This window comes from Dendronephthya gigantea, unplaced genomic scaffold, assembly GCF_004324835.1.
Source record: "Dendronephthya gigantea isolate DGI-Jeju-01 unplaced genomic scaffold, DenGig_1.0 000074F, whole genome shotgun sequence".
In the NCBI taxonomy this organism is placed as follows: domain Eukaryota; kingdom Metazoa; phylum Cnidaria; class Anthozoa; order Malacalcyonacea; family Nephtheidae; genus Dendronephthya; species Dendronephthya gigantea.
This window is the reverse complement of record NW_021163084.1, coordinates 29,649-173,827: the sequence shown is the minus strand read 5'-3', so window position 1 is coordinate 173,827 and position 144,179 is coordinate 29,649. Positions and strand designations below refer to the sequence as shown.

The following is a 144,179-nucleotide window of genomic DNA, read 5'->3' as shown; positions in this document are numbered from 1 at the left end:
ATTGCTCAAATCAATGATTCTCAGACGACCAATCTAAATAGGCAATAATTATTATAGAGTGATGTATAATTGTTTGTGAACCACAATTTTTCATTTTTGTAGCCGAGAATGGTTCCAAGATTTTTAACATTTCTTGGATAACCAAGCAATGGGCTCTCGTAAGAATCCAGCACCAGGGGAAAAAGGAATGGGCCGAGATCTCGGTCCGACCAGTTGTTTACAAGACAAAATTTCCACGGAAAATGGAGACGAGTGTTCTTACACTCCGTAGTGAAGATCAACACAGCTCAAGATGGTGCCCCAAGCACAATGGCATTCATAAACTTACCATCTGACGCATCATATGAAGTTCGAATGATGCCAATGAGCTCCGATGGTGAAACCAGACCAGCTGTATATATGTTCTTAGATTCACAAGAACCACCGATGAAGGTTTGAACACGATAAAAAACGTAAATCATATCTTAAATACAGGCGACCTGTCATGATAGAAACACATTTATAGGAAAATTCTTTATTAAGGACACCTGGATTTGTTAGATGGACGCCTCTATAGGTGTGCTTCTGAAAGGGGTCATTAATTCGGAGTTATGATATCGAGAGGTGGCCCATATTATATGTAATGATGTATATTTTTCTATGTGGAGAGCTGTTTGCTTAACGAGGTATCGGTATTCTGGAAGCGGATGAAGCATCAGTCGTACCTCTATAGTAGAATGATGCATCTTGAAACTCAGAGGCGTTGGATTTAATACATGCACGTATAAATACCGGAGTCTTTCTTAGTAAAGAGTTATCTGTGTTCATACTAAGCAGTCATGCAACCTGTGCAACACACAACGTCTTTATAGACTCCGTGCAGAAATTAGACCTCTTTATATGACGAGCAGCTGATGCATCTCCCTAATATAGAACATGACAGTTTCCAAAACCTTTTTATAACAGAAACCTTATTTATTGATGGTTCTGAGTATGATTTTTATGGAATTCCTTTCTCTTTATAGCAATATGAGTATTTTTATGTCGTTCCAGGAGAGACAATGAAGTTGAAAAACGTGTTGGCACAAATGAAGAATTTCAAGGATGACAGCGTGTTACGTGGTGTCAGTATTGGCATGGTTGGTGGATGCATTGCGGTGCTTCTAATCCAGACTATCTGCTATTGTATCATGGGGTAAGGAATTTTCAGATTTCTTGTATACATGTTGTTCTTCAGCAAAGTGCTGTATTCAAAAAGTCGTTATAGGGTTATACAATTTGATTCGATGAATATACTTTAACAATGTGGTGAACAAAAACATAGATCGATGACTTTAATCATCAATTTGTAGAAACACCATGTACGTGCATGTATTCATTATATGCGCCGCTTTCGGGCCATTAACCCTGGAATTCATCAGTGCAATAAACTTTTCGACATTTTGTAACAGCCCTATACACGTCTTGTGAATGGTTTAACTTTGAAGTTTCAAGATTTAATCATCCTATGTACTATAGCTTATATGATTTAAAGATGAGCTTGGTATTTTAATGTTTCCTTCAAGAGATGTGTTCAATGTAACAAAATTTCACAATGTTTCATTGCTTTTCATTTCTTGCTTTTTAGAAGCTGCGCTAAGTGCGCGAAAAAGCTGCGCATCCGCAGAAGACAAAATGCTGAGGTGCCAACTGACGTCGTTATTGACATTGAGAAAGATAACGAGGTAAGTTTTGCTCGAATTGAACAAAAATATTACCATATGAGTAGGGGAAGAAATGGAAAGATATAGCGTTGTTGTTCCCTTTGAAGTGCCGAATTCTAAAATAATTTGAAAATCGCGAGCTGGAGATCTTTAGAGATGAAATGAATGGACAATTTCCATGTCGGACTAATTTCAAGAGCAATCTCAAAGTACTAAAATTGCTCAGTTTGACGACGAGATGTTGTAAAATACGGGAAATATGGGTCGGTAAAATGCGGTAATTCATACTGCAGAGAAAACGTTATTATTTTCCGCTCAAAAGTGCGTACTCTTGCGAATAATCATGCATGAATGGGTTTAATTGTTTTTTTTTTGATCGAACAAGCTTCAGACGAAACAGAGACGACTGTCCCTGAAGCGAAAGAAACTGGCACAGAAGAGGCCAAGGAATAAAGCAGCTTTTGAAGATACATTTTTCTATTTTTTATATGTTTGCATGTTAAATTTCTACAAGACTTCTACAAGACGTTCATGGCTCGTGTTGGGCCACATCGATAGCAGAAATGGCATTATGTGCGAGGACACAAGAGTACAAATGCGTACATTTGAGTACATATGAGTTTTGTACAAGTATACTAAAGCGAAAGAATTCAGAATCCCGGCACGCGATCTTCATCACTTGAGGTCAAATTCTACTTTCCTACCGAAATTTTGATCGACTTCCGTGTGGATTGGAAGCATCTGTAGAGTGCGTGGTTGAAACGAGTCAAGCAACTGGATCAACCGACTTCCTCTAAGGTACGTCACAACGGATCTTTGGACGACCAATGACGGTTCCTCTAGCGTCGCCCAAACTGAAGCTCTACCAGTAACGAGAACATCGCAAGAACGAAATCTGAATTTCAAGACGAAAGTAAAACGTGCATTTGATTGCAGCGATTTTTCAAGCGTGTTTGGGGTCGGGAAGCAGTTCGTGTATACGCGTCTTCTGTTGTATGATACAAGTTTACTACGCAATTTGTTACAATCGCGTGTTACCCGCAAGTGACTTGTGTTTGCCATAGTTTATTGCTCTCGATTATAATTTAAGAAAATAATAGTATTAAAGGTGAAAATGTAGTGTATTTAAAGTGTAAAACTGTATGGTGTAATTGCATGCTATTTGTAATAAACTGGATTTAATTAACAAAGTTGGGTATTTTGTATTTTTTGCGGGCGCCTTTCTCCCCAGCCGAACAGTGCTTGCAAAAAGCCCGTTTTCGATTTTGATAAAATATTATTTTATTTTCTCGGAAAGATACATGTGGTATTCTATTGTTATTCTTTTTCTATAAAGCAATGGCGAAAAGACCTTCCATGGAGATACCGTTCAAAACAACGGTGGTACTGGAGCCCTTTTCCTTACAGCTCTCGCGGTTTGGTTAAAAAGTCCCTAAAATTTGCCCTGCATGGGACTTTCTGCCCAGCTGAATAGTGCTTACAAAAAGCCCGTTTTCGATGTTAATAAACTATTATTTTATTTTCTCGGAAAGATGCGTGTGGAATACTATTGTTACTTTTTTTATAAAACAATGGTCAAGAGATCTTCCATGGAGATACCGTACAAAACGTGTGGTGGGACCGGAGCCCATTGCTTACAGCTCGCGCGGTTTGGTGAAAAAAGTCCCTAAAATTGCTCAAAAATACAAAACGAAGCATCAAATATTCACGAGGAACATGCTCTTTAGCTTAGCACACAGCCATACTTTTTAGAACGCGCCAAATTCGCAACAATTATAAGGCGAAAACCGGTTATCATGCAGCATTAATAAGCGAACAATTTTGAACAACTTGCGCCATTTGAAACTTTAAACACACTATAGTCCAACAGGAAACAGGAGCAAAGCGGAAAAAAAGAAAATAGATTTTCTTAAACTCTAACTGTTTGTTTGTGGAAAGGTCCAGTTCTGTGCCTTATTTGTGTCTGAGTACAAGACGAAATGGGAAACTGGGAAGAATTTTCTTTGATTGTTTTCGGTCCCACGCCACGCTCGGACGCAAGCAATTATAAACGTCACAATCTTTCAATTATAGCGTAAATTTATTTTGCTTCTTTCGAGTGTTTCATTGACATAGCGCAATGAAGCAAGGCGATATTATGACATTTTTGGTAGCAATTTTTGGATTATTGATGATCGTGTTTTCGCAAGAAGGTTTTGCATTACGTTTCTGTCCTCCACGAACCATGGCTGTTTCCCTGCGCGAGGCAGGAGACGCTGCTGAATGCGTTTGCCTGGAGGAATTCACTGGCCCACAATGCCAGTACAGAGGTAGGTCATTACTGCGTACTATATATCAACTTATGGAACCTTAAATGCGAGTTAATGCAACCTTACCCATTTAAGAACAGTTTAGAAATGATAGAGCTATATATTTAAGTATAAAAACAAATATTTAGTTTAGTTTAGGTTTCTTCCTGTATAGTAACACTGGATCAATAAGAGATGATGCTTACGGGCCTTAATTTGGGTTTAGAGCTGATAGAGCTATCCTGCATGTATATAGATAAGTCAAGTTAGGTTAGATTTCCTTTTGTAGTAACAATGGAGCAATAAGCGATGATCCTTTTTTTGTAACTTTTATATATAGACATCGAATATCTTTGCAAAGGTAAAACTGTTTTTAAACTAAATAGTCTTGAGAGCGAGTGGATTAATTTGGGATTCGTTTTGTAGTAACACTCATAAATTACACAACTGTATTAAACAGAAAGTGAAAAATATAAGAGTGGCTAATTCTTAAAAATAAAGTTTTTATAAGTAAACTTTTGATCAGGACGTTCTTCAGCGCGGCGTGCACATCAATTAATTCCCTATTCCAAGCGCGCGCCATTATAGGCTACGGCGATTCTTAATTGCGTCTTTTCCGCAGCACATCGCTGGATGAATATTACAAAAATCCAAAAAGCTCGCATTTCTCTCATAGAGTAGAATAATTTAGAGGTTATAATGTAGCCAGCAATCCTTTAGAGATAAATTTTGCTTCCGTGCATGAATTGAATATACTGTTCTAAAAGTTTAACTCACTAAATTGTCAAAATTCTTGACTGACACAAACACGGGCGCGATCGATTTGCATTTTCTTACAAAGTGTATAAAAGTGAGTTTAAACGCCGGAGACTGGATGCAGGTCAAATTTTCAGATAACCCGAAATGAAAGGAATCGAATTGAAATCCGTTCTAAACCAAGGGCTCAAAACATATAAGAAAACTTATTGTTATTTTGAAGGATTGAACTGAGGAGTTCAGAATAATCAGGTTCAAATTCTTGGTTTATTTTCTCGTTCATTTGTTAACATAATAGGCCCGGAGTTAACACAACTAGAATGATGGTTATAAAACAACTAATTTAAGCATTTTAGTAAATAAATAAATATTGCTCAAATCAATGATTCTCAGACGACCAATCTAAGGTAGGCAATAATTATTATAGAGTGATGTATAATTGTTTGTGAACCACAATTTTTCATTTTTGTAGCCGAGAATGATTCCAAGATTTTTAACATTTCTTGGATAACCAAGCAATGGGCTCTCGTAAGAATCCAGCACCAGGGGAAAAAGGAATGGGCCGAGATCTCGGTCCGACCAGTTGTTTACAAAGACAAAATTTCCAACGGAAAATGGAGACGAGTGTTCTTACACTCCGTAGTGAAGATCAACACAGCTCAAGATGGTGCCCCAAGCACAATGGCATTCATAAACTTACCATCTGACGCATCATATGAAGTTCGAATGATGCCAATGAGCTCCGATGGTGAAACCAGACCAGCTGTATATATGTTCTTAGATTCACAAGAAACCACCGATGAAGGTTTGAACACGATAAAAAACGTAAATCATATCTTAAATACAGGCGACCTGTCATGATAGAAACACATTTATAGGAAAATTCTTTATTAAGGACACCTGGATTTGTTAGATGGACGCCTCTATAGGTGTGCTTCTGAAAGGGGTCATTAATTCGGAGTTATGATATCGAGAGGTGGCCCATATTATATGTAATGATGTATATTTTTCTATTGTGGAGAGCTGTTTGCTTAACGAGGTATCGGTATTCTGGAAGCGGATGAAGCATCAGTCGTACCTCTATAGTAGAATGATGCATCTTGAAACTCAGAGGCGTTGGATTTAATACATGCACGTATAAATACCGGAGTCTTTCTTAGTAAAGAGTTATCTGTGTTCATACTAAGCAGTCATGCAACCTGTGCAACACACAACGTCTTTATAGACTCCGTGCAGAAATTAGACCTCTTTATATGACGAGCAGCTGATGCATCTCCCTAATATAGAACATGACAGTTTCCAAAACCTTTTTATAACAGAAACCTTATTTATTGATGGTTCTGAGTATGATTTTTATGGAATTCCTTTCTCTTTATAGCAATATGAGTATTTTTTATGTCGTTCCAGGAGAGACAATGAAGTTGAAAAACGTGTTGGCACAAATGAAGAATTTCAAGGATGACAGCGTGTTACGTGGTGTCAGTATTGGCATGGTTGGTGGATGCATTGCGGTGCTTCTAATCCAGACTATCTGCTATTGTATCATGGGGTAAGGAATTTTCAGATTCTTGTATACATGTTGTTCTTCAGCAAAGTTGCTGTATTCAAAAAGTCGTTATAGGGTTATACAATTTGATTCGATGAATATACTTTAACAATGTGGTGAACAAAAACATAGATCGATGACTTTAATCATCAATTTGTAGAAACACCATGTACGTGCATGTATTCATTATATGCGCCGCTTTCGGGCCATTAACCCTGGAATTCATCAGTGCAATAAACTTTTCGACATTTTGTAACAGCCTATATACACGTCTTGTGAATGGTTTAACTTTGAAGTTTCAAGATTTAATCATCCTATGTACTATAGCTTATATGATTTAAAGATGAGCTTGGTATTTTAATGTTTCCTTCAAGAGATGTGTTCAATGTAACAAAATTTCACAATGTTTCATTGCTTTTCATTTCTTGCTTTTTAGAAGCTGCGCTAAGTGCGCGAAAAAGCTGCGCATCCGCAGAAGACAAAATGCTGAGGTGCCAACTGACGTCGTTATTGACATTGAGAAAGATAACGAGGTAAGTTTTGCTCGAATTGAACAAAAATATTACCATATGAGTAGGGGAAGAAATGGAAAGATATAGCGTTGTTGTTCCCTTTGAAGTGCCGAATTCTAAAATAATTTGAAAATCGCGAGCTGGAGATCTTTAGAGATGAAATGAATGGACAATTTCCATGTCGGACTAATTTCAAGAGCAATCTCAAAGTACTAAAATTGCTCAGTTTGACGACGAGATGTTGTAAAATACGGGAAATATGGGTCGGTAAAATGCGGTAATTCATACTGCAGAGAAAACGTTATTATTTTCCGCTCAAAAGTGCGTACTCTTGCGAATAATCATGCATGAATGGGTTTAATTGTTTTTTCTTTGTAGATCGAACAAGCTTCAGACGAAACAGAGACGACTGTCCCTGAAGCGAAAGAAACTGGCACAGAAGAGGCCAAGGAATAAAGCAGCTTTTGAAGATACATTTTTCTATTTTTATATGTTTGCATGTTAAATTTCTACAAGACTTCTACAAGACGTTCATGGCTCGTGTTGGGCCACATCGATAGCAGAAATGGCATTATGTGCGAGGACACAAGAGTACAAATGCGTACATTTGAGTACATATGAGTTTTGTACAAGTATACTAAAGCGAAAGAATTCAGAATCCCGGCACGCGATCTTCATCACTTGAGGTCAAATTCTACTTTCCTACCGAAATTTTGATCGACTTCCGTGTGGATTGGAAGCATCTGTAGAGTGCGTGGTTGAAACGAGTCAAGCAACTGGATCAACCGACTTCCTCTAAGGTACGTCACAACGGATCTTTGGACGACCAATGACGGTTCCTCTAGCGTCGCCCAAACTGAAGCTCTACCAGTAACGAGAACATCGCAAGAACGAAATCTGAATTTCAAGACGAAAGTAAAACGTGCATTTGATTGCAGCGATTTTTCAAGCGTGTTTGGGGTCGGGAAGCAGTTCGTGTATACGCGTCTTCTGTTGTATGATACAAGTTTACTACGCAATTTGTTACAATCGCGTGTTACCCGCAAGTGACTTGTGTTTGCCATAGTTTATTGCTCTCGATTATAATTTAAGAAAATAATAGTATTAAAGGTGAAAATGTAGTGTATTTAAAGTGTAAAACTGTATGGTGTAATTGCATGCTATTTGTAATAAACTGGATTTAATTAACAAAGTTGGGTATTTTGTATTTTTTGCGGGCGGCCTTTCTCCCCAGCCGAACAGTGCTTGCAAAAAGCCCGTTTTCGATTTTGATAAAATATTATTTTATTTTCTCGGAAAGATACATGTGGTATTCTATTGTTATTCTTTTTCTATAAAGCAATGGCGAAAAGACCTTCCATGGAGATACCGTTCAAAACAAACGGTGGTACTGGAGCCCTTTCCTTACAGCTCTCGCGGTTTGGTTAAAAAAGTCCCTAAAATTTGCCCTGCATGGGACTTTCTGCCCAGCTGAATAGTGCTTACAAAAAGCCCCGTTTTCGATGTTAATAAATATTATTTTATTTTCTCGGAAAGATGCGTGTGGAATACTATTGTTACTTTTTTTTATAAAACAATGGTCAAGAGATCTTCCATGGAGATACCGTACAAAACGTGTGGTGGGACCGGAGCCCATTGCTTACAGCTCGCGCGGTTTGGTGAAAAAAGTCCCTAAAATTGCTCAAAAATACAAAACGAAGCATCAAATATTCACGAGGAACATGCTCTTTAGCTTAGCACACAGCCATACTTTTTAGAACGCGCCAAATTCGCAACTAAAATTATAAGGCGAAAACCGGTTATCATGCAGCATTAATAAGCGAACAATTTTGAACAACTTGCGCCATTTGAAACTTTAAACTTCACGTTACTATAGTCCAACAGGAAACAGGAGCAAAGCAAAAAAAAAAGAAAATAGATTTTCTTAAACTCTAACTGTTTGTTTGTGGAAAGGTCCAGTTCTGTGCCTTATTTGTGTCTGAGTACAAGACGAAAGGTGCTGGGAAACTGGGAAGAATTTTCTTTGATTGTTTTCGGTCCCACGCCACGCTCGGACGCAAGCAATTATAAACGTCACAATCTTTCAATTATAGCGTAAATTTATTTTGCTTCTTTCGAGTGTTTCATTGACATAGCGCAATGAAGCAAGGCGATATTATGACATTTTTGGTAGCAATTTTTGGATTATTGATGATCGTGTTTTCGCAAGAAGGTTTTGCATTACGTTTCTGTCCTCCACGAACCATGGCTGTTTCCCTGCGCGAGGCAGGAGACGCTGCTGAATGCGTTTGCCTGGAGGAATTCACTGGCCCACAATGCCAGTACAGAGGTAGGTCATTACTGCGTACTATATATCAACTTATGGAACCTTAAATGCGAGTTAATGCGAACCTTACCCATTTAAGAACAGTTTAGAAATGATAGAGCTATATATTAAGTATAAAAACAAATTTAGTTTAGTTTAGGTTTCTTCCTGTATAGTAACACTGGATCAATAAGAGATGATGCTTACGGGCCTTAATTTGGGTTTAGAGCTGATAGAGCTATCCTGCATGTATATAGATAAGTCAAGTTAGGTTAGATTTCCTTTTGTAGTAACAATGGAGCAATAAGCGATGATCCTTTTTTTGTAACTTTTATATATAGACATCGAATATCTTTGCAAAGGTAAAACTGTTTTTAAACTAAATAGTCTTGAGAGCGAGTGGATTAATTTGGGATTCGTTTTGTAGTAACACTCATAAATTACACAACTGTATTAAACAGAAAGTGAAAAATATAAGAGTGGCTAATTCTTAAAAAATAAAGTTTTTATAAGTAAAACTTTTGATCAGGACGTTCTTCAGCGCGGCGTGCACATCAATTAATTCCCTATTCCAAGCGCGCGCCATTATAGGCTACGGCGATTCTTAATTGCGTCTTTTCCGCAGCACATCGCTGGATGAATATTACAAAAATCCAAAAAGCTCGCATTTCTCTCATAGAGTAGAATAATTTAGAGGTTATAATGTAGCCAGCAATCCTTTAGAGATAAATTTTGCTTCCGTGCATGAATTGAAATATACTGTTCTAAAAGTTTAACTCACTAAATTGTCAAAATTCTTGACTGACACAACACGGGCGCGATCGATTTGCATTTTCTTACAAAGTGTATAAAAGTGAGTTTAAACGCCGGAGACTGGATGCAGGTCAAATTTTCAGATAACCCGAAATGAAAGGAATCGAATTGAAATCCGTTCTAAACCAAGGGCTCAAAACATATAAGAAAACTTATTGTTATTTTGAAGGATTGAACTGAGGAGTTCAGAATAATCAGGTTCAAATTCTTGGTTTATTTTCTCGTTCATTTGTTAACATAATAGGCCCGGAGTTAACACAACTAGAATGATGGTTATAAAACAACTAATTTAAGCATTTTAGTAAATAAATAAATATTGCTCAAATCAATGATTCTCAGACGACCAATCTAAGGTAGGCAATAATTATTATAGAGTGATGTATAATTGTTTGTGAACCACAATTTTTCATTTTTGTAGCCGAGAATGATTCCAAGATTTTTAACATTTCTTGGATAACCAAGCAATGGGCTCTCGTAAGAATCCAGCACCAGGGGAAAAAGGAATGGGCCGAGATCTCGGTCCGACCAGTTGTTTACAAAGACAAAATTTCCAACGGAAAATGGAGACGAGTGTTCTTACACTCCGTAGTGAAGATCAACACAGCTCAAGATGGTGCCCCAAGCACAATGGCATTCATAAACTTACCATCTGACGCATCATATGAAGTTCGAATGATGCCAATGAGCTCCGATGGTGAAACCAGACCAGCTGTATATATGTTCTTAGATTCACAAGAAACCACCGATGAAGGTTTGAACACGATAAAAAACGTAAATCATATCTTAAATACAGGCGACCTGTCATGATAGAAACACATTTATAGGAAAATTCTTTATTAAGGACACCTGGATTTGTTAGATGGACGCCTCTATAGGTGTGCTTCTGAAAGGGGTCATTAATTCGGAGTTATGATATCGAGAGGTGGCCCATATTATATGTAATGATGTATATTTTTCTATTGTGGAGAGCTGTTTGCTTAACGAGGTATCGGTATTCTGGAAGCGGATGAAGCATCAGTCGTACCTCTATAGTAGAATGATGCATCTTGAAACTCAGAGGCGTTGGATTTAATACATGCACGTATAAATACCGGAGTCTTTCTTAGTAAAGAGTTATCTGTGTTCATACTAAGCAGTCATGCAACCTGTGCAACACACAACGTCTTTATAGACTCCGTGCAGAAATTAGACCTCTTTATATGACGAGCAGCTGATGCATCTCCCTAATATAGAACATGACAGTTTCCAAAACCTTTTTATAACAGAAACCTTATTTATTGATGGTTCTGAGTATGATTTTTATGGAATTCCTTTCTCTTTATAGCAATATGAGTATTTTTTATGTCGTTCCAGGAGAGACAATGAAGTTGAAAAACGTGTTGGCACAAATGAAGAATTTCAAGGATGACAGCGTGTTACGTGGTGTCAGTATTGGCATGGTTGGTGGATGCATTGCGGTGCTTCTAATCCAGACTATCTGCTATTGTATCATGGGGTAAGGAATTTTCAGATTTCTTGTATACATGTTGTTCTTCAGCAAAGTTGCTGTATTCAAAAAGTCGTTATAGGGTTATACAATTTGATTCGATGAATATACTTTAACAATGTGGTGAACAAAAACATAGATCGATGACTTTAATCATCAATTTGTAGAAACACCATGTACGTGCATGTATTCATTATATGCGCCGCTTTCGGGCCATTAACCCTGGAATTCATCAGTGCAATAAACTTTTCGACATTTTGTAACAGCCTATATACACGTCTTGTGAATGGTTTAACTTTGAAGTTTCAAGATTTAATCATCCTATGTACTATAGCTTATATGATTTAAAGATGAGCTTGGTATTTTAATGTTTCCTTCAAGAGATGTGTTCAATGTAACAAAATTTCACAATGTTTCATTGCTTTTCATTTCTTGCTTTTTAGAAGCTGCGCTAAGTGCGCGAAAAAGCTGCGCATCCGCAGAAGACAAAATGCTGAGGTGCCAACTGACGTCGTTATTGACATTGAGAAAGATAACGAGGTAAGTTTTGCTCGAATTGAACAAAAATATTACCATATGAGTAGGGGAAGAAATGGAAAGATATAGCGTTGTTGTTCCCTTTGAAGTGCCGAATTCTAAAATAATTTGAAAATCGCGAGCTGGAGATCTTTAGAGATGAAATGAATGGACAATTTCCATGTCGGACTAATTTCAAGAGCAATCTCAAAGTACTAAAATTGCTCAGTTTGACGACGAGATGTTGTAAAATACGGGAAATATGGGTCGGTAAAATGCGGTAATTCATACTGCAGAGAAAACGTTATTATTTTCCGCTCAAAAGTGCGTACTCTTGCGAATAATCATGCATGAATGGGTTTAATTGTTTTTTCTTTGTAGATCGAACAAGCTTCAGACGAAACAGAGACGACTGTCCCTGAAGCGAAAGAAACTGGCACAGAAGAGGCCAAGGAATAAAGCAGCTTTTGAAGATACATTTTTCTATTTTTTATATGTTTGCATGTTAAATTTCTACAAGACTTCTACAAGACGTTCATGGCTCGTGTTGGGCCACATCGATAGCAGAAATGGCATTATGTGCGAGGACACAAGAGTACAAATGCGTACATTTGAGTACATATGAGTTTTGTACAAGTATACTAAAGCGAAAGAATTCAGAATCCCGGCACGCGATCTTCATCACTTGAGGTCAAATTCTACTTTCCTACCGAAATTTTGATCGACTTCCGTGTGGATTGGAAGCATCTGTAGAGTGCGTGGTTGAAACGAGTCAAGCAACTGGATCAACCGACTTCCTCTAAGGTACGTCACAACGGATCTTTGGACGACCAATGACGGTTCCTCTAGCGTCGCCCAAACTGAAGCTCTACCAGTAACGAGAACATCGCAAGAACGAAATCTGAATTTCAAGACGAAAGTAAAACGTGCATTTGATTGCAGCGATTTTTCAAGCGTGTTTGGGGTCGGGAAGCAGTTCGTGTATACGCGTCTTCTGTTGTATGATACAAGTTTACTACGCAATTTGTTACAATCGCGTGTTACCCGCAAGTGACTTGTGTTTGCCATAGTTTATTGCTCTCGATTATAATTTAAGAAAATAATAGTATTAAAGGTGAAAATGTAGTGTATTTAAAGTGTAAAACTGTATGGTGTAATTGCATGCTATTTGTAATAAACTGGATTTAATTAACAAAGTTGGGTATTTTGTATTTTTTGCGGGCGGCCTTTCTCCCCAGCCGAACAGTGCTTGCAAAAAGCCCGTTTTCGATTTTGATAAAATATTATTTTATTTTCTCGGAAAGATACATGTGGTATTCTATTGTTATTCTTTTTCTATAAAGCAATGGCGAAAAGACCTTCCATGGAGATACCGTTCAAAACGCACGGTGGTACTGGAGCCCTTTCCTTACAGCTCTCGCGGTTTGGTTAAAAAAGTCCCTAAAATTTGCCCTGCATGGGACTTTCTGCCCAGCTGAATAGTGCTTACAAAAAGCCCGTTTTCGATGTTAATAAAATATTATTTTATTTTCTCGGAAAGATGCGTGTGGAATACTATTGTTACTTTTTTTTATAAAACAATGGTCAAGAGATCTTCCATGGAGATACCGTACAAAACGTGTGGTGGGACCGGAGCCCATTGCTTACAGCTCGCGCGGTTTGGTGAAAAAAGTCCCTAAAATTGCTCAAAAATACAAAACGAAGCATCAAATATTCACGAGGAACATGCTCTTTAGCTTAGCACACAGCCATACTTTTTAGAACGCGCCAAATTCGCAACTAAAATTATAAGGCGAAAACCGGTTATCATGCAGCATTAATAAGCGAACAATTTTGAACAACTTGCGCCATTTGAAACTTTAAACTTCACGTTACTATAGTCCAACAGGAAACAGGAGCAAAGCGGAAAAAAAAGAAAATAGATTTTCTTAAACTCTAACTGTTTGTTTGTGGAAAGGTCCAGTTCTGTGCCTTATTTGTGTCTGAGTACAAGACGAAAGGTGCTGGGAAACTGGGAAGAATTTTCTTTGATTGTTTTCGGTCCCACGCCACGCTCGGACGCAAGCAATTATAAACGTCACAATCTTTCAATTATAGCGTAAATTTATTTTGCTTCTTTCGAGTGTTTCATTGACATAGCGCAATGAAGCAAGGCGATATTATGACATTTTTGGTAGCAATTTTTGGATTATTGATGATCGTGTTTTCGCAAGAAGGTTTTGCATTACGTTTCTGTCCTCCACGAACCATGGCTGTTTCCCTGCGCGAGGCAGGAGACGCTGCTGAATGCGTTTGCCTGGAGGAATTCACTGGCCCACAATGCCAGTACAGAGGTAGGTCATTACTGCGTACTATATATCAACTTATGGAACCTTAAATGCGAGTTAATGCGAACCTTACCCATTTAAGAACAGTTTAGAAATGATAGAGCTATATATTAAGTATAAAAACAAATTTAGTTTAGTTTAGGTTTCTTCCTGTATAGTAACACTGGATCAATAAGAGATGATGCTTACGGGCCTTAATTTGGGTTTAGAGCTGATAGAGCTATCCTGCATGTATATAGATAAGTCAAGTTAGTTTAGATTTTTTGTAGTAACAATGGGCAATAAAGCTATGATCCTTTTTTTGTAACTTTTATATATAGACATCGAATATCTTTGCAAAGGTAAAACTGTTTTTAAACTAAATAGTCTTGAGAGCGAGTGGATTAATTTGGGACTCGTTTTGTAGTAACACTCATAAATTACACAACTGTATTAAACAGAAAGTGAAAAATATAAGAGTGGCTAATTCTTAAAAAATAAAGTTTTTATCAGTAAAACTTTTGATCAGGACGTTCTTCAGCGCGGCGTGCACATCAATTAACTCCCTATTCCAAGCACGCGCCATTATAGGCTACGGCGATTCTTAATTGCGTCTTTTCCGCAGCACATCGCTGGATGAATATTACAAAAATCCTAAAAGCTCGCATTTCTCTCGTAGAGTAGAATAATATAGAGGTTATAATGTAGCCAGCAATCCTTTAGAGATAAATTTTGCTTCCGTGCATGAATTGAAATATACAGTTCTAAAAGTTTAACTCACTAAATTTTCAAAATTCTTGACTGACACAACACGGGCGCGATCGATTTGCATTTTCTTACGAAGTGTATAAAAGTGAGTTTAAACGCCGGAGACTGGATGCAGGTCAAATTTTCAGATAACCCGAAATGAAAGGAATCGAATTGAAATCCGTTCTAAACCAAGGGCTCAAAACATATAAGAAAACTTATTGTTATTTTGAAGGATTTAACTGAGGAGTTCAAAATAATCAGGTTCAAATTCTTGGTTTATTTTCTCGTTCATTTGGTAACATAATACGCCCAGAGTTAACACAACTAGAATGATGGTTATAAAACAACTAATTTAAGCATTTTAGTATATAAATAAATATTGCTCAAATCAATGATTCTCAGACGACCAATCTAAATAGGCAATAATTATTATAGAGTGATGTATAATTGTTTGTGAACCACAATTTTTCATTTTTGTAGCCGAGAATGATTCCAAGATTTTTAACATTTCTTGGATAACCAAGCAATGGGCTCTCGTAAGAATCCAGCACCAGGGGAAAAAGGAATGGGCCGAGATCTCGGTCCGACCAGTTGTTTACAAAGACAAAATTTCCTACGGAAAATGGAGACGAGTGTTCTTACACTCCGTAGTGAAGATCAACACAGCTCAAGATGGTGCCCCAAGCACAATGGCATTCATAAACTTACCATCTGACGCATCATATGAAGTTCGAATGATGCCAATGAGCTCCGATGGTGAAACCAGACCAGCTGTATATATGTTCTTAGATTCACAAGAAACCACCGATGAAGGTTTGAACACGATAAAAAACGTAAATCATATCTTAAATACAGGCGACCTGTCATGATAGAAACACATTTAAAGGAAAATTCTTTATTAAGGACACCTGGATTTGTTAGATGGTCGCCTCTATAGGTGTGCTTCTGAGAGGGGTCATTAATTCGGAGTTATGATATCGAGAGGTGGCCCATATTATATGTAATGATGTATATTTTTCTATTGTGGAGAGCTGTTTGCTTAACGAGGTATCGGTATTCTGGAAGCGGATGAAGCATCAGTCGTACCTCTATAGTAGAATGATGCATCTTGAAACTCAGAGGCGTTGGATTTAATACATGCACGTATAAATACCGGAGTCTTTCTTAGTAAAGAGTTATCTGTGTTCATACTAAGCAGTCATGCAACCTGTGCAACACACAACGTCTTTATAGACTCCGTGCAGAAATTAGACCTCTTTATATGACGAGCAGCTGATGCATCTCCCTAATATAGAACATGACAGTTTCCAAAACCTTTTTATAACAGAAACCTTATTTATTGATGGTTCTGAGTATGATTTTTATGGAATTCCTTTCTCTTTATAGCAATATGAGTATTCTTTATGTCGTTTCAGGAGAGACAATGAAGTTGAAAAACGTGTTGGCACAAAATTAATGAAGAATTTCAAGGATGACAGCGTGTTACGTGGTGTCAGTATTGGCATGGTTGGTGGATGCATTGCGGTGCTTCTAATCCAGACTATCTGCTATTGTATCATGGGGTAAGGAATTTTCAGATTACTTGTATACATGTTGTTCTTCAGCAAAGTTGCTGTATTCAAAAAGTCGTTATAGGGTTATACAATTTGATTCGATGAATATACTTTAACAATGTGGTGAACAAAAACATAGATCGATGACTTTAATCATCAATTTGTAGAAACACCATGTACGTGCATGTATTCATTATATGCGCCGCTTTCGGGCCATTAACCCTGGAATTCATCAGTGCAATAAACTTTTCGACATTTTGTAACAGCCCTATACACGTCCTGTGAATGGTTTAACTTTGAAGTTTCCAGATTTAATCATCCTATGCATTATAACTTATATGATTTAAAGATGAGCTTGGTATTTTGATGTTTCTTTCAAGAGATGTGTTCAGTGTAAGAGAATTTTACAACGTTTCATTACTTTTCATTTCTTTCTTTTTAGAAGCTGCGCTAAGTGCGCAAAGAAGCTGCGCATCCGAAAAAAACAAAATGCTGACGTGCCAACTGACGTCGTTATTGACATTGAGAAAGATAACGAGGTAAGTTTTGCTCGTATGCAACAAAAATATGACCATACGAGTAGGGGAAGAAATGGGAAGATATAGCGTTATTGTTCCGTTTGAAGTGCCGAATTCTAAAATAATTAATTTGAAAATTGCGAGCTTGAGATCTTTCAGAGACAAAACAATGGACAATTTACATGTCGGAATACTTTCAAGAGCAAACTGAAAGTACTGAAATTGCTCAGTTTGACGACGAGATGTTGTAAAATACTGAAAATGTGGGCGGATAAAAAACGTTGTTATTTTTAGCTCAAAAGTGCGTACTCTTGCGATTGATCAGGAATGTGTTTAATTGTTTTTTCTTTGTAGATCGAACAAGTTTCAGACGGAACAGAGACGACTGTCCCTGAAGCGAAAGAAACTGGCACGGAAGAGGCCAAGGAATAAAGAAGCTTTTGAACATACATTTTTATATTTTTTATATGTTTGCATGCCAAATTTCTACAATACTTCTACAAGACGTTCATGGCTCGGGTTGGGCCACATCGATAGCAGAGATGGCATTATGTGCGGGGACACAAGAGTACAAAATGCGTACATTCGAGTACATATGACTTTCGTACAAGAAGTATACAAAGAGAAAAAATTCAGAATCATGCATGCATGCGATTTTTATCATTTGTAGTCAGATTCTACTTTTCTACCAAAATTATGATGGACTTCCGTGTGGATTGGAAGCAACTGTGAAGTGCGTGGTTGAAACTTCTCAACCGACTGGATCAACCGACTTCCGCTAAGGCACGTCACAACGGATCTTTGGACGACCAATGTCGCGGTTCCTCTACCGTCGCCTAATCTGAAGCTCTACAAGTAACGAGAACATCGCATGAACGAAATCTGAATTTCAAGACGAAAGTAAATCCTGCATTTTATTGCAGCGATCTTTCAAGCGTGTTTGGGGTCGAGAAGCAGTTCGTGTATACGCGTCTTCTGTTGTATGATACAAGTTTACTACGCAATTTGTTACAATCGCCTGTTACCCGCAAGTGACTTGCGTTTGCCATAGTTTATTGCTCTCGATTATAATTTAAGAAAATAATAGTATTAAAGGTGAAAGTGTAGTGTATTTAAAGTGTAAAACTGTATGGTGTTATTGCATGCTATTTGTAATAAACTGGATTTAATTTTACAAAGTTGGTTATTTTGCATTTTTTGCGGGCGGCCTTCCTCCCTAGCCGAATAGTGCTTGCAAAGAGCCCGTTTTCGATGTTAATAAAATATTATTTTATTTTCTCGGAAAGATACATGTGGTATTCTATTGTTATTCTTTCTCTATAAAGCAATGGGGAAAAGTCCTTCCATGGAGATACCGTACTAAACGCACGGTGGTACTGGAGCCCTTTCCTTACAGCTCTCGCGGTTTGGTGAAAAAAGTCCCTAAAATTTGCCCTGGGGCTTTATGCCCCGCCGAATAGTGCTTACAAAAAGCCTGTTTTCGATGTTAATGAAGTATTTTTTTATTTTCTCGGAAAGATGCGTGTGGAATACTACTGTTACTGTTTTTCTATAAAACAATCGTAAAGAGATCTTCCATGGAGATACCGTACAAAACGTATGGTGGGACCGGAGCCCATTGCTTACAGCTCGCGCGGTTTGGTGAAAAAAGTCCCTAAAATTGCTCAAAAATACAAAACGAAGAATCAAATATTCACGAGGAAGATGCTCTTTAGCTTAGCACACAGCCATACTTTTTAGAACTCGCCAAATTTGCAGCTAAACGAATAAGGTGAAAACCGGTTATCATGCAGCATTAATAAGCGAACAATTTTGAACAACTTGCCCCATTTGAAAGTATAAACTTCACGTTACTATAGTCCAACAGGAAAAGGCAGCAAAGCAGAAAAAAAGAGATTCAAAATAGCTTTTGTAAAACTATAACTGGTCCTTTGTGGGCAGATTCAGTTCTGTGCCTTTTTTGTGTCTGAGTAAAAAACGAGAGGCACTGGGAAACTGGGAACAATTTTCTTTGATTGTTCTCGTTCCCACGCCACGTTCCGACGCAAGCAATTATAAACGTCACAATCTTTCAATTATAGCGTAAATTTATTTTGCTTCTTTCGAGTATTTCATTGACATAGCGCAATAAAGCAAGGCGATATTATGACATTTTTGGCAGCAATTTTTGGATTATTGATGATCCTGTTTTCGCAAGAAGGTTTTGCATTACGTTTCTGTCCTCCACGAACCATGGCTGTTTCCCTGCGCGAGGCAGGAGACGCTGCTGAATGCGTTTGCCTGGAGGAATTCACTGGCCCACAATGCCGGTACAGAGGTAGGACATTACTGCGTACTATATATCAATTTAAAGAACCTTAAATGCCAGTTAATAGTATATGAACTTTTCCCGTTTATATTAAGAACAGTTTAAAACCGATAGAGCTATATCCAGTATAAACAAACTTAGTTTAGTTTAGGTTTCTTCATGTAATATCACTGGATTAATAAGAGATGATCCTTTCGGGTCTTAAGTTGGGAAGAAATGTTTAGAGCTGATAGAGTTATCCTGAATGTATAGATAAGCTAAGTTAGTTTAGATTTCCTTTTGTAGTAACAATGGAGTAATAAGCGATGATCCTTTTTTGTAACTTTTATGTGTAGAAATCGAATAGCTTTGCAAAGGTAAAACTGTTTTTAAACTAAATAGTCTTGAAAACGAGTGGATTAATTTGAGACTCGTCTTGTAGTAACACTCAAAAATTACACAACAGAATTAAAGAGAAAAATATAAGAGTAGCTAATTATTTAAAAATAAAAGTTTTTATCAGTAAAACTTTTGATCATGCACGTTCTGCAGCGCGTGCACATCAATTAATTCCCCATTCCAAGCGCGCGCCATTATAGGCTACGCCGAACCTTAATTGCGTCTTTTCCGCATCACATCCGCTGGATAAATATTACAAAAATCCTAAAGGCTCGCATTTCTCTCAAAGAGTAGAATAATTTAGAGGTTCTAATGTAGTCAGCAATGCTTCAGAGATAAATTTTGCTTCTTTCAATTGAAATATACAGTTGTAAAAGTTTGTTTAACTCACTAAATTGTCAAAATTCTTGACTGACACAACACGGGCGCGATCGATTTGTATTTTCTTACAAAGTGTATAAAAGTGGGTTTAAACGCCGGAGATGGATGCAGGTCAAATTTTCAGATAACCCGGAATGAAAGGAATCGAATTGAAAACCGTTTGAAACCAAGTGCCCAAAACATATAAGAAAACTTATTGCTATTTTGAAGGATTTAACTGAGGAGTTCAGAATTTCAGGTTCAAATTGTTAGTGTAATTTATCGTTCATTTGTTAACATAATAGGCCCGGAGTTAACACAACTGGAATGATGGTTATAAAACAACTAATTTACATATTTTGGTAAATAAATAAATATTGCTCAATCAATGATTCTCAGACGACCAATTTAAATAGGCAGTATTTATTATAGAGTGATGTATAATTGTTTGTGAACCACAATTCTTTATTTTTGTAGCCGAGAATGGTTCCAAGATTTTTAACATTTCTTGGATAACCAAGCAATGGGCTCTCGTAAGAATCCGGCACCAGGGGAAAAAGGAATGGGCTGAAATCTCGGTCCGACCAGTTGTTTACAAAGACAAAATTTCCTACGGAAAATGGAGACGAGTGTTTTTGCACTCCGTAGTGAAGATTAAGACAGCTCAAGATGGTGCCCCAAGCACAATGGCATTCATAAACTTACCATCTGAGGCATCATATGAAGTTCGAATGATGCCAATGAACCCCGATGGTGAAACCAGACCAACTGTATATATGTTCTTAGATGCACAAGAAACCACCGATGAAGGTTTGAACACAATAAAAAACATAAAACATATCTTAAATACAGGAAACCTGTCATGATTCTTTGCTAAGAAAACCTTGATATGTTAGATGACTCTATACGTGTGCTTCTGAGAGAGGTCATTATAATTCGGAGTTATGATAACTGGAAGCGGATGAAGCATTAGACGTATCAGTCGTATCTTTATATTAGAATGATGCATCTTGAAACTCAGAGGCGTTTGCATTTAATACCATGCACGTGTCAATACCAGAGTCTTTTTTAGTAAAGAGTTATCTGTGTTCATACTAGAGGACAACCAAATTTTCCAGCACACAACTTCTTTATAGAGCCCGTGCAGTATTTCTATGTATTTCTGAAAATCATTTGCGGTATTCTGTATGTCGTTTCAGGAGAGACAATGAAGTTCAAAAACGTGTTGGCACAAATGAAGAATTTCAAAGATGACAGCGTGTTACGTGGTGTCAGTATTGGCATGGTTGGTGGATGCATCGCGGTGGTTCTAATCCAGACTATCTGCTATTGTATCATGGGGTAAGGATTATTCAGATTACGTGTATACATGTTGTTCTTCAGGAAAGCAGCTGCATTCAAAAAGTCGTTAGGGTTAAACAATTTGATTCGATGAATATACTTTAACAATCTGGTGAACAAAACCATAGATCGATGACTTTAATCATCAATTTGTAGAAACACCATGTACGTGCATGTATTTATTATATGCGCCGCTTTCGGGCTATGAACCCTGGAATTCATCAGTGCAATAAACTTTTCGACATTTTGTAACAGCCCTATGCACGTCCTGTGAATGGTTTAACTTTGAAGTTTCAAGATTTAACCATTCCATGCACTATAACTTATATGATTTAAAGATGAGCTTGGTATTTTGATGTTTCTTTCAAGAGATGTGTTCAATGTAACAGAATTTCACAACGTTTCATTTCTTTTCATTTCTTGCTTTTTAGAAGCTGTGTTAAGTGCGCAAAGAAGCTGCGCATCCGCAGAAAACAAAATGCTGACGTGCCAACTGACGTCGTTATTGACATTGAGAAAGATAACGAGGTAAATGTTGCTCGTATTTAACAAAAATATTACCATACGAGTAGGGGAAGAAATGGGAAGATATAGCGTTATTGTTCCCTTTGAAGTGTCGAATGCCAAATAATTAATTTGAAAATGGCGAGCTGGAGATCTTTTAGAGACAAAACAATGGACAATTTCTATGTCGGAATACTTTCAAGAGCAAACTGATAGTACTAAAATTGCTCAGTTTGACGACGAGATGTTGTAAAATACTGAAAATATGGGCGAGTAAAAAACGTTGTTATTTTTAGCTCAAAAGTGCGTACTCTTGCGATTGATCAGGAATGTGTTTAATTGTTTTTTCTTTGTAGATCGAACAAGTTTCAGACGAAACAGAGACGACTGTCCCTGAAGCGAAAGAAACTGGCACAGAAGAGGCCAAGGAATAAAGCAGCTTTTAAAGATACATTTTTATATTTTTTATATGTTTGCATGTTAAATTTCTACAAGACTTCTACAAGACGTTCATGGCTCGTGTTGGGCCACATCGATAGCAGAGATGGCATTATGTGCGGGGACACAAGAGTACAAATGCGTACATTCGAGTACATATGACTTTCGTACAAGAAGTATACAAAGAGAAAGAATTCAGAATCCATGCATGCGATCTTCATTATTTGCGTTCAAATTCTACTTTCCTACCGAAATTAAGATGGACTTCCGTTTGGATTGGAAGCACCTGTGGAGTGCGTGGTTCAAACGTCTCAACCGACGTCCGCTAAGGTACGTCACAAGTCACATTAGATCTTTGGACGACCAATGACGATTCCTCTATACCGTCGCCTCAAACTGAAGCTCTACCAGTAACGAGATCATCGCAAGAACGAGATCTGAATTTCAAGACGAAAGTAAAACGTGGATTTGATTGCATGCGATCTTTCAAGCGTGTTTGGGGTCGGGAAGCAGTTCGTGTATACGCGTCTTCTGTTGTATGATACAAGTTTACTACGCAATTTGTTACAATCGCGTGTCACCCGCAAGTGACTTTTGTTTGCCATAGTTTATTGCTCTCGATTATAATCTAAAAAAAAAGTATTGAAGGTCAAAAATGTAATGTGTAAAAATTGTATGGTGTTATTTGGATACCCTTGGTAATAAATGCCTTTTTTAGAGATTTCACAATTTGAACTTCATTATAAACTGATGAATAGAAAGAACGGCGTCAGCAATTATTTTCATACGTCCGGATAAAAATCGTATACTACTAATCGCATCGTTTAGATCGGCTCTCAGGAGGCAAAAAGCCATTAAAACTTTGCCAAGTACTAAATTCAAATTAATCACATGAAATCAAATGCGCAATTACGTAATGGCTCAGAGAATAGTGCATGGCAAAGAATATATTAATGCCAAACACTCTTCCAATCATCACAGCCTAATTAAATGCCATTCAGGCTGCTAATTAAATCCATCAAGGCTGCAGAAAAACTCGAACTATTTTACGTCATGTAAGAAATGCCTTTCCTTCAGGGGAATTGTGTGAAAAGCTTAAAAAGGGCCTTCACATTGACAACGAATTTAACAGAAGATATTATTGGGTAAATGAATGTTTTTTCATGAGGACCACGAGGTTTCCTATTGCATACCAAAGATCATTGCCAGAAATTTCCAAGCAGGAGTAGCTAATAGGCTACTGACGTAATGATTCCACAATTTTTTTTAAAATTTTTGTACGACAGTTTTCTCTGGGATACGAACCCAGGAGTCACACACGCGTTTTTATATCACTATATATTAACGAACATGTTTTAGTTTGGCCCCAGACGTGGACACAGTTTTTTAAAGTCCTCGAAAGGAAAACCCTTCAAAGGTAACCTTAATTTCAGGTTACCTGACCTGGGGTTCGAATTTGGTATTTCAGAAATAGTTCGTAATGACAGTTCAGTTTATATCTATATAGTTCAACATTCCAGTTCCGCTCATCCGAATCGAGTCCCAGAAATTGCCATGCAATGCTTGGGACTCAGTTCGAGGAATTGCCATGCGATCCTGCTGGTGGTCTAACGTGTGCAGCGCGCATATCGTTCGTTGCAAAACACCAGGCTCTTAGAAATTAATTATTTCAATTATTCAAATGTTCATTTTATGCTAAAGAAATTCTCGTTTTCCCCCTATTTTTCGTCCATATTTTTCTTTGTATACAATATTTTTCAATTCATCTCAAACCGATGCAGACAGCACTCTTCTGGTACCCGTTTTAAAGACATCTATACCTCATGCAATTCCTCATGTACCGTTTTTATCTTTTTTTTTATACGTTCTGGATGACGGTTGACCGAAAATGAAGAAAATAAACGTAATCGGGCTCAACATGCAACTTACTCAATATGGCTAGTCAATTAATGTCCTTTAGCTTTCGCACCGTATAATTATACCTTTGCTAAACAGTCTACCGGCCGAATTTCACTTGCTTCTCTGCCCAAACAGTTGTATTCTTCTTAATTCAACAACATCTCGACAGTGGACGTGCAAGGAGTTAAACAACATAGTAAGTGTGTCAAAACGCAAAGGGTTTTCTTTAAAGGTTAGGTTTTTAAGTAAGAGGGTATTATACAATATTACAGTTTAAACACTATACCCCAGATAACCCCATTATATATAAGTCCAGTTATTATGCAATGTTATTATGCAATGTAAATCTGAAAATGAAAGAAAAGTGTAATATTTTGCTTCCTTTAACAATATGCCCGAGCTTTAAAACAGTGAATAATCAACTCAGAGGCGTCTCGATTTGATTCTCGAGTTGATACTTCGTCCCATGTCGTCACATAAACCAAGTTTCGTTTAGTGAACTAAAATTATGTTGATCATGAAAATTTAAAATAACTGCATGCATCATGAGAATTTCTTTTCACGAATTATTTCGCTGAAGCTGATAAATGACGGGCAACAATTTTATATGTCGACAGCAGAAAACTGTCTTGAATAAAAATTTCCTAAGCTTAATGCACGACAGATGTTCGTTCCAACATTCAACTAAACTTTCTAAGCGGTTGCCCACACTTACAATATTAAGTGACAATAGTGGGTGTCAATTGCAATTATCGATTAAAATCGATTCAATAGAAGACAATTAATTTAAACATCATCAAGTGCACAAAGGAAACTAGAGACATTTGTCCTGTCAATTCTTCCTTTATTTGTCTTTATTGACAAGTAAAACTCTTTAAAGTACGGCTACAATAAGGGCAACATGTGAATTTAGAATTACCAGCTAGCTAATGCCTATTGATAAAGACAGCATAAGAATAAAAGGAACACTATGATCGCAATCCTGAATATATATTTTCTGGATCTCAGATATTCAAACAGTCCTAAAATGCACGAGCCAGTGTGGAAGTGGATAACTTCAGAAAGCCTTTCCCGTTGATTTTGTCTCGGATCAGATTACGCTTATAATGAGAATGCGATTCGTTTCTAGTTATAATTAGAGCCGGATTTAAGAGCGTCCAGTTTGCCATTGTGAGATCAGCAATTTTAAACCTCGCATATCAGCTGCAGGACCCATACATGCAGTTGCACAACCCAATATTACTACGCTCATATCATAAATGGAATCAATACATAATTTTCTGACATTTGAATGCAAACTAAGTGGCTAATCTATATGAGTGGGATACATGTCAAGTGTTTTCAGTCGCTATTGAGAATTTACAGAAAAACAGCAACTTTAACGTTTGTAGGTTTCTTTAAAAGGGGCAGAGAGTCGTAATTACTGATTACAAATAGTTAAGAGTGAAGACGTCAAGCGCAAGAAAAGGGTTTTCTCTGTGAATTTTTCACTGAAATTTATACTGAAAAAGGTAGGTTTAGCTACATGGTTTTATATGAATCAAAATACTCTTCCTTTTTTAATTGAAAGGTAAATTTCCTAAATACAGGTTCCTAAAAAGCGCGCAAACTTTCAACTGTCCAGTTTGGGACGTGTCTTTATCTTCGAGGCTAGATGTGTTGCTTTAGGGTTGAATGTGTTATTTTAAGGCTGAACGTGTTATTTTTGAGATTCAGCAGAACTGCTGATTGTGACAAACAATACGACAACTATAAATGTCTATTCTGGCTTCTATAAACGTGTTAAATGCCAACTTATATGGCTCTATTCCAGACACGCATTATTAATAGTTCCGTTTCCTACACACGCAAAAGTTTAATCCAACGCAGATTACACTAGACCAGGCAGCCTAAAGTAGATTAATCAATCTGAAATAAACTCGGTTAAAAAAAATAGGTTAAAACTTGATTAGCTGGCAGTGGGCCATGACGCGTTCTCCTTTTTTTAATGTTTTCTTATTTTTTAGCATCTATATACAATTTGATTTTATTCATCAAAACTTTCCAAGTTTCGACGAACGGTTGTATATATAGAGAGAATTGTGTAATATAGCTTGTATGACATAGCTAAGCTTATAAGGCAATTTTTTATTTACTGCACGCCACCATAAAGAGCCGCACTATACTGCAGGGCCGGATTAATCTTCTAGTTCCTTGGTTTTGCGGCTTTTGCGTAGGGCCAAGCGCTAAGCGCGGACCCAAAAAACTCCTTCAGAGCGCAAGCCCGTTAGGAGATGCCCCCTCTGCCATTCGTTTAATCCGGCCATGAGCTCTGACGCGCCATTCAGGAAACATGAGGGAATATAAAGTCTCCCACGCGGGCCTATTCATCGTCATCTATTGCCGTGTTTGCGTGATATGCACATTTGAACGCTGGCGATCAAGGCATCAAACTCGCACGAAGACATTCAGTTGTAGTAATTCACAGTTCAAAATTAAAGGACCTCGCAGCGCATAATTATAGAATCACTTTGGAGAAAAATATCAGACGAATTTCAAATATGGAGGTAAACTCAGTGTTCGGTTTGTTGTTGTATAAAATGCAATCGCTCCTAACGTTTAATTAGTGCACGCAATGCATGTATACTTCTTTAATTGTACGTGAACCTTTAATTTTCCTACATAAGTTGTTTTTAATATATATAACGAATACTTTTGAGATTTCATACATCCAAACCACTTAAACTAAACTAACTTTTTAACGTTATTACTCTGTCAGTTTCCAGATCCTCTTTTATATATAAGAGCGGCTCTTCATTAATTAAGGGACCATCCATAATTGACTTAACTATAAGTTCTTTATGAGTACAACTATGTCGCTTCACTGGGTTGCATGACAATCGACAATTAGGCCGCTTTGTGGCAGAATGTTAAAACCTTTGTAAAGATCAGCAGCTCCTTTGTCAGATGAGCGAAATTCTAACGATAGGGATCGCGGAGCGATCCTAAGGCAAAGAGGAGGGGGGGGGGGGGCAGATAAAAGTGCAACGACTCGTCATTGATTGAAAAATATATTAGGGAGTTTTCATTAAACATTAGGTTTCTTCCTGTGATCAAAATGAAATAATTGGATCGAATAATTGGATGAAACAATTTAAAGTCAACAAGTAGCCAATAGAAAAGGTGCCGTTTAGCTCTTCACGCTCGTGACTCGACTCGTAAATAAAAAACATAATTTTCGGTTGATCTGCCGAAAATATTTATGAAGACCTGATGATACGGACGCATTTACTACAATGCCTGGCATCCTATATGCAGTCTGTGGCGAACAAGTTAGCAGCGGGGTTCAGCTTTAATTTCCACTAATGAAACCACCACCACCTTTGACTGACCTATTGCGCTCTTGATTGGATAGAGTTATGGCGTTTAAGTGGTTTATGTTTCCCCAAAGTTAGTGGGAGTCAAATCCGAACCTTGCTATTATTAGGGTAGATTTATCTTCCGCAGATTTAGCCGCCTAATGTTGACGATGCATGAGAAACCGGTCTATTTATGGTTAATCATAAGTTCTTAAGCACCCATTCCGTTTTAAACACATTCCACTAAACTTTTTTTTAGATGCCAATCTCCATTGCCACTTGCTACAAAACACTCTGGTTTCTGACCTTCGCTGTGTTGATACTTCATGTTTCATCGTCGAAGGAGACGAACAAACCAGGTGTACTTGGAAGATATTGTTACGAGGATTTCATTTCTGCGTGGGGGGAGTGTTGTGGTCAGCGGTTCCCAGGATGTACTGCGGCTGCACAGGCCGCTGTTCTACAAAATCAAAACGGAAGGAAAAAGAGATCAGTTATAGAAGGTAAAATATCTTGCTCTTAATATTTTTTTTTGCCGGAAAAGATAACAGAATACGGCCAGATAAGATAAAAAGGCAAACCTCAGTTTACCCGATTACGGTACCTTTGATCACTACACTCCTAAAATTGATCAGATTGTTCCCGGTTGATCATTGTTGTGTCAAATCTATCCAGTAAATATTGAGGTGATAAAAGATCCCTTGCGGGCAATCAAGAAGAACATTTTGGAACAGATAGAGCTGCCCTGCATAATTAAATAAAGCTACATACTGTAGGTTAGGTTTCTCTCGGTACTTATGCTGGGGAATAAGAAAATATGAACTCTAGTGAAACATTCAGATGGACTGGAAGAAGTATTTTAGGGAGTAATTTGGTCTTCATGTGAGACGTATATTGTAACAAAACGGGATACATCTGGGTAAAACGGAAGATAATAACAGCCTATAATAATTCAATTTCAAAGATAATTTACTGACTATGATCAATTTTATAGACATGCTATTCCAACCAACGTGGAAAGCAAAGAACTTTCTTAATCACAGACGTCGGCGTTCTGCAGCGATGACTGGGGCCACGGAGGAATGTTGCAACGAACAATGTAGTTTACAAGAAATTGCCGAATATCCGTGTTTCTGACATTCCAGAATTCCCTTGATAAGCCTTACGTAAGCTTCAGCCCATTCGCAACAAAGATTTATAGTAAAACAGAATATACGTTTTAGAGGTCCCATGCGTTCTACTGTTCCATATTTATAAACGCTAATAGTTAATTACGTCTTACAAAAAAATTATATCAGTTGTAATCCTATTATGACAAGGCAGAAGTCCGCAGAACGCACAATCTTCCTGCCGCGCGGCAATCGTATTTTGTCTCCTTAAATTATTGTATACGTCATGCTATGCGCAATATAGATAACCCCAAAAAACTGGATTGGGGTTTCAAAGAATATTTATTGTAAAACATTGTACAGACTACTAAATGTTCATTAAATAAACAAAAAATTGTTTTCTGATGTTTCTCTGTAACTTTATACCTGTGCATACCGAATATATACTCGCTGTACACAAAGTACTTATAAAAACGCCGGATTAAATTTGGCAAAACATTGTCAGAATTTATAGAAATCATCTTCAAGTTCGTCATAGCATTTCCGGTATGTATATCTAAGTGTGCAGTGGGCCGGCCGCTAAGCCATCCTCAGTTTCACATTGCGTTGACAGTCCTTCAGTTATATTATTCTCCGCAGTGCAGGCCGGACGATATTGGCTTCATTGACCTCCTGACGAATAAACAGACTCAATTCATTTATCCTCTTTTTGATATCAATATTTTCTTGTCAGCTCCTCCTGGCACTTTCGTCCATCGAGTATCGCCACTCCACTTCTTTCTCACATGACTTGATTGAGAGCTTCAGTTTTACCCAAAAACTTGCCGAACTAAGCCGAGTGTTGTATGGTTACCCGGTTTCTCAAGTCCTATTCCCGATTTTGGGTTTCATTCACATCCGCTGTGTAGGATATTGGTTTAATTGTCCTTCTAAAGGTAAGTTCTTGGTCCAGATACATGCAAAATTTGAAGTTATGGACTTCAGTGTGTATGTCATTTTCACACGGTATACCGGATTGCCATCGGAACAGGTCAAATTTTGAAGTTAATAAAAGACAGTGAAGATTTTGAATGTCCGTGACCTGAATGAATATACTAAATCTATCAAATTAAAAAACATTACGGCAAAAGCCAAAAACTAATAATTGTCGCTTCATATCGGCAATCGAAGATGTCGTGACGAGCGAATCTGGTAGCGTGTGAAGGCAGCCAAAAAGTCAAAATGGCGCCGAGCGATTTAAGTTTAGCTCGTTGTGTTTGTATACTAGCTGATTCACATTGTTTTGTCTGAAAATAAATTGAATCATTTAGCGCTAGGTAAATACTTCGAGTTTAAACTTTAATCGGACCATGCATGACGTTAAAGTAGCAAAAATAATATGGCTGGGATCGAGAGACAATGAGGCCTAGTTGTGGGTCCATTAAACTCTAATTAAGGCGGTTTTTTGTTTTGTACTACTCAATTAAATGGTTAATTATAATCAATTTTTGTAGCAAAGTAACAATACGTCATAATGATCAAAATAATGCAAGTAAAGTGGCTAATAGAACCTATCGTTATCGAGCATTATAAAATGGAGACAGGTTGTCTGGTTTGTCTTTGTTTTGATCGCGCCCTTGGGCTCAAAAAATGCTGTCCATTCGTTGTTCTTCTTTAAAACCCAGCACGCCCCAGATGCCGTCATACAATCGAGAAAATGCCTACCAGGAGGAACAACAACAATATGAAATTAGTATACTTGGCTTAATTAGCCGCTTAGGTTCGTTTACTAAGCTTCTTTTGATATTGTTATGTTCCTTTCATGATCTCTTGGCACTGTTGTGGTTTTTTATCAAGCGCGAGATCTTTATCACCTCCTAATAACTACTCCATGACGTTTTTCCCACTCGACCTCGCGACTTGATTGAGTGCTTCACTTTGAATTTTTTTACCCTAAAACTTTCCAAACGCCCTGAAGGCGTATCCTTAATTGTATATGAATCATTCATATAGCGTGCAAAATTGAGCTTTTTATAATATCGGCCTAAGCAGGTTCCGAAATCATTTAAGATTTTCGTGAAAATTCGATACTCTGGGTTGCCTCCATGCATGCATAACTGATTTTCAGTTTCTATTTCGTGGTAAATATGTCAATCGATTTTCGTGTTTTCTTGGTATTCAGTTTTGGACCTTTGGTTGACCGCATATACCAGACATTCACTGATCCATATGCGAAATACACAGACGGATAACAGGTGAGCCGGCTGATATACCCAACTACATCTTTGCCTCAGCGCGACGAGATAGATGAAAACTCTTCTGTGTAAATCAGAAAAAGTAACAACCAAATTGGGAAACCTATGATTCTCATGTTGGCCTAATCTTAATTTCCAGTTGATCTTTACTTGCCGTCCTGTATGAACGTGAGATATACAGTAACTTATCTTGTCTTTTGTGTGGGCTATGCAAATCAATCTTCTGCAGATCACAGAGATATAGAATGACACTTATTTACATCCTTGGTTACTAAGTGATTGATAATGGTCGTCAGTCGACTGATTGATTGTGATCATGTGTATGAATGGCGCGTATAAGAGACAATCCATATGAGAAAACCTCGAAATATGAAAAGCATTTAACAATTTTCTATGTATCTTCAAAAAGTCTAAGAAAACACGACAAATCCATTTCAAATTTCCGCTGATGAAACTCGTTTGCATGAAAGGCCAAAGGTTTATCATATAATTCATGATTTAAGTGTGTAAGGTAACGGTTAAGACTACGCAATTTTCTAAAATCCAAATTACTTAATCCCTTTGACTAACGCGGCATTAACAAGACCCACTTTACACGAGTACGTGCAACAATTTATAATTATCTAGAACCCGGCCGCGATTAGCGCTAACCCCTGGGTAAATCTTAACCTGCTGTTTTTGTTGATGTATTTCTGTATGGCTGTTCTGCTGAAGACAGTTTCGAGGTAAAGTACCATTGAACGAGAAGTGGTTCCTGGTTGAGTTTGTTCGACAAGATTATAATAAGCTGTTTGAAAATTTTATTTGCAGGTTTGCTTGCAAAAGCTATATATATGCTTTAATAAGTGAAGCGGTTGCTGAACAGCCGGCCTTTGGCCTTTAATTATTAATTTTCACCTTTTCTACTTCATTTTCAATTATAATGGGAGATAATGAGTCTGTTACTTTAGCATTCTCTATACCGCAGACATTGTAATATATCAATGCCAATGTTCTAGAATTCAAGTTAGACATGCATGCAGGGAACAGGTAGTAATGCATGTGTTAAAAACATGGACTCATCTCTGTATACTGAGGATTGTGTCGTTAAACGAACTCTTTATACATGTTCATTGTAACTTTGTTATCAATGTTAATAATTCACTAGTGAACTTGCCGGGATATAAATCGACCTGCTAACGAACTTCGTTATGCTGGAAACTAGCAACAGCACAACCAATTGTTTTGTCAGAATAAATCACAGAAATAAACTTCAGCTGAAAATGTGAATCCACATACATCGACTCCGGTGTTTACGACAAGCCAAGACATAGCATCTCTCTCCATATATTTACTTTTCGCCATGAATATCTAAGCAATTACTGAGTATGTCAAAATAATGCGACAATTACGCTACCCACTGGGCGACGGATTTTAAAAATTCAATACATTTATCATCCAGCTTTTACAAAATGCTATCAATCTATGAAATACGATAGCCAAATGTATCATCAAAGTATTTTGCATCTAAACCAAACTATTTTAGGTCAATGTGGGAAAATTTTTATCGTGCCAAATTATACGAATGTTAGAACAGACGTCCTTATAAAGACTATTTGTATATTTATTAGTATCACTTAGCATTAATAAATATGTATATGTATTAATGCAGAATTCACACCTACATGTTATGAAAATTAATGCCGGTCAGTTATAATAGGGCTGGTTCGGTCTATTATTTGTTTATGTTCTCGGCTCGAATAAAAAGTTGCCGTTAACGGACCGAAGACAAGGACATTAATATCCAAACGCAAAGGGAGACAATTTTATATATAGACGTTATAACTTTTGGTTGAAGGAAAGCTAATCAGTTTAGCAATATATTCTGGCTATACCACATATTTACTGTTCAATTATAAGGAGATTTCAAGCGGTAAGCTTTTAGTTTTCTTTTTTTCACTCCATAATACCAGACCATTTTGCTGTTAGAGGCAGCTTTGGAAGTGAGAGAAAGACATCTCAGGTATACATAGAGCGATGCCTCAGTATAAATCAACAATGAATTTTTGCATAAATCTCGTTTTTCTTTTGTTGGTAAATTCGTGACAAACATCCGTCCCTTTGAGAATTTCATTTATATATAAAGAGAAAGATATATTAATGGCAGAAACTGTTTTACAATTTTTGGTTCTTGCATGTGTAAGGGCTTATCTCCGCGTTATGATCTCAGTGAAAATAACACCATTTAATAACATAATGACATATTATAGGCCTGCTGTGTATGAAAGCTTTATATGTGCTACCATTTGTAAAACATTTTTACAACCGCACAACCGTAATGCATGCGATGTTGGCAAAAATTGCGAGTCAAAAATTCCCAATAGCAAAACATAAGCATGAAACACCAAATTTTCTAAATACCGCTCATTCTCGTACTGACAAATATTCGACGTTTATCGCGGGTGGCATTGCAGAATTTGAATTTGTCGAAAACATGTTTGTTAATGTAAGCCAGATCTGGCTCGAGTTAGTGAGGAGCGCCGCACAGTTCGAGGCTTAAGCTAGGTTTTGTTGATGTACCATTTAAGCATTCGGTAAAAGTTTAGGTCCCGGCTTTTTTGCCGAACTAATATGAATTTAAGGGGCGGTAACGTACATTTATATATTCATGCATGTAAACTTCAAGGACATTAACATGACTGACAGACTTAAACTGGACAATGGATGCCCGATTATATATAGCTTGCTTGAATTGACAATTTTTTATGCCGGCAAACAAAGTGTAAAATAGGTTTGTTTATATGAGTATATATATGGTTTAATCTAAGGTATTTAGGTAAAGTAATGAGTGTTAGAAAATACGCCAATGAATGCAAAAAGTCTATATAATTATGCTTGGTTTACACTACATCGGTTTCGCTTGGATACGAGGCTTGTAGTTAGTTAGCCCAACCCCGTATTACGCGAACTGCATATTGATTAAACATAAGTGTCATGCACATATAGTTTTTCGCCACTATAAAAATAATCGTGTTTGTACACGTAAAAAATAAAAAAATTTAGCTAACGTACATCATTTTCGCGAGCCAATAATAAGTCGCGTAGGAAATATGCTTGACCATTTAGATAATAATAATATACTTAATAAACAGAACAACTGATTACATCGTTGGATGGAAATATGAGCTTTATTTCTCGTGAGGGTATATTCCTGATAAGTTGTTCACTTCTCTCACTTGTAGCAATATTCCCGTCAACACTCGAAATAAAATCCATATTTCCGCGGCAACCATGAAATATACTATATATCCGGAATGTGTTGTGGTTGAATAAAGCTTAGCTTTAGGAATAGTCGTGCAGTTATACAGTCGACATTTAACATAGCCGTCGTACACAAAAGAGTTTTTCTTTTATTTTGGATAATAAAAATAGTCCATAGGCATAGTGTTGACCAGAAATGAGGGTAAAAGGTTCGAAGATATATATTTGTGCCAACAATGTCTATTATTCGTATAGCTAGCTACATATGTATGTATAGTATAGAGAAATATATAGACCCGAACAAATAACGCGTGACAAGTTGTTTGGAATAGCAAAGCTAAATATCTAACCAAATAGCCCAGCAGGCATTGGAATAATATATAATAAAGTTTGAGCAGATGCATGGTTTTATTAAAGATGAGATGCATTATGACTGACAAAAAAAACACAGACAGGAAAACAACGATAAAAATGTGCATATATCTGCTGCCGCGAAGCCAGCTGTCAGTGAGTAGCGATGTATAGTGCGCAGTTGTTGTCCAAGTGTAAGGTCAGTATATACCATGAGAATTATATATAGAGACAGACAAACGCGTTATGTATAAAAAAAGATCCAAGTCGTGTAGTCAAATTTTACAAAAATTAATCCGCAGCCAAATGGTTGTGTTGTGGTAGTTAGCAGTTATTTGTGTAATGTAGAATCAGTGTTTCCTATTAAATTGGCGACTTCACCCTTAAAAGCATTTATTCGTTCTCCCCCGACAAAAAAGAAATTTGTCGGCCAGACTATATAAATATATGAATAAACGCCCAATAATTATCCCGACGTTAAGAAGCCTGTCAGAAATGTTTTCCACATTTTTCAAAACAGGTCCAATTCCGGCGATCTTGGAAAAGGCTCCCGGGCTATTTCACATCAGTGAGAATTACTTGTCCTTACCAAATGGAAAATAGAAACTAGACTTATAGACGCCATTGGATTGTTTTAAGATATATATTTATTTTCACTTTTCCGCCATATACTTACGTTGCTATTGAAGTATATATACGAGACGTCACTCTTCAAAAATGACCTGTTTCAGTTGAATAAATTGTTTGCAACGCAGATGAATTATTACCAAGATTTGAAATACATATTTCGAACGCTCATACATATTAAAGTGGCCCTAGAAAATCGGACGTTTTGGTTTCCTTAGCGGAATATCTGAATATATAATAGATATATTACATTTTTCAAAAGGAATTGTCGGATCTTTCAATATCATAATTACCAAGACCAGACAAAACCAATGATTAAAAATACATGACGTAAGCTTAGAAGCAGCTTTTTCACCCAAATCATGTTTAAATTTTAAACCTTCTTAAACTTTGAAACTTTGGCCCAAGGGAAAAAAAACAATTCTGGATGCGAACCTTTTCCACTATGCAGTGTCTCTTTCCTTCTAGAGAAGAGCTCTAGCTGTATTTCATCATTTTTGGCCGGAGTCCCAAATTGCCTTTTTTGCCGCCTCTCTCCTAGAGGTTCTGTCTATGTTGTTCTCTATATAGGAGCCATCTGAAAGTGAAGATCGCTCAAAGTTGCAATTCCTATAGAAATTCAACAGGACCCAGACTGGATGGAAAAGGTTGAGGCAGAAGTATCAATATGAGTAAATTTCCATCACAGGCCAAGCTATTATGTCTATGCCTTACTTTAACTGCATGAGAAAAAGCTTTTTCACAACTAATTTGGATGCATCCAAATTATTGGTCGTATACTGCAATTTTTTGTGCGATTTCCTTTTTTTGATAGATTTGAAAGTTTGATTCGATGTGCATTTTTTGATCTTCCCTAAAATTTTTAAAACACGAAACTCGGAATGTCAGTCTGGTCAATTAGTCATCACAGTTTACCCATTTCATGGACAAGCAAGCCGCTTCAAAATTCAGTGTGAAATTGTCCACTGAATTGGACTATGCCAGAGCATTTGTGTCCAGTTATCAAGCACAGCTAGGTTCAGATGATTTGAACGAGGAATTCATTTGCCTTCAGTATAGAAGAGCCAGTATGAAAAAAATTACTCTGTGTTCCAAAATTGAGAAAGTTTATACAAAAACGAAACCCACCAAAATAGCGTAATTCGGTTGATGAAGATATGTTATTCTGTTCTCTATTCTTGCCATACTGATCTTATAAGATTAATCTAGTTTAAAATGCATGTGGAGTTCCTCAAGGATCAATTTCAGGTCCTCTCTCTATTTTAAATCATAATATAGCGATAATAGCGATTCATAGTCTGCCTCCTATGGCTGTATAACCCACAATTTTATCAATATAATAAACAAAACCTCCCTGCAGGGACTAATTTTTACCCTCTTTCGTCATTCAGGGCACTCAGAGTCAATGCTAATGGAAGAAATTGTTGTTATTAAAGTATACTTTTTCAGTAAAATTTTGATGGCTTATAGATTCAAAGCATATTTTGCCATTTTACTAAATTTATAATCATTTTATTTATGTTTATTTATGTTTTCGTATGATGATTCAGAGGCCCACCGTTTGAAATTACATTAATTTTTATCTATAGAGTATAGTTATATTGCAATGTTTGTTAAAGCATGCAATTTGGAAGAAATGAATGGACTTTGCACATATTTGCCATTATAAGTGCCATGCATATACTCTTCAAAATTCCATCAAACCTGATAAATTATTTACGTGAAAAGTAAATTACTTGTCTATTTTCTTAATGAGAAAACCGCGAAACCAGAAAGTTATTAGCTCAATTGATGTTATCGAAAATGCAACGGAGTTAAAATAGTTATCTTATAATTTCTTTCAATTGCATTGTGTTCGCGTTTTTTTTCTTTAGTTACAGTTATATAAACACGTAAATGAATATGAAATTGCATCTGATTCAATTCAAAGAGAGACAGTATCCTGTATAATATATCCACTTGCATAATGTGATATAACTACTTGAATCTTCATATAAACATGCAGTATACTTATAAAGAGCAAAGTGAAGGTATTGTTATTCGACATGTATGAATTTTCTCACTTTTAATATAGCCGGGAACTGACATGTCGGTTCCGAATTGATATTTGCGCTTTGCGGTGGTTTTGAGGCTGAAAAAACCTATTTTTTAAATATTGTGAAGTAATACGTTGCAGTATATTTTGCAATGCGCCGGGCTGCGTCAAAATTATAGTTTCTTACTCGATGCCTTAGTGCATGAATATACTGTATATAGCCATATAAATGCGTTTGTCCACAGTATCTCGGAAGTCCACAGTATCTCGGAAGTCCCAGTAGTGTACTTCAGCCGGTAGCATTTTGCATGGAAATCATGGTTAAGGCTAAGCCACTACAATAGCTTAATCAATAGCTGTCACATATGTTGCATGCCGTCTTGAGTTGCTAATTTCCTTTCGAATTGTTGGTCCACTATTATCTATCATCTACATGCATGAAAAACATCTCAAAGTTAAGGAGGTCCAGTATATCATGAAAATATATTGTTCTAGCTACATACAATAAAGTACCGTGGTTTGATGGTGCAAATTTTATATCTTCATTAGCTTCAGAGAGAAGTTTTGAGGAAAAGGACCTCGCTTTGAAACGTCAAGAAAAGATTTTTCGCTCTAGACATTCAATTCAAACATAACCCGGCGCCTTGCTATATAACTGTGAAAACTTTCTGTCGGTTTTTCAACACATCGCTATCGGGCGATTCCTCGACTGATTTTACTCCTTTCACGAACATTTGAGATTCATTTTTGATGAAAATATACTTTGTGATAAATTTCAGCTATATAGGCCGGCCCTAGTAAACTACAGTTCAGTGCGGTTTGTCAAATCCGTTTTCGACTGACATATATTTTTGACAGTCATATTGCTTGTGTCTTTTTTTTAGTTGCATTTTACTTTCGTATTTTTGCCTTCTGCAAAAAAGTTTCGTTTGGGTTACATGAAGGCACAATTCTTGATGATTATGAAGCAATTTTGATGCATCGGTTCCAAATTGAGCGACATCTCTGAGAGCCTAAATATTTTATAGCAATCGTTCGCATGACTAAACCATACCCCTAGCTCCTCCCTCTTAATTCGGCTAATATTGGGCAAAAGTGGCCGTGCTTACGACTAAATGAAAGGCCGATGAGCAATGATGTGCTTACGACTAAATGAAAGGCCGATGAGCACGCAAAGAACGACGACCGAGAATCACCGACGAATTGAGTTTACAATCGAATCGAACGATATACGAGTCATTAGCAATTTCATGTAACCTCCTGCTGCGGTAAGCTAAGAGCAAACTTTTAAATAAGCATTCAATATACCGTGACAGTTACATCAATACCGCGTCATGTGTGGATCATTCGTGAAGGCCTCAAAACTATATTAATTTTACAACGTAATTTTCATCTAAAAAGATTCTATATTAGTTCAAACGTTGCTGTTAAGACAGGTAATCTATTTAATGATAGGGCATTGGACTCTGCATGTCTGTCTATAAGCCAGCGATGATGAAGACATGAATTTAATTAGATCTTTTTGCGCAGAGGCCTTTTATGAAGATAACGAATCTTCAATCATCAATCATCATCATTTTACTTGAAAGATCGATACATAATTATGGTGGTTGGGGTTTTACAGCTTTGCTGCATTGCCTGAATAATATACAAATATTCATTTTCAATAATACCGAACATGATTTATATGATAGTGGCCTCCTTATGACAATGCGAACCAACTTATAACCAAACGATACATCATACATCTAGACATATTTATTATTATAGTTTATTCATGATGGTGATGCGTAAGGTTTATCGAAAAACAAGGCGCGCAGATAGATAGCTATCTAAATCGTAGTGATATAGTCATCTTATAGATTTGATCAGACATGCAGATCGGTAGGTATGGCCCCTTATCAACCGTGCACTGAAAAGCAATTTATGAAGTCTATATTGTGCAACTAGACTTTGTTATGATAATAGATTGACTAGTATCAGCTCAGAACTAACTTGTTTTTAATTTCCCCCAAAACATCGGAATACATCTAAACCCTGTGGATGTCATTAAAATTACTGATACGCTAGTTTATTCTCACTATATGGGTCGTCGCCTCATCATACCAATGACTCCATATGTAATAAGACGAAATCTTTATTTTATTTCCCCTGTGTAAGGATTTTCTTAATCTATTTTGCCTGCAGTATAATTATTAGTCCAACATTTGCTGGATTTTTCGCATTTGGTACACTCTAATAGTTACTCAATTTGCTAGTATTCTTTCCTTATATGACCAATACACAGACTGTAATCATAAGTCATTTGTTTTTAAATTTCAGGCTAAGCCCAAGCAATGAGAAGTCATAACAACACAACCACTTTACCACCCACCAACATTACGGTGGGTGTCGATGATGTCCATTACTACTTATTCATCACACAAATTGTTTGTTACTGTGTCATCAGCGTCGTGGGATCCCTCGCGAACGTGGTAATTTGCGTGGGGCTCTCGCGTGACCGTCTTAAATCCAGTGAATACTTCATACTCAATCTTGCTATTGCAGACTTACTAGTATGCGCTATTGGTATACCGCTGGACATTTACCTACAGTACGCAGAGTCATGGCCATACGGAACATTCTTATGTCACGTGATATACCCGTCCCAGACCTGCCTAATACTCATCTCAATTTTGACGTTAATGGGCATGAGTCTTGAGAGACATAGAGCTATATGTAGTCCTCTTAAGCAAAGGTTTGTATCAGCATGTGTTTCTACCGTCACTTACACTAAGACGAACGACGGTAATGAACGACTATTTTCCACTGAACCTTTAATGTTTGTTGGAAGCATTGTTATGCCCCCACCTTGATGGGCCAATCACACGCTTAAATAGCACTGTTTGGCTGAGCTAATTAAAATCTGCAAATGTTCGTTGCAAACATTACCGTTATACGCGAGAAAAAGTAATGTCATAGCTAACATAGTCAAAGTTTGTCCTAGGTTGCAAGCGACTATTATACATTCAAAAGTTTAGATACATTTGTTTTCATGCACTTATCTGTCGATAAATCGAAAATATTAAAGAGTACTTGAAGTGTTTAGTATTAGTTAAAATACGAGCGGCCGATCTGTACGGGGATTTACAATGGCGTGTGGTAGCACATTGTGAATCCCATACAGGTCGGCCGCGAGTATTTTAATGTGCTTGCGAAATAAATAAATTAAGCTTAATGCATATTAGGGCATGTGTGTAACAAAGTTATGAATACTAATTAAGATTAGGTGTATCAAAGTTGATATATTAATTACTAATTCATAAGACCTTTATGGAGAATTACAGATGTATATATGTCACCAAAATACTGCGCAATGATTGGAGGTTAGACTCAATAATTATTCACGAATTTCACAAGGATGTTTACTGTTTACACAAATGTGATATTTGTGATGTTATACTTTATTATTTTTGATATCCCCAGTCACTTCCCTATAAATTTACTCTTAACGCAAAGGATTGTTGGATACAATTACCCAAAAATTTAGCCCAAAACGTAATCCCCAGGCAATAGGGTTGACTTATCCATAAAATTTTCTTCAAAATATTCTTTTTGTTGTAGGGTGAAACCAAAATGGCTACGTTGTAGCATCGTTTGCATCTGGCTCATAGCAATTGCAGCCGTCATTCCTTACGCTAAAATATTAAAATACACAGATAATGATTGTTTGGAAAATTGGTCAGTTCCGGACAACGCCAAATACTATACTCTAGCATTGTTCATGATGGATTATTGTATACCATTGACTATAATTACATATTGTTATATCAGAGCCGGGTATGTTCTCCACACAAAGTTTAAAAAGTTTAATAATAAGGAATCGACCTCTTCCGTGCAGAATATGGCCACTATGAAAAGATTACAACAGAAGAAAAAAGTCATCAAGGTAATAAGAGTTAAGCGTGCAGGCCAAGTGCTTCAAGTGTTTGTTATAAGCTGTATTAACCATTCGGATCTCATTTCTAATTTTAGTTTATAAGGTAACGATCATCTTTCCTCATTCTATTTTCCCCTTCTTCTCTTGGGTCCCTTTTTTGCCTTCTCCTATGTTCCTGCTGTTTCTCTTCTATGCCTTCGTCTTTTGTTACTCTTCTATGCCTATCCTCCTTTTTCTCTTCTATACCTTCTCCTCTTGTTCCTCTTCTATGCCTTCCCCCTTCGTTCCTCTTCTATGCTTTCTCCTCTTGTTCCTGTTCTGTGCCTTCGACCTTTTTTCCTCTTGTATGCTTTCTCCTCTTGTTCCTCTTCTATGCTTTCTCCTCTTGTTCCTCTTCTATGCATTCGACATTTGTTCCTCTTCTATGCTTTTTCCTTTTTTTCCTCTTCTATGCTTTCTCCTCTTGTTCCTCTTCATTGCTTTCTCCTCTTGTTCCTCTTCTATGCTTTCTCCTCTTGTTCCTGTTCTGTGCCTTCGACCTTTTTTCCTCTTCTATGCTTTCTCCTCTTGTTCCTCTTCTATGCATTCGACATTTGTTCCTCTTCTATGCTTTTTCCTTTTGTTCCTCTTCTATGCTTTCTGCTCTTGTTCCTCTTCATTGCTTTCTGCTCTTGTTCCTCTTCTATGCCTTCGACCTTTGTTCCTCTTCTATGCCTTCTCTCTTTGTTCCTCTGTCACACCTTCCCTCTTGTTCCTTCCATACCTTATGCTTCTCTCCTCTTCTATGCCTTTTTCTATCGTTCCTCTCCTTCCTCACTCACTTACTTACTTTTCATCTGCTTTCCTCCGGTTTATTGCTTTTTCTCTTCCTCTTCTCTTCTCTGCCTTCTTTCTTTTGACTCTCTTCTCGCTCCTTCTCTTGCCTATCTTGTCCTCTTCTTCTCTTGCTTTTCGTTTTCTCTGTTCAGTGGCCTGATTAGAACTTTCGCCGTAATGATGAGTGAGTATCATTTCTCGTTCTTCAGATATTCAGTCTTGCCGTTATCCTCTTCGTAATCTGCGTGTTACCAGGCGACTGCTACTGGATGTGGTTTTCATTCAGAACCATCGAGTCCCATCCCTTAGACACCCACCTCCAGGCTTTCTCCACCATCACACTGTATGCAAACTCAGCCATAAACCCGTTTATTTTTGGGGCTGTTCAAATGGTTTGTCATCGAAACATGAGGTCACGAATTAGCGACCAATTAACCAGCACGACAGGTTTTTCAGGAAGTGTCAGCTCTGCCGGTGGTGATGGATTCAATCGCAAATTTTTTTCACGAGCCGCTCTGCGAAGACTGACGAAGTACAGGAGTTTGAGAGGAAAGATGGAGGCACAGGATTCAAACAGTGAGACGAAAGGTTTGAATAACACGAAGCAATTGGATGGCGAGACAAAAGTAAAATATCGCGACATGGCCAATGGATATCGTAGTGATACGCACAAGAAAACATGCGATACAAACTTCAATCTACCAATTTTGGGAGAAAAAATGGTTGATAAAGAACAAAACCCGGATGACACCAAACAAGAAATGCGTGAAAAAGAAATACTTGTTACTAATCATGACACGAAGAAGGGAAGGATTGAAACGAAAGAAGAAATGCGTGACACGAAAGAACAACAACTTGATACTAAAGAAGTAATAGAATATGAAATATGTACATCAAACGACACATTAAATGATATAAGATCAATATCAAGCGACTCTTCTGCGACTTTACATCGAGAAGAAGATGACACGTCTAGTTTGACAAGTGAAATGATTCATGACACGAACTGTAAGTTGAAAGAACGAACTGGAAGCTCAGATTACCAATGTTACAACACGAATGAATACACAGAAGACGAAAGATTGCATGAAATGGCTCATAAAACAAACAGATCAAAACAAAATGAGTTTGAAAGTTCCAACTTAATGGCATCAAACAATAGCACGAAACAGGGTAATGTTGACCGCAAAATCACTATAGAAGATCGAAATTCTCCAAAACATAACGCATGTGAAAAGGACATAAACAATGACTTCAGTGAAAGTGCAGCATCTGGACGCTGCTGCGAACAATTAAACAATAAAACCGCACACAATTTATTGGAATTTATTCTGTCTAGATCAGTCAAAGAATCAGACGTGTAGAAAATTGACTATTATTTTGACAGAGGTGCGTTGAGGTTACATCCTGGGATAAAAGGACGAACTGAAATTATAACTTTATAAGTTTAGCGTACATTATTTATTTGCCTGTGATATATATAGTTACAGCATTAAAAAACAGCCAGTGTACTGGCACATAATTGTGAATATTGAACAAACTTACTTAGTACTCAGCTGGCAACGAAATTAATCACATGTATATCATTTTGTTATTCTGATCTTAGGTTATAGCGTGAGTTATAATGAGAGGCAATAAAAGAGAAACATGCATATAGAGTAACGTAGCCAGCCTGACGATTTTTTCCGCTACGCTAATATTTTCGTGCCCATAGACCATGAAAACAATAAATTTCTAAATAAATGAATAATAATAAAAACTGGAAATTTACATAGCGCGACAAAATCGTCAGGCTGGCTACAGTGGCGGATCTAGGGGTGTGCGGAAAAATTACTACAGCTTAAAATCAGAATCGCATTGGCAGATTTTAATGTAAAAATATTCTTTTCAAAACTATAACCAATAGCGTTGTTATTAAGGGGTTTTGAATTTAAAATTAAGCTGTGTAATTCATTCTGCACACCCCTGATCAATTTTCGACTTAATTCGAAAGAACTTCATATCGTCATAGTAATTTGAAAATTGCATTTGAACAAAGATTGCCGCGAGAGTATCGTTCCTCGATATTCATCTGACTAACTTTTGAACGTAAATAAAAAATAAATAATGTTTCTCAAAGCTGCCTTAGTTTCCGTGAATCATTATCAATATTGGCTTTTCAGCCGTAACTAGGTAGTGATCTTTCAAATTGCTTATAACCTTGAGGATTGCGCATTCTTTTGACGAGAAAGACCAAAATTGACTATTCCGGATATTTACATCTCTGTTCCCATGCAATCATGTCATCATCCCATGACGATTTCATGAATAATTGTTCTCGAAATGTATAACCTTTAAGATCATTAGGATTAAAAAGTAAACTGACTCCAATATCTTCACTTCAACTCTTTATCCATAGGTATGTAACAATGACATAATTTTTATTGTCAGACAAAGAGGTCTTTAATGAAAAATCTCCTTAGCTGTGAAACTGCACGAAGTTCATTTCAATAATTACTTCAATGTAAGAGAACACAAACTATTTCTCCATTCGAGCAATCAAACGCATTAAGAACAGAGCAAGGCGTGGACTGAAGCTGATAGTGTATGATCAACAAGATGTATTTGACGACATATTCTGTACTTGCATGCCTCATTATAACACAAGTTCAGTGTAGTAACCTTCATCCAGTCAAAGGGTTTGTGATTCGAAAGTTGCGGAACATCACATGTATTTCAAACCCTGTCAACGATGTCTGCCCAGTCAGTCACAAAGTTCCCGATTCGGTTCCAAATCATTCACAGATCGACAGCGAAAGCATAAAACAGGTTCTGGATAGAAATGCAAAATTCCTTCGCTTCTCTGGTGGCAATGAAAACTGTACAAAAGCAAATGACATGTTCTATTGCTCAAAAATGATCTACGTTTGTGAAACCAATCTCAGCTACGTGTATTTAGATTCTGACAGAGTGCATAGACAATGTGTGACAGCTAGGAGAGAATGTGACGGAATAAGTGCACTTACCCTTGACGTGCTTCTTAACTGCACTAAACACCTCAACGCAACTCTGAGGTACGATAAATCCGAGATATGTAAGGAATATCCAGATGTGGAAAATAAAATATGCCCCAAGCGGAATTATAAGGTAAGCAGAAGAAAATTGAAGTGTAACGTGATCTAATTATATTCACATATACCTATGATCTAAGGTCAGTTTTTTTTACTGAAAACGCCGTACCAAAAATTTTTATTTAGACCATTTTATAGTAACATTATTCTAATCGAACAGACTTATAAGTGAAGACATCGTAATGTAAAACACTGGTGCAATAGCATTTACAATTGACAGATTTCTTTCTTATCGATATATGCATATAGGTTCCAGAATTCGTCAATATTACGTCATTTGTAGCAGAGCAGGGAAAATTACAAAGGATGATACAAGAAAACAACGTGACCAGTAATTGCAGCTTTCACGTCCTCAACGCCGCATGTTACGGTGGTTTTCCAGCCTGTACGAGAGATGAGGCGTATGCAGTGTCATTGCTTGGTAAAGGGTTTTGCCTCAAAGTCATGAAATGGTAAGAAAGACTCTTTGGAGGAAGGGGAAAAAGATTGAATCAGTTTCATTGAGTCAAAAATTTAAAGTGCATGTAAAACTAAATCAGAACTCTTTCTTTCTACTACCTAAATCATGGTTCTGCTAACAGGTTGGCGTTCAGAGAGAATTTGAAGACTTCTCTATATATCCTATCATTTCTTGTTATTTGCATCCCACGTATTCTTCCCGACCATTCGAGCAACCACCATAAAGCCATTAATAAAAACCTCTTTATTTTATAGTTTAGAACATGCAAACAATACCAATCTCACAAACTTTGCAACGAATCTTTGTCAGAAGCTCCCTGATGAAGACACAGCCAAAAATATCTCAATCAAAGACATAGAAATTCCTTTGGTAAAAACCTCGAAATCGCCACCATTTACCATCGCCGATTTGGGAACCAGCATAACTGTTCCAAGCTCAAAACCAAGTCAAACCCACACAAAGATGAGATTTTTGACGGCCAGCACAACAGCGGAAAACAACAAGACCACTACAAAAGCACCATGCTGTGGGGCATCAAGCTTGCATACATTGGGTCTCACTGCTATCGTTTGGTTAATCTCAGCAAGTTTTGTAATCTAAATTTACACCAAAAATAACTTGATAGGTAAAAAGAATTGTAATACGCAGCATCAGAGTTTGTATGGGGGTCTGGGAAACCTCTCCCAGAAACGTTTCTGTAATGTTAGGTCTCTCTGATTTGATTTCCTGCATTATGGGGGATACTTACTGGAGTGAGGTTATTTTGCTAATATTTAAACCGAAAAGGGACCATCGCTGGTGGGGCCAAAGCTGTCACACTGGGTAGAAGTATATAGTTAAAAAAAGTAGAAAACAAGGATACTGGGTGCTGTAATATGATTGCTTTTTGGTAGTGTAACATATTTTACGAGTAAAACCCTTTGTTCGATTGCATATCTTGGAATCTTTATACGTCTAGTGCAGCCCTATTCTTCGATTATTGCTTCCCTCTGTGCATGGAATAGTAGCAGATTACTAATGGAGCATTTGCAAAGATTTCTCTCCCGTGCAGCAAGAGTCAGAAAGGGTTCTAACAATCATTGAATATACGAATGTGGTCCCCTTAATTAACGTTCGATTGACGCCCAGGCTACCCATGATATTTTAAAATTTCGAGATTTAGATCTTGTGCCAAGTACAAATGGTCTTCTCCGGGGCTCCTTCGTAATAGATCAAATAGATCAAACTACATGCACCTGCGAAGTTCCGTAACAGACCCATCATATTCCAAGCCTTGCAATGCAGAGATTGGCCTTAAAATAAACCGCCCTATATGTTCTGGAATCGACCCCTAATGAAGCACAATTTGTCGAATCGCTTCATTCACTTATACTATGATTCACTTTGTATCAATTGTTGGTTTAATCTTTCTTATGTAGTCTTACACATTACTAAACGATGCATGTGTGTTTTTCTTGTGCCACCTTTCCTTTTTTTTATGAAATTTTTAATATTGAAACACGCCCTCCATAGAAACCAAACACGCCCCCATATATAGAATTGCTTGGATTTCATATTTCCAATAAAATATTACCTATTTACCTACACCCACATCAAATCGCTTACAAAACGCTTCTTTCTATAAATATTACACTCCATGGTCTTTTAAAAAGCATTTTTCAAATTAGCATCTTCTCTTGAGTCGAAATGTCATTTTGGACAGATGTCTTGTAATCGAACCGCTTTATTGTCAAACACTTCAAAAGTTGAGATCTTCAGACGCAATATATATCGCCGGCATTACAAAACGTGAAACAGCAAAACAGCAAGTGTGTAAAGTTTCTAGCGCTGAAACAGGGTAACCCAGTCATCGCACAAAAGTAAAAGTTTGCCTTTTTCTACGATTTGCTCTATTTAAAAGCTTCAAGCAATAAAGTTTGTAAACAACGGGTATTTTAAAAGTAAGTCATATATTATTTAATAATTCATATACATTCGTAGCAGGGCTTAATTCTTGTGACATTAAGCATGAAAACTGGATTAATTTGCGAGCATATAGTAGGAAAAACAGGAAGATCATATTTTGTGCGGCTATGCATGGCTGTAGAGTAATGTATACAGACAGAAATTTTGTTGGGGCAGAAATGTACTCGGATTGACCAGGCAGAGTTTTGAAATTTATGCGAACGCGAGTGTCCATCTCGAGAGACTATTTTCTTCAGTATAATTGACCGTCTTTAGTCATTTGCACCTCAGTACGCTCACAAATGTTAATTTCAAATAAAAATAAATTTTTAAAATTAAAATTCATCGATCGTCTTTGCCGGGGTTACATTAACAGCTGCGATTAGCTATAATTAAGGTTTGTTTTAGGGGCTGTTTACATGAGCCCGGTTACCCGAGATTCAACGAAGCGTGAGATCGGATTTTGAGGTATTGAAATGAGCAGATAACATGATCCTGGCAGTCGTATAATCACCACAACAATAGCATGTGCTTGTTTTGGTGACATAAAGACTTTATTCAATACCTCAAAGTCCTCTCACGCTTCGTTGAATCTCGGGTAACCGGGCTCATGTAAACAGCCCCTTAAACAAGGCGTTTGTACCCACCGAACGCATTTGACACCATAGATAATTACTTCGTGGGCCTCATTATCTTTTGTTTTGAATACATTCGCGGCAGATGCGCAAGAACAGCGATAAGCCTTGAGCTGGCCGCACAGAAGAGCCGCCTATAGAACGAGTTGGTCTGGCGGTTTCCTAAGCAGGTCAATTTCAGGTGCGGATAGTTTTGAAGAATCACATTGCAAAGGCGGTTTAACTTCGGTGGGCGGATACCATAGTTTCAAGCTCAGCTAACTGTTTCTTAAGAACGTAAGTTCAGCTAAGGAACACTGAATGACTTGACACCTGGCAGTGAATAGTAACGATTTGCTTATCACTATAATATATAGTAGTATATTTATGTGTCGCGCACGTTATCAAGGAGTGTTTGTAAAGGCTGGAAAACTACCCTTTATATAATTCCCAACATATTTTTAAGCAAGATTTTGGCTGAACGTGCGTATTCATTCAAGTATTATTCTCTAGGTATAATTTATTGCGCGTCGATTGGCATTGCTGCGTTTATTGCAATTCATATCGTGAACATAAACGAAAGCAAGAAACTGGACCAAGCGAAGCCAACGTCCTAAGAGTAATTTATTATTTAGTTATTTAGTTTACTCCGTTTTTAGACTTAAAGGCTGTATACATGATTTCGCTTGGCAAAGATTAAACGAAGAGGAAAACGATTCTCTAGTTCTCAGGTATTGAAATAGGTAAATAACGGCACCGCCAATGGTGTAGTTACTTCGACAATAATACATGCTTGTTTGGTTTCATGCATAATATTTGTTATTGATATTGTATTCTTTTTGTTTAATACCACAAAATCGTCTCACACTTCGCCTTCAATTTTTTATTTGCTACATTAAAAACAACTCGTTATTCTAATTTGCCAAAAAACTGCGCCTTTTGCCTGAACACTTCACAGTTCTCAGAAGAATTGTTTTGTATTCGTGGCATAAAATTATTCTGAACAATGCACCTTTCAAAGAGATTGTTTTGTTTCATACATCAGGCACGAATTTGTGCATAATTTTTATAGATAGACATAGGCGAAAATAAAGCTAACATGTCGATTTATTGGTAGTTGATGTTGAATTTAACACTTATACGTATTTGGCGATCCTTGCTGCTTTGTCTTTAGAAAGTTGTTTGTTTTGACTCCGTTATTATATGTCGAAATTCATAGATACAAACGCATTAATTAAGTGTTACTGAATGCTGAATACCACAGTCTATATGCATATGTTGGCGGTAAAAACTGTACATATGTAGGCATAGAGGAAACAATAAAAAATGCAATTATTTGGCTTTCTGAATTGAAATAAATATCAATGATAACATATGCTACACCAATTCGGCGAAGACTGGCAATCTTTTGGCGAACTTGTTATTGTGTCTGCAAAATAATTTGTTATCGGTCACTGTCTTTCTGCTCGTTTGACGGTAGAACTTGGCGCGATAAAAGCGTACTTACACTTTTTGACGAAAAAAAAACAAAGTGAATGCTAGATAGACATTGATACATCAGGGTTTAGGACACATAACTAGAAAATTAATTATCATAAAAGTTCATAATGTCAGGATTTCGCAATCAAAGATGGTCGACTTGTTATTATAGAATTATATAGCTTATAGAGCACGAGACAAAATTTGAAATTATTTGAAACTTCTGTCTTACATATTGTAGTTGCGGAGCTTGATTTAAGACGGGCAGAAACTCTATTGTACTGTTATAACAAAGGAAGCTTTATAATTTCGTTGTGGAGCTTTTCGCTCCCCTAACGCCTTGCACGTTTTGTGAAATATAACCAGGTTTGGTCGCACGATTTTGCTGCACATTTTGTTTACATTTCGAGGCCATCCAAAGGGATCATTGAAAGTTGTGACACATGCATGCCACACAGCCGGATTTTTTTGCCTTCGGTCGTCTTTTACTCTTAAGCTTCATAACAGCTGTGCATGTTCATTGCAAATATCATGCAAACCTCTGCATGACTAAAGTATTAAGTGAGAGACTAATATAGAGTTCTTTTTAACTCTAGGTCGCTCACGCCATGAAGAGTCATAACAAAATAAACACCACACCGCTCGTCAACGATACAGCGGGTGGCGATGAAGTCCATTACTACTTATTTATCACCCAAATAGCTTGCTACTGCGTGATCAGCGTCGTGGGATCTCTCGCGAACATGGTAATTTGCGTGGGACTCTCGCGTGGTCGTCTCAAATCTACTGAATATTTCATACTTAATCTCGCTGTTGCAGACTTATTAGTATGTGTCATTGGAATACCGCTGGATATTTACCATAACTACGCAGACTCATGGCCATACGGACCTCTTTTATGTCACGTGATATATCCGCTTCAGACATGTCTAGTACTTATCTCAATTTTAACTCTAATGGCTATGAGTCTTGAGAGACATAGAGCTATATGTAGCCCTCTTAAGCAAAGGTTTGTGACAGCATATCCTTGTATATCACGATTTATTGACGGATAATCACCACATTAGAAAAGGAAAATTAGGCGTGTTTTTATCATGCCGCTGGTGTTACCCAACCTTTAAATTTTACCTCTTTGTTGTAGGGTGAAACCAAAATGGCTTCGTTTTAGCATCGTTTGCATCTGGCTCATAGCAATTGCAGCCGTCATTCCTTACGCTAAAATATTAAAATACACAGAAAATGATTGTTTGGAAAATTGGTCTGTACCAAACAACGCTAAATACTATACTCTAGCATTATTCATAATGGATTATTGTATACCATTGACAATAATAACATATTGTTATACCAGATCTGGGTATGTTCTCTATAAGGAGTTCAAAAAGTTAAACAGAAAGGAATCGACATCTTCCAGGGAGAAATTTGCCATCATAAAAAGATTGCGACAAAAGAAGAAAGTCATTAAGGTATTTAATCATCCCCATCATCACAATAAATTACATTATTATTACTACACTACCATTACTATCAAAGTCAATTATATTATCATCACTACCATTATCATCAAAATAATTTTTATTATCATCACAATCACTAAGATTATCATCAAAATCATTAGAGTTGTGTATAAATACAATACTGATATCATAATCACGACTATTTTCATCATAATTACAATCAATGGCATTATCATCAATGACATTATCATCACTACCATTACTACCTCAATCACCAGCATTATTACCATAAACACGAACATCAGCAGCACTATGAACGTAACCTGATAACCATCACCATCGCCGTTACTATACCCTTCGACTACTTGGTTTCTAATACACTACATCGACCAGTGAGTCAGTGACTATACTTGCAAATTCTTATTTCAGACTGGTTTAGCTTAGAGTGGAAACCTCGTTACCAAGGGATTGTAATTTCGCTTTTTATTACTAATAGCCATTGTAGTTTACACGAATTCGTCATTGAACGAAAAAGAACTTATTTCTACCTGAATCATTGAAAGTTGTGAAATTCCAAAGAAAACAGTCATTAAGGAGTACGCTAAACTACCACAGTCACATCACCATAAAAGATTACTCTTATTTCTATGGTTTTATAGATTTTTAGTTTTGCCGTCATCCTCTTCGTAATCTGCGTGTTACCAGGCGACTGCTACTGGATGTGGTTTTCATTCAGGCCCATCAAGTCCCATCTTTTAGACACCCACCTCCAGGCTTTCTCCACCATCACACTGTATGCAAACTCAGCCATAAACCCGTTTATTTTTGGGGCCTTAAAAATGATTCGTCAGCGGAACCTAAAATCACGATTTGGCGCCCAATTGTCTGGCACAAATAGTTTCTCAGGGAATATCAGTTCCGCTGAAAGGGGTGAAGGATTGAATCGGAAACAGATAAAGTATAAGAATGTGAAATCGAATATTGTCATGGTAGTACAGAACACAAATAGTCAAGTGGGAGGTGAGAAGGTAGAATCGAGGTATCGCGACAAAAACAGTAGATTTCGTAAAATGGGACTAGACATTCGTGAAAAAACGTCGAAGAAACTACGTAATACAATTACTGAAACAAAAGATATATGACACTGAACAAAACATGGATGACACGAAACATGATACGGACCAAAAAATGTGTGTCACTTATCATGACACGAAGGACGGATTAACACGAACATACAGATATGCGTGACACGAAACAAAACAATGTAAAAAATGTACATCAAACGACGGCACATTTAACGATGCTAGATCAATATCAATCGAAACTAGTGGAAGTTTTAATTTTATCATGCAAGAAGATGAATGAAATTATTGAAATGTATCCAATCTAGATCAGTCAAAGAATCAGACGTGTACAAAATTGACTTCTTCGAAAAAGATGCGTTGAGACTGAAAAAAAAAACAGATTCAAACTGCACTATCTTTTCACTGGCTATCGAAGTAATTCATACATACTAGGTTTATATTTTTCAGTTTGCTCTTTTCAGCATTAGCCATTGTAAGTACCATGTCATTTAACAAAAAACAGCCGTTCGCCATATTTGAAATGTACATCGTCAAAAATTTAATTCCAACTACTCATGCCGGACATTCACTGAGCCTTCTTAGTTCTGAATATAGAGAAGTGGGAGAATTAAGCTTTGTGGGCCCTCTGGTAGTTGCGTTCGGTTGGGATAAATGATATGATTGTAAAACTCGTAAAACCCCGTTTGGGGTTGCCCCTAAACAAATATTTCCACAGGTAATACTTGCACTACATGCATGAGATATGTTGAACCAAGAACAATGGGCAATGAACAAATAGACAATTCTTTGCTTTGGAGTGTCACATGTTGAACGGAAAATATGGTCTGCTTAATTGCAAACTCCGCAATCAATATACTTTTTAGTGCGCACGAAAATTGTTACTTTTCTGCCGAAAATGGTCACATTTTCCGCACTCAATACAAAAATAAATCAAATTGGCAAATTTTCGAAGCCTATTTTCAGCAGTTTTAAAATCTGGAAGGAGGTGTTTCCACAATCTAACGAAATTTCCTTGCACAAGATCGTCACTACGGAGCGAAGAGCCAATTTTAAATAGCATCTATACCATCGCCATCTCTCAATGAATATCAGTACAAGGAAAGCCCAACGTAAATAAATGTGGAATCAGATGGGTTTGATACACAAATTCTTGCAGTTTTGCCAAAAGGGCAGAGTAAATTGCGCTCAGCCTCAAGAATTCCAAAACACCCTTCATTAAACAGGAGGAATTTCGTTTTAGACCAATCAGCAAGTTTGTTTGCATTTTTAGTAACCCAATCAGAATGCATACATTTTGTCCACCTCCAGTAGAAAAGGTACATTATTTACCATTTTACATGAAGTATTAAAAATCTAGGCATTACTGATTGGCTTGCCTGAAAAATGTAGACAAATATGCCGATGAGTTTAAAACGCTGTTCGCTCCACTATTTGTTTTACGACCAAGATAGTCGAAAAATTCCAGTCCAAAATTCGAAAATTAGAAATGTGTAGCGCCGTACGATTTTTGGTGAAAAAGTGCATTTTTTGTACATTACAGTCGTTCGTAGTTTTTTTTCCATGCCCGCAAACATATCAGGTGGCAGAATAGCTTATACATAGTTATGTATATAGTTAGGCTGTAAATTAGCTAACGTACTCTTAATTTCTGCATATCTTTGAATATAAAAAAGTAAAGTTTATCGCAAAAAACGCATTTCTTCAATAAGAAGAAACATACAGTTGTTATGCACGAGTCACGTTCTCTTTTAATTATTTTTTATTATAAAAATGTTTTCTGTCTCAAATGTGGTGGATATATTTTTAATATTACAAAAACTTAAAATAAAGGCTTAGACGTAATAAATAATTGAATAGAATAAATATGCGTTGTGAATTGCGACTTTACTTATCAACTAGCTAAAAAAATGCTGTTTTGGATTTTTTCTACCAGTAAATTACATATTGAGCAACAGTTCTTCGAATATTCTTGCTTTTTGAAAAAAATAGCCTCGTTGTCTTTCAAAAAAGCATTACACTGAAATTTGCGGCTTTTGAGGCGCCGCGTCAAAACACTAACATTGAAATTAAATTTTGGGATTTTGAACAGATGCCTTTGTAATAGAACCGCATTATTCGTACAAAACGCTGCGAAAGTGCCAGTGTTGACGGGTAATTAGCACTAAAAAATGCAATTAACACTGTTTATAAATTGCATATAGTTAAAAAACAGCAAGTGTGTAATGTGGCTTGCATTGTAACAAGGCAACGGAGTGAACGTCACAAAACTATTATTGTATTAAAAGCTTGGAATTTGCAACGAGTAAAAGGTAATTCAACTATGTTATCTCATAAATATAATTAGAAAGCTTTTTTGGATTAAATTTTAGATAATTCGCACGGGTAGATATAACGTCTCGAAAACAAGACCTAGTCATATGATGCAGTTTCGTGTGGGGCCAAGCAGCTCGTTTAAGAAGCTAGCAAAAGTTGTGTAAAACAACTTAGTGTAATTCATTCCCCCTAACCTTACCCCTATAACACACAAAAACTATAATCACAATGATTTCGAAAAAAAAGGGGAAAATAAGGGGAGATTCAAATTTAAGGGTTCAAATAATTTGAATTGAGGAAATCTCATTGTCACGTAATTTAAAAGCCGGTATTTGTTGTTGTTGTTGTTGTTGTGGTTTGAAATACCTGAGTGCTCTGCTGAGCCCACGGACGCAACAACAAATCAGGTATTAAATCTTATGTCTGAGATCTGAGGTTTGTAGAATATTCAAATCGTCCAAAATTACGTTCGGTCGCCATGCAAGTTGCCAATGCAATGCATGCAATTACGTTCGGTCGCAAAGTTCCCACGGAGAAATTTAACTCTCTTCGACAATATTTTTTATAAATTTCGACAGCGACATTCCGGACGAAACGGTAGGATGCACTAGTGACGAGGAAAAGGGGTGTCACATGGGGACAAGAAACTCGACTCGACGAATCAAGCCGAAATTATAACCTTGTGTCTATCGAAGTAATTACGGGGGGGGGATATTTAGGAAGACAGACTTTCTGACAGAAATTTGAAGTCTTCGACTTCCAGTTATGCAGGTTGATCAATGATCACGGTAATGATACGCAGGGTCTTGAAAAGCCGCTTAAATTTGTCCTTGGTGTAATATTACAGTCTATACAAGACAGAAATCCTTTACAAATATGATAAAATAAATAAAAAAATTTGTAAAGCCTTGCTTTTTTACTTAAAATCAATATCAATTAACTAAAGGTTCTGGAATACTATATGACGTATAATAACGACATTATTGCGCGTGGTTAATCAGAAAACAAGACAGAACAATGTGCGTTGCACGTCAATGCTGAATGTTGTTGTAAAATTCCCAAAGCTTGACATCAATCGAAAAAAACTACATGAATATTTTTACCCTTTATAGCCATTATTAGGGGTTTAGATCCTATATGTCGGTGAAAAAAAAATTCGAGATAACAAGCACTTCATTCGTTAGCGATCATCGACAATAGCTTTCGCCGATTATAACGATATGAAAACAGTTGATAAGTCTTGCGAAATAAATATGGGTTTTCATGCACATCGTGCATGCGTATACAATTTGTGTATTTCATACCTGTATATGCCAGCGTGGTCTTTCAGATTAGTTTCAGTAAAATTTACCCAAACCGATAACACATGTTGTGGCTTGTCAAGCTAAATTTATGCGATTGATGCCATACAAGAATTTTTTTACTATCAATATTTTGAAGGAGTTTCATCTGACGTTTTTTGCTGGACGCTAAATATAGCTATACTCATATAACTGCCGTATAAGGAGTTCTGCTTAGTGACTCAGTCTGTCAGCTAGCAGAATGTTAAATCCATCAAAAGGTTGCTTAAGAAATAAGAAAATTAATAAAAAACAGAATGCGTGGTGTATAATTTAGTCTATTTATATATATGCGCCTATATCTGCGCAAATATTTTAGCGAAATAAAAAAGTTGTAACTCTATGTGACGCGAATATTATTTATTTACCAAAGAATCAAGCAATGTGAGTTCACGTGGTACATGCATGCATTTGAAAATATTTGAGATACATATTTGAGTTACATAAAATGTTGAACCTGATTTGGTAGAAGCGGCACGTGATATTGCTATTGGAAGAATGTCGTTATATGATGTTCAGTGGTGAATTCCTAAACATGTTGGCGTCTTTAATTTCATATAATCAGGCTATATTCTGTTGTAGCTTAATTTAGCCAATAAATTTTGCATTTTGTTATGTCTTGTTTGAAAGCCAATCGCCACTGTTTTAAAAGAAAACCAATGAATAAAACAGATAAACAAAAAACTCTCGCCAGTTTCCATTTATCTTGGCAGCTGACTATTGGGATACCTATGCTTTTCAACTCGTTTTGTCTCTCAGTTTACAGTGATCAATAAAGTAGTATAGATTTATTGCTAAAGTTTGAAGAAAAGGTCGTTTGGTGTTTATTCCATCCATATGCATATACGCTCAGTGGAAGAAGAAATCTTTCATAGAGTTTTATTAAGTCTGTCGAATATGAGTTGTGTCTGACTGCCTGTTAGTTTGCAGTTCGTAAGTTTCATCATTACATTGTTTTCACATGTTATTTAGTTTAGTTATTGTATTTGCAACTACCTGGATCTCAGACAAAATACCGAAAAAACCTTCTGGTATAACTTAAGAAGTCGATAAACCGACTTGATTATTCTCGAATATACTTGGAAACTAATCTATTTTTTATCACCCGTCACTTTACCATGCTCAATTCATCTCTAATTTGTAATATGCCATGCTTGATAAATAATGCGTTTAAAACATGTTCGGAAGTGCGCTAATGAGCTGGCGACAATGCGTAAATAGAAAGGATCTGCGAATAGCAGTTAAGCAAAACAGGACATCATCTGTTAGATCAATTTCAGCGATTTGTGATTTCTTTAATTACTTGCACGCGTGTACTACGACATTACATATTATTGAGAGCATTTTTCGGGCAAAACTCAAATGTGCAAATAATCACACAGCGGCTAGAGCCGGTTGGAACTTAGCTGGGACCGGTTGCGGAAAACACTTAACCACATTTAAGCAGTTACATCGTAGTTAATTCAAACTTGAGTCTGATTGGTTGATACTGATCTACAGTAACTACAGTAAAGAAGTCACACGTGTCTAGAGAGGGTATCAGATGTTCTGCGTTTAAGGACGTTCTATTGAAACATAGAATTTATTATTTCAATAATTCGAGTTATTTTATTAACACCAGAAGCTCTCATTTAGTCATTTTCAAGCTGTGTTTGACTGTTTATGACTGTTGGCTCTTCCGCAGTCCCCACAAAAATGCGAGTTCTGCAAATGAGAATACTCTGAGGCTATTATTACAGTGTCCGCCATCTTGCATGCGTTCGCCTACAATGTCACAAACGCATTTTTTTGCTTCGGAGCCTCGCTTTCAATAATCAGACGGTAAGAGTCAGGCTTTCGCGCCAAATGACGTAATTCATGAAAATATCTATTATGATTCCCCAGTCGCGTGGCATATCATTTAGTGCGCGTTGACATTTAAAGCGCCTGAAGTAAGCCAGCAGTGACAACTAGTTAGACCAGTTATACCTGTATTAATAATACTCCTGTGTTATCATCGCATAATTCATCCCTGTGGGCAGGCAACGTATATGGAAACTAAAACCAGACTTTTAGTTAATCTTAAATACCCTATTTAAGCTCTATATCAGTAGACTCCACACGGTTCTTGCAATAATGAAGGGCCATCTTATATTGTCAATAATTGTCAATATATTTCCTTAAAAGAGAGCAGTCACTTTCAAACGTCGCGTTCATTATGTGTTGCGAATGCATTCAAATTCTATTCTTTTCATCTGAAAGTTTATATACATAGATTCAAATTAACAGACCATTAAAACACGCACAAGGTCCTGCACTCTCACATTGGAGGAGTCAATCCCCGGCAGCAGACAAAGATAACCTGACTTTAAACAATTGAACTGTTAGATTTTTTTTAAGGACACTTCCTTAAGATCGAGAACATTCGGGGCTTAATAACCAGCATAAATAATTTTTGTTTAACGTTTTTCCCTCTCAGTAATCGGTGTTTAATCTTAAAATCTTTATCCCGGAATAACAGTATAGAAGTAATAAGACCGGTATAGCTATATTAGTATATTACTATTATAATAAGCGGCTTAGTTTAGTCATAACGAAGCCTACAACTATAGCGTCTTTCGTGTATGTTCAACCTTAGCCCAGGCCAGGTTTTCAATAATTATTTAAAATTAAATCCAAGTGGCCATCAATCACTAACGTTTGCTTCGCTGCGTTGACAAATTGAGAAATGATGTATCGTCATTTAGAGCGACGATTTCGCAGAAAAACATCATATATGCTTTTGTTTGTTGATTGAAATCTCTAAAAAATTTCCAAGTGTTTTTCAACGGCGCCTAGTAAACAAATAAGCCACGCGAGAAACAAAAGGTCATACAGGTCATAAGAGTCTAGCACGAGCAGCCACAAATCACCGGGGAGTGAAATATTGGCACCCACGTTTACGGTTTGATAGTCAGTGAAAACATTCATCGTCATTTCGGACGGTATTTCGGACTCATTGCAAGGTAAACACCGATGTTTTTTATCAAATATTTCGGACGCATGCTCAAGAGGCTTAAGTTATTAGTAACTAGATTCTAAAGAGCGGACGAAGAAACTAACGTAGCTATATGTACAATAGGATTGTGTTAGTGATAAGCTCCTCAATGCTCCGCAAAGTAAACAGTTGATCAGTTTTACTGTAATAACGCTTCTATGTCGTATACAACACAACTAAAACTTCATGTACGTGCAAATGAAACGACTTACCTGCCTAATTTGCAAAACTGAGCTTAAAAGTAAAAATAGAATGTTTTCGCGCATTTGATGTTTTCAACAGAAATACGCATTAGCAAAGCTCAGCGCGCGATGTTTGCTAATTGTGTTTTTTAACCTTTGCGCACGAGCGCGAGTGCATATGAGGGGTTATATCGCTTACAGGATGCAAGAAAACACTGTTCTACGCGCGCTGTATTTAAATAAGTCACTAGTAAAATAAATAAAGCGCTTCATTTCATCATTTGCGATTATTTACTGCGTTGTATGAATTGATATCGTGCAAGGAATCGAACAGATGTTACGTAATGCAAAATTTAATAATAGCACAAGTAGATATGAATTTAAAACGATTTGATATTTGAATAGGATCACTCAGTTCACCGAAAAATAGAATACGCACTTAAAACAAAATATTTACGAAGGAAATAAGAAATTTATGTAATGTGATTTTATAAATAGACTACTAAGGCAAGGTGTACCCCCAAGGGGATACGCCTTGCCGACGATAATTTAAAATCTTATATTATGGGCTTTGCGTCCAATCTAAAAGACCGACAGGTAATGGATGGCACGCAATATGGGAAAGGTGGTGAATGGCCAGCAGCAAATCGAAAACTAACAAAGACCGAATACCCAAACCACAAACGGTCAGTTTAAGCGTGACATCGCAAAAGACAGAGCTCCTTTAAAGTTGAAAGGTATTTACAGAAGTGTTATATTTGTTTTTCTATATATATATTTATATATTAATATAGCATATACATATAGTAGCTACGAATACACAATGGTACCCCCAAAAGTTTTGGTCCTGGGACACTCATTTGTTCGTCGCCTACAGTGCGACCTGAAACGTAAGCGGGATATTCGCATGTGCCCGACCTTTAAACTCAAGGGCACAGCGAGAGTTTATCTACACGGTATAGGGGGTAGAACAGTGGAGAAGATCCGCAAATTTGATTTAGGGGTAGTTTCTCGGTGTGCCCCAGATATTGTTATTCTGGAGATAGGCACGAACGATTTGTCCGCTTTAAGGCCCGAAACAGTCGGTTCACGCATTGACGACTTGGTTGCTTTATGCTAGATCAATATCGCGTAAAATTGGTATGCGTATGCCTGATTTCCCCGCGAAAGAACAACCCTCTTTTTGAAAAGCAGCGTTTAATGCTAAATAATTACCTACAGGTAGTTTTAGAGAAGGTCCCGAGAGTGTTTTTATGGACACACCATGGCTTTATACGACCTTCCGTGACGCCATTTCTACCTGACGGGGTCCATTTTAATAGAATCGGGCAATATAAATTATACCGAAGTTATCGGGGGGCAATTCTTCAAGCAATTAAAATGTTATAAAATTCTTTCTCTATATTATATAACAAGCTGCATGTCGTACGTTACATTTACTTTTCTATAACCTTGAATTTGACAAACTTTACTCGTGATTACTTCTTATAGCGCTTTAGCGCCTTTATCTATTCTATCTTTATCTTTATCTATATGAGAGTTCTCACACTGTTTGTGATTTTGTTGGCCATATGATGAACGGTGCGGCGATCTTCTGATCTGCCATGTTCATCCTGCTGACGTTTGATTTTGTCTTTATCTCTCATCTATATGAGAGTCTCACTTTTTGTGAGTTTTTTGTTGGCCATAGGGTGAATGGTGCGGCGATCTTCGGATCTGCCATGTTCATCCTGCTGACGTTTGATTTTATCTCTCTCTATATGAGAGTTCTCACACTTTTTGTGAGTTTTGTTGGCCATAGGGTGAACGGTGCGGCGATCTTCGGATCTGCCATGTTCATCCTGCTGACGTTTGATAATCATTCTTTCACACAGTTCCAATTTTCAATTACGACAAATAACGACGAATCCTCACTATTGAATGTTCGCCTTACGGGGGATAGTTTTATTTCTCGCACAACGACAAAATTTGGGTGCGGTTGCTTTACTATTAACTCATTACGCCATAAGTATCTATTTCTGCTTTTAAAGTTTTATTTTTAGAATGCCACCCGTACGTCGTTCTAAGCGTGTCGCCGCTCCATCAGCCGTTTTTGCGAGAGTCTGTTCAGAACCAACCAACAACATCTCGTCGAACTCGAAGTTCGTCCAATGCTGTATCTGTTGGTGCCGCCCCGTCAACGTCAACTGTGCCCGTGAGTGAGGACTTTGCCCTCTCTTTCGAGTGAGCTTATCTCAACGCTGGTGTCTTCGGTTACCGAGGCAGTCACGCAAAAGCTAGCTGGTTTCTTACCAACCTCTGCGTCTTCCACATCCACAATGGCGTCTGCCCCAACGGATTCTACCTCCGGAATCGAAATCTCAAACCAGGGTCCCAATGCAGATTCTCTGGTCAACGACGCGCTCACGTCCATACAAGAAAACCTTACAGGTCAGACCACTCCTTTTTCTCTTCAATGTTCAAGTGCGGGTCCACGGGAATCGTTCCACTCTGCCGCTTTGCCTCTTGATTCGCGGATTCCGGATAAAATAAAGCTTAAAATATGGAATGAGGAGTTTGTCGATATAAGTACTTTGTCAGGTGGCCCAGACGCGGCCGCTAAATACGAGATTAGTGTACGACCTCTGACAACGGTCAACCTGCTTCTCTTCTCCTTGAGCCGACTGCGAAATCCAAAAGGGTCAAAACTATTAGCGATTGGCTTCGTTCGTTTCATATTTTTGTTTCCATTTATACACAACGGTACCCCATGAGTCCCCCGCGCTCATGAAATATTGTCAAATCATCCAGGATTTGGCCAATAGGGGTCATAATTGGTTTTACTACGATGAGAATTTTCGATTTTTGCGCCAAACACAGGCCACGCGCGTTCCCTGGGCGACTGTTCACTGGGAGTTATGGTTGAATCTCATATCCCACTACGTCTAAGCCGAACACGCAAGGCAACAATTATACGCGCCACCCTTCAAAGGTCTGTTCCTCGGGGATATTGTTTTAAGTTTCATCGCGGAACGTTTTGTGCCGGTTGTGATTTCAAGCACATTTGTTTTAAATGCAACGGATCGCACCGTGCCGTGAATTGTAATTTTCGTGCCAACAACAGACCATCTCCCACTGATCGATCGCCTAAGCCTATTTCAACAAAGTCCGTTGCCAACACCCGTAAAACTTCATAATTTACAAATATTGTTAGAAGGTTATCATCCAAGTATTGTTGATACACTAATTTCCGGATTTACTTCGGGTTTTCGCATTCATTTCTCTGGCGCAGAACAGTCGTTTGAAGCAAAAAATTTACGGTCTGCTCTTGACAACCCAGAAGCGGTTGACCAAAAATTAACGAAAGAGTTAGAGGCATCTCGCCTTGCTGGGCCATTTAATTCTCCGCCCTTTCCAAATTTTCGGGTTTCGCCTTTGGGCCTGGTTCCTAAAAAACAACCGGGTGATTTTCGCATGATTCATCATTTATCGTTTCCAAAGGGAGCATCGGTTAACGATGGTATACCCGATTTCGAAACATCTGTGCGGTACGCTACCGTTGACGACGCTATTCAACTTATTAAAAAAGCGGGCCGGGGTTGTTTCCTGGCAAAAACAGATATAAAAAATGCTTTTCGAATCATTCCTATCAGCCCAGCGGATTATCACCTCTTAGGCATAAAATGGCGGAGTTTGTATTATTACGACCGGGCAATGCCAATGGGTTGCTCCAGTTCGTGTCGCACTTTTGAGATTTTTAGTACGGCTATCGAATGGATCGCTAGGGAAAGGCTTAACATCGGCAAACTCCTTCATTTGCTCGACGACTTCCTGTTTGTTGCACCGGATTATTCTGCTTGTAAAACAAACTTACAATTATTCATTGCTCTTTGTGATTTCATTGGCGTGCCTATAGCACCGGAAAAAACCATGGGTCCCTCAACAACCTTAACGTTCGCTGGGATTGAATTAGATACAATACAATTCCAGGCCCGATTGCCGATTGATAAAATCGAGAAATGTGTTCAATCTATAGCACGCTTTTTAATTCGTAAAAAGGTTACACTCAAAGAACTTCAGTCCTTAATTGGATTACTTAATTTCGCATGTTCCGTCATTATGCCAGGTCGCGCATTCCTGCGACGCCTAATTGATCTAACGCGTGGCATTTCACACCCTCATTTCTTTATTCGCTTAACGCAAAGTGTGAAACATGATCTTCGTGTCTGGCAAACGTTTCTGTCGAATTTCAACGGCAAATCATTCTTTTTGCACAACCATTGGCGTGATAACTCCCATTTGAATTTATATACTGACGCTTCGGGTAGTATTGGTTTTGGGGCCCTGTTTGGTTGCGACTGGTGCTATGGCGCATGGCCATTTGAATGGCGGAGTTACAATATTGCCGTTCTAGAGCTATATCCGATTGTCCTCAGCCTGTGTTTATGGGGATCAAAAATGCGCAATCATTGTATCTTGTTTCTCACGGATAATGAAGCTTTGGTGTCTGTTATTAATAAGCAAACATCAAAGGATTCTTATATCATGACACTCGTTCGCCGGATGGTTTTGGTTTGTTTAGAAAACAATATTTTATTCAAAGCAAAGCATATACCAGGTAAACAAAATGTCCTAGCTGATTGTTTGTCTCGTTTACAGCTCCAAAAATTTTCACAATTGGCGCCGGCCGACATGCATCGAGCTCCAACGCCTATTCCCTTTCACCTGCTGCCGGAAAATTGGCGACTATAGTTTCTCAATTAGCTCAAAGTAGCTTGCAACCTTCTTCAGTGCCGACTTATAAGCGGGCATGGGCACTTTTTGCGCAATTTCATGTGGCAATTTTTAATGAGGGATCGTTCACTTTGCCTTTGTCGCCCTCAGTCGTCGCGTTATTCATAGCGTACTTATTTGACCTCAAGTACGCCTCTTCAACAGTTAATACTTATGTATCTGCACTGGGTTATACTCATCGCATGTCCGATCTACCGGATCCAACGAGAGTTTTCTACGTAACGCAAATATTAAAGGGGTATGGTAAGAAAGGCTTCCGCTTAGATAGTAGGTTGCCTATAACTTTACCAATTCTCAATCGTCTTATTGAGGCTGCGCCTCATATTGCTGGGTCACCGTACCAAATATGTCAATTCCGGGCAATGTGCTCTTTAGCATTTTTCGCGTTCCTGAGAATTGGAGAAATAACTAAGAAGTCAAATAGCCAACCCCTTCAATTGCGACAACTCTCCAAACTATCTTCCGATGATGGCCGGGTTGCAGGCATAAGGTTGACTTTCGAGGATTTCAAGCACAATTATAACAGTAGACCTTTTAGTTTGGAAATTCACAGGCAAACGGCATGCTGTCCTGTTCGCTTATTAGAGGAGTACATGATTTTGCGAGGCGCCCAGCCCGGAGCTATTTTTCTATCACAACTGGGCATTCCAGTCTCATGTGACGAGTTTGCCAATCTTCTTAAAAAGGCTTTCCGCTTCTGTGGACTCGATACTTCCAAATATAAGTCTCATTCATTTCGAATAGGCGCCGCCTCCCACGCAGCTGAACACGGGCACTCGGATGCCCAAATTCGAACTATGGGTCGTTGGAAATCGAACGCATTCCTCAAATATATACGTTTTTCTTCCCTATCAACATAGTTTGGATGAATTTTCGAGCGGAAAACCTGCGGGGAGTTTTCTGCTCGAATTGCGCGGCTATTTTGTTTCTTCCTCAGCTTGCACATGGTCAGCAAGGGCGATCGTTTGCATTCTGGGGGAGGAAATAAAGTGCTTATAACAGGGTGATGGAGAAGCTTCTTCTTGGCGCGGTAATGTTGTGACTCTGCTAAACTAATATCAGTTAAGTGTAGATTATCAGCAAGGGCGATAATCTATGCCTTTTCACGGGCTTTGTAAGTGCCTTTTTGCCCATGTTCGTTTATCAGGTCGCGCAGACCGCTGATCCTGTATTATTGTATTACGAAACTTTCTGCATGCATCCCTTTCCTTGGGGTGGGGTCAACTTGCTTTGCTTCGTTGTTTTGGCGGTAATTTGCCTCCACCCTTTTCTGAGCGTAAATATTTGGAATTTTAATGCAATGTATCAATAAATATCGTTTTGTTTAACAGAAATAAAGCGGCTAGGAGAACCATTACTCCTAGCCAAAATTATCCCAAAACGGCGTAAAATTTAATGTGTCTTTATTATGCTCAGAAAACTGAGCTGCGGAAAGGGTATGCAAAATTCATGGCTGGCAATATATCTATATGCGTAAATAAATCACATTACATAAAACAAAATATTTACGAAGGAAATAAGAAATTTATGTAATGTGATTTTATAAATAGACTACTAAGGCAAGGTGTACCCCCAAGGGGATACGCCTTGCCGACGATAATTTAAAATCTTATATTATGGGCTTTGCGTCCAATCTAAAAGACCGACAGGTAATGGATGGCACGCAATATGGGAAAGGTGGTGAATGGCCAGCAGCAAATCGAAAACTAACAAAGACCGAATACCCAAACCACAAACGGTCAGTTTAAGCGTGACATCGCAAAAGACAGAGCTCCTTTAAAGTTGAACCCACCTCCTCCCCAAAGCCTCCGCTAAAAATTATGTACATTGGACGATTTACCGTAACTGATATATATAGAGGAAGGAACGTTATATCTTAATTAGTGATGGTCGTAGGCCGTATCTACAGGTGCTGGCGGTAATTTGCCTCCACCCTTTTCTGAGCGTAAATATTTGGAATTTTAATGCAATGTATCAATAAATATCGTTTTGTTTAACAGAAATAAAGCGGCTAGGAGAACCATTACTCCTAGCCAAAATTATCCCAAAACGGCGTAAAATTTAATGTGTCTTTATTATGCTCAGAAAACTGAGCTGCGGAAAGGGTATGCAAAATTCATGGCTGGCAATATATCTATATGCGTAAATAAATCACATTACATAAATGGTTCTTCGCCCATTAACTACTGGCAGAAACACACAAAAACACAAGAGGCTTACCTCCTATGAACATCTTTATACTTAATGTTTCATCAATGAACTAATCTAACCCAAATCCTCGCCCAAATCTTGGTACTGCTGAAGGACATTGTAGTTATTATTACATATCTTCCGTGATCAACCAGCATTAACACTTTAACAAGGTTAAATTTCTTGTCTGCACGATCGATGTTGTTGAAAATCTGAAAACAGACAGTGTGAGTGAGTGAGTGATGCATCTCGTATAGATATACCCCGCACCAAAACAACAAGCACAAAACTTTTACTCAGTTGTATTTATTTTGAAGCGTCATTTTGACTTGAAGTGGTTTGCTGCTGTTATTGTGCTCAGCTTTTCTCTATACGTACTTTTCTATAGTTATACTTGCATGTTTTTACTGAAATATCCGCTCCAGTCGCGATTCGCGAGAGAAATGAATGAGAATTATAGCAAGATAACATCATTGTCATGCATGCATCATGCTGCAACTTAAGCCATGACATGCAGACCTCGTGAGAATGTTTTGTGAAAATGTAACGCCACATGCACTGCTATCCTTTCAATTAATTGCTGGAGAAACTGTCTGATGTAAAACAGTGTGCCGGTCGTATGTGGGTGCGTAGATGATGACATATTTCCGAGTATCTTAGCGTATGTCACCTTAACTATCACTAAGTGGACACAATTTGAATCTACACAAAACACCGCTTCCGAAAACTTTAGTTGAATGATTAAAAGAAGATATACTCCAGCCTGAAAATGCCCGCCGACTGCATGAGCTGCAGACGGCCAAGTCGTCAAGAGGTAACCAATCAACATGTCCGCAATCCGTGCAAGGGTAATTGCCTCAGTGCATGCATACATGCAAATATTAGCGAAATCGTTAGTGGAATTTTGAAAGGTTGACGTTTTAATGGTAAAATTTTGAGGGTGCATTAAAGGCATGCTCTGCTGAAATATGTTTTTACACGTGTTTGGTGAAAATCATCTTGCCCGGCGACCAAACGCTGCATGATGATTGGAATTGATTAAACTTTGCAGAAACAAGCCATATGGTGCAAAAGCAATAAATGTTTGGCTATAAAAAACACGACAGTATACAACACGGAAGAAAAGTAGGAAGTTAAGTTTCCAAAGCTATGAGGAAAATCTAAAAGGTTAAAAGCATAAATATATAAGAAACGAATTTTACACTAGAAAGCAAAATGAGAGGAAGAGTACCAAAAGCACCATGAAAGGAAATTTAAAGTTTTATTGTTTTTTATGCTTATGCTTATTTCATCATTTGAACAGGCTTAATTCTCCGTCTAACAGGATTACCAAGGCAGGGCAGCGTGAGTAAGAATGCGCGGTATTATAATTAGTCTCGGGAATAATGATGGCTATTAGTCAAATGTTGCTAACTCCCACAATCTTTTATAGATAAGACCAGACAGTTTAAAAACATTTCCGCTGATGCGACGGCCATTACAATTACTAAAGCGTTTCTCTCAAAGAATGTTCCCGAACAAACCCACACAGAAAAAAATGATATCTCAACAGTAATGTGGACACATTGAAGTTCTCATATTTAAGGTATTGTGCGTATTAGTATATATAGACTATTATTAACATTTCTTGGATTAATTTTGTGGGATACTGGTTTATGTAGCTATGTATATTGAAGAAAATTGAATTTAGATAGTAGACTAGATATACGTTAAATGATAAACCGAACGAAGCATTGACATTAAGACGAACCTCACTGGTCAAACCCGTTTTAAAAGTGAATTCGCTAATGAACCTGCATGCATGGCAAGCCGCATCTCAAAGTTATTAAACTAAATCACGTACTATATAGAAAGATTGAAGAAAAATTAAACTAATCTAGCCTTATATAGCTCTGCATGTATAGCTTTATATCCAAGTTCTGTAAATTGCTCTTTCTCGAAGTACAAATTAGGCCATATTTCATTGAAAGTTGCTATATCTTTATCGCGGATAGCTCCGCCAGTCCAAAATTGCTCTTCCTTCCCCAGTGGGAAGTCATGAACGACCCTTTCTTTGTATTCACTTCAACTGATCCAACAAGATCAGATGGGTACCCGGAAGCAGGATTCGAACTTTGCAAAGGTGAAATCAGACGAAGTCGAACATCAATATGAATTATTGACATACTTAGGCTCACTTACAAGATATACCATTACAAGTGGAAGCTTAATTTTTTCATTATGTTTGCCTGTCATACAAACGATAATATTTACATAGACTAAAGTCATGCATGTTTTATTAAGGTTACCAAGACCCATCTCGATATTTCCTGATTAGCTTCCAGGGATAAAAATTGGGTATGAATAAGGCAAGGCCAAGAGAATATTTTTTATATAATACAGTGAAAAAAGGCTCCTCACCAAAATAGCCCCATGATGCATTGAATCACGTTATTACGAGTACTGTCCGAATGGCTTAATTCCACACTACTTGCATATCAAAATGGACTCCTATGTGCCTAGATTCGGGACACTGCGTATATAATTGTTTTGGATTTCTTTACCTCGTCAAATTTATATAGTTATGAGCAATGTCTGCATGCAATACTGCATGCATGGACTCCGGATTGTCTTAAATGGGGCGATACAGCGACTCGGTATAGACAACATATGCAGTTATGGCATCAGAGACACTATATCCTGGCGCGTCCGATAGTCGCTTTAAATCTTCATTGACATGTACAGCACAGAAAGATGCTGACTGAAAAAATAAAAAAAGCAACAAACGTATGTTTTACGACTATACACGCGTATATATCACGTGTGGGGATTATTGTACGGAAATTGTTTGCTTTATAAGATAAAAACAAGGAGCATAATATATATTGATATCAAAGGACAAAAACAGAAAAACTGTTATGTCTCGAATGATAACATCTGTTTTAAACAATGAATTAATGCTTCGTTTCGTTGTGTGTACGTCTATAGCAAACATAAAATGCAGCCAATATTCATGATTTAATAATTGAAATCTCTTTTTCAAAGTGGCGCCCCGCGTGATGAAATAAAAACGCGCTTATACATTTATTAACATTCCACGAATATAAGCCTATGCATTTCCCACTCCATCTTTCGTTACTTTTCTTTGGCGTAAGAGAGATTTCTTCTTCAGTTGCGGTATTTTTGCCGCAGGGAAAAATGGAGCTTATATATAGAAAAAGTATTTTGGTCGCAACTCGAGATGTTTCCCACACGAAAGAGAAATCTATATGAAGCGAAATGTCAAAGCGCAAAGTAGATGGTATATAAAACCTGTTTACATGCACGCGGTAGTCAACGGGTGCATGGATTTGTTCTTCATCATCCAATGATCCACAGTTAAAGTTTAAGCTGAAACCATGCAATATATAACGTTCAAGAGATGTCCTGTAATAGAGACACTCAATCCGTTTTCCAACTATAGTGATATTCTTCGCGCAAAGCGAACTTATTCTTTTGTATTTGAGCAATTTGTCCAAGATTGTGCAGTTGCATGACAGCTCCGAAACGAAAGTAAAATGTCTTAAAAGATAATTATCGCTAGTGGAAAACCGGTCTGAAGATCCATGTCCACGGAACTGCTAATCGCAAACGGCAAACTTTTATGATGGACATTATTATTCCAACTTCAATCAGCGAGTATAGTTAAATAAAGAGTACATTTTAACGGTTTTTCGTAAACGTCAATCTCAAAGTTCCTAATCTAAAATCACCCCACTGCATGACGAAATGTACGCCTTTTACGGCAAAAGGATGGCGCAAGGTTTTAACGGGAATAATTGAACTCCCAACTGTCGTGTATACTTAATTTATAAGTAACTGACAAGTTTTTCCGTTTTCCTGTCCGATATCTATAGATTTGAAGTGGCCTTGATTCATAAATAGACTCTGTTATGGCGACAAATATCTATGTTTCTGTACCAAATCTATACAATATAATTCCTGGGTACATAAACTACATTTTTCCAAGTGCTGGTCGACACATGCCCTTAAAGGCATTGCACGCTAGTTAATTTCATTGTATTTTTCAAACGGGAAAAACCCGGACTCATCTTTGACAGTGCAGTACAGGAGGCACTGATCATAGTATAGTATAAGCACTGATCGGAGTACATGCAAGTTGTATGGAGCATGCATATATATTGTATACATATTAACATGGGGAAAGGGTAAAGGAAGCGGGGGCGCGGAGTGGCGATAAATTAGGAAGTGTGGTGTGAGTGGCGCTTCTAATGTGGCAATGTACATATATATAAGGTATAATACATGTTCGCAGGGGAAAGATTAGGGGGTGTGGGGGCAAGGTGGCACTTCTCATAAAATGACAATAGAACACATATAGCATGCATTTTACAGGGGGAGATTAAGGGGTATGGAGACGGGGTGGCATTCCTCATAATTTGCATGACAACCGCTCGAACACTGGGAGAAATGCTGCTAAGGCCTGTCACCGACGGTCGGCGATGGCTGTTGTCGGTAATCACTGATGAATGAAGTGCACGATTTGTTTTTTAAATAAATTTTCTTCGTCATCGGCTGCAAACAATACATCGCCGATGGTCAGCGACATATGAGAAGCCAGCTAGATTCTTAGGACAAGTGTGGACCAGGCTGAAAGAGGATGTATTTATGTGTCGCGGACAGTCGGTGACATATGAGAACCAGAATCTTAAAATATTACTTGAATCGTAAATTAAGGCAGTGCATAAAGTGAAAATCTATTTCCAACAGACCTTCAGTTCATTTTAACCGACAAAGACAAAGTAGTCACCGTAATTAGCCCGATAAAGTGAACATTAATATACGTTTTACCTTAATTTAGTGACCCCTGGGTGAGCACACGCGGGCTACTTTAAAAGTTACAGCTTGCTGCTGTACAATGAAGTTAACTTAAAATCTTAATATCACTTTCCTGAACCCGGCTATATAATCGTTAGCCTCTTTGCGTGGTTAAGCATGCAGATATAAATATCTGGAGAAGTGCATGCATGTTTATACGACAAGTCTATGTCTATGATTCCAGACCCCATATGTAGGAGTTATATGCATATGCATGGGATTGCGAATCCAGTTTTTGCCGATAACATTTAATTGGCAATAAGCGCAGCCGAAACAAAAGTGTATGACGTTTTCCACTCAACACACCATATATAAATTATCAACATTTGCTTGTGAAAAGATAATAATATATATATCGTGTGGAGATTCAGTTTTACCGCTATAATATAAAGGTGCGTATATATATATGTTCATCAGTTATGTAATTCTCTTCTAAAATGGGGATCCAAAACTGATCAGTACATTTGTTAATTTCACAACTTCCGATATGTGTAAATTAAAACTTTAAATATTTAGATAAATATACACAAAACGATCGATATCGTCCTAACAACCACGTATTGGCTCAGGTCTATACTATAGCTAATTTCATGCGTTTTAAGAGAAAACGATGTTTTCGCGCTAATATTTTACAATATAACTTTCGTTTTCTAAAATTGTCTCGTTTTCCTTTTCCACAACCAAGTAATTTGAAAAATAAATATAATAAATATAGGCTGTGAATGAATCTGAAATGTACGTTAGCTACGTACCGCTCTCAAATATGAACTTCGAGTTTTCGAGCAATTTAGGCTAAAGTATATGCTTAAAATTAAAAGGTATATTATGGTTATATATAGTTACATTTTATCGTCGGACTTTTGATTAAACAGACATCGGACATGGACCTCGTCTGAATTTATAGACAAATGGAATTAGCATCCCTCGTGTCAGCTAGCAACATTCAACGACTGGGCTAGGCCTATAGGTATATAGTATATATTATAAGGTCAAACAGAATTAGGCACAAATCAAGCACAAATTTCAAACTTCGCTAACAAGTAGCTATAATTCAATTCGTTTAGAACGCAAAGTCAAAGAAATTTATTTATATGAAGCGTTGTTTTCTTGACAAGAAATTATATCGAAGTGCATTAATGCATGATTTACAGGATTAATTTATGACCTCCTTAAGTTCATCTTTACGTTTCAGTCTTTAAATTTCGACCTTTGTGCATGCGAGCTATGTATATGAAATTGCTTAGCAACAAACTAAAGTCTAAAGTCGTGAGCATGAAATCGCTACAGCCTATATGTTACGGATATATATTTCTAAACAGTGGCGGATCTAGGGGTGTGCAGAATAAATTACACAGCCTAATTCAAATTAAATTCAAAACAGCTTAATAACAACGCTATTGGTTATGAATTTAAAAATAATATTTTTTTACATGAAAATCTACCAATGCGATTCCGATTTTAAGCTGTATAGTAATTTATTCTGCATGCATGTACACCCCTAGATCCGCCCCTGTTTCTAAAAACTTAACCTATAGAAGTTAAAGTGAGTTACACTGACAAAAAGTGAACATCATCTACGAAGAACTAAAAAGCTGACATGGGCGGTGCAGCTGTCATATAAGATGAAAATAGATAAATTTTGTCGCGTTTTTTGGGAATACAAATTGATATAAAATGTAGCGTCTGCCGTTAATTGGTTATAATATTCAATTAGCTGTCGATTGAATCAGCTAGGGCTGGGTATAATAGTATTATATAAAATTTAGCTGTCGATTGAATCAGCTAGGGCTGGGTATAGTATTTGTGCTTGTTAATTATTTTATTGAACGTGCAGCTAATAGTTTCACAAACAATGTTGTATATACTGTTTGTACCTTGATATATAGCTACGATAAATACTTATTTAGGTAATGCATTAATTTTTTGCTGCATTTACTGTGTGAAATACCCAAGGCCAAAGCGTTGATTTTGAGTTTATCAAACCACACTGTGATCAGTTTAACTGGTTTAAGCAATTGTTCACCTTTTTTGCTTTTTAACGAAATAATACTCGAGGGCCACCGAGAAGTCGATGAAAAGTGCATCAATGCATGGCATCCTTGCTCCTCCATATCCCTGTGAAACTCAGTGAACAGCTTGGCTCCTTTGGGGGGAGGGGGTGGGGGGTTTCTACCTCACGCTGTTCATACTTGTCAGCAATGTTCAAAATCAGCATCAAAATTTGAAATGAACTTCGAAATTTGGTCGTGCAGTTCGAAGGCGTAATTATCAAGTTCACAGCTTCGAAACCTTCACGCGTGCATCGGAAAATGAGTTATTTTTATAGGATAAAACATACTCTGACATGCAAAAAAAGACTTATGAGATATGAGAAGAACTATGACGTAATCAACTAGAAAAGATGGAAATGATACAATTTGCAACGGGATTGCGAAAACACAAGTAAATCTTTAGACGGCGGGTCCACTGTTACCGACTTACTAAACTTTATATGAGAAACTTTACAAATTGAAAAATTGTGTCGTCTCTTTCTTTTAACTCATATCTTGAGTTTTCATGCAAGATATCTTTGTCTAATTGTCTGTCGTAGAAAGTTTCATCTAAACTTTTGGAAATTGTTTGCCGGGAAAGGATATTAGAAAATAATGTTATCTTAAAAAATGCTGATTTGCTCTGCTCACCACATGCACGTTTTCTATACTATATCTCGTTATACATGCACTGATGCACCAGCTCTTCTAAAGCAATCTCACGATTTGGCAGATCTATAATTTATTCGAGTAATTGTGTATTGTTCCCAAATAGCTCATACTAGAAATAGATAAGAATTGACAAAATTACAGAAAGTTTTATCAAAACTGTGATGTTTCAGGCAACTGGACGAAAACACACTAGTCCAATTGCCAACCTCGTATCCAGGGCCTTCTCGTGGGGGGAGGCTGCCCATGTGATGCTGGGTTGACCGAATACTCTAAGGTTGTCCTATCGCATGATAATTTCATATACATTGATTGTACGAAAAAAGTTAACCTTCGAACAAAAAACGAATTTTGTTCGTGTTATAGTTTCAATATTTAGCCCTCTTCTGAAGCATGTGTCTTCGCATCTTCACCGCTATTTTGCAGTAATTTATTGCACATGATCAACAATATTGTATCCGAATACTAAAGTGCCATGCAGTTGGATAAAACAGGGCATATATATATAATTCCGCGTGATCGTTTCGAATAAATTTGTTACGCCAACATACTTATAAGCGTTCATATACAAGAGAATCAGAGGTATAGTTGAAAATGGCACGATTGTCAGTCCAAACATATTTTATCGCGAGTCCGAATCACGATCGGTGTTATAAATATATATTTATTTCGCCAAACACAAGTGCCCAATTACATTAGTACTTGAAAACAAGTGTAATTTTCATTAATATTATGCACAGCGAAAGATCAGAAAGATAATCGTTTTTAGTAGTTCTAGAATCTATATAGAACATTCTATATGACGTTTACAGCATGCAGCAGCGGGCCTCACGAACACGGAATCATGCACGCAATCAGACTTACAATATTTTCCCTCGGGCCTTGAGATGATATATAAAATCATTAATCAATCAGAATCCACTAAAATTGAGTGAAATGATATTGTTAAAAGTAGCGAATTTAAAATTCATAGTATAAAGAAATTGTAATTATTGCTTAGCCTTAGACCAAGAGCCTTCGCTATTGCCTCTCAGCAGCATGTACGTGTCTTGAAGTTCTGTAGTTTCTGGAATATAGATTTAATCCTACATGCATGATAGATACTGATAAGGTAGTGTGTGAAGTAGTTAGGATTTTTTGCTATAAGTTATTACAGAATCCCCAAGATTTGCAATGATGAATACATATATAAAGATTACTCAGTCTCAGAGATAAAATTTAGTATAATCACGCAGTGTTGGCAGAGTCCAAAAAACATGCACCTTATAAGGGATGTATGGCGCTTTACTCCGCGTGAAAGTACTCTTGAGTGAGATAGCCGTTTTCTATTCCAATTGTGGATGATCATGCAAGTCACATTATGTCCTCTGTTATTGTAGATGTATGTGCGTAATGATTGTGTTGTGACAAATGATTAAATAAGTATAAAGCATTTATCATGTTTGAAATGGTTCATATCAGAATCAAATTCTGAACCAACAAATTTAGCCTGTACACATTTAATATATTATACAGTTATCTTATTCCTCGTCAGTTCCGCCGTATTTGATAGTAGCCACGATATTGTTTGATTCTACGAAGTTTCAACGACGACTTACTCCTTAATTCATAGTTAGTTTTGCAATGGAGTACTGTATGTATCACCTCCATCGTACTATAGTGATCGCGCGGCTATGAAATACAATAACGGATAAAAACACGATTGTGCAAATGCAACAGCTGTATGAAAGCGAGGCTGAATGACCAAGCAATCATGCCGCATCAACCTCACTTCCATGTTTTGTGACGTAGTTACACAGGACAGGTTTTTTACACACTTATGTAACATGGAGAAAAAAAACGTGTTTTCAGTTTCGCATGTAATCCTTCCATGGTAACTGTGATAGGAAGCGAAATCATAATTATATTTCTAATGAAATCATGTGAAAATAAAATTTGATTTTTGTTACAGATAACGTTATTTATCCCATCAAACACCCCAAGCAATTAAAACCAAATTTATACGTAACTCAGTACAGTAGGCATGCATGCAGTTGAAAGCGAATGAGGGAGACATTTATATTTAATAAATATATATACCGAGAAAAAAAACAATAAATTTTTAATCAATATACAACTGAGCGGGAGGTGTAAATTATAATTTGATTGGATTGGAACTGGTCAATATACAATTCTTCTTGAAGGCTTTAATTGCAGAGAAAATTGTATGGCAAAATGACTGTATTGTAAGTGTGTCGTATAGCTTTCGTCGAGTATAGGACACGGGAAAAGGTAATTAGACATGTTAAACTGAAAGTTTGGTTTCTTTTTTTAACATAGTTTTAAGCTCCCTGTTAATTCTTAATCTATATACGGGCAAAGGGGGGCAAGTGTCGTTCATGGGTGATTTATCAGCTGTACTTGTGTCGAAACAAGATTTCGCACGAACCGCGCTGTAGTGAAGTATGTATAATGAACATTGTATAGTATACGACATAGCCTAGAGTAATAGACAAAATTAATGTAAAACTGATAAAAGTATGATACATTGAAGAAGAAACGTCTGGCCGACCGTTAAAGCGATACAATTCAAAAATATAAACTAATATAATTATATAGAAGTAATTTTCGTTTAAAACATTATTCTATATCATAATTTTATATATTTAATGCATGCCATATAATGCTTGTTTTATTTAAGTTCCAATATAACCAGGGAGCAGCGTCGCAGCGTCTTTAAACAACTTAGCATCAAATGTGGTATAACAACTGCCTAGAATAGACAAAACACTTCTCGACGTTTCCACCTGAGGGCCTTCTGCCCTACTAACTGTCCTGACGAATGCCCTCAGCTCGAAACGTCGAGAAGTGTTTTGTCTTATTACAGAAAAAACAATTCTAAGCCGCCTAAACATAAGAAAATCCCTCAAATATAGATTGATGAAATAGTATAATACTGTATAGTAAAATTTTTTTTAAAATCTCATATAATTATAAGGAATCGTCAAGTCGTCACTATTCTGAGCACTTGAAATGTACAATGTTCGCTACCAATCTCCGCGTTCCTCGGTAGTTTAATTAAACGCAATAAACTAGAAATAGCGCAAGCTCATCGCGAATAAGATTTTTCGTTGTTCTTCGTGCAGTGTCGAATAAACACGAATATTATATTAGCAAAATTAGATTTGCAGGCTATACGTTTCTTCTCATATTATGGTTAATCACCGAATCAATAAAACTGACCGTTTCTCAATATCAAGGTGGGAGGACAAAATAAACAAAGTTAGTTAGAATAGTATTCTTGTTATTTAATTAGAGAGGTATTTGTTTTGGAAAACCCAAACAGAAATTTCATTTCAGAACGACGATATCACAACAGGAAAAAAGTTTAATCTCCTAACAACTGATGTTGATCAAAATGTCTTGTACAGCTGCTCAGTTGCGAGCTTCTCTTATCAGCTTACTTCAATCATTCGCTGTCAGAAATTTTACACCGAGATGAAAACAAGCTAGCTTAGGGGCATCAATAATAGGGACATCAGCAATAGGAACGTTTGTATGCAGATGCTAGCCGTTTATTTAAGATTTCAACAGCAGGGATGTCACTGCGAAACTTCACGACATCTGAATTGAACAATTTGTATTCATTTTCGTGTTTTCCAATGAATTAACTGCAGGGCTGCATGCTAATTTCGACCGGCGAAAATTAGGAAATAATTAAGTCTTTGGAAGAAAAATATGTCAATTTCACAAAATATATATACTCCATTTCATATCTGGAAAATGAAAAAGAGATATCGCCAAAAGAACACTATATCCATCGTCGTTTTTAAATTTTGCATTAAATTTTATTCAATTTTATTGTATTGCCCATGCAAACGTACAAAAACATGATTACAATGAATAATGAATGTTCTTATACAATGATTGATCATATTGCAGACGCCTGCAGCGAGGAAGTCTAAAATGGAATTTAGAAGCTTTTGGAGTTTTCTCAAAAAGCTTATTATAACAGTTTTTTGCACGAGTCTTACAGTTAAAAGCAGAGTTATAAGCACCCAAGCCAAGGGATAGCTAGTGAGAAAACCCTGATCGTAATTGGGAAATGCATTTCGAGCCAACTTTTGCGTGATTGGAATTTACAAAGTTTGGACTGAGGTTTGTAGCTAATTTGAACAGGTAACCGTCATGCAATCTTTGGTCAAGACTACTCAATTCGTTCACCCGCGTTTTAAATTTTCTAAATGATGTGTAGAAACCTATATGTATATGCATGTGTCAAATATGTATTGGCACAGCAGTCATACATATAATTTTAAAAATTTAAGGCATAAAAAACTTGACGAATAAAACTTTCGAGAATTTAAATACAATCTTTTTGTTCGCAATACTTTTAAATAATACATAAAACAACCATTTATAGTGAGCACTTTGTCTTTGTGAAGCAGCGTCCAGCGACCAAAATCCAAACTTTCAGGACCGCCTTATAATGCTTTGTGAAGCAGCGTTCAGCGACCAAAATCCAAATTTTCAGGACCGCCTTCTTAATTGTGAGATACATATGCATGCATGGCCTGATTTTGCGCGTTCGGAAAACTTGGTCCAAACCTTGTTCCGCGTTCGCTTCGATCTGTATTAGCCTACCACAAGCAACTTCGATGAATTATTTTTTCAAAAGTCAAAACGTTTGAAGCGCCATGAATTGTTTGAATTACGTTTTTCTTCTCTGGTAATCAATTGCCCGAAGTGGCTAACCGATATCTCTAATTTCTTAAGAATAATTAGCTTGATACCTTTTTCGAAAAAATTCAGGCCGGTAGTCTCGGTTGACGTCTTATGTACGATCCCGTTTACACGATACTGAATTGCTATCGCGGAACCGGTCAAATTCTGTACGTGGTAGAAAGGAGAGAAGATTTTTAACATCGGGAACCTGAATAAATATACCAAATCTATCAAATTGATAAGCATTTACTGCTGATCATTGCTCCATATAACGGCAACGGAAGATGGCGGGACAAGCGGATCAAGTACCGCGTAAAGGAAGCCTTAGAATTGATAATCTGACAAAGCGGATAAAAATTGACGAACTTATTTAAGTGGACCTCTTTAATTTCAATATTCAGTAAAGGTCATAAAAAATGATATGGAACGAAACTCATAGCACAAATTGCCAAAAAGTTCCCAAACTATCGAAGTTCCTGCAGTCACATGCAGTTATATGTAATTGAAATTGAAATAAACTACTGATTCTGCAGGACCATAATTGCATGGCATCAAGGATTTTAAGTATAAAGTATAGCTCAGCGGTGACTAAGTCTACTTAGAAAAGCGTTTAAAAGGTTTATAGGGTTTGTTTATAGCTACACACTTATACTTATACTACTGTTTAAAGCACTCTTCAAAATTGGAAATCTATTCCGGCCTCGGACGCAAAACTCATCTATTCTTTTACCTTATTGTTATAGGTGTTGGGCAACAAATCGAACCAGATAAATATAAATAAAAAGTCGTCATGGATGACAACACATTGGGAAACCAAAGCTTTCCCACAAATGCTTCACTACGAGAAAACAGCACCGCTAACATTGGAGACTCCCTTATCGTGGTAAAATTAGCGTGTCTAGGTACAATTAGCCTAATTGGCGTCATCGGTAATGTACTGATCTGTGCAACGTTAATGGGTCACCGTCGGAAATCCAGTGAGATGTTTATATTGAATCTAGCCATCACAGATTTACTCGTTTGTGGAGTCGGTATCCCACTCGATATTTATAACGAACTTCATATAATATTCCCCTATGGTCCCATGCTTTGCAAAATCATCTGGCCATCCCAGACTTTACTTGTACTGGTCTCCTCGATGACCCTAACAGCAATGGCATTGGAAAGGTACCGGGCAATAATCACGCCGCTCAAACCCAAACTGAAAAAACAGCACATAGTGAAAAGTATTGTTATCATTTGGCTGCTTGGGTTAGCTGTGGTTTCGCCATACATAAAAGCCTTGAAATATGAAGATGGCATTTGCGATGAAGTATGGCCACGGCTGAGGGACCCGGATTATTATACGCTAGCCTTGTTCATCATCGATTACTGCATACCCTTATCCATAATTACCTACTGTTATACGCGTGTGGGAATCAAGCTGTACAAAAGTACACTGAAGTTCGGCGCATGTCAACGGCGAAAGAACAGCGTAAGCTTTGATGCACAACAAAACCGCCTCAAACGCAACACACGTATCATAAAAGTCTTCATCTTTGCTGTGGTAATGTTTGTCATTTGCATGCTGCCTGGTGATACGTACTGGCTGTACAAATCTTGGGGTGAATCAGAATTCGAAAACGAGGAACATTTTAATACCTTCGCAAACATTCTCGTGTACTCGAACAGTATGTTAAATCCCTTTATATTTGGCAGTTGTGACATGCAATGCATCCAGGCGTTCTTCCTGCGCTCCAAGCCAAGAAATGGTTCTTACGCGTTGAGGTTTTCATTCACTAGTTCGTTTAAACGACGCGGAAGCAAAAGTTCAACAGCGGGTGTTAACCAGTGGAGACGAGTGGCGCGCAGGGTGAAGAACAAAGAGTTGAAAGCAACTGTGGTTTATGAAACTAACGTGTGACGGTTGCAAGCTAGGATAATTTATATCATATATATATATATACATATGTATCATGCACTATATATAAATTGTTAAGTAATATAAATTTTAAGCACCTTTGTAGAGCAGTTTGAAATTGCTAGTAGTTTGAAACAGATTGACAGACCTTGGGCCATGCAGTTGTACAGAGGTCGAAATAGCGCTATCCACCGGATCTCGGGTTTTTCAATCGCTCTAAAATTGCCCGTGTTTAAATTAAACCTTCCTATTCTTGAAGTAATGTTTCTTTTTAAAAAGAAAACTACTATCCATACAGTGCCCGATAGATATCAAGTCTTCGTACAACCGGCCCCTGATGGTTAGTATTGTAAGATAATTTATTATGTCTCATGGAAAACAAGTTACTACTTGCCGCTTTTAACTCAAAGCATGCATATTAATATTCGAAATAAATGATAGGACTGGATACGGTTAAACTAATGTCATTACATTCAATCTGAACATGTAATAGAATCAATTGCAAAACGTTAGTTCTTTTTCAACATACGAATTCATTTTAGGCAATAACTTTGGTCAGTTAGTATAAGGAACTTGAATGAGGAACATTGAATGAGGACAACGGATTATTAGTTCATAAAAAACGTATTAGTTCAAAAAGTATGGCGGTCCTCTTACAAGTACAGAGGTCGGTTGTATCAAGCCCGTTTAGCTTAAACCGTTAAGCTCAAAATAGAAAGCAAGTCTATCGTTTTATTCAACAAGCGAACTAAATGTTTTTTTAACCTTAATACAAAGATACTGTTTACAACTACATATTCAGTGCATAATATTCAAGTTGACTCGCTCCAGACAGATGGAAGAGTGTTATCTAATTTTGACGTATCCACCGGTTAAGCTAAACGGGCTTGATACAACCGGCAACTCATTTAAAACCCTAAAATTACTGTAATTATTAATTATAATATATGCGTTAAATCTATCAACAGGCATTGATATGTTTCTCTGAGGCCAGATGATCTCGACTACGTTGAAAGGGATGTCTAAATAGAAATCATATCTTTATGAGAACGATAGCTCTGACATAAATTTGAAAACAAAATAAAGTATATTTATTAAGTAAGTTGTTTTAATCGAGAAATGGATTTTTTATTTGACAACTAGTTCTAGTCCTTTCCGTTCAGATCGCCTGGGCAAATATTTTCGTCAAAAAGGTTTGGTAAGCTCCAGATTTAATACATGAAACTTTTCACTTTAATAACGATTCCTCCCACCCGATTTTAGTGTCATGGAAATGATTGGAATAGCGATGCTTAAATGCTTTACGATCGATATACGATTCAAGTTCGCTGAATACCAGTTAAATATGCTTAACCAGTGAACTGTGCTTAACATGCTTAGCCCAGTGGACTCAAATAAGACTGGGATGCGAGCGTTATTTGAGTGCACTGGCTTAGTCTCATGCATCCAATACAATTACTTAATAATACTGCTTCAAATAATTATGGCCAACAAGGAAAAAACTGGGGAAAACCCGCATCGTCTTCGGCATTTTAAATTGGTATAGAATGACATGGTATTTACATATTATTGTGTTTATTATAAAACAATAACAGTCGTAGGGTATAATTTGTTGCGAAGTGTGTCAAATTAAACATGACCTTGAAAAACATAAAATTCTATGTATCAATGCTGGTAATAGCGATCGCTTATAACTATTTTTCGGGATTAAAGGGAACCCAGACCTACCGCTACGACTCATTTGCTCCAGTTCGTGAGAGTGGTCAAGCTGTGTGGTATGTTGATGGCAAGGACTACATGGCAGCCGTAGCCGATGCTATTGAGGCGGCTGAGGCAGAAATCCTGATCATGGACTGGCAAATGAGTCCTGAAATCTTTATGAAACGACCAGATACCGGAGTCGATGATCTATACTGGCGACTGGATAAGATGCTTATGAGAAAAGCTGACGAAGGTGTTAGTGTCTACATTTTGTTATACTGGGAACCGAAACAAATATTCGACATCGGAAGTGAACGTGTTTTAAAACTGTTGAAAAATCATGAATACATCTCGGTTCATCGTCATCCTGAAAAGAAGCTTTTTTTTTGGAGTCATCATGAAAAGATGGTGATTGTTGATCAAAGTATTACATTTGTCGGCGGAATTGATCTCGCTTATGGTCGTTGGGATACACGTGACCATGAATTGATGGATGATTTTCCCGTCCATTCTGCTGTAGACGCCACTCACGCCACCAGGGCGCCAGATGAAAATCCTCTCGGGAAATTTGCTCGTTGGATTGGCAAAGATTATGTAAATACGTTTTTCACAAAGGGAAAGCACATAGACTGGGATAAACCTTTAGAGGGTTACGATGGAGTTGAGAGAAATGAAATTCCTCGCATGCCTTGGCATGACGTGGGCTGTGCATTCACTGGGGATGCTGTACAAGACGCTGTCAAGCATTTCAATGACAGATACAATTTTCTGACTCATCGTTGGTGGCAGACGTATTGGGACTCGTTTTCTCACAACTTCTTAAACACTAGGCTGATAAACAAGATATTTCCAAGATACAAAAGCAAAGCAGAAGAAAACGTGTTCAATTCTAGACGCGGTTATAACGTGACCGTTCAATTTCTGAGATCTGTGGCTGAATGGTCAATCGGTCAAAAACCAGAGACCTCGATATTAAACGCTTATATAGACGCCATTAACAATTCTAAACACTTTATTTATATTGAGAATCAGTTTTTTATTTCCTCACAAACAGGTTTTTTCCGATACGTTGAAAATCCGCTCCAGGCTGCGCTCGTGGAAAGAATTGTACGAGCACACAAAGCTAATGAAGATTTTCATGTCATGCTTATCATCCCTTTCAAACCCGCGTTTCCCGGTACATTGGACGGAAATGATTGGAATAGCGATGCTTTACGATCGATAGCATTTTGGACTTTCGCTTCTATTTACCACGGGGACGATTCGTTATTGGGAAAACTTAAGAAGGAAAACATTTCAGAAGAAACTGCGAAGAAGTATTTTTCCGTGTTCAGCTTACGTACGTATGATTTGATTGGACGTTATTTCGTGACTGAGCTCGTGTATGTACACAGTAAGATGATGATTGTCGATGATCGTTTGGCAATCATTGGATCTGCCAATATTAATGATCGCAGCATGCTGGGTGATCGCGACTCCGAAGTCGCAGTCATGATAGAAGATTTGGAATTTACTAGTGGTAAGATGAATGGTGCTCACTACAGGATGGGAAAGTTTGCTCATAGCTTGAGGTGTGATCTGCTTGAAGAGCATTTAGGTTTGGTCAACAACAGAGACGATTTATTTCATTTCACCATTAACGATCCACTGGCACCAGGCTTTATTACAGGTGTAAAGCAACGGGCAGAATTGAATACAGCTGGTTTTCTAATAGTGTTTGGTCCAGCTGTGTTTTCAAAAGACGAAGTAGAAAATTCTGAAGCATTAAATCGTTATGAAGGATTCCCTGTCCCTCGTGAAGCAACAGATAAGGCTAGGAAAATTCTTAAGCAGATAAAAGGAAATCTTGTAAATTATCCTTCCCAATTTTACCTTAATAATTTGACAAATCTTAGATCATCCATGTTGGACTTCGGTGGCATGTACGTCATGCTCAATCAAAAGCAGCAGGCCAAACGTACTACAGCTTTTGCATGAATCATATTTGTGGTTGTGGGCCCAGCATTGAATGCTCATAGATTCGATTTTTTGAGCAATTGTTTTATAGAATGTGAACATAAATATACAATTGTCAAAGGAACAGTACTCATATATGCACACTTTAAACTGGCTACTGAGGTTGAATGAATAGGACTTATCAGCCTCATTTCCATGTTATGTCATCAGTGTTCACAGCTTAATGCACTAACTAATGCATGGGTGTACTAAGGCCTATTCAGTGACACAATTTTGAAGCCAGAAAGCTACAAGATAAAAAAAATATTAGTTCCAAACCTCCAAGATGACTTTCAAGTTATAGTTATAAATAGCTCTTAAATTGTCAGTCATGTCCTGTCAAAAATCAAAATGTTTATATTGTTCTTTCTGTGCATATTGTGCATCATTTACATTGACAACAAATATTTATTCTGATCAGTAAATTGTTTTCTGTTGTATTTCTATGAATAGCTATAATAGAAACATGGGAATCTAAGAACTAACTTATATCTCTAGAACACATTTGCTGGACCACACTGTCTTAATTAATTCCTAAAATATGTTCCTATAATACTAATTTTTTAGGGAGAATGCTATCCCTTGTATGAAAACATTACAATGGGCTGAATTAGCTTTATACCAAGCCTCATGCTGGTTCTCTTGGAACTGATAAATAAGTTCTAGAAGGAAAACTGGTCTGACAGAGTTTTAACACTAGCTGCCAAAACCTATTTTCTTACTTGCAGTATTCACAAATATCAATACTTTAATACTATGATAGTATTTCCATACTATGTTAATTTAATATAGCACAAAGGCATATTTCACACCAGAGTGTTACCCTCTCTGACCCCCAGAAATTTCAATAGAAATAAATAAGAGCCTAATAATATTTATCAGTGACACATGTGTTTCAATCAAGATCTGTTCAAATTAAACAGACTACTAGAAAAATCAATTAAGGAGACTTTTGAGACATGTAACTTATCAATTAATAACACAATTTATTATATGGAATATATACAATTCATTGAATCCTCTATTCTGATTGGTTGACAAGTGGTCTGTAAAAACCCATATATATATCCGGACCATGGTCCGAATATTCAATATATCTGGACCAGTATCCTGGATGCCTCATGCTGTTCAACCATATAATAAACAGATTATTGACCTTGTTTGTTCGATCTGTACTGTGAAATATCAGACCGAGGTTTCTTGCAAGCCTTGGTCTGATATTTCCCTGTACAGACCTCACACATGGTCAATAATCAGTTAATATTGCCTAAACATATTCATTCTACCTGCTAGAAAATGAATTTTCAATATGAAAGAGCACAAATAATAACACAGTTTTGAACACTAGAACATATGCATGATACAGCTATATCGTAGCAATTAAAGGGTTGGAGTTGCCCTAGCTCCTTGCCGGCACAAGTATGCTGCCTCAATCGTTCAGGGGCCTTATCTGCCAGAGAATAAAGTTATATTAATTTATAAGGTCCTGAAATCGGCTTAGAATTGCTTGGAATAGATTAACCTTTATGGCTTTATCGACGATACTAGCAAGTAATCTACATATCTAACCTTCGCACTCTGTACTTCTTGACGAATCTTGCAGAACGTTAACTGAAGACTTGAAGATCGGTTCCTTGTGTAAGTACATCTCTTCTTTATATCCTGGTCAATGGTACATTTTAAAATACTACCTCCATTTTTTTAAAGAGTTTTATTAGAAACAACTAACATGTTTGGGCAGCTGCTATATTATTAATGTCGATTGACGATTGTGGATATCTTTCAATTTAACCGCCACGGGCCCGCGTGCTATTATTCTATTGTTTACCAGCTGATGTCAGCGGGTTCATCCGTGAACTTTTGTTACCCTCTCTAACTCCCTCCCTCTTCTCTCTATAAGGATTTAGACTTTTACGTGCGTGTACGTGCGTATGAAAAACGTGTAAGTGGAAAACAGCCTTAAATTTACTGCATCTAGCTGAGGCTGCTATTATTTGATAAATATAAATAAAAAGTCGTCATGGATAACAGCACAATGGGAACCAAAGCTTTCCCACAAATGCTTCCTACAAGAGAGCAGCATCGCTAACATTGGAGACTTCCTTATCGTGGTTAAATTAGCGTGCCTAAGTACAATTAGCCTAATTGGCGTCATCGGTAATGTATTGATTATGCAACTTTTCGTCATATCTATCCGTGATCTAAGTTCGTTTCACATTTGTATTATTTGTGATTTTACGAGTGAAAAATTCATTAAAAACTGATTCGCCTGTCACCAGGTTAATTCATTAGGATCGTTTTAAGCTTTGGGAATCCACATCGTGAAAAAATCACGTTTGGACTTTTTTATAAGTTCATTAGCTTTATTACAAGCATTTTTATATTTTGGACCAAATTTGATCCTTTGCATCGATTTTTATCAAAACGCTTTTTAAGGGAGCTTCTTTCGTTAATATTTTGATAATAAGTCCCAGCTCATCTATACCAATTCTACCAGTCATGGAGAAATATCCGGTGTACGAAGAATCCATGGACAAAGTTTTGTCTCAGGAAATAATTCACGATACTAACTTCTTATTAACCGAGCACGAGGTCTTTACCGAGAAATATCGGGTCGAGGTCTTTCAGTTGTACAGACCGAGCTTGAAGAGGGAGGCTTGTACAAAAAGATCGAGGTCCGATATTTCTTGGTAAAGACCGAGCAAGCGAGGTTAATAAAAAGTTTATTATATGGCATAAGGCATGTATTTGCACTTGAAACGAACAAGAAATGCATAAATTCGTATTAGTAGCCTAGTACACATTTGATAAAAACAAAAAAAATATTGAATTATTACGTCACGAGCCATCTCAAAAAGATGAAATAAAGATGGCGGATTTTAATGGCGGATGATGATTTTGGACATTTCTTACACATTTCTTTCAAAATCAATTAGATTTTCTCTTGAGCATTTACTTGTGCCTTTTTCATTCAGAATTTCTCTGTTTTTCATCTCGTAATGGATCGCCGGTAACGCCGTAAAAACCCATATATATATATATCCGGACCATGGTCCGAATATTCAATATATCTAGACCAGTATCCTGGATGCATTACGGGAAAGTAATGGACCGCTGAAAATTCTTCTCAGCCAATCACTGAGCTCCATTTCAGCGGAAGTGACGCTTGCCATATAACTATTGACTGCCATTTGCAGTTATTTAAATGAGATATTGAAGGCTTGAAGGCGCGTTGGAAGGTTTGGTTGTGATGTCCCAAGCTCTGGAAACGATAATGGAAGAGAGCTTTTATAAGAGTGTTGTGCCTGATCTCTGGGCTAGTAGACTTACTTTACTGTCCTTTTCACTTTCCAGTTTCACTTTCTGAATGAAATTCATCAATTACTTGCAGGTAATGGTGAATTAATGAGTTTTATTTTAGCTAGTTAACTTATTATTTAATATACTAACGTTTATTTAATCAATTATCATTTCTAATACTACCCTGCATGCACAATTTAGAATTACACTTTTATAGAGTTACATTTTTAATGACTAAAGTAAGTTAAGTAACAACATTAAATGTTTTCTTTTCATCTTTCACTCGGGCTGTAGTTTCACCATGACCAAGATTTCTTCTAAAGAGGCATAAATTATACAAACGCATTCAGTTCTAAGTCTGCATGGGCTTTTGTAACTGCAAAAATGATAAAGTTATATATTAAAAATCTAAAATGTTATTATAGTTAAAATGCGTTTTCAAGCAAATTATCTATCATGTTATATGAAAATTATACATATAACTTTAATTGCCCAACTCGAGTAATTCAAATTGATACAGGACTCCCCCCTTACCCCGATTTTCCCTGTTGGCCCGCAAAAAGCCTGATACCCTATGCACCTTTGCTGTCTTCGCTGGTCGTAACTAGATACTTAATTGGGGGTGTATATTCATTTATTATAGTTTACTTTACATACTATAGGGACAATTGCTAACAAAATATTGCCTCACCGAGTTACTAGCAATGGCCATTACTGCTCTTCCAATGATTATATTTATTCCAGTAATTTTGCTACAATATATAAGAATAGCCGGTTATTAATATTGGTATTCATCCATATTTCACCGTTTATGTTAACTAAAAAAGGACCACGCAGGGGTTGGATTTCGAGTTGGATTTTATAATCGTGAGCACGTACTGCAGCGGCTATGTCGTGTTCGTAGTGTTCACGAACTTCCTCCCAGTTACAGCATTCAGCATAACATTCATGATTCAAACCACGGCGATTACGTTCGAAGAATTTAGAAGCATCTTCCCTCTTTAATAAGATATCATCCATCATGTCATAATTGTCATTATCATCACGAACTATATAGTTGGAAAACATAATCTTTATTAATTAATATGCATGCCGACTTTTTTGAGGATTTTGGATACCGGTATTATTCGGGATTGAAAAAAGTTATAGCTTTTGCATTAGGTTAAATTGAAAAATGATAATATATAATATAAATAATCCTAAATGAGAATTTCCTTCAATTCAAAAGGTCTGCATGCGTTTGCAATAAAGGTTTCTTTTAGATCACATGCAATAAAATATTATTTATTATAGCTACATTCCAGTTTCCTCGGCAAATTCCAATTAGAGATGCGTTAGAACATACAGGTCACCAATCAAAACAGAAATTCATACCCTTAGCTTCCGTTGTTTCCTTCTTTAACATATAAACACCATTTCGTTTAGCGCAAATGAAGAAATTTTCCCTGCCATCCTCGTCTTTAATCAATTTTCGTTGGCCGAAATTTTCTTCGTTGCATGGCAGGTCTGGGCTACGTTTACTGAGCTAAATAAACAAGATTAACGCTACTTTTATAGGTACTAAAAAATACGATTCATCATGCAGTTCAACACTAAAGGCCTGCATTTGCATGCATGCATGGCCTTCTACTATATATTTTAGATTTATAGATATGATTTTATTCCAGTCTATGCCTTTAAAAACTATTCATATATTGTTATCCAGTGTTAACTTTGACTGAGCAGCTGCTTTTTCTTAGCTCAATTATCTCTTCTCAGTCTTCAAGTCATATATATACATGCCTTTGCTCACCTTGGCGTTCATCGTGGAAAAGCACATCAACGCCACCGAACTGAATATGAAAATGTTTACTGAATACATGATAGCGACTTCTGCTATGAATATAAAGTTAAAAGATACGCAAAATCATTGTTGTTAATATTGCGGAAATATTTCTGAAAACAGTTTTTTAGTTCTACTGACCGACATTGAAACATTCCTCTGTACTAATCTTTTATTGAAGTTTCTCTCGGTATTATAATCATTCCCCGGTGATTTAAATCCTTATATACTCTATTCTCATTTAGGGAAATCTCTATATTAACCTTCCTGTATAAATAACAGTTCGGATGTTATGCATGGTCAAATCTCCCAGAAAATTTTAACTTGCCTATGCCATTGTGGTTTGGCGAGAGTTAACTATATATATCATGAATGAATATAAATTGCGCGGTTAATGAAAACTCAACTCGATGCGTATGCATGCATAACTAAATTCTAAACTACATTAATAATAATTTTACCACATAGAATCTTACCAAACGTTTCCTTATCTTTTTCTTGCAGGTTTAAATTTGAATCGTTTTCGCGATTGTTCCTCTCCAACGTTTAATGGCTGAATAAAGTGAGGTTCTGATGTTTAGTGTTTAAAAGCCTGAAAATTGACAGGATGTTTCTGCCACACATGATGAAAATATTTTGCTGAAGCCATGCTTCAGTGTACAAAACATTCAAACTATTTCGCTGTGAAAAAATCATCGTCCCCAATTGCTTTTGTAATTAATTTAATCAAAATCATATATATACTGTAGCATGCATATAAGATGAAATTCAGGTCTGTTCCTCTTTTAACAGTAAATAAATTTATACAATAAATTTATAGAATGTAGTTTGGTCGTTTTGTTAAATAGCCAGGCTTCAGCAAAATATTTTCAACATGGGTGGCATGATGACATCCTGCATGTCAATTTACCGGCTTTTATAAATGATAAACATCAGACCCCACTTTATTCCGAACGTTCGCGAGAATTACCGAATCAAATTTATGCAGAAAGAAGAATTAGAACGTGTGTAGGTCAAATTGTAAATGTTGTTTTTATTTTTAATATAATACATTTTTAATTAAGAGCTGAAAATTCTGTAAATGTATAAGAAGCATACCATATTGATTTCAGTGATTTCATTTACATAAGCATGCATGCATGTGCATCGGGTTGAGTTTTCATGTATATTATTAATAATGCAACTTATATTCCCGAATCCTGACTGTTCATCAGGGGCCAGTTGTATGAAAGCCGGATAGTGATATTTTTAACCGTTCTAAAAATGCTCGAAAAGCGATAAAATTTCATCTTTGGGACCTGCAATTATTAAAGAGGTCCTTGATTTAGGGATACTAAGATTTATTCAAAGTTATAGCAAACAAGGGGCGAATTTAAAGCGATTGAAAAAAACACTATCCGGTGGATTGCGCTATCTGGCTTTCATACAACCGGCCCCAGTTGTAGTTCATTCTATCCAAACCATGTACATTTGTATATATAAAAAATCTATGCAGGAAGGTTATATACTGTAGATTCCCCTAAATTAAACAAGACGCCTGATCTGGCGTTAACTCCGGCGCACGTGCCAGTCTTTAATATAGAGCTTCTGAACATAAACAATACAGTTCATATTCGCATTTAGATGCCTTGCGAGTTGCGAACCTATAAATGTTCGATTGCGAAATTTAGAAGCACATCGTACTTTAAAAAGTGTAGAAGTTCAATTGTTCAAAAATGTAAATAAACCGCATGATACATTCGCTTTGTCTTACACTTTGCTTTTGGAATAGGCGCTTATACAGTTATATTAAATCTTCAATCCTGTGCAAACTACGACGTGTCAACGCGCCCATACACGACTACATCATCTTATTAAACGGCGAAATAGCAGCGATATTATTAAAATAGGAACAGAATCTACATGTATTAAATATATTCTTACGTATACCCCAATTCAATCTAAACTTAATCGAACAGCATGAAAACAACGGTTTATTTGTTCCTCTTGGAGGAATTGCCGTATCATGCGAGCGAAATCGAATCGCGCATCGGAAAATTAGCCAAAGCTGTACACCACAACTCTTAGAAGATAAGACTGGGACGTAGATAAATACGGTTACATACACATTTCAAATACTAGAATGGTTCGCGCCATTTCAGACTTGCGACGACGAAAAATAATAAAAAAAAAAAACAAAAACAAAACAAAACCGAGGCGAATTTTCAACTCCGTCGCTGACGCCGGAGTAAATAGAGTATAAATGACGGGAGGATATATAATATTAATTGTAAGTAACTTTACTCTATTCAATTAATATTGAAAGGAATGTGGGTCAGTAGATTTAAACTTTTGCATTCATCGTGCAATAAAATCAAGTCGACAATAGGACTTACACTACCTAACAAGGAAAATAATTAATCATCAAGCCTTTCATTGTATGAAATGCATCTGCATTCCTGGAATCAGCCATATCCGCAATTTCTTCATGATTATGATATCAGTACATCAGTGCAAATGTTCATTCTTAACATATCAAATGTCCAAGTGCCACACAACTCATCTCATCGGCGCCCGTCAAGGGTAAGTATGGTAAACACGAGAACATTTTTGCCTATATTATTACCTGTGTTCCAACTCCAAATTTATTTTGGAGCAAATCATGTTCAACCATATTGAAACCCCACAGAGTATTGTACGCCTAATAACCGAAAGTAATTAGCGCGGATAATATACCTACGTATTATTAAGTAATATTAACTATAGTTATTTGTTAAATAACCAGGCTTCAGCAACATATTTTCAACATGGGTGGCATGATGATATCCTGTCAATTTACCGGCTTTTATAAATGATAAACATCAGACCCCACTTTATTCCGAACGTTCGCGAAAATTACCGAATCAAATTTATGCAGAAAGAAGAATTGGAACGTGTGTAGGTTAAATTGTAAATGTTGCTTTTATTTTTAATATAATACATTTTTAATTAAGAGCTGAAAATTCTGTATAAATACCATATTGATTTCAGTGATTTCTTTTACATAAGCATGCATGCATGTGCATCGGGTTGAGTTTTCATGTATATTATTAATAATGCAACTTATATTCCCGAATCCTGACTGTTCATGATATACATCAGGGGCTAGTTGTATGAAAGCCGGATAGCGCTATCCACCGAATAGTTATTTTTTTAACCATTCTAAAAATGCTCGAAAAGCGATAAAATTTCATCTTTGGGACCTGCAATTATTAAAGAGGATTCTTGATTTAGGGATACTAAGATTTATTCAAAGTTATAGCAAACAAGGGGCGAATTTAAAGCGAATGAAAAAAACCACTATCAGGTGGATTGCGCTATCCGGCTTTCATACAACCGGCCCCAGTTGTAGTTCATTCTATCCAAACCACGTACATTTGTATATATAAAAAATCTATGCAGGAAGGTTATATACAGGGTGTCTCAAAAAAAACGCAACCACTTAAATATGCAAGAACATTAATGCAGCTCTAAAGCGCAATAGATAAGCACCTCTGGTCATTGAAAATGGCTCTTAATCCTTCATTTAAAATGCTAAAAGTCATTTTAGCCGAACTATGAGGCAAACTTGAACCATATTAATATTCTTGCATATTTAAGTGGTTGCGTTTTTTTTAGACACCCTGTATAGATTCCCCTAAATTAAAATAGAGTATAAATGACGGGAGGATATATAATATTAATTGTAAGTAACTTAATTTACTCTATTCAATTAATATTGAAAGGAATGTGGGTCAGTATAGATTTAAAATTTTGCATTCATCGTGCAATAAAATCAAGACGACAATTAGGACTTACACTACCTAACAAAGAAAATAATTAATCATCAAGCCTTTCATTGTATGAAATGCATCTGCATTCCTGGATTTAGCCATATCCGCAATTTCTTCATGATTATGATATACATCAGTGCGAATGTTCATTCTTAAATCTTAACATATCAAATGTCCAAGTGCCACACAACTCATCTCATCGTTGCCCGTCAAGGGTAAGTATGGTAAACACGGAGAACATTTTTGCCTATATTGTTACCTGTGTTCCAACTCCAAATTTATTCATGTTCAACCATATTGAAACCCAACAGAGTATTGTATAATTAACCGAAACCGAAAGTAATTGGCGCGGATAATATACCTATACGTATTTTTAACCATACTTATTTTTTAAATAACCAGGCTTCAGCAAAACATTTTCAACATGGGTGGCATGATGACATCCTGCATGTCGATTTACCGGCTTTTATAAATGATAAACATCAGACCCCACTTTATTCCGAACGTTCGCGAAAATTACCGAATCAAATTTATGCAGAAAGAAGAATTGGAACGTGTGTAGGTCAAATTGTAAATGTTGTTTTTATTTTTAATATAATACATTTTTAATTAAGAGCTGAAATCTGTAAATGTATAAGAAGCATACCATATTGATTTCAGTGATTTCTTTTACATAAGCATGCATGTATGTGCATCGGGTTGAGTTTTCATGCATATTATTAATAATGCACTTATATTCCCGAATCCTGACTGTTCATGATATACATCAGGGGCCAGTTGTATAAAAGCCGGATAGCGCTATCCACCGGATACTTATTTTTTTAACCATTCTAAAAATGCTCGAAAAGCGATAAAATTTCATCTTTGGGACCTGCAATTATTAAAGAGGATTCTTGATTTAGGGATACTAAGATTTATTCAAAGTTATAGCAAACAAGGGGAGAATTTAAAGCGAATGAAAAAAATCACTATCCGGTGGATTGCGCTATATCTGCATGGCTTTCATACAACCGGCCCCAGTTGTAGTTCATTCTATCCAAACCACGTACATTTGTATATATAAAAAATCTATGCAGGAAGGTTATATACAGGGTGTCTCAAAAAAAACGCAACCACTTAAATATGCAAGAACATTAATGCAGCTCTAAAGCGCAATGGATAAGCACCTCTGGTCATTGAAAATGGCTTTTAATCCTTCATTTAAAATGCTAAAAGTCATTTTAGCCGAACTATGAGGCAAACTTGAACAATATTAATATTCTTGCATATTTAAGTGGTTGCGTTTTTTTAGACACCCTGTAGATTCCCCTAAATTAAAATAGAGTATAAATGACGGGAGGATATATAATATTAATTGTAAGTAACTTAATTTACTCTATTCAATTAATATTGAAAGGAATGTGGGTCAGTAGATTTAAACTTTTGCATTCATCGTGGAATAAAATCAAGACGACAATTAGGACTTACACTGCCTAACAAGGAAAATAATTAATCATCAAGCCTTTCATTGTATGAAATGCATCTGCATTCCTGGAATTAGCCATATCCACAATTTCTTCATGATGATCATGCGAATGTTCATTCTTAACATATCAAATGTCCAAGTGCCACACAACTCATCTCATCGTCGCCCGTCAAGGGTAAGTATGGTAAACACGAGAACATTTTTGCCTATATTATTACCTGTGTTCCAACTCCAAATTTATTTTGGAGCAAATCATGTTCAACCATATTGAAACCCCACAGAGTATTGTAGGCGTATAGGTTCCTAATAACCGAAAGTGATTGGCGCGGATAATATACCTACGTATTTTTAACTATACTTACTTCCTGCATTGTAAGAATGTTCATGACGACGATGAGATGAGTTGTGTGGCACTTGGACATTTGATATGATAAGAATGTACAGGGCGCACTGATAAATACATAAAATCTCTCACATTCAAGCTGATTAACGCTTTGGATGGTTGTATGGCTTGGCTTGTGTGTGTGTTCCAGTGTTCCTTTCTCCTTTGATTGTGACGTTTGGTCACGTGGTTGACAGCACGCATGAATTCGGGGGGTTCGCACGTTGCACTGGCACTTGGATCTAATCTTTAGAAGAAACGGAAAATGCAGACACATGTCTATTTTTAGTTATTACTTCTATATTTTTAAATAAATAACATCATAAAAAGTTATGATTAGCTCTGCTTTTCAGTTACACCTTACTCCAATTTATGCTTCAATTTCACCATATTCAGGGTATGGTAGAAAACGGATGGGCGGATGCGGATAGATTCTTGCGGATAATGGTAGAAAACGCGGGTAAATTCGCGCAGATAATGGCAGAAAACGCGGGTAAATTCGCGCGGATAATTGTTGAAAACGCGGGTAAATTTTTTTATTATCAAACTATCGTAATTTAATTGTTGTTTTAGAAGAATAACCGCTTAAATTACACATTTAATTATTTCGATTTTCGACGGTGGACAAAAAATGAGTTTAACTTCGCACAAAGTCATTAATAATATGTTCCTTCACGAAAACGATTTCACTCGAATCTGTCGCTTTCGTCCATGGAGTAATCAACTGTTTTGAAAGGCAGTTAAAAGGCAAGCGGGAAAATGCCTCTAATTGTGTAATTTGTGTTCTCGTCGTTGACTTGAAAAAATATTTACTTCATTGGTCACTGACAATGGATCGCTGAACATCGCCCATGAATTACAACATATGAAGGCTTTAACGCCGATTTACACTGTCATATATACATTGTAAAAATGGCATAGTTAATTCACGTAACACGCATTTTGTATCATTGAAAAGCTTAAGTGAGCTAAGGGGAAGGGGGGGGGGCATACTATAAATATGATTGAAATTTAGAGTAGAGCAAAATGCAATTTTCCCCTTTTCAGGAGTAGGAATCTTAGAAATCTTACTCGTTCCTCAAAACAAAACATGGTTACGAGCTCGGACATCATTGGACAATATTAATACAAAGTATATGTAATACAAAAATATACTTTCAATGTTCTTTAATTCCGTTCAAAAGAGAATGGCGTGCGTATAGTGAAACAGTAATTCTTCGCAATTTAAAAGACATTTTTTCGTTTTTTTATTTCAGTGTTTATTCTAGCGGAAGGCACTTAGCAGTTTAAATGAAGATAATTGTTGTTTAATGTATTCTTTAGATAGTCTCATGCACAACAGCAAATAAACGAGGACACTCCTGTATATTGTATAATATTTACACAATCTAGGTTACATTCAGAACAATTTAAAACTTGGTATCACTCATATTCTTAACACTATAGCGTGAGTCGGCTACCTTTTAATGACGTACACAAAAGTTAAATTATAATGTACAAATTTTTCCACATGCGAATTTGCATTCCGCGTGTGGAATATAATATCATTCACGCCATTCAAAAAACACAAAGCATCTACCCAGTACCCACTAAAACATATGACCAAGCTCAACTATTCTGAATCCTGAATCCAAAATATACACACATTCTTTCGCTGATAAAGTGGACAGGACTATACATCTCCCTTTTCAGAAGGTATTGTACCATTGGCCTTTGACCACAACTCCGTACGATTGTTGGATGATGCGTGGTAGCTAATACGTTTAGTGTACTCTTGAAAACTCTTTTCGTAACCATTCAGACTCCTGGTAAAATCTTGGATCACCAAGTTTCAGACAAGTTCTCTTGTAATAATAGTAATAGAAAACGGATCCTGAAAAAAGATTATCCATTCTTAGATTCTGCAAATTCTCCGAACTCTTTTTCAAATGAAATATCTTAATTTCTTGTTTCTATTAATGCTTACACCAGCATTAAACACTCCCAGGCGGTTTTGTGGGAATTCTAAATTCTACAATACAATGTGCAGTAATGGCAGTTTAATATCCACTCATAACTCATTTTCTCTTTTCTAGGCGCAGAGTGGTGATAAAACTACGGGTTATAGAAACGAAGTTGGGGTAAAACAATAAAGCAAGGCTTTGGGTAAAATTTCTTGGCTTACGAAGTTTCAGACAAGATTTCTTCTATGTAATAACAACACAAAAAACTGATCCTGAAAAAATCATAATCCACGACTAGACTTTTGCAAAGTCCTTTTCAATTGACGTCATTCCTATTTCACTTGATGTATCAAATTACACCACTCTTAACCTTAAAAATACTCCCAGGCTGTTTAGGGGAAAGTCTTAATCCATGAAATATGCAGTACATAAGTTTCAACTCATTCTCAGGGCATAACATACTTCCCTCAGTGAAGGTCGGTGATGAAACTAATGATTATATAAGAAATATTAAGTGTTGGTTGACACAGTTGAGGGGGTTTTTTAATGCATGGGGGCATCTAAGTCCAGTTAATCTTTTTATGACTGGCACTAGGAAAAAAATTGATCATTATAATTGGATTGAGTATTAAAACAATCATTTTGATCAAAATGCATAGTGGTCATCATTTTATCAACTTTATCATTATTTAATTTAATTTAAGCATTGTTTAGTCAACAGTCAACTAGTAAAGTCTTAAAATGCTCATTGAATAGCTCCAAAAATATCACACCTTTAAAACTATCAATATGCACGACAGTGGTGGCATCAGCCCAGAACAAGATATAAAATATATATCAGGATGCACTAGGAAACCCTGTCATGGAGGCTCGCTACACTCACTAGTGTAAAGCTTTCAGTTTGAAAGAAAACTTTCATATGCAGCCCAAATGTAAAAGGTTGAAAACACGTCAGTTTTAGTAAGTTATACCTAATCTTTGAAAAACATAAACAACTTGAAATCCACCATCCCATATATACGCCTCTGGATCTCCCCATTTTCTTGTCTATGAATAAGAACAAAATTAAACAAGATTTACAAATATATTTACCATTATCTCTCTAATGTGGACACATTATGAAAGGGTACATATATGACAGGATTGTGTGAATTTGATGATCAGATATAAATATGATAGGATAAATATAAAGATGATAGGATTGTGCTTTTTTCCTAATTGAAGCAAATATTCGGAGGTCAGAAAACATTGAAACTTATTAAAATCATCAAGCAAAGATTTTACATGTATTGATGTATATATACAGAGTGTTGTCTAAAATGCCTTAATCAAATGTGCATTGCAATAGAAGTCTTTGTTATATATATATATATATATATATATATATATATATATATATACAGGGTGTATCAAAAAAAAGGTAATCCAACTTCAACAAGCTATTGTACGTGAACTACTCAGTCTATGAGCGAATTGTTTTCACATTCGGAAAGATCAGGCTTTTAACTATCGGATGACATGTTTTTAATACCAAATGGTGAAAAAGTGAGCACATACGAGGCTGATAAAAAATGTTAGTCGCAATCGCATATTTTCACCTTTGAGCCTAATTAAAGCAGTGCATAACAAAAGAAAAAAACAATTAATCATGAGCATGTCACAGCTTGCACTGGTTTTATGCCGCATTGCTTGGAATGTTCTCCTTATTCCTACTTAATATGCATATGCAGGTAGTTTATTCAAAAGCAAAAGTCCCAAAGAGAGTTAATTTTCAATGGTTTTAGTCCCAACTCTCAGAGGTGAAAATATGCGATTTCGACTAACAATTTTTATCAGCCTCCTATTTGCTCATTTTTTCACCATTTGGTATCAAAAACATGTCATTCGATAGTTAAAAGCATATCCTTTCGGAATGTGAAAAAAATTCGTTAATAGAATGAGTAGTTCACGTACAATAGCGCACCAAAGTTGGATTACCTTTTTTTTGATACACCCTGTATATATATATATATATATATATATATATATATACATATATATATATATATATATATACACCCATTTGCAAAAACGTTGGCCGCAGATAGATACATAGATAGATACTCGAAATCTAATTAGAATTGCATATGTTGTGAACACTCTGTATCAGGCAGTTTTTACTTACCATTGTCCACACATGCAGACCCAGTGAGAGCAACAGATATGAAACAGTTATAATTATAGTTGTCTTAAACTTTCTTATTAATAAAAACACAAGTCCAGCTTGGAATATATATGTATTGAAAAACACCAGGAAGACAACAATCAATGCAAACAGAATACAAACATCTTGAATGCTAAAATAAAAATTTAGACATTTCCAATATATAAAAAACATGAGGAAACTTGAGAGATAGGACACAGTGAAAACCAAGATTCTGGCAAGTTGCAAACATATGTTTCTACAACTTTGCAAAGAGGGTTTAAATTTAATTATACACCATTGAATTGGTGAATTGTATGTCAGCATGCAACTGATGCAAGCAAGCACATTAAGGTTACCACTTTGGCCTGAATTGCTACCACGCATAATAAAATATTTGCTAAAAGCATGATCATGTTAACTTCACTTGAACCATTTTGAATTATCGATTTGGCAGAAATACAACCTTACCCCTAACATTTTATTATAATTTCTTAACAATTCATCCTAAGTGAATTTGCAGTTAGAATTCTCACAAACATTGTGACTATGCCCTTAAAACAATCTGTGACAGTAGTTTACCACTATCTGCTTGCTGCTCTGTACCACTGTTTAATGACTGTAAAGGCTAATGATTAGCAAGATACTATTCACCAAACAGATATTCCTTTAATGTTTCGAATGAGCTATATAAAACAGTGCTATCTTGTAAACATATCCTATAACGCTCAGAATTAGACAGATCATTCATCCAATTAGACCTTTATAACGATTAACCCCAAACAAACGACGTTCGCAAACACTTTCACAAAGCGAATTGAACCGATAAAAATTTAAAAACAATAACAACGAAAAATTTGTTTACAACGTACGTTGGCAAAACAACAGAAACTCAAAATTTCGCGCCTAATAACGTGTTTAAATCTCTCGAAAAAACACTCAAATACTTACATAAACAGCACTAAAAGGATGACATCTTCAGCTCGGAATAAGTCCCCAAAGGAATTGATAAAAATATCAAAGAAAAGGAGTGATAATTGTAGGTAAACTACGGGTCTATACCTTGAAACGCGCATTACTCGACGACCATATTGTTTTGATTTTTTTTGTTTCAAATTTTTTTATCCGATTCGTAATTTGATTCCGTTTTGCGCCGTGAAAAATGTCAGCAATTTTACGAACTTTGAGACTTGATTTGATCACATGATTTGACCTCTGAGCGCATCTACAACTGGAACAGTAACAGGTGATTTCCGTGGCATCGATCACCAAAATCTTGAGGCACGAGATTGCTGGAAGGGGAAGACAAACACAAACCGAATAAAACATTATAGTAAACGGGAGGAGTGTCGGTTCTTTCTCTCTAGAGGCTTTGAACATGAATAATTTTCTGGGTCATTCACAGGTGCTTGTTTATGTCGACGCTACTGTTATAGGCAGTTGATCAGTTCCACCAAGAACGCGTTGACTAAAATTAGTTGCGACAAGGACAATCCGCCCCTTAATCCTCAGGATAATTACTCCGGCGTCAGCGACGGAGTTGAAAATTCGCCTCGGTTTTGTTTTTTTTTTTTTTTATTGTTTTTTTTTATTATTTTTCGTCGTCGCAAGTCTGTAATGGCGCGAAACATTCTAGTATTTAAAATGTGTATGTGATTGGATTTATCTATGTCCCAGTCTTGTCTCCCAAGAGTTGTGGTGCACAGCTTTGGCTAATTTTCCGATGCGCGATTCGATTTCGCTCGCATGATACGGCAATTCCTCCAAGAGGAACAAATAAACCGTTCTTTTCATGCTTTTCGATTAAGTTTAGACTGAATTGGGGTAAGAATATATTTAATACGTGTAGACTCTGGTCCTATTTTAGTAATATCGCTGCTATTTCGCCGTTTAACAAGATGATGTGGTCGTGTATGGGCGCTTTGACTCGTCGTAGTTTGCACAGGATTGAAGATTTAATATAACTATATAAGCGCGAATTCCAAAGGCAAAGTGTAAGACAAAGTGAATGTATCATACCGTTTATTTACATTCTTGAACGATTTAACTTCTATACTTTTTAAAGTACGATGTGCTTCTGAATTTCGCGATCGAACATTTAGGTTCGCAAGGCATCTAAATGCGAATATGAACTGTATTGTTTATGTTCAGAAGCTCTATATTGAAGACTGGCACGTGCGCCGGAGTTAACGCCAGAACAGGCGTCTTGTTGTGTATAAGATCTGGGAGTAAAAGGTTAATAAGACTTGAGAGATTATATTGAATATATTTACAGTTTACATTGAAATATTCTACTTAAATAGAATAAAAATTCGAAGTTCGACTATTTTTAAGAAAAACCCGAGGAACAACAATTATTAGACAAACACGAATAAAAACAATGCGATGAAAGATTTGATAATTTGCGTTACCCATCAAAAGAGCAACCAGCCCCGGCACCACCAATAACGTTTCGTTTAATATCTTCAGACTATATGTTGATAAAGTTGATATTCCATTAATAAAAACATTCTATAATGGCTGGTTCTCTATAAGTTATTCCGAGAATTACAGTCTGATTGCAGGCAATTACAGCCTGATTGCAGGTTAATCACAAGCCTTCTTGCAGCTTGCAATGTTAAGGCAGATCTACACGATGCGAGTAGTCAAATACCACTCTTATCCTGACGCATGAAAAAGATTGCTGACGCCACTCTTTCTTTTCATTAGTTTATAACGAAGTTTAAAATGTGACATATATAAACGCATTTATTCGAATACATGCGCCAGTATGTGAATTGTATACGACAAATCGCATCGTGTAGATCGGCCGTTATGTGCACTTTTGATTTGCCGCGGAACTGTTCTGAGCGGGATGTTTAAAATATTTACAGGAGGTTCATTTATGTACAAAGGCCCATTTACACGATGCCAGATCACGAAATTTGACGTTTGTACCGACGACTAATGACATCGGAGTTAGGACCGCACAAGACTAATCGTATTTTGTAAATTCGCTCTCACAGTTCCACGCAGAAACCTCAAACATTTGGCCTACAAAACCTTTTAAATCTTGATAGGTGGCGAGCTCCAGTGGGCCGAACTTGTACGCTGATAGAAACGCTTTCGTTTTTTAGTGAATATTTTCTCGAGGTCCGGTGCGTGCGGCACGAACCCGGAAGCGAGTTCCTCAAAAATGCGACGTGGCTCGTCTTGCTGTAATAGGACAGCTTTCAAAGCGTGTCCCTGAGCCCAGTACGGGACCTTTTTCCGCGGGGCATCTTCGTCGTCGGTCGACTCGTCACTGCGTATATCACTTATATCATAGTTTTCGCTCGTAGGAGGTTTTCTCGTCTGGGCTGGTGGCGGTGTCATGAGGTAGGAGTCAGGGTTCTTTGCTGCTTGAAGCATTGCCAAACGATTTGCCTCCCGTTTTCTCTGCTCTTCGCGTTCTCGCCTAGAAGAAAACAACGATTTGAGTGACTGTTATCTTTATTTACAGTATAGACAACCACCCTAATATTACATTTATTTATTGCATATACTGCAGTGATAATTTTTTAGTTCTGAAAGCCGTTTTCCTTTAAGTTAGAAGCTCCTTGAAGCTCTATATAGTGTAATAATATATCAGTGATTCAGTGTCCCATCAAGTCAGTGTCACATCACATTCAGTGTCATATCAAAACATTCAGTGTCACATCATATCATTCAGTGTCATATCAAAACATTCAGTGTCACATCACATCATTCAGTGTCACATCACATCATTCAGTGTCATATCAAAACATCCAGTGTCACATCATATCATTCAGTGTCATATCAAAACATTCAGTGTCACATCACATGATGCAGTGTCATATCACATGATGTAGTGTCATATCACATGATGTAGTGTCATATCACATGATGCAGTGTCATAATTCTAAATCGCAGTGAAACCAGAGAATACATACCTTTCTTTTTCTTCCTTCTTCTGCTTTTCTTCGTGAGATTTCTTTTCTTGCTCCATCTTGTCCTTTATCAACTGAGCAATGCGTTTCTTTTCGCGTTCCTCTTGTTCCCTGTCGACGTTTTAACACAAAATGTTGGTAATTTTTAGCATTTTCACCTCTTGTTAGCCACAGGCATTGATTAATATACCCTGCTCGAATAAAAAAACCCCCAGCAAACTAATTAACCTGTTGCATCGATATCATTCGTACAGCAGTAATATATTCTCAACATTAACTAAATTTTCATTTTATGCTAGAAATTAATAATTTCACTTTCAAGTTTACCAGGAAGATTCCTAGGAAAAAATTACTTCTCATCTCCTCACACTTCATGAGGTGTCAGACAAAAGTGGAACTCCAAATTTCTTTGTTCCTATATGAAAATATTAATATCTTTCATTACGATATTCATATTGCTTACCTTTGTTTTCTTTCCTTATCTTCTTTTTCCTTTCTTTCCATCTCCTCAATCTGTTTCTTTTCAAGTTCTTCTTTTTCAATTCTTTTCGCTTCTCTTTCTTTGATCTCCCGAATCTTTCGCTCCCTCTCTTCTTCCTTTTCACGGGCGCGCTCGCGTTGTTTCTGCTCGTTAAGACGTTTCTCCTCCTGTATTCTTTGTTTACGCTCTTGTTCCTCCTGCTCCTGCGTAAATAAAATTCCAAACTCGAATTAGATGCCGTAAGAACAAGAGGAAAGAATCTTTCGCACTTAGGGTAATTCTCCAGTTTTGCATTGCGCACTCTTACTGCGCATATCCAAAACCAGGTAAATTAATAAACATTAATTATGCTGTAATAATGATGTTGCTGTATGGATGTTTCAAGTAAAAAAAAAGTTTGATAGAAATGTTGTTGTTCGTGCATTATAAGGGAATAAAAATCGAATAGGTTTACCTATACAGTTTCCTGTACGAATAAATTATTTTATGTCTACCTATGTAACTCGCGAAAAAGGTCGGTAAGGACTATTTTTTTGTTATCAATGTTTTCCGAATAATTTTATGTGTCAATACCAGAGTTTATGGAAAAATCACTTTTACAACTCGTAATATCTAACCTTTTGCCCAAACTCTGGAAAAAAATGTCTGAATTTGAAAAAAAGAAATCAGTTCGGCCCCCCAAAAAAATCACGTCAGTGGCTTTTTAATTCACTGAAATATCCTTTTCTCCTGTATATTACCACTTATAGAAGGATATACTACGATACGATCATCGATAAATTCAATTACAGTTGTGCAACTGGAAATAAATATTTCTTGTATATCGAAATTAATTAAAAATGGCGCCATATTGCAAAAACGTGATGAATTGTGCTTGTCAAATCTTCTAACTTTCCTTTGTGTTTTTACTTTGTACATGTCATAAACTAGAACGGGTCGGTTGTTCAAATCCGGTTTTAATCGCTTGTTTATTAAGTTGAACATGTTTTTTCATAAATATTTTGTGGATCAATAAAAGTCTTATTTTGTAAAGTCTTAAAACAAACAGCGGTGCAGAAGCATATAAACCAAAACGGCGGAGTAAAATTTAACCAGGGTTAGCGCTAACCAGTAGCACTAACCCAGCTTTAAACAACCGGTCCCTGGAAAGTTTCAGCGCATTCTCATTTAGGGAACAATTACAGCAGAATTACCTTAAAAGGCAAGTCTGTGTATATTTCAATTTAAACAAAAAGAAACTGGCCAAGAAAAATGTTCCTTTGAAGCGTTTTTAGTAAGTATGATGTTGAAATAAACGCTATTAACTATAAATATAGACAAACTAAAGCATTTTTCAAATAATGACAATTAAAATCTTATTAGGACCAAGAGCAAATAGAGCTAGGGCGCCGAAAATAATAGGCCTTTCTCATAGCGACATCAACCGCGGAAAGTTTGGGGTTATACAAATTTTGATCAGCTCGTTAGTTTTGCGGAGCCAATGAACTTTTTGTAACATAATTTTTTCCGCATTCTATTTGCAATCTATTTACGGTTTCACACCAATCAAATGTAAGAAATTAACTTTCATATCAAGGATAATTCATATATCAACATATTCGTTTTTCAATAAAAAGAGGCTAAAATTTCACAGCAAATCACCAGAACGAAATACCAAAGTCAAAATATAGCTCGCACCTGTTTTCGTTTTAACATTTCTCGATACATATTCTCCTCGTTTTCTTTTTCCTGAAGACGTTTCATTCTATCTTCTTTCTCCTTGAATCTTCTCGACTCTGCCTCACGAGTGCGTTGTTCGCGTAATCGCCTCTTCGTTTCTTCCTCTGTAAAAACAATCTGGTTACATAAATGCAGATTGTACACGTGCCGACAATCGTGCGACACCATTCTCGCAGCCGGAACGTCAAAGGTAAACAAGATACAAAAGAAAAAACAATATTTTGGAACCATAGTTTTTTTTGCTTCGCTTCATATTCACCTGGTTCTCTTTCATATATAATTCTGTAAAATTGACAAACAAAAATCAACAAATAGCTCACCATGCTCTCGCTTCTTCCTGGCCTGTTCCAAAGCATGAGCCATTTGTTTTCTTTCTTCAAGCTGTCGTTGTTTCTTATCTTGTTCTTCGCGTTCTCTCGCTGCCTTTGCCTCTGCGACACGTTTCTCCTTTTCTTGGCGCTTTCTAAACGGGAACAGTTTGAAAAAATCAAGAGCAATCACCGAACAATTCGAGAGAATTATAGTAAACAACATTACTTCAGATCGAACAAAATCACCCCGCAATATTTTGCCCTAAAACACGTCCTATATTTTACCGTTTCTGCTCTTCTGCCCAATTCTTCCGCCTTAACTCCACTTGATCTTTCCTTTCCCTTTCCTTCTCTTCCTTACGCTGTAACTCCAGTTTCTTTTTACGTACAACCTCCTGTATTTTTTTAGATAGTTTAGTTTTGTAGTTACCGTGGCCGTGGGAGCTAGGCTGTGTTGAAGTTTTGAGGAAAGACAAACGTCACCTCAAAACGACAGAACTAAACAGTTTGACAGAAAATCACTAAAGTGACACTTAGCATTCTTATGTGAACTTACATTGGGATCAAGTCTTTTAACACTTGACTGTCGTGTAATGAAAGATCTAACATTCCCACCAACCAGATTTGAAAGCTTATTGGAAGAACCAGGCACAGCGGACCCAAGTCTTTTAACTTTTCGCATTGCAGTTGGTGTTTTACACATACTACAAAAAACAAAAGTTGATTCGTTACTAAATTCCATATAATGATTTCCATTCAGGGTGACAACTATAGTTACTGACTTATTATCATACTGAAGCTTTCAAGGCAATTTAGAACCGGACAGCACCTTGACTGCTCGTTCTTCTGGGCTTTGCTATTAATTTTTTTGACCATTCCAGCCACTTTCTTTTCCTAAACAGAGTAGAAATAAATCGTTTTTTCAAGTTAACCCTTCCTTCGCAGCTTTTTGAAAGGAGGGAGCAAAGATACATGTCAATTAGGCTATATGCACACGAGCGCCGTTTTCAAACCTTTTTTAAAACGGTTTAATTAGGATGAGGATGTGAAACAGCCAAGACAAGACTACAAGTACAGTATAAAATAGATAATTTTGATTTACAACATACCGATGGTTTGATGATCACTTCGGCACTGGGTGAGTCTGTCTTAAAACTGAAACATCAAGAAAACCAAATCAAATGTTGGTATCATATTTGTATTTAGCAGGAATAAATCATTTCTTCAATCTAAAAACTTAAATGCTTGCGCAGGAGAAAATGAACAGGAGAATATTAAGTTCATACCGACATACGTCGTTCATAACAGCAAGAAAAGATCGAATATTTTTAAAATAAAAATTAGTGATCGAAATAAATCTGGTCTAATTGATGCAAAACAAAACAAAAATCATCTTGGACTTTATACTTTATATATGATAAACGATGTTTACATGAATAACATACCTTCGCTGCGGGGTAGTTGTGGATGAAAAAACTGAGCTATCCGACACCTTCTGATTTTCGTTATCCGATTCCGTCGATGATTCCTCGCTATTTGATGACACTGCTATAACACCAGCCTTGATCTGTTCAACCCCAATATCATCAATACGAACCTCAATCTGTTTTTGCGGCAAAGGCTTTTTAAAGTACGCAGAATTACGACCTGATCTCCGGCTGGATCGCCTGTTGTGCAGTCCAGTAGATACGCGGCTGACCCGCCGGGATAGCCTGGTACTACGCCTTAACGGTTTGCTTTCGGCTGGTTTGAACATCACGACCTCTTCCTGGGAATCTGATGACTCTTCAACGACGACGTGTTGAAGATCGTTTGAGAGACTACGTGGTTCCTTCTTGATGTGTATTGGTAATGTTTCACATGTTTGTTCATTTGAAATTTGTTTTGATAGCCTCTTGCTACGGCGTAAGGTCTTTACCTCAACTGGAGTAAATAACTGACTATCTTGAATTGCATTTTCCGTATCTCCAACCAAACCTTCCTCCTCCGTGGAAGAGGAATCGACAATCATTGGTGAATTTGGCACATGTTCGTTAACCATCTCGTCACCAATCTTCTCCGGCGTCTCTTTTACAACAGGAGAAGTTGTTTCAGCATCGTATTTGGTTTTGTCAACAGTCTCATCGAAATTCACCAAAGTTCCTATCTCGGGTTTAATACACACTTTAGGTGGGGGTGGTGTGCGGGGGTCGAGTTTGTTCGCGAGATAGACCATGCTAGCTCCTCCAAGCTTGTTACAACTGCTACTATTATCAATTTCGACAAGAAGATTGACATTGTTTTCACTGGTTCCCACATCCAGGTTTTCGACTTGATTCATACCTTCTCCTTCGGATGTAAGCTGTTTCGGGTTGTTTTCTTCAGGCACGCTAAAGACCTCTTTCGTGTTGGATTGTTCCTCAGTCTCTGACTCGACGACAATTGCACTCACGTATGGCTTTTCGAGTGCTTGCGGGGGCTGGGTACTAACGGGAGTTGAGGTTTTTTCATCAGATGAAAAGTTTTCCACGTCAGCCAAGTACTCGTCGCTAGACTTAGATTTCTTTTTCATCGGCTTGATTGAATCCGGGCTTGTTGACGAGACTCGTTTTAAAGTATTGCTGGACGATATTGTTTCTTTTCCAATATTTTCTGCCGAAAGTTCGACAACCTCATCGGATATTTTTACTTTACTCAGTTTACTGTCATCGACAAAAGTGACTGTAGATTCCACAGCTTTTGCCACCTCAGAAGATTTCTTCTTTTGCCCCCTGGTGTTCCGTGTTTTTAACGGTACCTCCTGGATTTGTGAGTCGTTATTATTCCGCCTTGTTGAGCTTCGCGTTACCCGCTTGACAGGGGGAGGCTCGTCTGGGACACCGTGGACGACGGGGTTTGTGTTTTCTTTGCCAATCGAGCCTCGGGCAAACTTACGTTGACGTCGTTTCTTGGATGGAGTTTTTGGCAACAAAAGGTTATCGGATCTGTAGGAAAAAGTTACGAAATATTGAGGCAACATGCATCACCACTTGCTTTAATCGGATTAGTACTGTTGATTCATATAGTCATTGGTATTCGAATGACGAATGTTCGCCTAAAAGTTCGAAAGTGCATTGCGACAATGTTCCAAAGTTCGCTCCTAACTTCCTTTAGAAGTTCATTTCTAATTTAAATCTAACGTTGTGATATTGGCTGATTCGAAATTATATAGCTAATCAATTGCTTATCAAAGACTCCTTTATTACAATCATGTCATTAAGCCCATTATGATGTATTCGAGTACTGTGTGGACAAGTTGTCGAAAAGACTATCTGGACATGGTGTTTAAGTTGCAAAAGAGGGCTGCGAGAATTATCTTAGACGCTCCTTATATGTCATCGACAATCCTACTCTTTAACCGGTTGAAATGGCTCCCATTTTATGAGGAAAGTAAGGTAAATAAAGCTGTATTTGCTTATAAAAGCATAAATGGCGATACTGCTCCTTACTTACGTGAAGCACTAAAATTAAATCGTGAGCAACATTCCAGAAATACAAGATACGCTGAAGTTAACTTCATCAGTCCAAAGTATAAAAGGGAAACTGAAGGAGGTAGAACTTTTAGTGTAACCACAATTAAACTTTGGAACAGCCTACCGCTAAACTTAAGACGGCATTTGAATGTCCGTATTTTTAAGAATAAATATCTTGAAATTTTACATGCACACCAACAATCTCTTAGCCATTTTTAACTGTATTATATATACTGAATCATATTTTATAGTAAATTTGTAAATATATAGATAAATACTGTATTTTAGAAATTGTTGTATTTTTGTCATTTAAGGGCTACAAGTTTATTAGTGCTTCTGCACTATTACGTACTACCCTCTTGAAATAAAGACTCTAACTAACTAACTAAGCTTATCGAAAATGTAAACAAGAACTTCTAAACGAAATTATAGGGACGAACTTTAAGATATTGTAATAAACTTTCAAACTTTCAGGCAAAAATTGAAAGCAAGTTCACAAAAGCAAGTAGACACATTCAAACCAAGTTAACAAAAGCGAGTACGTAATACAGCATAAGCCTTAGGAGTAGGTATAGGGTATGTTACAGCTAGGTACTGGCTGTGTTGGTACAATTATAGAATACCAGGCCAACAGTGCATTACGTTAAAGACAATCAATAGAACTGTGCATAAAAATAGTGTTTATTCTTGTTCTGTGAAAGCCCAATTAATGCATCAAGTAAGATATAAAACAAGGTTGTTCTATATGGCACTCACTGGTAAGAGTTGGGTTGGGAGGTATTCTACAATTGCTCTGCTGTGTTTATGTTAATTTAAAGAGATGTGCAGTAAATTAACCAGTTCTGATGGTTTTAGTTGTTTATAAGAAGGTTTATATGTGGAGCTATTAATTAAGTGATAACATTAGTATGATTCTGCAGGGCAAATTGTATATTTTAAAGTTTCTTCCTACACTCACACAGCCAATCTAGCTACAATGTACTATTTAAATGGCAATTTCAATGAAAACAGGTTTCAAAATCACTAAATCAAATAGGATTCACAAATTACATTGAAAAAAAATTGTAAAATTGTACTGTAATTTTTGCATCACTGCAATTAGAGTTTGCCTGGTTACAATTTGTGAATTGTGTTTCAGCTTTAATTTGTGAATTGTGTTCTCACTGCGTGTTCCAGCTTCCCATTTATAGCCTTCAAGAATTAATTTTTAGCCTAACAGGAACGGCATGTTGTTTGGACTTCAAACAATGCTATGTACATATCTAAATTGTAGTTTAATTTTCATCCTTGCACCACCATACATTATCCAATTAAATTATATTTTACTGGCACATGTAGCGTATATGTACGTTTGGACATGTATGAAACATTGAAATTCAAATCTCATTACAAAGTCTCAAAAGTAGGGTCTTGACGCCTTACAGTATTAATGTGAAGATGTTTCCATGATAGGCTACATCAAAGAAAGTGTGCATGAAAGATCCTGCCAAGATCTTGGAAATAGTAAGATCTTGGCAAGATATTTATAAGATCTTGCCAAGATGTGAAGATCTTGGAAATTCTTGGCTGAAATCTTGTATCCTCTTGCCAAGATTTTGATATGAATATCTTGCTAAGATCTTGGTATGATCTTGCTAAGATCTTGGTATGATCTTGCTACATATGATCTTAGTATCATCTTGCTAAGATCTTGGTATGATCTTGCTAAGATCTTGGTGTGATCTTGCTAAGATCTTGCTATGATCTTGCTAAGATCTTGGTATGATCTTGCTACATATGATCTTAGTATCATCTTGCTAAGATCTTGGTATGATCTTGTCAAGATCTTGGTGTGATCTTGGTAAGATCTTGGTATGATCTTGCTAAGATCTTGGTGTGATCTTGGTAAAATTTTGGTATGATATTGCTAAGATCTTGGTATGATCTTGCTACATATATGATCTTAGTATCATCTTGCTAAAATCTTGGTATGATCGTGCCAAGATCTTGGTATGATCTTGCCAAGATCTTGGTGTGATCTTGCTAAAATCTTGGTATGATCGTGCCAAGATCTTGGTATGATCTTGCCAAGATCTTGGTATGATCTTGCCAAGATCTTAGTATGGTCTTGTAACATATGAGCTTAGTGTGATCTTGCTAAGATCTTGGTATGATCTTGCCAAGATCTTGGTATGATCTTGCTAAGATCTTGGTATGATCTTGCTAAGATCTTGGTGTGGTCTTGCTAAGATCTTGGTATGATCTTGCTAAGATCTTGCTACATATGATCTTAGTATCATCTTGCTAAGATCTTGGTATGATCTTGTCAAGATCTTGGTATGATCTTGCTAAGATCTTGGTATGATCTTGCTAAGATCTTGGTGTGATCTTGCTAAGATCTTGCTATGATCTTGCTAAGATCTTGGTATGATCTTGCTACATATGATCTTAGTATCATCTTGCTAAGATCTTGGTATGATCTTGTCAAGATCTTGGTGTGATCTTGGTAAGATCTTGGTATGATCTTGCTAAGATCTTGGTGTGATCTTGGTAAAATTTTGGTATGATCTTGCTAAGATCTTGGTATGATCTTGCTACATATATGATCTTAGTATCATCTTGCTAAAATCTTGGTATGATTTTGCTAAGATCTTGGTATGATCTTGCGAAGATCTTGGTATGATCTTGCCAATCTTGGCGTGTTGTTGCTCAGATCTTGGTAGATCTTGGTATGGATTTCGCTATGATATTGCAAAGATTTTGATATGATCTTAACAAGATCTTGGTGTGATCGTGCTACATATGATCTTAGTACGATCTTGCTAAGATCTTGGTATGATCTTGACAAGATCTTGGTATGATCTTGCTACATGTGAGATATTAACCCGTGATCTTGCCAATAATCCAGCATGATCTTGCCAAGATTACTCGGTGATCCTACTAATTAAGAATCCAGCATGATCTTGCCAAGATTTCCTTATGATCTTGCCAAAACTTCACGGCGATCATTCCAAGATTTCATGGTGATCTTGTCAAGGTTTTACCGTGATCAAGCAAAGATTTTACGGTGATGGAAGATTCCTCCATCATCTTGCATGGGACCAGCGTTTCCACTTTCAAGGAAATTTCCTTTTTCAGGGAAATTTTGAACCCCAGAAGGAATTTTCAAGGATGTGTAAAAATCAAGGAAATCTAAGGAAGTTTGAGGAAATCTAAGGAAATATGATAAATCATAAATAGTCTACAGTCTACTGTCTACATACGATAAATATACAGTAGAGAAATCAGTTATCAGTAGAGATATATTTAAAACTTTTTAGAGACTTGCAGTTGTCGATAAATTGACATGATTTACTGATTTAGCGACAATTTTTTTATGTGCTAACTAATTGGTAATAATTTTTTTAAAACATTATTTTGGAACAAAAACATTACATGAAGTATTGTGCGTACTTGAACGCGGGAAACCGAAAAAAATATGAGAGCAAATGGTATATGAGGCGTGTTTATGAATAAATCATGAAGCGATCTATAAACAATAATGAGTCAGATGGCTCAGATTCGGACCTTCTGAACGAAGGTGAACCAAGGGACAAACCTGTCACTAAAAAGAAGAAATACAACCAAAAGTTTTTGAACTCATGGCTGTCTGAACCCCAGTTCAAACATTGGCTGGAAAGGCGAAGAGATGCACCCTACTGCAAGATATGTAATTGCTCCCTATCCTGCGCCAAAACCGCATTAAAACGGCATATGGAGAACAAAAAACACAAGGACTTGTGTAAAATTAAAGAGCAAGTAAACGCACCAATAACCTCTACTGTGTTTGAAACACGTCCAAATCCAGCAAGGATTGAGATCAAAATTTGTTCATTCATAACCGAAAAAAATCTTCCAATCAGCATTGTGGAAGATCTTGTACCCCTGCTACGAAACCTTTTCCCTTCCGATCTAGCTCTCCGTGAAGTTAAGCTAGGAAAACAAAAGGCCACCAATATAATTCGGCAAGTACTTGGCTTTCATGCCATTAAAGATTGTGTTTTTAAGCTTAAAAACAACAAATTCTCGTTGATTATCGACGAAACCACGGATAAATCAACAACGTCTCAACTCGCCATACTTGCGGTCTATTTTAATGAAGAAACATTTAAACTTGAAATCATTCTAGTCGATCTTATTCCACTCTCAGATGGAACTGCAGACACCATCTACAAGGCATTACTGGACAGCTTAAAAGAAAGAGGCATTCCTATGAAGAACGTTGTTGGCTTCTGTTCAGATACGTGCAATGTCATGTTTGGCACCAATCATTCAGTTTCCCAGATGCTAATAAAAGATCATCCATGGATAATTCCAATCAAATGCAGCAGTCATTTGATTCATCTGTGCAGTTCCCATGCATCAAAAGTTTTTCCTAAAAACGTTGAAGACCTTTGCAGGAACATATTTTCACATTTCAGCATGTCAAGTAAAAGAAGTGAAGCATTTAAAGAGTTCCAACAGTTTCTTGATTTAGACGAGCTGAAAATTTTGCGCCCAGGTAATGTTGCAGTAAAAGTTTCAAATAATGAATAAACATTACACAATTCAATTCAGTTTAAAATAAAGGATTAAACTAGCTTCAATTTTCACTTTTGTTTGTTAAACTCTAGGTTATACACGATGGTTATCCATGAAAGCTTGTGTAAAAAGAATCCTCGAGCAGTATGATGCCTTAAAGCTCTACTTTACAAATGTTGCATTTGAAGATCCCACAATACTCATGATGCAATTCTGGCAAGTCTGAACAACAAGTTCTATCAAGTCTATCTGGAATTTATGGACTTTAATTTAGGTAAAATTCTGAAATTACAAATGAAATAATTTTGTAAATTTTGCTATTTTGTCATTATCATAATGCAATGCAAGTGGTTTTTTGAGTTTGTTTATTGAAATCATGAAATGCTCAGTTGTTTTTTATCTATTTAGGCAGATTTGTGTCTTTCAACTTGCTGTTCCAGAGTGAAATGCCACAGCTTCATCAGCTAAAAGGTTCAGTGGATAGTCTCATTAAGGCTATGTGTCTTGATTTTATGGATGTAGAATATATCAGAAGCAAAGATGGTCTGGAGATTGATCCATGCAAAAAAGACAAGCACCTGTCTCTGGATAAAGTTTATCTCGGTGTTTTAGCAACAGATACCATGGCTACCATTAGAGAAGAGATTGGCAGTAGTGATCCAAGTATTACTCTTGTTTATTCCCAGTGTCAAAAGTTCTTGATTGAGGCTGTGAAGCAAATCCAATCCCGATTCAGTGATTGCTACCAACTACATAATCTTGTTTCTTGCCTTCTACCAATAAATGCTTACAATTTGAAGATTCCTTCATTAAGTGGACTATATAGGAAAATGCCCATCCTTGAAGAGGTTGCTGATTTGCAAAAAGTAGACCAAGAATGGAGAAGTCATTCTATGAATCCCAAGTTGAATGAAGATCTCACCCCAGAGGAATACTGGCAAATTGTTTTTCATGAAAGAAAATCAGTAAATGAACATGAACTTGCCAGACCAAATTTAGTCAAAGTCCTGAAAGTTTTGTTGTCACTACCATATTCCAATGCTGGAGTTGAAAGAGTGTTTAGCCAATTAAAGTTAATCAAAACAGACCACAGATCTTGTTTAAAGCAAGAAAGTTTACTGGCTTTATTAACAACAAAATTAACTCTTTTGAAATCCAACAACTCATCTGTAAAACTTGTACCTTCAAGGGACATGCTTAATCTTCACAAGAAAATGGTGACTAATGCTGACAATGATGATGTCAACCAGCTAAGGAAAGACTTTTTAAAAAAGATGAACATCGCATGATGGGGCAGATTGATATAAAATACATTAGAATTACTGCCATTTGGCATACCGCATTTGTGTTCAAGCTTGAAGGAAATGAAGCATGCAAAATATTTTGCGTTTGTTTAGTTTAAACAACGTTTCGGGGGGTAATTAGACACGTTTGGCCAATGACATAGGGCCGATATTGATCATTGATTCTTTATGAGGATGTAACTATGCAGACAATTAAGAATTTTTTTGTTGCACATTGTTTAATATATTTGGTCATCATGCTGCATGCACCTGATTTGTATGTCAAAACTGTTGATATTTAATTAAAGCTTAAAAGTTAATGAATGAGAGCATATTGCATTGTTTTCTAATGTGTAACGAGTTAAATTGGTTTTAATTGACTGAGAGCTTTTCAAAAATTTCAAGGAAATTTCAAGGAAATTCTACAGCTTGGGCAAGGAAATCTAAGGAAATTTTGACCTAAATTCCAGGAAATTTAAAATATTAGAGTGGAAGCACTGCATGGGACAAATCTTAATGGAGCAAGTTTCTTGCCTGCCAGTTTAATTTCATTATCACATTCTAAGTACCACAAACGTCAATAATCACAGCTGGTATCAATTACATTCGTGCACGCTATGGTTAAATTGATAACATACCTCGCCTGCGGCGGCACATATTTTGAAATTTGAATATTCACACCGTTGCTACCGTTGGCGCAAAGGCGCAAGAAGCACGGATTTACAAACCAACGCACATAAAGTATCATTCGAAAGCCAAGTAACATACAGATGGTTCTATACTGAAGTGAATCAGTTTTGATATGAAAAGAAGCGGAGGAATAACTTGTAACAACGGGTAAGTGGTTTAGTATAAACACGATAAAATTAACCCTTTATTGCTGGTTTGTATGCTGGTAGCATAAACTGGTTTTGACTTATAGTTTTAGTTATACTTAAATTGTACAGGAATTACCGGCGGCAGTGAAGGAAACGGGCCGCACTATCTCGTAATATAGCATTTTCATTATCGTGAAACTATAGGACTATAATTGCAAGCGGTAGTTTAGCGTTGGCTGGACGGGATTGTCATTCAAATAAAGCCTTCATTATTTTAAACATTCGAGCCCGACAAGGACTCACTTCTTCTCATTGGATGCATTATGAATATTGGTAGGTTTACATAATTACGGAAAATTCGCAAAAATTTTCATAGCGAAGAAGATTCGCAATGTTCATGCATTCTCAAGTTATTAGAGAACTTTTTTTGAAATCACAAAATATAAAAAAATAACAGGTTGTAACAAATAGGGCATAAAGTAGATGTAAAGTATTCAAAAAATGATCTATTATGGCCATGTATCATGATTTTAATGATCAATTATTCTTCTAGTGGCACAACCGTATTAACTTGATGAATATTAAAGCCATCAAAGTGCGCAATCAAATTGCTGAGCCACATCTTCACTGAAGGCTGAAGCTGAGATGCAAGACAGAATCCAATGTAACAGAATCCAGCAAGCAACATTTGGATGCCAAAACAGTCACTGAATTGTTTGGTAAGAATTTATGTTATGCTGATCAATGCAGGTCCAATAAACTTACCTAACTTCATGGCAAGGCCTTAGACGCAGAATAAAATATATGCAATATTATATAATATTTTTTTAACATTTAGATGTACTCATGCAATATCAAGTTTGGCGAGGACAGGATAAAAAGTCACACTCACACCAAGAACACCAAGTGATCATGGATGCTTCACATAGGCAGAAATATGAAGAAAGAAAAACGGAGGAAACATGAAGCGATGTAATAAACACCACAGATGATAAAACAGAACAGTAACAAAACAATACTTTGATTTAACATTTTTTGCATACAAATAAAAACATAGAGAATGCCCTTAATCTAACCAAACGTTAATAAAGTTTTTTTTTTACTGCAACAGAGTGTATCTATGTTTTTTTCCCTAATTAATCTTGATCTTGCCTTGGTTTTGCAGGATCTTGCCAGGGTTTTGTGAGATCTTGCCATGGTTTTGTAAGATCTTGCCATGGTTTTGTAAGATCGTGCCATGGTTTTGCAGGATCTTGCCATGGTTTTGTAAGATCTTGCCATGGTTTTGTAAGATCGTGCCATGGTTTTGTAAGATCGTGCCATGGTTTTGCAGGATCTTGCCATGGTTTTGTAAGATCTTGCCATGGTTTTGCAGGATCTTGCCATAGTTTTGTAAGATCTTGCCATGGTTTTGCAGGATCTTGCCATAGTTTTGTAAGATCTTGCCATGGTTTTGCAGGATCTTGCCATGGTTTTGTAAGATCTTGCCATGGTTTTGCAGGATCTTGTCATGGTTTTGTAGGATCTTGCCATGGTTTTGTAAGATCTTGCCATGGTTTTGTAAGATCTTGCCATGGTTTTGTAAGATCTTGCCATGGTTTTGCAGGATCTTGTCATGGTTTTGTAGGATCTTGCCATGGTTTTGTAAGATCTTGCCATGGTTTTGTAAGATCTTGCCATGGTTTTGTAAGATCTTGCCATGGTTTTGTAAGTTCTTGCCATGGTTATCACAATCTTGCCATGGTTTTTCAGAATCTTGCCAAGGTTTTCTAGGATTCACCAAGATTTTGCAAGATCATGGCAAGATCGTGGCAAGATTGTGGCAAGATCATGGCAAGATTGTGGCAAGATCATGACAAGATTGTGGCAAGATCATGGCAAGATCACAGCCATGATCTTGCAGGATCCTGCAAGATCATGCCAAGATCCTGCAAGATCATGGCAAAATCTTTGCAGGATCTTGCATGATTTTGATAAGATCTTGACAAGATCTTGTGATAAGATCTTACCAAGATCTTGCAAGGATCTTGCCAAGATTGTCAACCTGGGGGGCAGGCTGTGAAAATAGGACAGTTGCCTAAAAAGGTCTCAAGATTGGACTATAGATACATACAGTATGATATATACAGTATGACATGGCCCAAACTAACAGTTTCAAGCAATGGTTATAAATTTCAGTTTCACAATTTCATTGAGTATACTGTATACATTAATTGATGATAATAAAAATTCTTTGCCATCTAATATAGTATAAATTTACCTAAAATCTACCATCATAATTAAACAAGGTATAAAAAAACTACCATTAGAATTAAACCAAGTGTATAACCGTGTGTCTAAGCATTCAAATTATCCAAACCCGAAATTATCTTTATACGAATACGTACCTGCCAAATTGTTCTCGAGCCAGAGGTAAAATTTGTGTTAAGAAATCCATGGCTTCCAAGTAAGTTTCGTTAAATCGCTCAAGTACTTCTTGCAATCTCTTATCCGCATTGTACTTGTTAACGTGAATATCCATCGGTAATAAAACACTAGATCCAAGAATTCCGATTCCTTGATCATAAGAAACCACAGATTCGTCCATGTTCGCAGTTTCCATATTTAGGCGTTTAATGGTCAGCAATTTCTGCGGAACCACGCTAGCAAACGTCAAAAATGTGGGTTTTTTCTTAAGGAGAGCAAATGGCCTTTAAAACTGTCCCCAAAAGGAACAATCGAACAGAAATTTAGCTAGGATTTACAGTCATTATTAAATCTTTCATGAAGACTTACCCTTTCGAATTTTCAAAATGGCCGGTGTTCTGTATTTTTGAGATTTGAATTCAGATGTTTTCATGACATCCAATCATATTGCTGGAATTTGTAACGTCTTGGCCGAGCAAATTGTGAGGCCTGGGATAAAACCACTGATCTCAAAACCTGGAATAAATTATAAATAAGATACCCACTAAGCTATGTAATAATCATCTAATTATTATATGCTCAGTGGTTGTATTTAGATGGTTGTAAAATGATGATATATTGTGTTGTTCAAATCGTGCTTGCTCGCAAAAAAAAACACTTGCCAAATAAGTTATTTCCATAAAGGTCGGGGGAATAACACTTACACGGTGATTGTGTCACCGTTGTCAAATAGTGCGGATATCACTGTATCATATCATTAATATATAATTCATTCTCAAGGGTTTTTAATGGATGGAATTCAGAATTCTAACCAGGAGCGGTTGAGAAAAACTCCTGCAGGAATCGAAACCCATGTTCTGTGCACCCACGTCTATGTTTATCTCCATCGAGCGAAATGCCCAAAATTATGTGTACAAACTTGATGTGGCTGAGAACCTTTTATTCAGTCTACACAAACTTTCCGAATAAAAATTGAACACGAGTTTTGTTCCGATTTGCCGAAAAACCCGTTTACACGGCCACGGGTGATTTTTGCAGCAATTTCAGCTGTGATTTTCGTCTTTCGATAGATGTGATCAAGCATAGTTATGTATGTTCAAGTATTGAAAAAAGTAAAATGTAATAGGAAGTAAGGGCATGAATTTCCTGAGAAAAGAAACTCATGCACTAAATTCGCCACAAAAATTATATTCGCGTACAAAAATCTACAAAAATGGTGTGGGTTGGGAGGTAACGGTTATTTAACAAATTTCATGTTAAACAAATGCCATTTTTTGGTGAATTTTTTAAAAACGCGCGTGAAGACCGCGGCAGTACGAAGAAATATCAGACCGAACAAAACTCGTTCCCAGGGTATTCGCTCTATCCACATGCGCTGGAGCAACCTCGTCAGTATACCAAGGGTTTTCCCTCTTGTCCACATGCACAGGAGTTATTTCGCTTCACGGTTGGGCAAAACAAGGTTATATCAGAGGGAAGTCTTGTTATACATATTGGCAAGCTTGTTGCACCGACAAATCTGCCGTTATATGTACAAAAGACACAAACTGGGTTGATTATTTGAGCCGTGAAGTTGTTTTGTTTTGAAATCGCTGAAACTGACAAAAAATTATGGCTGGTTTCCCACGTTCTTCCACACGTATTAAAAAGCATAATGATCGGTCATTTAAACCACAGATTAAACTTAACTTTTTTTCGAACTGAGTCGGCAGTCAATCAGCGTGCGCTATTTGCCGTCGCCATTTAACAATGAAGAAAATAATTTTTTTATGTGTCCCCTGGCTTTTATCCGGATTTGGAATTTCTATATATAACCGTGCTCTCGGAACCATTTGGGATCCACTTTAGGCTATATGAGTTATTGCATCCATATTTCACTTCGGTCATTAATTAAATTTTTATTTGTTTCTGAAAACCAAAAATTCGCATCGCGTTGCCAAACCGCGTCGGAGTATGTGGGCCTTTAGTTTCAACGATTTCTGATTCTTTTAACTCTTGATATGCTTTTAAACAAGACATTCTTTGCTAGTAACTCGAAACCGGAGTTTTTATAACAATGGTGATAGAATTGCAAAATCTTGCCAATTCAAACACTTTTGTAAGCGCAACATCAACGCTTAGGGCAAATTTTTCCACAAATATGAGGGTTCAATTTCGACAGAAAAAGGGCAGTCTAATTCCCATAGGCCGAATGGGAGTGTGGCGCTTCGATCGTATCAATCGCTACTAGACGCATGTGAAGATATATTACGCTATGAATAGTGCTCCGACCTTTGGACTAACATTTTCGTGGCGTTGAAAGAACAGGAATTTTTCAGTTCTAATTGTTGCTCAGTCAGTCTCTGCTGAAGTCAGACCTGCGAAGACGACGAATTTCACCGCTTGATTACATCCTAATTTATTATTTCCTACTACAAACCGCCATTTTAATTATCTTAATTATATGGAAGCATGCGACAACTAGCTGCTCTCAAACTTCGGACAAAGTTGCCCTCTGAGCCTTGGGCACAAAAGATTCGTTACGATAACATAATTGTTAATACACACATTTGTCACGCCGGAACCGAACAAATGAGATGAACAAACAGAAAACATTGCTTTGTTGAGTTTATTCATAAAAGCTCTACGCTTGTTTTGATGCGGCCATTTAATAGTGGTATGCAACTGCTGTTGAATTTCTCATAGTTCCGCGTGTTGTTTTGATGCGTCGTCTCCGGTCCTGCCAAAATTTAATTACCTCTCGTGATAAATCGACAAAAATACAATCAAAGGCTATCTTGTTTCGACAACAACATCTGCAAACAATGCAAATGAGGATTATCAACGTTTATGCAACAATTAATCGCAAAAGCGATGCAGTAGGACGCGGATTCAAAGCATGGGACGTGTCTGCATTTCTCAGTTACACTTGCGGACTATTTCTTAACCTTATAATGGCAAAAGGCTTCCAGAAAAAACATTCTGTACTACAAATGCCGCCAAATTGTTTCGACTTTTGCATGTGTTTGCAACTTTGCAAGCACTTTCACCCCACTTTGACTAATTTTTGTCTTCTCTTTTATGTTGTGTCTCAGGCAGTTTATTCTGTTTTCTGAATAGAAAATTGTCGAAAATGCAACAGAATTAGTTTTATCCTTTCTCTTCTATATAGAGCTTTTATGTTCGCGAAAAGTCGTCATTTAGCTATAATATTTGGCATAATTTTTAGTTTTTAATTTTTTTCTCGGATTTTTCTTAATAAAAAGGTGATACTTCACGGTCATTCATAGAAATTTGAGAATTTTATTGAGGCTTAATTTCTTCCTTATCAGGCCACGTAATTATAGGAAAATTACAGACGACACGTATCTTACGCTTCTCTCCCCCTCCTAAACCTGAACTTTGGGCCAAAACAGGGCTTCGGCGCGCAGTAGAAAGCGGGTCAGGGTGTTTTCAGCGTTAATTACACTACCTGTCCAATTTTCAAGTACATTTTACTTTCCTTGCCATGGGGCACCAGGGGAGCACAGATATTTTAACACCCGAACGTTTCTGTATTGTAGTACCAATAAGAAGAGCAGAGTCCGGAATAACAGAGTCCAGTCTCGAATAAATAAATTAATAGATCGCACAGGGAATGACGTAAACATTGAATCCTAACAAGTGGTGATGTATGGATGGAGACAGCGCTAATGAAAGATGGAATTAATTTTTGGAATATAATCATCTTGAAGTACTTGTTGTTGAAAACCCCCGCATCAATAAATACATTATAAATCAGTTTTAAATAAAGAGTTCGGAGCAAGGTTGCTAGCTCGGTATACCACGCGTGTTGTCTTAGCCTAGGGCAAGGAAAGCCTAGCAAATACTGATCGTTTTAGATGGTTGTTTCAATAAAAAAACAAGTATATTAACCGAAAAGAGCCCTAACACTTCAAATAGAGAAAAGGTAAGATTTGTGTATTACTTAATTCGTAATAATTGTTTGTATATTAACTATATTTCGTTTGCGGCGAGCCAAAATCTATAAACACGCAAAACCGCGATGCCATGCTAACTGCTGGTATATAAATATAAGTATAAATACAAATAAACATGTACATTTTATGTTATTGTTCATATTTTAAGACTTACATACCAATAGCATGATATTGTTTTCGTAATTTTTTAAATTCACTGTCGGAACGACTTGAGTTAGATTTAAATATACCTTTTTATCGGTGAACTGTGCATGATTTTGCATGCAATATTTTGCCGTTCAATCTGCGGAACCTTTGAAAAAATACATGCATTTAAGATAACAACAGTAAAACATACAGTTTTACGTGCAGATGAAGCCAGCTGTCCGTTTCACTGTCCGTTATTGTATACTTCGAAAATGCTATAAATGGTTCAAGATCGCGCTATCCTTACACTCGAAATGAGAAGTTGCTCAATTTTCCGAGAACTAAAGCGCGTGCCAAATTAAGAATACAGTTCAATACATTCTGTTTAAAAACACATTTGTTATTTTTCTAATTGCATGGGGGAAACAGTTTTGAACTGATTAACAATGTTTTCCGGATAACGCTCATGTAGACGTACGGTTGGCTAGGAAACGCCGGAGGTGAAAAATTTGACTCAGCGGGGAACGACTTCAAAGACTACAACACATTCATGCACGTTCTACATACTTGAATTGTTCCTGCCTTCCTGGTTGATGAAAACTTTCAAAACAGGTCAGCGGGAAAATTTGTGTTTTATCCCATAAACATGCTTGTTATTGCGCAAGTTGCAGTATTTGTCAGACCTCAGAAAGTTGTTGCACGTTGTCGAAAACCTTGTTCGTGACTCCGGTGCAGCCGACAACATTGTCATTGTTCTCTCCCGTTTTTAACAACCGCGCGAACAACTTGCATGCGCGTTTTTACTATATACTAACTACCCCGAAGCAGTGCTAAAAAAATCCAAATGTTAATCTGATCCTTGATACACATATATTTCTCGCAATCTGCGCAGTGAAATAATCCATACGGTTTGCATGGTAATCACATTCATGATCCTATTAGATCCCCCGCAATCAAAAAGTGTAGGAAATTCCTACTAGAAATATACTGAGCCAAGTAGTGGGCTTTCTCAAATAGAGAGTTTTCTCAAATTGCTTATATGTATTGGTATTGTTTTCTGCCTTTTCTCTATGCATGATGCCTTCCACACATATATAGAGTGTTGACTGGATTATTCTTCGTATAGGCCCTATCTGTCGTTATCATGTTTTGAAAACGCTATCATGCATGCATGCTTTATGCTTAGGAACAGGAATATATACAGGAACATTATATCATGCATAGATCACTATCTATGCCTTGATCTGCCTTCCATGCACTGTTTTTTCCGCTATTGAGAAAAACACGCAGGTCATCACGAGAAAACGAAATGCACTGAAATAACCCATAACAATTTGATTGTTGGAATTTGGATACTGTTACAAGAGTATAAATGTTTCACATAAACATTTTTATGCATGATAATTGATAAACAAGTAAATTTGTTTGTGCGCATAAATGCATATTAGCTTATACCAAGTTACGTCAAATCTTCTACAGGCAGATTCAAAAACAGGACGTCCAAATTTGAACACTTAACTCAGTGAATGACTTCAATGGCTTTCGTGTTTTTTAAGACGTCCTGTAGGCTGTAGTGATTTATGTCCTTTAGAATTTCAGTGTTCAAAACATTGCACATGCAATAACTTGCAAGGCCACAGCTGCAAAATCTTAACGCTATATGAATATGGCCGCTGTCATATAATATACAGACCAGTAACAGTATAATTATTTGTGATCGAACTAGGGAATTAAATACTTCATCCTCGTGAACAAGAGTTCTTTAGCGTCAACAAGGGTTTACCGGCATACTGAAGTCAGATCGAGTCTCGATTTGGTACTTCACCATTCACCAAATTTCTAGCAATGTCAGAGGGGTTTTGAGGGTTCAGATGCTAACCATTACGCTCTGAGTACTGGACCGATCAGTGGCTTGCTTAATGTTACTGTAGTAGTAGCGAATGATGATTTTTCACGGCAGAGTGACTAACCTGGTGGAGATAAATCCAGGCCTGCGCAATGTGTGTTGCACCCCACGAACCGTACGTTCGTCAACAATCTTGTAAGAACTTGTTAAGTTGTTGGCATGCATGGATTCACCCATGCTTTGAGGTGTAGCACATGCAACATTAATAGAGCTGCTTTCCACTATCGTGTTTTTAGCACGCACGTATACGCATTAAGAACAAGTTGTTGTATAATTACAGAAAAAAACACACCATGAAAATTATCAAGAGAATCCGATCCTATGCAGGTCAATCGTTTAAATTATTTAAGTATCATTTAAATTATTTTAAACTTTTATGTGCGTACGACGTATACGTATGCAAAAAACCCGACAGTGGAAAACAGCCCTTTGTTCTGCTTTATCAAGAGGAACAACTTGTGCGTGTTTTCAACCGTGTAGTGGGCGCAGAGTCATGCACTTTTGCACGAGCCACTCAAATTCGAGTTCCACTAAGGTATTTTAGAGATTAGATTTTGCAAATACTAAAGGAACTTCATTACACAGATGACTGCCTAAAACCAGAGCCAAAACTACAAGGTGCATATCGGGGTCCCCAAAAACCCAAAACTATTGAAATCACCTATTGTTGAAATTAGAATGACTATATAGCGAATTTCTGCTCGTGGGGATTAACACAACTTATAAAATGCTAATAGGACTACAAAAATTTAACTTTTTGCTAGAGAAGAAGGACATGACCAAAGTCATGATGCGAAAGTTGCCGTAAATATAAATATTGTTATCCATATTTAGTGTAAATGGTAAATATTGCATGATAGTAGAGATAGTTTGAAATGTAAGAAACTTATAAGAAACTTATAAGCGTAGAAATTAAATGAAAATGAAAGTGAAGCCTATAAAGATGATGTAAACTGTAAAGTTCGTTCTGTGCACATCTTCTGCGCATAACAAACTATCTTGATCCTTGAATTGGAACTTTAATTTAATTAAATTTACTACATTCCTGTAATTACATAATTGTTCCCGTAGGCGTTACATTAACCAGGCAGTTCTGAATGTTCTGTGTCTTTTTCAATAGTAGGGACTTAAAGGTGCTGTAATGTCTCCGTCCTACGCAAATTGATTTCGAATTCAATATCGAATTCAATTGACTCGAAATGGTCTTTTTTGTCTTGATAGCTTTTGAACATTGTGAAAATTTATCCACTGAGTTGGATGCCGCGTGTAAGGAATTTTAATCACAGATTAAACTTTGTTAAGGCTATTAAAGCTAAGCTAATTCAATAAAATTTTAAACCTACTTACAGTATAATGCTGAGCGCGGAAGAGATGCTGGGTTGTCACTTATTATGCCTGCCCTATTATTGAATGAGGAAATTCCTCATCTCTTTGATCCTACGTATACTCTTACAAAGCAAAAGGCAAACTTAATTAAGATTAAAGATGAGACATTCTAATTTTCATTCTAATTTGTTTTTTGGCATAATATTTGGTGATCATAGGTACGCGCACGCCTGTTTACATACACATAGCTTTGAAAACATTGAAAGCATATTTATTCACTGAATTAGCTGCCGGGTCTAAGGCTTTTCAATCACAGATAATTTCTCTCTTTTTTATTTTAGATGTATGAATATCCCACTATGTCTCCAAACAATACAACGACGTTCGAAATCAGCTGTAACGATTCCTTTCACCATTTTCAATTTCAACCCCCGTCATCTTTCGACATATTCACCGGGGTCGTTATGATCCTGATAATAGTCATCTCCTTAACGGGTAATATCATGATATTGTACGCGTTTCTCTCCACACCGAAACTAAGGATGGTGAACAACTATTTCCTGATGAATTTAACGCTATCGGATATTATCACAGCCAGCTTAGTGATACCATTTGATGTGGACATAAAGATTAACGGAATTAGTAGTTGGACACATGGAATAGCGATGTGCAAAGTTTGGACCAACGCTTATACTGTATCAGTACCAACATCCATATTAACTTTGTGTGTCGTAAGTATTGACCGTTATCAAGCCATATCAAATCCTTTAGGATATCGCGCCGGGGTAACTTTAACTCCCATCAAAGCGGTGTGCCTGATCATTGGAGTATGGGGATTGAGTGTCTTCATGGCTTTGTTACCAGTTATAACTGGACCTCCTCTAAATGAGACATTGTCACGTGATCTTCCCCCCAATTGCCCGGATGTGTACTTCTGCTACTTTGACATATCACCAAGCTATTCAGCAGCTGTCACCATTATTGCGTTCATTCTTCCATCGGTCGTTATGGCAGCGCTATACGTTAGAATGTATATCATCATTACTTACGAGAGACATGTTTCTGATGACTTCAATATGGAAAGGATGGGACAAAATAGAAGTGAGGTAAATAAAAATGGAAGAAATATTATCCAAAATGTCCGGTCCTCCAAGGTTGAGGAAATACTGGAAATTAAGGTGGAATTTCATAAGGACAGAAGTGATAAGAATATGAAAAAAAATGGAATAAATGAAGAAAGATTACCGGAAACAAACAATGGAGAAACAAAAGATGGAATCAATAAGGGAATAGACAAAAACAACGAAAACAACAAAACTGTACAAAACACACGAGAAATCTGTGATGACGGCGATGGCAGGAATTGGATAGAAAAACCAACAGAGCGTATCCGAATTAGCCACAAAGATAAAAGGGAAAATAACGAAGCCAACGTTGGGCAATTTGGAAATGCAGATGAAAGAATTATAAAGGGATGTGACAAGGACAGATCTGACCAGAATAACGAAGAAGAAAACATGCTAAACCACAAAACCAAGGGAATAAAGAAAGAAGAGAAATGGCATAAAAAGATAAAACGTAAAATTGGAAGACATGACGGAGGAAATTATTCAAAAGGATGGCTTACCGATGGAAATGAAGGGAAATGTGACAAAAAGAGAAAAAATGGCAAAAAGGATGAAGATACGATAGTGATGAACAACAACAATGATGAAAATAAAAGAAATGGATCTCGTTCAAATACAACGAACAGCAGAATGAGTGGAGGAATGAAGAGAATGAGGCAAAATGAATTTAGAATAAAGCAAAAGTACCAAACTAAAGTCGCCAGACATTTTTCAGTGATCGTGTTGGTTCAACTCTTATGTTGGTATCCCTTCAGCGTGGTTGGCCTGGTGTATAATCTGTGTGATGGCTGCGAGCACAAGTTATTAAGCTCGTCAGCACAGTATTTCCTCCTTACGATCGGTTATTTAAGTTGTGCCGTTAATCCGTATTTGTATGCATACCAGCAACGGTCGTTCAGACAAGTTTTCAAACGAATGTTCGGTATTAAAGGAAAGTAGGCTCTATATAAGGTACAGCCCTCGTAACTGTGATTTTAATACTATAGTACAGACAAAATAATTTTATCCTCAAGTAGATTTAGCAGTTTTTAGAAGCTGGATGATAAAAATGGCCTCATGTGGTAAATAAAAAAATATTTGACTGGGTGCATCCCGATTTATCTGGTCCGAATAGCTAAAGGAAACACTCTCGTAGGAACGATAATCGACTTGCTGATTCATAAAAATCGCCCCCGATTAAGCGCCGCGGCATTCAGTTGAAGCCCTAAAAATTTAAAGAGCGCCGCGGCGCTCAAACGATTAAATACGGTATACATATTTACCAAAACGCACAGACACAAATTAGACTACATGAAACATGCACCACAGCTACAAACACGCAGCAGCAGGCATTTGCTTCAACCCTCTTTTCAGTAAAAGTGTGAGGACCAGTATGGACCGCAGCTTTCTAAATCTGCTAGAAAAACACTTCCCACCTAGCCACAAGTTGCATAAGATCTTTAATAGGAACATAGTTAATTAAGGTAAGCTACTCTATTATACCAAACACAATGCATGCATAAAATAGTCCCTTCCGGTAATTACCGGCACAACTTTATCGTTTCCAGTTTCAGAACAACCTTAAATGAAACAAGTTTTACTTTCACGAGCTATGTGCAAAGATGTAAACCATCCTTCGTCAACACATGCATCAGAAAGACTTTTTAATGTAGAAATAGTAGGCCATAACACGTACGACTATCTTTGGATCAACTAATCTGTGTTGATGAATTTCTGAGAGACCATCCGGGAGACTGAACAGAAGTAGTAAATTAAGACATTTTATGCATGTGTTAATTTTATGTTTATAGCTATAGCAATAAATACCCGCACATGCCACATACACAAACATGTATAGAGGCGCTGTTACACTATGTAACTTTCGATTCCCTTCAACTTGCAATGCAATTCTACTCCTGAATGACAATATACAAGCATTTCTTACGATAATTCTGCTAACGTGTGTCTAAGTTCTAACATGGCCAGAAAATTCAGACATAATTAACATTCTACTTCCGCCTAAATTTGCATATGGTGTCAAAATAAAGCTTCGTGAGCTTATAGTAAACTGTAATGTGCACAGTACTAAATGCTATAAATACAGCTTTAGGTGGTCGATTATAATTTGCCTTAATTGTTCGTTGCAGAGAAAGTTAATCTTAATATTTTGAGGCAGTATTTCAAAATGTTTTATCAGTATTCTTCCTGCATTTTCAAAACAAAGTTTTGGTCATTTATCACGTTGAATACCATATAAAACGAAAACCGTAATAGCGTAGAAATAAAATAAAACTGCAGAGCCGACATAAACCTTTACCAGCAAAATATTACTTCAGGTAGTTCAGGATCTTTAATATGACACGAATTACAAGAAACAACCGGGGCAAATTGCAAAGATGCAATGATTTTCTTAAATTTTGCGAAATTTAAGAATGCGCAATATAATTTATAGTTCTGCAAACGAATAATATTTGAACAGATATGCAAATTTGCTACGGCAATCTGCATATTCCATGTCCGCAATTTCTGGCCATGGTCTAAGTTCTTTTGATTTATTGACCTAGCTTTTTCAAATAAGACATATATACTTAATAAAAGGATTTAGACTTTTACGTGTTTATGCATATAAACGCGTGGAAAGCAGTCCATATACTCACGTACACCCACAGAAAATTTTCAATGCTTCTAAATTTTTATTATCTAACATCTAGCTGAACAAATGCATACTAACACATCAGTTTGCGTGCGTATACGTGCGCGGTATGAAAAACGCGTATACATGCGTATGAAAAAGCATGATCCAGCCCTACGTATAGCAAGGTAAGCATAGCAAGATAAGAGACATAGCAAGATAAAAAATTACTGGCAAAAACTTAGGCGATCCATGAATTGGTATGATTACCAATGACAATCGTATTTCAGTGCTAATCACTAGGAAAAAAAAATTCAGTTTGCTCACAACTGAATGCAATGTCTTCTCTTCCTTTTTTTTCTTTCTCCTGAATCTTTATCTTCCCTTTAGGCCGCCTCCCATTGTTAGTTAATAGGCGATTTACATATATATAGATAAGAAGACGCGCGTAAAACATTCATGACTTGACCAGTTGTCACTTGGCAACAAATTTAGCAGCTTGTCGTATATATATACATATTGGCAGAAGAAACGATCGTTTTTCTATCATAATGATGGTATATCGTTAAAATTTAAAGAGTACGTATGTTGTTCTACAAGTTTTCTTGTATGTTCTTTACTTTATACAAAAATTATTTTCATTTATGAAGTCCATAATTTTCACTTGGCAGGTCACAGATGTTTTTTATTGACTGTGATCAACGGTGAGTTTTAAACTATTGTTGTTTCGGTGTTGTCTTAGAAAATTCAAAAAAAAGTGTAGTGCTTTACTTGCTGAAATGAAAGCACAGCTACAAATGAACAGTTGTGACTATCGTAAATAAAAGCAGGAATAAATGTTTTTTCGTTTTCATTCGAACATATTACACATTATGTAAACATGTCTACGATGATCAATTCCTAAACTGCCGAATAACCTAACACATTACCTAACAGATTATAAAAAACAGGATTTGAAAGGGCGACATAAAAGTGACAAAATAAATTTGGGAAGAAATTTTCCATTGATTAACTTTACCAGCTAAATGTTTTTTTTTCTTCGTAGTGATAGGACAGGACGCGGGTCACGTAGGAAATGATATTGTGAATAGATAATTTATTAATTATAATTGTTGCTGGCTAGCTGACATCATTCAGCAAAACTTATCGCCGGTTGTTTCTGGTCGTAAGTAAACGGAAGGCGTCAAAAGTTCTCATATATTGGGGAAGCGTATGTAGAGCCGATGACTGCGTTATTAGTGACTTTGATTCTTTGCCAAGAAATTATCAAACATTGGTACGCAACGCGTACACGTGGACCTGTGAAAGATAGCAACGATAGCAACGATGAGCTAGTTTGCAAGTTGTCCCCATAGACTGGAAGTTGTGGCGATAGCTTGGAAATTTCCGGAAGGAGGATACTTGAATTAAATTCGGCTGCGAAATTTTGCCTACTATTATGGAAGAATAGCCAAGCGTTGGCAAATTTCGTACACTTTCGTATTAGGTGCGGAAATGTACTACACTCGGAGTCCCGTTAGCGCATTATAGGCTCGATATAAAGTAATGTTGTTTGGATCCAAGCCGGACTGACATATTTAGTTTCAAGATGGATTTCCGGACCGATCTTCTTGGTCCCATCAGTAGAATTTTTTACACACTCGTCTAATCCACGCCCCTGGATTTATATCCAGCGCCAAAAACACACAATAACCCGGACTTTGTTTGACAAAGCTATTTGCTGAATGATGGTATTCACAAGGTGCTGAAGGTTTATTTAGGCAGATTTAACTCTTATATTTCTACAATGAATATATAAATATGCATATCGGAATACATTTGTTTTTTAGTATAATATTTGGTATATCATAGGTACATTCACACCTCGTGATATATATACATAACTTTGAAAACATTGAAAACATTGAAAGCATTTATCCATTGAATTAGGTGTAAGGACTTTCAATCACAGATAATTTCTCTCTTTCTTTTTAGATGTATGAATATCCCACGACGTCTTCAAACAATACAACGACGTTCGAAATCAGCTGTAACGATTCCTTTCACAATTTTCAATTTCAACCCCCGTCATCTTTCGACATATTCACCGGGGTCGTTATGATCCTGATAATAGTCATCTCCTTAACGGGTAATATCATGATATTGTACGCGTTTCTCACCACACCGAAACTAAGAATGGTGAACAACTATTTCCTGATGAATTTAACGCTGTCGGATATTATCACAGCCAGCTTAGTGATACCATTTGACGTGGACATAAAGATTAATGGAATTAGTAGTTGGACACATGGAATAGCGATGTGCAAAATTTGGACCAATGCTTATACTGTATCAGTACCAACATCCATATTAACTTTGTGTGTCGTAAGTATTGACCGTTATCAAGCCATATCAAATCCTTTAAAGTATCGCGCTGGAATGACTTTAACCCGCACCAAAGCAGTGTGCTTAATCACTGGTGTATGGGGATTGAGTGTCTTCATGGCTTTGCTACCAGTTATAACTGGACCTCCTCTAAATGAGACATTGTCACGTGATCTTCCCCCAATTGCCCGGATGTGTACTTCTGCTACTTTGACATGTCGCCAAGCTATTCAGCAGCTGTCACCATTATTGCGTTCATTCTTCGTCGGTCGTCATGGCAACGCTACACGTGAGAATGTATATTATTATACCAACAGGAGACATGTTTTTGATGACTTTAAAATGAAATGGATTGGACAAAATAGAAGTGAAATAAATAAAAGTGAAAAAAATATTATCCAAAATGTCCGGGTCTCAAAGGCTAAAGAAATACCGGAAATTAAAGTGGAATTTTATAAGGACAGAAATTGTAAGAATGATATGACTGAAACTGGAATAAATGAAGAAGATTACCGGAAACGAACAATGGAGAAACAAAAGATGTAATCAATACGGGAATAGAAGAAAACAAAAGATACGGCGACAGCAAAACTGCACAAAACCAACGAGATTTCTATAAAAACGCTCACGAGAGAAATCGGACAGGAAAAGCAACAGAACGAAACCGAATTAGCCACAAATACAAGAAGGAAAACAACGGAGCCAAAGTTGGTCAATTTGGAAATGCAGATGAAAAAATTATAAAGGGATGTGACAAGGACAGATCTAACCAGAATAACGAAGAAGAAAATTTGCTAAACGAGAACAACAGAGGAAAAGAGAAAGAAAGAAAATGGCATGAAAAGATGAAACGTAAAATTGGAAAAAATGATGAAGAAAATTATTTAAAAGTATGGACTACAAATAGAAATGGAGCGAAATGTGATAAAAAGAGAAAAAATGATGAAGATGACAGAAGGAATGAAAGAGTGAAGAGAATGGGGCAAGATGATTTCAGAATGAAGCAAAAGTACCAAACTAAAGTCGCCAGACATTTTTCAGTGATCGTGTTGGTTCAACTCTTATGTTGGTATCCCTTCAGCGCGGTTGGCCTGGTGTATAATCTGTGTGATGGCTGCGAGCACAAGTTATTAAGCTCGTCAGCACAGTACTTCCTCCTTGCGATCGGTTATTTAAGTTGTGCAGTCAATCCGTATTTGTATGCATACCAACAACGGTCGTTCAGACAAGTTTTCAAACGAATGTTCGGTATTAAAGGAAAGTAGGCTCTATATAAGGTACAGACTTGTAACTGTGATTTTAATACTATAGTACAGACTAAATAATTTTATCCTCAAGTAGATTTAGCAGTTTTTAGAAGCTGGATGATAAAAATGGCCTCATGTGGTAAATAAAAAAATACTTGACGAGTTGCATCCCGATTTGTCTGGTCATTTAAGCTCGTCAGCACAGTATTTCCTCCTTACGATCGGTTATTTAAGTTGTGCAGTCAATCCATATTTGTATGCATACCAACAACGGTCGTTCAGACAAGTTTTCAAACGAATGTTCAGTATTAAGGATAGTATGTAAAGTATAGCTCTTGCAAATAGGATTTTATCCTTTAATTAGATTTCTCAGAGTTTGAGAGCTTGATGATAAAAGTAATCGAAATACTTGACGTTTGACGGGGTGCATCCTGATTTATTTGGTCCGCATGCATGGCTAAAAGAGACACCCTCGTAGGGATGATATTCGATTTGCAGATTCGCAAAAATCGCGACACGTTGTCAAAGAATGAATTGAGCTAAGGGTTCCACCACGAAAGTTTTCTTTACCTGACCTTAGTCTAAATCCCCAGCCCAGAGGGTATTTGCATACCAGTCATACAAGCTATATAAAAGTTTCGTAGTCGTTTGTTTAAACTGAAATCTGTAAACAAAATACGTCTCATTTTCCTATCGGCTGTTAATAAATCGCAGAAGACTCTCGTCTTCGACATCGCTTCTCCCGGAAAGGGTTAGATCGTAGTAGTCGTTGTTTAAGTGTTACTCCAGATTGTTCTACTATCTTGATGTTTAGTCCAACACGTTTAACTTCTTCTTCATATCGTTGTTTAAGGGCAGATGTAAACTCTATAATGGGTGTGCCCCAGTTGGGATTGAGGTTTAATGGTGATAAACTGGTTAAAGATCAAGTTGCTGCCGAAGCAGATCGGTCCATAGAGGCGGATGAAAGAGCGATGCGTTTATTCAAATCTATTGCCAACAGCATTCACCCATCTATTGAGATGGAAATTGATTGCCCATCACGCCATAATGACCACAAACTTCCCATACTTGACTTAAAAGTTTGGATTGAGGAGAGAGAAGGGAATGAAGGACAACAGACTGAAAAAGTTATATTACATGAATTTTACGCCAAAGATGTAGCGTCCAAGTCCGTTGTTAATGCGAAATCAGCCCTACCATGGAGTAGTAAGAGAACAATACTTACACAAGAAGTATTGAGAATTCTACTGAACTGTAGTACGCGGTTACCATAGGAAGTGGTTGTTGATCATGTGAACAATATGATGATACGTCTACAGTTTTCTGGTTATGATGCGAAATCTAGAATGGAGGTAGTAAAGTCAGCTTTAAAGGCATATGATAACATCAAGAAGTTAGACAGCTGTGAAAAGAGGCCCATGTATAGGACTAGAGAGTGGCGACAGGTTGATCGAGCCGAAGAAAAACGTAAGAAACGAGACACCTGGTATAAGAAGGGAGGATATGACAGTGTTATTTTTATACCAGCAACACCAAGATCTGCCCTTAAACAACGATATGAAGAAGAAGTTAAATGTGTGGGACTTAACATCAAGATAGTAGAACAATCTGGAGTAACACTTAAACAACGACTACAACGATCTAACCCTTTCCGGGAGAAACGATGTCAAAGAAGAGAGTGTTTGGCTTGCCAAAGTAATAGGAAAGGAGAATGTGGTGCCACTGGAGTCACGTACGAACTTGTTTGCCAGGAATGCAAACACATATATGTGAGAGAAACGTCAAGAAGTGCATATAGTCGTGGCAAAGAGCATTTACACTCCTTGAATCGTCGTGAAGAACAGTCTGTCATGTGCCGGGAGACATGCAAATGAGAAGCATGGAGGCGATATACCACTCTTTATAATGAATGTTACTGGCATTTTCCGTGACGATGCAATGTTAAGACAGGTTACAGAAGCAGTAAACATCAACAGAGTAAAGCAAAGTGAACTAATGAACACAAAGAATGAATGGAATTATGTGAAAATTCCCCGTGCTATCGTGACAGTAGATTGATCATGTTATTACATGAAGTTTCAACAGTAGATGGATAATATATTTGTATTACATGAAGTTTTTTAAGTTTTTAACATTTGTTTACACGCCCAGGGCGCATATAAGATATATATCTTATATGCGCCCTGACACGCCTAAAAACGCTCAGGTTGATGCAAGTTGATAATAAACAGGATGGAGCAACGTTGTGCTGCCCACATTGTTCAGAGTTGTTATCAACATTTATCAATTATTGGACGAGGTCGAGCAAAATATCGTGATTTGTCGGTGGCGAGCAGATCAATTATTTGCCGATGCCGAAGGCAGAGGCAAATAATTGATCTGCGAGCCACCGACAAATCACGATATTTTGCGAGAACCGAGTTCAATAATTGTTTTATCATTCACCACTTAATTTTCAATTCATTCACCACACAATTTTCAATTTTGAGTTCGTTTTATCGAACAGTTCGCCAAAGCGAGTCGCCATTGTTTATAAAATTGACATTAATGCGCATGCTCAGAGTATTATTTGCAGCTGAGTATTATTTGCACGCAGTTAACTGCAGGTAAATTAACCAATCAAAATTGAGAATACTATAAAGTGAATGATAATGAACAATATTGTTGAAACTGAATCGGGTGTAACAATATTGTTCAATATTAATAACAACTCTGAACAATGTGGGCAGCACAACATTGCTCCATCCTGTTTATATCAACTTGCATCAACCTGAGCGTTTTCACGCGGTATATGGCGATTTGTTGAAAAGGTCCGGAGGACGAAACTAGTACTTTTAATCGCCTTTTTATCTTTTTACCTTTTTATTGTACATAGTGTCGAAAGTTAACAATATATGTATTGAGATATTATTATGAGTTTGAGCAAAACTTTCTTGGCTGCAGCAACAGATATATCTAGAAATTTTGCTTTTCCAGTGTTGAGAAAATCTCCCTGATTTTTAGGAGATCTCCAGGTTTTTAAAGTGGTCAGCAGCATATTCTCCCTGTATTACTTTTTTTAGGTTGACAGGTCTGCTATGGGCAAAGCCCTCAGGCCTCAGAAAATATCAACACTTAGGGATATATTTCGCCGAATCCCCGGCCCCTCACTCCAGGTCTATAAATGATATATTATACCGAAAAAGTATTGTGAGCTTGTAGTCCTGTACAATAGCCAAACATACAGTAAATACAGTACACAAGAATAGCCAAACATACAGTAAATAGGGAACTGGGATATGATACCGCGAAAAATATCCTCGTCACATGGTACAAATGATTTTTTTTGATTGGGCAGTTTGAATTTTGGAAATAATATAAACAAACATATATATGGTTTAACAGGCTGAATCAACCAGATGCATTTGAGGCAGTCGGTTAATCCTGGACAGAACTGTTTATAAAAGTGACAAATCCTTCGATCAATGTCTGATGAATGAATATCTTATCGCGTTGGGGTGATTGCATTATTGTCGAAGGGGTTTGGAAAGTGTAACGTTTTGTTAAGTGAAAACTGGAGTCGAATTTGTAACAGTGTAATTAACAGATGTTGTCGACGAACATGAATTACTATATGGTTTTCAATCTTTGCAGCTAGTCACGCCTGTTACGAAGGGTTGAATATTGAAGGAGCGCTTGTATTTCAATCAAGATTTAAAATTCTTAGATTTAGCAGCTTAATCGAAGGACTGACAGGAACTTCATCTTAAGGTGAGATTTAGCAAGATACTGTACTTGCGTGCGTTAATTGTTCCCCACACTGAAAAGCTAAAAAAAACTGAAAGTGTTATATATTTTTACGATTTATTCATTCCATGTTTCTATTCCGTTTTTGCGAATTCAGACATGACGTCGATTTTCCTATCAAGACATGTCAGACAATTGGTAATCTTTCTTTCGGCTATCAGTGAAGTATACGGTAACGTGCATATTTCCTTTCCTGCATGTAAATATCTTAAATTCGATTTAGTGTGGTTCGATCACGGCTGTCAAAAAATTCAGCGATGCTTCAGCAAGTACGAGTGTGGAAATGAGCCGGGGGACGTAGTCGTAGAGGCTAAACAGCCCTTTCTTTATTGTAAGAGTTGATTATAAGTAAGTTAAAAGACATTTGTACTTGTGACATACTGAAACAACCCTAATTAATCACGGTCGCATAAGCAGAATTTCAAAGGCCGCGCGGGGTAATAAAACTAATACTACAATAGTGAGTTTAAGATGCACCAAATCTATGACGCGGACGTGAAGTAATACTGCTTCTGCTCCAATGAATTTCCACAGTTTCCCATCAGCGATGAAAATTATAGACTCTTTTTGATAAACAAAGTCAGAGCCGTACTGTGAAACAAATTAATACTGGTTTCCTAACACTATAGTAGCAGTTTTCATGTCACCTCCGCGTCGGAGATTTGGTGCATCTTAAACTCGCTAATTTAATGGCAAACAGACTTTACGAGAGTGGAAAACATTAGACGTCTATTATAGTTAGAGGCATGTTGAATCAGTTGTCAAATCAGGGTAAATCAGAATAAATGACCACAGCTTCAACTCGAAATCATATTGGTAGATTTTTATGTAAAAATATTCTATAGAAAGAACCAATAGCGCTGTTATTACGCTAGTTTTTTTTATTGGAAATTAGGCCCTGTGACTCATTATTAGGCCCTGTGACTTATTCTGACTTCCCCTGAATCCGCCACTGTGTTGAATAGAAGCTCACAGAGCCCCTGTTAAGATTGAAGGGGCCTAAAAGTGCAGGGGCTTTGCCCCTTGTTATAATTCAAAAAGTTATGTTAAATTTTTAAAACTGTTCAGAGCAAAGTTTGAATTTCCTTCTAATTCACCCTGCTGTTGAAGTATATCAGAGAGCCCCATTGACATTCTGGCTATACATGCACCCCTGCAGGTGCATCTTTTTTCAACTTGATATCAATCAACTGTTCATTTCTAGGTCAGGCTTGCAACATTACAAGCCCAAAAGACGACTATGATATAAGTGTTCAAGTCGGATCAAACTTTACGATCAACATTTCATATACATGCACACCACTTGACGAAATCGAAAGTGTGTATTGGTATTTTTCAATTTATCCTAATGCATATAAAGATAAAGTTGAACTTGTTGAGTTTTATGAATGGTTCTACGAAATATATGATCGTACCATGGATATCCATGTTACTGGCTCATTCGGAAATAGTGGCAGGTTGACATTTACGGTATATAACGCTACACTAACTTCCAATGGCACATTTTTTGCTCTATTGTACAAAAAAGAGAGACTTCAACCACACTATGGATATCCTATACAAATTCTAAAAGTGGTTGTCGTTATCAAAGGTAATCAAAATTAGGAATTAGGAGCTCTTCAGTAAATAAATTCCAATTTGCTGGAAATCTGGAATTACTGCTAGAAGCTTAATTGGTAGACACAGCCTACTTAATTGGGGACTGTTCATATATTTGTCCTATATACCCGACTCTGCAAACTGACTTCTTTTAATTGATAGCAACTTTCTACGCTTATTAGCCATTTCCTAATCGAGCAGGGTACTGGGTATAGTCGCGAACCGCAAAGCATCTATGGCCTGTTTTGAGGGATAAATAATTACAAATGATTACATTTGTCCCTCCAAACAGTCCATAGATGCTTTGCGGTTCGCGAATAGACCCAGTACGCTGCTCGATTGGGAAATGGCTAATTGGAACATGAATATATGTGTATTATCTCTTATCCCCAATTAAGCTTCTAACGACGACCTTGATTACTGGCGAGATTCCTAGAGATTCAAAATTTTCAAACAAAACTGAGTTATCATGCACCTGGTGTTATTCATATACAAAGGGTGAAAAATTTAAATCGTCGTCGTTGCATTGATAGCGGTAGTCAACATGCAGTTCTCGTTTCAATATTTTCTAAGCAATTTCGCATCGCTTTCATTTACTTTACATTTGATGAAAACAAAAACAAAATATTGAATTATTTAGTTTACCTAATCTCTACAAAAGCAATTAAATTTTTTCTTGAGCATTTATTTGTTTATTTTTAACTCAGAATTTCTCTGTTTTTCATGTTGAATTGGATCGGTAACGCCGGTCTATTACGGGAAAGTGCCAGTCCATTGCTTTCCCGTAATGGACCGCTAAAACTTCTTCTCAGCCAATCACTGAGCTCCATTTGACGCTTGCCTTATAATAAAACCGCCTAATCAACATTCAGACATTTAACGAACCCTTGTTTTCTTTATTTCTTTCTGAATGGGGTGAAAATATACGGTTTAAAATACAGATTTTACTAAAAAAAAATTTTTCGACGTTGCATCCAGCTAAAGGATATACGTTAGCAGGATATGGCAATAACGGTTAAACTTTAACCTAGTGTTGATACGAGTGTCTTAACCCGGCTAAATGGTATTTTTCCCAACCTAAAAGAACTTGGTTTTATCTCGCAGGTATTATAACGTCAATTTCTTCACGCACTGAACCTACTATAGAAACCATGAAAATGAATCAATCTACAACGAAAGTAAATCAACCTACAACGAAAGTACATCAACCTGCAACGAAAGTAAATCAACCTACAACAAAAGTACATCAACCTACAACGAAAGTAAATCAACCTACAACGAAAGTACATCAAACTCCAACGAAAGTAAATCAACCTACAACGAAAGTAAATCAACCTACAACGAAAGTAAATCGAGCTACAACGAAAGTAAATCAACCCACAACGAAAGTAAATCGACCTACAACGAAAGTAAATCAACCTACAACGAAAGTACATCGACGTACAACAGAAGCAAAACAAGCAAAAACGAATGAATCAACAACAATAGTCATAGGTATAACTTAATTACTTGCAGTAACTTGCTTGTCAAATGATTATGTTGCTGATAAACTCTGAACCATTTTTTAGGTAATTACGTAATGTTTGAAAATAGTAGTGAAACTGAGTGCTACCAGGTGTGAGATGACGTTGCCGATAATAAGGCCTGTTTTCCATTCCAATCGTAACGTAACGTAGCGTATTTCTTTTTTTCCGAAGTATTCGACCGGAACTAATGACTTTAAAACAATGAGATACATAGAGATTACTTCATGGTTGGCGAGTGCGTACGATTTTTATGCACGAGTTGTGAAGGATCGCAATACGAACGAGTGAGCGCAGCGAACGAGTGAGTTTGCGATCCTTCGCAACGAGTGCATAATAAAAATCGTACAAACGAGCCAACCATGAAGTAATTTGTTTATTAAATGTGTATAGAGATCAATTTGACAACGACACGCTTTTAATATACAAAAACACAGCGAACAACAAAATCGAAACTTTATGCATGAAAACATATTTATTACCGTTCAGTTTCTTTGTAATTTTGTTCAATAGAAGTTAGACATTCTTTCCGAAAGATTTGAGATGTGCTGAATGTAAAAATATCTTGAATATGAGCATTATGTTTTGAATCTCACTCCTATATTTCGACGCCATCTTGAAAGAAAATGTAAACAAATTGCCGCCAAAATGACATGCGACAATTTTTCACGTGTGAAGAATATCGTACGTCCAATCAAAAGCCGTGTATGGCATTTTTTCACACGTGAAAAACATCGTACGTCCAATCAAATTGCATGAAATTTATTTACACAGTGAAATACGATTTTTATTTCATCATTCTGCTGTGCATAAATCTCTATACACATATAATAAGCTACGTTTCGCTACGATACGGTTGAAGTGGAAAACGGCCTTAAACGACCACGTCGACCATATCTGAACTGGATGCATCTCAAAGGTTAATTTTCGCTTCATTATTTATAGGGTTCTCGCATGGTATTGGTTGGTGGTTAGTTTTGCTGTTATCATGTCTCATTTTTTCTGTTGTTTTCTTCACTGTTGTTCTATTTATCCACTATACTGGTAGGTGGTAGTTGAGGTAGGAGAAGCACATCCCAACTACATAATCCAAGATACACTGATACAACAGCTCTGGGTTGGTACATGCTTGACTTGATCTATCAGATCAACTGCATGAATCATAGATCTGATCGACTGTGGTCATGCGGTTGCTGCTAGTGATCATGCAGTTGGGTTGTATAGACGAGGTACGGCGTGTCCAGGCCCATTAAACTGCGAAGTGGTTAAAGCAGGAGGGTGTAAGCGCAAAATCACTTATTTGGTTTAATATCCATTAAAGCCGTATCCAAGGCGACTAAGGTTTGAGTTTTTGAGCTGAGACTAAGGCAAGGAGAGTATTCAACCTTAGCATACAATATATGTATATACCGGCAAACATACTGCGAGAAAAAAGTACTTTTTCAGAATTTTTTCGCTCAAGGTTTTGACTTTTAGGTTAAGGCTTTAATGTCAATGCATGTTTTAGTGTTATGTTCGAGTTTGTAGTTGTCTGTTGTGCTTAATTAAATTACATTTAACTGAGTGGTTATATATACAATAAGTTGGTGACGTTCGATCAACCATATTACATCCTTCAAGTTTGTAAAGTGGAAATCTAATACATAAATTATTATTTTTTTACTTGGTTTTCCAGAGACAATTTTAGCTGCATGGCTGAAGATATAAGTTCATCGATCGTTCTACGAATTACCTTTACAAGCTTTCACTTAAAATTAATTAGTTCAAATTTGCCGAAAAATCTGTCAAAATTACAAAAAATCCCTATGTTACAATCCCTATGTTACAATTAATCCCTATGTTAAATTCACTTAGAATCTTTATGTTACAATCCCTATGTTACAATTAATCCCTATGTTACAATCCCTATATTCGCTATGGGCCTGGACGCAGAATATTACGCACTTTGATTATGTATTTGTATGTCTTATAGGTAATCCACGCATTTCTACGTGGTACATGCATCTTTGCAATGTTGGAAAATACTGATGGTTAGATATAGATTTATAACAAAAAACTAGTTGAGTTATATTAGAGTTGCATTCTCCATGCATTTGACTTTAAATTTAATCTGACTCCTCAACAGTCCCTTGTGATTCTGTACTCAGGAGAATCATCCTACGTCAGAAAATAATATTTAGTATGTAATACTTTTTATATTTGGAGAGGATCGTACAACCTCGTTCTCAGGGTCTTTTGAGGATCGTATAGCTTTTATTCAACTCGTTATTTCATTTCCGCCATGATTCGCTATATATGTAAAGGCGCACATGGAGACCGGAAGCGATGCGGTTACGCGAATTTTCATTTTTCAGAAGCATAGCTAAAAGTTATATTCTGGAGGCAAATATTATGATAGGTTAAAATTTATTTGCTTTTAGAAAATAAAAAACTTTGAAGCGGCGCGATTTTTAACGTTTGTTATTTTCTGAAAGCAAATACATTTTACCCTATCATAATATTCTTGTAGATTACTCAACAATAATACATTTTACTGCTTTGGCGTCCATGGATCCTAAAGTTTGCTTCCAGAATTCAATTTATATGCTTCTGAAAACTGGAAATCCGCGTCGCTTTGCCGCATCGCGTCTGGTCTGTGTCGACCTTTAAGGCCTGTTTTTAACTTCAATCGTAACGTAACGTAGCGTATTTTTTTGTTTCCGAAGTATTCGAGCAAAACTAATGACTTTAAAACAATGAAATACGCTACGTTTCGCTACGATATGGTTGAAGTGGAGAACGGCCTTAAGGGCTGCTTTCCACTTATGCGTTTTTTATACGCACGTACACGCACGGGAAATTTGAAATGCTTCCAAATTTTTATTATTTAACATCCAGGTCTACAAGTGCATACTAAAATATGCGGAAAACTAAGTTCTTTCGATTTATTTACTTCGTTCTTTCAAAGATAACATATATAAGGATTTACACTTTTACGTGCGTGTACGTGCGTATGAAAAACGCATAAGTGGAAAGCAGCCTTAAGGCTGACAAACACCGGACGCGATTTGCCAACGCGACGCGAAATCAGGAATATCACGAATTTTTCAGTTTTCATAATTTGCTAATTTTGACAATGTTGTGATATTCTTGGTGATTGCTAAATGACAGTACATTTTGAATTTTCTGTTTCCTATATCTCTCAAAATTATCTTTCGGAATTGAATTTCTTTGCTTCTGAAAATAAAGAATTCGAATCGCGTCTATGCAGGGTGTATGAGCATTAAAGGTCTACACAGATCATATGATAGCACAAACCGATTTTTAGTTTTCTGAAGCATATAAATTGAATTCTGGAAGCAAATTTGAAATCTATGGACGCCAGAGCGATCAAAATGCATCATCGTTAAGCAATCTACAAGATATTATAATAGGTTAAGATTTATTTGCTTTTGGAAAGTTAGAAACATTGAAACACATTGAAAAAACAAGAAAACAAGAGAGGCATTGAAAAATCGCGCCGCGTTGCCAAATCGCGTTCCGTCTGTGTGGACCTTTAAGGGCAGGACTCTTAGCAGCAGTACAACTTCCCGCATATTTGTATCGCTGTAAATTATCCGCCTATGGATAAAATAAAGCTACGTGTAACTATCTTCATTCAAACATTTTCCATTTAAATAAACTTAGTTTCCATATATTAAAACGAGTGTTAGAAGTTAGAACTATATAGTTTCGAATCAGCCTTTTAAAAGGAATTTCACTGCTGATCGATGTTACAAAATTTACGTTAAAGCCGCCTTGGTTTAAACCTGTAGGCGTGTCGTATTATTCAGCCCGTGCCGTAAACTCCATTTTTTTTAAACTATACCAATCAACCGCACAATCATTAAGTGATTAATTCGAATTTCCCTTCTAAGTTGACTGAACAGCTTGTAATTTGGTAAATGCGCATTTTGAACAGGCTGACGTGGATGACGGCGTGATATATCCAAACGGCTTCACTTTTTGCCGCCAAAATCAAACCGAGTTTATATCATTTTTTAAAATGCGTCAAAACAGTAGTGCTCCAGATAAAGAAATTCGAATTAAACAAGGGCTGTTCCAGTCTGCAAGTATAATTTCGGTTATATTTCGGGAACTCCGGTCGAAATATATGAGAATAAAGCGCGGTATGGCCTATGGCATACCAATCTGTGAAGCACATATTGGTATGCCATACCGCATGTATTCTCAGATATATCGACCCCAAATATAATTGAGGTCACTGTGTTGACATCGCCATCAAATTCAGTGATCCCCAATTTTTTTTTCATCATCACACGAGAATAAATGCCTAATCGATAGCAGACAGGATTTAGACAGATTTTGACGCTTGGTTTGCTATATTATGATGCCTGATAGCCACATTTACAGATACTGATTTCAATCCTTTATTCAAACATTTAGATGCTTAATATCCCTGTTTAAAATGTGCATTTGAAAGTTTCAATAAACTGCACGGAGCCAATAAGACATTTTTAGTTTACACTTAATGCTGAAAAATTTACAATATATATACGCCGCCCTGATGTGGACGCCGCACCCGCTGATCAAAAAATTCAGTGAGTCGAGAGATAAATACGGTGCAACGAAACAATACGGCATATGCCCTTGGCTTTATTCATCATTATGCATTTTTCCCCTTATCGATATTTAGAATAAAGGTCAAGCTTCGAGAATGTCGCATGTAAGCCTCGAGATAACCAATGACAAGTAATTAAAGTACTCGAACTCTGTCTCTTCGTAAGATCGTCATTCTATTATTTACACGCGGGCACTCTGCCAACCTAGCAAAACTGGTACTAATACTAAATTGGTTGCCGATCGAGTCTTAGAATTTTACTTTATGGGCGTAAACAAAAAAGGTTTATAAAGCAAACAAAAAAATTTTTATCCATAACATAGCTAATTGTAATGAGCATGCATATTCATAAATATTTTTACTGATAAGCAAATTGTGTATCATGTTTTGTGT

General features: G+C 36.9%; 10 protein-coding genes, 1 long non-coding RNA gene and 1 pseudogene across 14 annotated transcripts; 9 read left to right on the top strand and 3 right to left on the bottom strand.

The window, feature by feature from the left end:
• Nucleotides 1–39,558: 39,558 nt before the first annotated feature.
• LOC114531712 lies at nt 39,559–43,658 on the top strand (the record flags this gene model as incomplete). Its single annotated transcript, XM_028553323.1, has 4 exons — nt 39,559–39,577; nt 39,741–39,930; nt 40,797–41,121; nt 42,138–43,658. Coding segments are annotated over 4 exons (1,689 nt in total), but the record flags the coding sequence as incomplete, so codon positions are not given.
• Nucleotides 43,659–44,736: 1,078 nt separating this feature from the next.
• On the top strand, nt 44,737–46,258 carry LOC114531807. Its single transcript, XM_028553424.1, has 3 exons — nt 44,737–45,054; nt 45,288–45,490; nt 45,753–46,258. Exons 1-3 carry the CDS (start codon nt 44,806–44,808, stop codon nt 46,096–46,098), a joined length of 798 nt encoding a protein of 265 aa, XP_028409225.1. The 5' UTR covers nt 44,737–44,805; the 3' UTR covers nt 46,099–46,258.
• A 2,464-nt stretch (nt 46,259–48,722) lies between these two features.
• Nucleotides 48,723–53,594, top strand: LOC114531804 (neuropeptide FF receptor 2-like). The gene is made up of 4 exons (XM_028553421.1): nt 48,723–48,787; nt 50,132–50,544; nt 50,677–51,001; nt 51,652–53,594. Exons 2-4 carry the CDS (start codon nt 50,144–50,146, stop codon nt 52,132–52,134), a joined length of 1,209 nt encoding a protein of 402 aa, XP_028409222.1. The 5' UTR covers nt 48,723–48,787; nt 50,132–50,143; the 3' UTR covers nt 52,135–53,594.
• A 5,057-nt stretch (nt 53,595–58,651) lies between these two features.
• LOC114531805 (neuropeptide FF receptor 2-like) lies at nt 58,652–80,791 on the top strand. Of its 2 annotated transcripts, XM_028553422.1 has the most exons (3): nt 58,652–58,714; nt 67,324–67,476; nt 78,895–80,791. In XM_028553422.1, exon 3 carries the CDS (start codon nt 78,942–78,944, stop codon nt 80,052–80,054), a length of 1,113 nt encoding a protein of 370 aa, XP_028409223.1. In that variant the 5' UTR covers nt 58,652–58,714; nt 67,324–67,476; nt 78,895–78,941; the 3' UTR covers nt 80,055–80,791. The 2 variants fall into 2 exon arrangements, with proteins under 2 accessions (XP_028409223.1, XP_028409224.1); XM_028553423.1 differs by lacking the exons at nt 58,652–58,714; nt 67,324–67,476 and adding an exon at nt 75,658–75,718.
• Nucleotides 80,792–81,742: 951 nt separating this feature from the next.
• Nucleotides 81,743–84,137, top strand: LOC114531803 (annotated as a pseudogene).
• A 3,601-nt stretch (nt 84,138–87,738) lies between these two features.
• LOC114531808 lies at nt 87,739–89,440 on the bottom strand. 2 transcript variants are annotated; one of them, XM_028553425.1, is made up of 5 exons: nt 89,346–89,440; nt 88,840–88,919; nt 88,422–88,572; nt 87,927–88,096; nt 87,739–87,799 (listed from the first exon to the last, which is right to left on the bottom strand). In XM_028553425.1, exons 2-5 carry the CDS (start codon nt 88,906–88,908, stop codon nt 87,746–87,748), a joined length of 444 nt encoding a protein of 147 aa, XP_028409226.1. In that variant the 5' UTR covers nt 88,909–88,919; nt 89,346–89,440; the 3' UTR covers nt 87,739–87,745. The 2 variants fall into 2 exon arrangements, with proteins under 2 accessions (XP_028409226.1, XP_028409227.1); XM_028553426.1 differs by having other exon boundaries at nt 88,840–88,922; nt 89,346–89,438.
• A 6,425-nt stretch (nt 89,441–95,865) lies between these two features.
• LOC114531729 (transmembrane protein 138-like) lies at nt 95,866–99,819 on the bottom strand. The gene is made up of 4 exons (XM_028553347.1): nt 99,584–99,819; nt 98,615–98,786; nt 97,422–97,497; nt 95,866–96,380 (listed from the first exon to the last, which is right to left on the bottom strand). Exons 1-4 carry the CDS (start codon nt 99,706–99,708, stop codon nt 96,271–96,273), a joined length of 483 nt encoding a protein of 160 aa, XP_028409148.1. The 5' UTR covers nt 99,709–99,819; the 3' UTR covers nt 95,866–96,270.
• A 1,056-nt stretch (nt 99,820–100,875) lies between these two features.
• On the bottom strand, nt 100,876–118,000 carry LOC114531708 (inner centromere protein-like). The gene is made up of 12 exons (XM_028553321.1): nt 117,979–118,000; nt 117,591–117,845; nt 106,518–108,035; nt 106,182–106,227; nt 105,902–105,966; nt 105,629–105,776; nt 105,358–105,467; nt 105,082–105,224; nt 104,720–104,865; nt 103,025–103,245; nt 102,565–102,672; nt 100,876–102,068 (listed from the first exon to the last, which is right to left on the bottom strand). The coding sequence occupies exons 2-12, from the start codon at nt 117,803–117,805 to the stop codon at nt 101,678–101,680; spliced, it is 3,111 nt and encodes a 1,036-aa protein (XP_028409122.1). The 5' UTR covers nt 117,806–117,845; nt 117,979–118,000; the 3' UTR covers nt 100,876–101,677.
• LOC114531710 lies at nt 113,304–114,714 on the top strand. The gene is made up of 2 exons (XM_028553322.1): nt 113,304–113,376; nt 113,511–114,714. Exons 1-2 carry the CDS (start codon nt 113,361–113,363, stop codon nt 114,389–114,391), a joined length of 897 nt encoding a protein of 298 aa, XP_028409123.1. The 5' UTR covers nt 113,304–113,360; the 3' UTR covers nt 114,392–114,714.
• LOC114531711 lies at nt 114,908–116,200 on the top strand. The gene is made up of 3 exons (XR_003687877.1): nt 114,908–115,222; nt 115,757–115,922; nt 116,042–116,200. It is a non-coding gene; the product is annotated as an uncharacterized LOC114531711 (long non-coding RNA).
• Nucleotides 118,001–121,383: 3,383 nt separating the features above from the next.
• On the top strand, nt 121,384–127,179 carry LOC114531791 (octopamine receptor-like). 2 transcript variants are annotated; one of them, XM_028553409.1, is made up of 3 exons: nt 121,384–121,537; nt 122,167–122,306; nt 125,268–127,179. In XM_028553409.1, exon 3 carries the CDS (start codon nt 125,268–125,270, stop codon nt 126,990–126,992), a length of 1,725 nt encoding a protein of 574 aa, XP_028409210.1. In that variant the 5' UTR covers nt 121,384–121,537; nt 122,167–122,306; the 3' UTR covers nt 126,993–127,179. The 2 variants fall into 2 exon arrangements, with proteins under 2 accessions (XP_028409210.1, XP_028409211.1); XM_028553410.1 differs by lacking the exon at nt 122,167–122,306.
• Nucleotides 127,180–135,681: 8,502 nt separating this feature from the next.
• On the top strand, nt 135,682–141,513 carry LOC114531741. The gene is made up of 6 exons (XM_028553360.1): nt 135,682–136,028; nt 136,162–136,236; nt 137,269–137,655; nt 138,768–139,157; nt 140,132–140,230; nt 141,159–141,513. The coding sequence occupies exons 2-6, from the start codon at nt 136,164–136,166 to the stop codon at nt 141,212–141,214; spliced, it is 1,005 nt and encodes a 334-aa protein (XP_028409161.1). The 5' UTR covers nt 135,682–136,028; nt 136,162–136,163; the 3' UTR covers nt 141,215–141,513.
• The last annotated feature ends 2,666 nt before the right edge of the window (nt 141,514–144,179 follow it).

Coding starts and splice junctions, on each gene's coding strand:
- LOC114531804 (XM_028553421.1), top strand. CDS start 50,144: ATGAAGAGTCATAACAAAATAAACACCACACCGCTCGTCAACGATACA. Junction 50,545..50,676: donor TGTAGCCCTCTTAAGCAAAG/GTTTGTGACAGC, acceptor TCTTTGTTGTAG/GGTGAAACCAAAATGGCTTC. Junction 51,002..51,651: donor AAAAGAAGAAAGTCATTAAG/GTATTTAATCAT, acceptor ATGGTTTTATAG/ATTTTTAGTTTTGCCGTCAT.
- LOC114531805 (XM_028553422.1), top strand. CDS start 78,942: ATGGATGACAACACATTGGGAAACCAAAGCTTTCCCACAAATGCTTCA.
- LOC114531808 (XM_028553425.1), bottom strand. CDS start 88,908: ATGTATTCAGTAAACATTTTCATATTCAGTTCGGTGGCGTTGATGTGC. Junction 88,097..88,421: donor GGAAACAACGGAAGCTAAGG/GTATGAATTTCT, acceptor CCAACTATATAG/TTCGTGATGATAATGACAAT. Junction 87,800..87,926: donor AACACGACATAGCCGCTGCA/GTACGTGCTCAC, acceptor TATATATTGTAG/CAAAATTACTGGAATAAATA.
- LOC114531791 (XM_028553410.1), top strand. CDS start 125,268: ATGTATGAATATCCCACTATGTCTCCAAACAATACAACGACGTTCGAA.
- LOC114531708 (XM_028553321.1), bottom strand. CDS start 117,805: ATGGAAACTGCGAACATGGACGAATCTGTGGTTTCTTATGATCAAGGA. Junction 105,225..105,357: donor TGGGCAGAAGAGCAGAAACG/GTAAAATATAGG, acceptor GTTCCCGTTTAG/AAAGCGCCAAGAAAAGGAGA. Junction 102,069..102,564: donor AAGAAGGAAGAAAAAGAAAG/GTATGTATTCTC, acceptor GTTTTCTTCTAG/GCGAGAACGCGAAGAGCAGA.
- LOC114531807 (XM_028553424.1), top strand. CDS start 44,806: ATGTTCTATTGCTCAAAAATGATCTACGTTTGTGAAACCAATCTCAGC. Junction 45,055..45,287: donor GCCCCAAGCGGAATTATAAG/GTAAGCAGAAGA, acceptor ATATGCATATAG/GTTCCAGAATTCGTCAATAT. Junction 45,491..45,752: donor TGCCTCAAAGTCATGAAATG/GTAAGAAAGACT, acceptor TTTATTTTATAG/TTTAGAACATGCAAACAATA.
- LOC114531729 (XM_028553347.1), bottom strand. CDS start 99,708: ATGCGCGTTTCAAGGTATAGACCCGTAGTTTACCTACAATTATCACTC. Junction 98,787..99,583: donor ATCCTTTTAGTGCTGTTTAT/GTAAGTATTTGA, acceptor TTTTTATTTTAG/CATTCAAGATGTTTGTATTC. Junction 96,381..97,421: donor TTATGTTTTTCAAAGATTAG/GTATAACTTACT, acceptor ATCTTTTTTCAG/GATCCGTTTTCTATTACTAT.
- LOC114531741 (XM_028553360.1), top strand. CDS start 136,164: ATGACGTCGATTTTCCTATCAAGACATGTCAGACAATTGGTAATCTTT. Junction 136,237..137,268: donor GGCTATCAGTGAAGTATACG/GTAACGTGCATA, acceptor GTTCATTTCTAG/GTCAGGCTTGCAACATTACA. Junction 137,656..138,767: donor AGTGGTTGTCGTTATCAAAG/GTAATCAAAATT, acceptor TTTATCTCGCAG/GTATTATAACGTCAATTTCT.